At 40.1% G+C, this 144179-nt stretch overlaps 3 protein-coding genes and 1 pseudogene across 10 annotated transcripts in view; 1 reads left to right on the forward strand and 3 right to left on the reverse strand.

Moving 5' to 3' along the window:
- The window catches only part of GOLM1 (golgi membrane protein 1), a 75458-nt gene extending 67854 nt beyond the window's left edge, over window positions 1-7604 (forward strand). For both annotated transcript variants that reach the window (XM_033236927.1, XM_033236926.1), the window contains exons 9-10: window positions 416-529; window positions 5884-7604. In XM_033236927.1, the coding sequence (XP_033092818.1) occupies window positions 416-529; window positions 5884-5960 (191 nt within the window). In that variant the 3' untranslated portion in view covers window positions 5961-7604. The remainder of the gene's footprint in view (window positions 1-415; window positions 530-5883) is intronic.
- A 4122-nt stretch (window positions 7605-11726) lies between these two features.
- NAA35 (N-alpha-acetyltransferase 35, NatC auxiliary subunit) lies at window positions 11727-100233 on the reverse strand. Of its 7 annotated transcripts, none has more exons than XM_033236918.1 (23): window positions 100113-100233; window positions 99104-99232; window positions 84160-84193; window positions 81905-82019; window positions 80949-81023; window positions 78623-78790; window positions 65766-65832; window positions 65642-65685; window positions 64133-64183; window positions 63422-63505; window positions 62191-62305; window positions 40086-40264; window positions 30436-30495; window positions 26402-26508; window positions 23630-23696; window positions 20681-20779; window positions 19913-20091; window positions 17392-17528; window positions 16512-16579; window positions 15685-15825; window positions 15259-15381; window positions 13075-13155; window positions 11727-12143 (listed from the first exon to the last, which is right to left on the reverse strand). In XM_033236918.1, the coding sequence occupies exons 1-23, from the start codon at window positions 100228-100230 to the stop codon at window positions 12084-12086; spliced, it is 2301 nt and encodes a 766-aa protein (XP_033092809.1). In that variant the 5' UTR covers window positions 100231-100233; the 3' UTR covers window positions 11727-12083. The 7 variants fall into 7 exon arrangements, with proteins under 7 accessions (XP_033092809.1, XP_033092811.1, XP_033092812.1 ...); XM_033236920.1 differs by having other exon boundaries at window positions 11756-12143; window positions 100109-100233; XM_033236921.1 differs by having other exon boundaries at window positions 12084-12143; window positions 99977-100113.
- A 264-nt stretch (window positions 100234-100497) lies between these two features.
- On the reverse strand, window positions 100498-107303 carry LOC117099466 (annotated as a pseudogene).
- Window positions 107304-129838: 22535 nt separating this feature from the next.
- The window catches only part of LOC117099467 (prohibitin-like), a 16942-nt gene continuing 2601 nt past the window's right edge, over window positions 129839-144179 (reverse strand). The window contains 3 exon segments of the mRNA XM_033238797.1: window positions 129839-129892; window positions 142457-142751; window positions 142753-143311. Coding sequence (XP_033094688.1) covers window positions 129839-129892; window positions 142457-142751; window positions 142753-143311 — 908 coding nt within the window.

Consider the following 144179-nt stretch of genomic DNA (forward strand, 5'->3'; position numbering starts at 1 on the left):
TCACGCTGTAAGTATGAGGGACGATTTCTCCCGTGGCTCACGGCGGCGGCTCCATTTCCTCTCTCCATTCGAAGGAGATGCTGTCATTCACTACAGATACCCGTTCCTTCCTAAAACAGTGGCACCTTTCTTTTACCTTGAGATTTGAGTTGTTAGCTAGTTTCTCCGTGTTCAGCCTAGAATGCACCCTTTTATGTAGGGCCGTGCTGCCTCTAGATTCAGAGTTCAAGAGGAGTACACAGAATGCACGTGTTTGTCCTGGAAGCCAGCCCATGCGTCCCTACCATTTCCAGAGAGGCAGCCGACAGATCTGATTGTGAGCAAGTGTGGCTAACACCCAGCACCTGTGCTCTGATACTCCTGTGACATCAAGACAGAAACGATGTAGCTTATGTTTTATGTGCTAATTTTACAGGGAGAAACCAGCAGAAACTGAGAGGAGAAGATGACTACAACATGGATGAAAATGAGGCGGAATCTGAGACAGACAAGCAGGCAGCCCTGGCAGGGAATGACAGAAACATAGATGGTAAGAATGGGGCCTGGGGCGGTGGCGAGGTCACTTTCATTTCCCCTTTCTGGTCCTTCGCTGTGATTATCCAGTGAATCTCCAACATTAGATTGTAATGAGTGGGTCATTGCAAAGAGACCGTCTCTTTAGGAGCCTTTGAAACCAGGGGCAGTGGAGGGAGGTGAGGGTTGAGAAGCCAAAGTTGATGAAAACCATTCGGAAAGCCTGCATCGTTTCTAGAAACATTCAGTGTGGCTCAAGTCTTTAAGTAGGATGATTTTTCAGTGACTTTCAGGGATTTGCAAACAAAATGGCTAGGTCACTACTTAATCAGTCTGCCTCCCAGATGACAAGCCCCAGGATGTGCATAGAGCTTCCAGGCAATTATGAGAGCTGCCCTTTGTATTGTTATTTTGAATTTTTGAAGAGTCCAGGCCAGTATCTTGTAGAATGTATCAAACTCTAGCCTTGTCTGTTTGCTTGTGATGGATTCAGGCTGATGGATTCTTGCTCCTCCCCAGGAGGCGTAACAGCAGGTGGTCCTGCTGGTGGTTGTTAATACCTTAGCTAACGTGCCCACGAGGTCTCAGAAGGGCATTTTCCTTTTGCTATTAATACATCATCTAGAAGAGGAGGCTTTGAACTTGTGTGGCTTTATCATCCATTGATGAACACTGCCCAGGTGGTGACATTTTACATGCTGCCATCCCAGCACATTTAGTACTTGACATTTTGTAAGGAACCCCTCTCCCTCCCACACACTTGCTTGTTTTGGTATCACTATGGACTCGTAGTATTCTTTCTTAAAATACATTTTTCTGGGTCAGGTGTGGTGGCTCACGCCTGTAATCACAGCACTTTGGGAGGCCAAGGCAGGCAGATCATGGGGTCAGGAGATCGAGACCATCCTGGCTAACACAGTGAAACCCCGTCTCTACTAAAAATACAAAAAATTAGCCGAGCGTGGTGGTGCGTGCCTGTCGTCCCAGCTACTCGGGAGGCTGAGGCAGGAGAATCACTTGGACCCAGGAGGTGGAGGTTGCAGTGAGCCGAGATCGTGCCACTGCACTCCAGCCTGGGCAGTAAGAGTGAAACTCTGTCTCAACAACAAGAGAACCCAAGCCATGTGACTGGTTTCCCATAGCCTGGATACTGCTGATTGTAGAGTCACGGGGCAGTTGAGCGAGTTCTCCTGGCCTCTTTTCTGTAGAGTGGTAGCTAGACCCAGAGGCTTGATGAGACTCAGGTCCAGGCTCAAGCCTTCGGTAAGATAAGTGGTGGTATGTTCTTACATCGGGAGGCACATCATTTCTGGCTTCTTTTTTTTTTTGAGTTGGAGTCTCGCTTCGTTGCCCAGGCTGAAGTGCAGTGGTGCAATCTTGGCTAACTGCAACCTGGCGTCTTTCTTTTTGTGATACCAGTTGATGGTCAATGCCTGTATCAATTCATTTTTATGTCATTTGTTAACGGGAATGTTCTTAGAAATAGACACTTCGGCTGGGCGTAGTGGCACACGCCTGTAACCCAGCACTTTGGGAGGCCAAGGAGGGTGGATCACCTGAGGTTAGGAGTTCGAGACCAACCTAACATGGTGAAACCCCGTCTCTACTAAATATAAGAAAATTAGCTGGGTGTGGTGGCGCATGCCTGTAATCCCAGCTACTTGGGAGGCTGAGGCAGGAGAATTGCTTGAACTTGGGAGGTGGAGGATGCAGTGAGCTGAGATTGTGCCATTGCACTCCAGCCTGGGCAACAAGAGTGAAACTCCGCCTCAAAAAGAAAAAAAAAAAAAGACACTTCAGTGGTATTGTTTGTATAAGGTAGATAGGATAAATGCTTGATTTTTTTCACTTCAGTGGTATTGTTTGTATAAGGTAGATAGGATAAATGCTTGATTTTTTTCCTTTTTAACAGTTTTCATGACTATGAATTATTTTCCCATCTTCCTCTGAGGGTGACTACTTTTAAAATATCATCATAAACTTCAGAACTCAGCAGAAATCCTCAGGGCAGCAGGAGTAGTTGTAACAACTACTTCACTTCAGTTTTGGCCTTACTGATCTTGCCAGTGCCTTCTCTTCTTTTCTTTTTCTCAGACCGAGTCTTGCTCTGTTGCCCAGGCTGGAGTGCAGTGGCATGATCTCGGCTCACTGCAACCTCTGCCTCCTGGGTTCAAGCGATGCTCCTGCTTCAGCCTCCCGAGCAGCTGGGACTAGAGGCATGCGCCACCATATTCAGCTACTTTTTGTATTTTTAGTAGAGACGGGATTTCACCATATTGGCCAGAATGGTCTCGATCCCCTGACCTCGTGATCGCCTGCCTTGGCCTCCCAAAGTGCTGGGATTACAAGCGTGAGCCACCACGTCTGGCTAACAATGCCTTCTTTTATTACAATCTGGCCAATGCATTGTTCATTTAATGTTTTAATACTTACATTTTTTTACCTTTTCATTTTGAAATAATCTAGATTTTTTTAAAAAGCAAAAAATTTCTGTATACCCTTCACCCAGGTTCCCCAGTTGTTAACATATAACCATAGTAAAATTACCAAAATAAGGAAATTAATGTTGATACAATGCCATTATCTGTAGACTTCGTTCACATTTAGTGAGTGTCCAATTCATGTCTTGTTTCTGGTTCAGGATGATACACTGCATTTATTGTCAGACCTCTGTAGTGTTCTTTACCGTGGAGCAGTTTCTGTCTTTATCATTTGTGGTGTGGGTCTGTTTTGCAGGATAGTGGCCCAGTTATTTGGTTGAAAGTCCCTCAATCTGTGCTTGTCTGATTCTTCATCAATGTCCCCCTAAAAATTATCTTTTATATTTATCCAGGATGTCAGTCGTTTAAATTGGCAGAGTTTGGAATTTTTAGAATGCAAGTCCTAATTTGAATTTTCAGCTATCTTCATTTAGGCAATTTTTTAAAAAGGCAAATGGCGAAATACACTAGCAGCCAGACTTTGAAGCAAATACAAAGTCTCTTTCTGTTCTTTGTCATCGACTCCACTCGTGTGTTCTTGAGCATGTTTCACGGTCTGGTCACTTTCTTACCTCTATTCTAACAACTTTTTTTTTTTTTTTTGAGATGGAGTCTTGCTCTTTTTGCCCAGGCGGGAGTGCAGTGGCATGATCTTGGCTCACTGAAGCCTCCGCCTCCCGAGTTTAAATGATTTTCCTGCCTTGGCCTCCCGAGTAGCTGGGAGCTGGGATTATAGGCTCGTGCCCAGCTAATTTTGTATTTTTAGTATTTTTAGTAGAGACAGGGTTTCACCCTGTTGGCCAGGCTGGTCTCGAACTCCTGACCTGAGGTGATCCGCCTACCTCAGCCTTCCAAAGTGCTGGAATTGCAGGTATGAGCCACTGTGGCTGGCTCTGAAACCTTTTAAATTGGGCCTAGTGTCCTACTAAATGCTTGACTTTGCGGTGAAGCCTTTTGGATCTCTCATTTCCTACACTCACATGGTCCTAAGGACTTGACCTTGTGCAAGGTTTGAAACAAAGTAGGTAAGGGAAAGAAGATGAGTGCCTTGGTAGCTCTTTGAAGAAGCTGAAGAAATTCAACATCAGCTTCAACATTATTTTAAGATTGTCATTGAAATAGTGAGACCTTACTTGCTCCAGGGAAATTGGAAGAAAAAAGCATTAGCTCCAACTTTATTAGAGCCTTTAACAGATACCATTAATTTAATAAGGCAATTATTTAAATGAATAGTCATTAAACTACCATTTAATGTGCCATAGTTATAAATCAAGACCGTGGTTTTAGGTTTTATTTGTGATGTTCCTTTTTATGTATTCTGTGTGTTAAAGGATAGAGTAAGACCAGATGGTAGAAGCTACACAGACATCGGCTCTGTAAAGGGAGAGCTTTGGCGTCCCAAGAGCTGTCTGAAGCTGCGGACGGCTCTCAGGAGGCAGCGTGTGCCCTTAGAAGTGCAGTAGCAAGGGAGTCACACTGCACAGGAGCGTGGTGATTGTATTTAAAATGTCACGAGTGCACTTGATACTGTCCATTTCCTATGGCATATGGGGCATTATGTCAGTTACAAACAAGTATGGAATCTTTAGGTGCTTCAGCTTTGTTTCATGGCACATTGTTGGCCATCTATTTGGACCCTTTGAAAGGGCGTTCCAGCTGGGCGCGGTGGCTCACGCCTGTAATCCCAGCACTTTGGGAGGCCGAGGCGGGCGGATCACGAGGTCAGGGGATGGAGACCATCCTGGGTAACACGGTGAAACCCCGTCTCTACTGAAAATACGACGATGACAAATAATTAGCCGGGCGTGGTGGCGGGCACCTGTAGTCCGAGCTACACGGGAGGCTGAGGCAGGAGAATGGCGTGAACCTGGGAGGCGGAGCTTGCAGTGAGCCGAGATCGTACCACTGCACTACAGCCTGGGTGACAGAGCGAGACTCTGTCTCAAAAAAGAAACAAAAGGGGAGGAGTTCCCTCATCCCTCTCACAGGGCATGCAGTGGGGGTGTGACTCGCTTCTTCAGTGTCCGCAGCTCAAACCCCTAGGGGGAGCATGCGGACGGGCAGGTCGTGGGGAGGATGGATTCGCACCCCACAGCAGCATCTGGGATTGTGTGTTTACAGCTCCTGGAGCCCCAGTGGGTGTGTGTTGCAGTGCGCTCTTTCAGCTTAGCTCAAGTAGACCCTCTGTCTTACCGCAAGGAGAGGGCTTTCTGTATCCTGGGTTCTTGCCCTAGTGTACTGAAAAAATCAGATCATGTGGGCTTGGAGAATGAATGCAAGATTTATTGAGTGGTAGCAGTAGCTCTCAGCAGATGGATGGGGAGCCAGAGGGGATGGTGTGGGAAAGTGGTCTTCCCCTAGAGTCGGGCTGCTGAGCAGCCGGGGTCTCCTCCTACTGTCCTTGGCCTGATTTCCCTTGGCGTCCGAATCATTCTGCCGTCAATGGCCTGCCGGCATCTTTTGGTGTGGTCTGCCAGTGTGTTCTTCTCGATGTCCAGTGGCCTGTGTGTGTGCCCGCTGGAGTCTCAGGGTTTGTATGGGCACAGAATGGGGGGGCATGGCAGGCCGGAGTGGTCTTGGAAAATGCAACATTTGGGCATGAAGACAGGAGTGCTTGTTCTCATGTAGGTCCATGGACACAGGCCTGAGGGTGAAGCCCTTGCCAGACACCCAGCCCTTCTCTACCCAGCACTTCCCTGCCCTCCTCCCGTATCACCTTTGCCATCTTGTCCTTGACGAGGAATGCACCTCCCAATTACAGTGTTGTTGTGGGAGATACAGTCCTCTTTATGACACAGTTTCTAGAAATTGATAAAATGGGACCTGCCTAGGGCTGATATCTCAAATGTTTAATACTAGAATATTATGTGTATTTTTTTTTCCTTTTTAGTTTTTAATGTTGAAGATCAGAAAAGAGACACCATAAATTTACTTGATCAGCATGAAAAGCGGAATCATACACTCTGAATTGAACTGGAATCACATTTCATCAGGACTGAAGAGATGAGTATAAATGTTCATGAGGGACTGAATACTGAAAACTGTGAAATGTACTGAATAAAATGTACATCTAAAGATGGTTGTGAAATTTTAGTATGTACTGCGTGTAGGAAAAAATTGAATGGTCTTTTAAACAGTTTTTTGGGGGTACTTTTGAAGTGTCTAGTAAGATGTCACAATTTTTGATAATAGGTATTTCATGAGAAGTTCAACACCGAAAATGGAACATAGTTCTCCTTCAGGTGTTGGCGACAGTGGGGCTTCCTGATTCTGGACTATGATTTTGTGTAAATTAACAGCCACCTATAGGAAGAGTCCATCTGCTGTGAAGGAGACAGAGAACTCTGGGTTCCCTCTGATGTCCTCCTTTCCACGTGCTGTGCCAAGTGCTGGTGCCAGCCTGTTATCTGTTCTCACTGATTGGCTGGCTTATGCTCTTGTGCAGTCACTTCTGATTCTGACAATCAATGGCCTAGAACACTGACTGTTAACACAAATGTCACTAGCAAACTAGCAACAGCTTTAAGTCTAAATACAAAGCTGTTTTGTGTGAGAATTTTTAAAAAGGCTACTTGTATAATAACCCTTGTCATTTTTAATGTGCAAAACGCTATTAAGTGGCTTACAATTTGAACATTTGTGGTCTCTATTTACTTTGCTTCCTGTGTGTGGGCAAAGCAACACCTTCCCTAAATATATTATTACCAAGAAAAGCAAGGAGATGAGGCTTTTGACAAAACAGGCCAAAAGGGGGCTGACCTGGAGCAGAGCAGTGAGAGGCGAGGCATGAGAGGCGAGTTTGTTGTGGACAGATCTGTGCCTACTTTATTACTGGAGTAAAAGAAAACAAAGTTCACTGATGTTGAAGGATATATACAGTGTTAGAAATTGGGACTGTTTAGAAAAACAGGAATACAATGGTTGTTTTTGTCATAGTGTACACATTTAGCTTGTAGTAAATGACTCACAAAACTGATTTTAAAATCAAGTTACTTTTAAAAATTACTATTTAATCCTGATTCACAATAACAATGGCATTAAGGTTTGACTTGAGTTGGTTCTTAGTATTATTTATGGTAAATAGGCTCTTACCACTTGCAAATAACTGGCCACATCATTAATGACTGACTTCCCAGCAAGGCTCGCCAAGGGATGAGTGGGAGGATCCCCAGGATGTGAGATGCTGAGGCCCAAGAGATCTTTTGATCCAACCCTCTCATTTTCAGAGGGGCAAATGGGGCCTAGAAGTTACGGAGCATCTCGCTGGTGTGCTGGCACCCCTGGCCTCACGGACTCCCAGGTAGCTGGGACTACAGGCACACAGTCACTGAAGCAGGCCCTGTTTGCAATTCATGTTGCCACCTCCAACTTAAACATTCTTCATGTCTGATGTCCTTTCACCTAGTCGCTAAGGTTAAACTTTCCCACCCAGAAAAGGCAACTTAGATAAACTCTTAAGAGTACTTTCATACTCTAAGTCCTCTTCCAACCTCACTTTGAGTCCTTCTTGGGGTTGATAGAAATTTTCTCTTTCTCAATAAAGTCTCTATTCACCTCATGTTTAATTTGTCTGCATACAACTGCTGAGAAATAAAATATTCTGTTCAACTTTTAAAACGTGTCACAGCTCTGTTTTTTTTGCCTTTCCCCTTCATCCTCTATTAGATCCTTAAAAACTGTGGACTAAGGACGTCGGTTTGCCTTAAACCTTCTGTGGAATGAGATGAACTGTCAGTACATCTTCAACCCACAGGGCCCCAAAAGCTGTGTGCTTGGCATGTGTGCAGTCTGCACGCTTTCTCTAGGCTGCCCTAGGGATCACGACAGATTCAGCCAACAATGGAGAGGGCTGTGGGCTGTTCCAACAAAATAGAACAGTCACCTGTGCTGACACGCATATGTAGTTCTAGCTTCCCAAGTGGCTGGAACTAGATGCATGTCACCACGCTGGCTAATTTTTTGTATTTTTAGTAGAAACGGGGTTTCACTGTTAGCCAGGCTGGTCTCAATCTCCTGACCTCGTGATCAGTTTAGAGACTCAACAGAGCTGTTGCATAATAACTTCATGTTGAGTCTCCAAAATTTGATACTAAAGGCTTGGGGGGTCTCAGGGAGGCAACGTGGCTGCAGCCTGAGGGGCCGAACGGAGAGGGCAGAAACGAAGTAGGAAGAGGCAGAAGGGGTCAAACTGGCATTCTGGGTAAAGACTAGGTCATTCATTAGAGACCAGTGGACTTTGAGTTGTCAAGTGACCATGCTTGCATTTTATGATCTTTTAAGATCATACCAGCCACTCCACGAATACAGTGGGGCAAGTATGAATAGGGGGAAGTCAGTTCTTCAAGCCCAGTTGAGTCACTGTCTCTTTCCACACCACATGGTCTACACCTCAACTGACTTTCCAGCTTCTGCCCCACCGCTTCAAGAAAGAGCTCGCCCCAGTCACCAGCAATCTTTACTTGCCAAGTTCAGTGGGCTCTTTTCAGTCCTTCTCTTAATGGCCTTTGAGCAGCATGTGGCCCTGCATTCTACTTATTTTCCTGATAAGTCTCCTTTGCAAGCTTTTTCCAGTGCCCAGAGCACAGCCAAAGAGGAACAAGGGAAACCACCACCTCCCCTAAACTTTTCCAAACAAACAGGGTGCGCTTTGACTATTTAAGGCAATATACTGTCAGAGTCTTGTGCAAACAAAACGGTGGACCAGGCACGCTTGTCAAACAGTGGCCTGTCCCACCACCTCACTGGCCTCCCCATTCCCTGGCCCTCCGAAGTCCGTTCCTTGGGACCCATCTCAGGGCCCTTACTCTAGGAGCCCCCTGAGCAACGGCAACGCCCAGAAAATTACAGTGACTATAGTCGCTTAGTCCTCAGTACATCTCCACCCCAGATGGCACCTCCCAGTTCGAGATCAAACTACCTGCCATCTTCAAGATGTCCCAAAGATATCTCCATGTCTAAAGCAATCTTTATCCCAAACCTGGTCTACCTTGCGTAGATAACTAAGCAAGTGGCACCACCACCATCCAGTTGCCAAAGCCAAAAAATTTCTGAAAAATCATCCTAGATTTTGGCAGAAACTCTCATTTACCATGTCCCGTTAGCTGTTAGCTCTGAACACTTTTGATTTCATCCGCTTTCTTCCACCTGCTCTGCCACTACCTTTGTTAAGACCAACATTTTCTCTCACATGACTGGATTCCCTGCCTCCCTTTTGAACCGTTCTCAGGCAAGCAGATTTGATTTGATCCCATCATGTCCCTGCATAAAAGCCTTCAGTGGTATCTACCAATATCAGAATAAAGTCCAAAATCTTTAATCTTTTAGCCTCCCAGGTTTTTGGGTATCGGCTTCTCCTCTCTCAAGTTCATCTCTGCCATCCTTTTCCTGCTCTGTACTTCAGCCAGGCTGCCACCCTCTCCCCTCCAAGCCTGTGCACATTCTGTCTGGGACCCCTTTCCCAGCTGCCTCCTGAATAATAAATATGATGGGGATTTGTCGCCTAAAGTTTCATGTGGGGCAGTTCTCCTACCCAGCATAAGGCATATTCCTTGCTGCATTTTCAATACCTGTTGCTTTAATGCATTCGTTGTAAGATTATAAAAGCTCTATGAGAGAAGACTGTCTTATTCTAGTTTTTTCAGTAAGTACCCTGAATGGCAGATTACTTTATAAATTATAAAATGGCAAATTTGTTTTTATAGTTAGAAACCTGCTGTTTAAAAACAAAAACTAGCCAAGCAGGCATGTGCCTATAATCCCAGCTACTCTGGGGGCTGAGGCAGGAGGGCTGCTTGAGCCCACAAGTTTGGGTCAGTTTGGGCAACTTGGTGAAACCTCATCTCTAAACAAACTAAAAACCAAAAATTAAAGCTACTTAAAGGAAACCACACGATTCTGTAACATACACTGATAAATCTAACACTAATCAATCTTTTTTAAGTTGATAATAGGTTAATAGGAAAACTTTTACTTAGGAAGACCTACTTCAAAATAACCTAGATGCTCGACTATACCAGGAGACCAGCAGACTCAATCAGACATAGTGGCTAAAAAATGCCAGAGCACCCTCTTAATTAAAAGTGATCCCATCATCTAGCAGGGCCTTTGTTGCATTAATCTATATTCCTTTTTTTGCTTTTAAGGGGGACATAGTTTTTATACTTTATATCTTGGCCACTGGGAAAGAAGAATAATTTCTCAGCTTTCTAACTTGCTTCAGGCTCTCTTCTTGGTTGTTTGCCAAATGTCCACGCTCATTCCCTTTTCCTCTTTGCTTTTTCTTTTGATTCCCTGTTTCTTGTCTTGCCTATTTCCTACCATTCCTTTGCCTTTTTCATTTAAAGCATTCAGTAATTACCAGCCAGAAACAATGTTTTCATTCTCAACAAAGTAACTAAATCAGTAACAGGTATACTCTTCATCTCTCCATAATTCAAGTTTCTATTGTACAGGCTACTTAAAACACACACACACATTTTAAAAAGATTTTTGGGTTCTGAAATTTCAGGATGCCTAATGGCTGTTCTTGAATAACACAAGTGTTACCACTCTTGGAAAGGAAAGCCAGGAGAGCTCATTAGCTGCAAAGAGGGGCAACAGGAACACCCTTAGCAAGTTCAGTCAGGTTAGCTGCTGTAAAATACTGCCAGACAAGTTTCACTATCATGTTTTTATGAAAGATATCAAATCAGAGTTAAGATAGCAGCCGGGCACGGTGGCTCAAGCCTGTAATCCCAGCACTTTGGGAGGCCGAGACGGGCAGATCACAAGGTCAGGAGATCGAGACCATCCTGGCTAACACGGTGAAACCCCGTCTCTACTAAAAAACACAAGAAACTAGCCGGGCAAGGTGGCGGGTGCCTGTAGTCCCAAGCTGCTCGGGAGGCTGAGGCAGGAGAATGGCGTAAACCCGGGAAGTGGAGCTTGCAGTGAGCTGAGATCCGGCCACTGCACTCCAGCCCGGGCGACAGAGCAAGACTGTCTCAAAAAAAAAAAAAAAAAACATATTTGAAGCTGAGAACCTTTTTAACCACAGACCAAATACAAAACTGTCACTCGTCTTAGGCTAAGCCATCAAAGCCAATTTACATCACAGAGTGGGTCATTTTGCTAAGAGTATTGCCTGCTACAGAGGACAAAAAGGAAGGCCCAAAAGGCCTAGACAGCTGCCATCGCAAACATCAGAGCGGAGACAGGACAAGTGGGAAAGGAAGGGGAGGGCCTCTGGCAGCAGGCACTTGGAAGCACAGGGGGATGTAGTCAGATTTTCAAAGCCAGAGGATACTTAACAGGCACTCATTTGAAAATGTTTCATGGGTTAAACTGAATATGAAGTAAACAAAAAGGAGTATACCACATTTAAACCTAGACCTAAATTTTAATCTATATACATTTCTATCTGCCTCCTTTTTGAATAATGTCACCAGCAAACATAATGTATAATCTTTTAAAAGTGCCAAAAGTAACAGGTAAAGGATTTTTTTTTACACATCTGTATTCTTATATAATTTGTGATATCATGACACATAAAAATCACAATTTTCATGTAATTTAGTTTCTATCTTAGAAGTCCTCCTAAAAATCTCTTCTAAATGTATTTTACCAAAATCTCATACAAGTGTTTAATTAACCCCTTGATTTGAAACTTCTTTTGGATAACGTTTTGGAACTACTCAAATGTTAAAGAGCATACACCTTCTTCAGTTCTTAACATGGACAGAGAGCTACTGTTTCTCATCTCCAGCAGTGCATTTTTTTTGTGTGTCAAGAAATTTATTAACCTTTACAAACACTATTTTCACTCAATCATTCATAAAAAATGATTTGTGATTAAATCTGTAATAAAACCACATAATGTTCATCAATGCATTCAATAAGACCAGTTTCTTCCATGGAACATAATAAACCACTTTAAAACAGCAGTTTTCATTCACGTCATATAAGGCTGTCAAACTAAAAGTATTCCTTATAATGAGTTGTTATCCAAGAAATCCATCTCACTTCCCGTGATGTGGAGCCTGGTGATGTGCCCTCTAAGAGTGGGGTCTGAAAGAAGACTCTGCCCCTTTGTGGCCACCTTCCCAGTCTCTCTCAAACAAGTTTCACAACAGGAAAATATTTATGAGCAGAGAAATCAAATTCAGGAGGAACCTGTTAAAGAAAACCCAGAAAGTCAATTAATGTATCTACAAATATTCAGATGGTACACAAAACAAAGACTATTTTTATTTTAGAGTTTCTTGTGTTCTTAGAAACAAGGCAGCACAAAATAGATTTTAAAAACTAGGTTAATGACAAAAAAGATAGGATATGGAAGAAAAACCGATTAATTTGTTTTTGAGTTTTATGAAGATCGTAAGAAAACAGGCTGACCAGCTGTTTTCTATCTTCGGAAAACAGTTAAAAAAGATAAACAGCCAAAAATTATAGAAAAGGCACTCAGTTAGATCAGGGGTCAGCATACTTTTTAGTTCCAGGGTAACTGACAGAACTAAGCAATGAGATGAGAGAGTCAGTCAGTAGGAAACCAGGGCAGGAGCGGAGGAAGGCAGATCACAGGAAACACTGGAAGAAAACAAGGTGCACAACACACACAGGCAAATGCCTCCATGGCTGGCCTCTCCACAGCGCAGAATCTGTGCTCTGAAATACTGACGTGGCATGGATGATATAACATTACCAAAAAAAAGCTTATAGACTCCTCTTCTGAGCCATTACAAAGAAGTCTTTCATTATTAAAGCACTACTCACTTTCCCAAAGGCAGATGACATTTAAATACCTCGTACTTCTCCCATAAAATTTTCTTTACATAAATTTTCTTTTTTTACCCCAAGTTATTCAGTAATTTACACAGCAAGGAGATGGAAAACATATGGGCAGACTTCAGAAATTTTAACGCAACAAAATATACATCTCAAAGCAAAATGGCAAGCTCTAATTTTTTGCTGCTGAACTAAACTTTTTAGAATGATTTTTGTTCAGTGGTTTAATTTTTCCTGTAATATTTACACATCTCATTGGAAAAAATTATGAAACTTCACAATAATTTAAGACCACTTCTTTTTCCCACAAAGTACTCACTTTAGATTCCTTTTTGTGTCCTCCTGCCAATAACTTCATAACCACAAAGTTGGGTTTGGCAACCTTTAAAATTCTATTAACCTGAAACATGAACATAAAACTATTGAAACATTAACTTCATAGTCAAAATTTCTCTTTTTCTTTTTTGAGACAGAGTCCTGCTGTCAACCCAGGCTGGAGTACAGTGGCAAGAACACGGCTCACTGAAGCCTCAACCTCCTGGCTCAGGCAATCCTCCCACTTCAGCCTCCCAAATGGCTGTGCACCATCACACCCAGCTCATTTTTAAATTTTTGCAGAGACAGGGACTCACTCTGTTGCCCAGGCTGGTCTTGAACTCCTGGGTTCAAGCAGTTCTCCCACCTTGGCGTCCCAAAGTGTTGGGATTATCAGCGTGAGCCACTGTGGCCAGCCAAAATTTCTTAATTATAGATACTAACAGGAACTTTGTATAATGGAATTGTTGATGTTTTATTAAATAAAGGCAATTTAAAATTCTAAATATATTTCTTTTAATAATACAGAACTTCATTTCGATTAACTCTGAATTGAAATGGCTACCTTATCTCGCTTTCCTGAATAACAAAAAAATTAGGCTGCAAAGTCCTGAAAAGGCAGCATAGCATACATAGTATTAGGAGCACAGGCTCATCTTTGAATAAATGAATGAAGTTTCACTAAATTAAATATGTCATCTATCATAGGTAGCTCCTCAAATTTTTAGACTCCCCCTATATATTTTCTTAGATGGTACATATAATTTTTAAAACGTGTCTCCCCTATCCCTCTTCCAAGCACTCTGCTTCCCTCCAAGGAAGGAAACAAAACTACCAATTCTGACACTATCTTTCTAAAGATATTTTATACTCGCACATATACATATAGGCTTCCCTTGCCTCCTTTGATGGAAACTGCATCATACTATGCATATTGAAGTGCGCCTTTCTTTTTAGATTTCTTAAATCATACGGAGCATTCCATCACAGTATGTAAAGAGCTTCCTCATCCTCCTTAAGGCTGCGTAGTATTCCACTGTATGAATGTATCATCATGTATCAGCCCCCTGTTGATGGATACTACTGTTTCTTCCTGCTTTTTGCTATTAGAAATCCTGCTGCAATGAAGACTCTTATGTTCATCACTCTCACTTCCTGTATGTGTTCGTGTATCTATATAAATCCCAAAAAGCAGAACTGCTGGATCTAAGCATTAATGATCTTGGACAAATACTGCTAAGCTACCCCTCTATGGAAGTGGTCCCAAGATACACTTCCCAAAACAGTATGTACACATTACAGGTAACTTTTAGAAAATAAATGTATTTCAATAAAATTAGGGATATGGTAAATTATTAAAATACCAAAAGCCTGAAACAATTTTTTTTCCCCAAGTTTATTTTGATATCTCAGAGTCTTCAAAAGCAATAGCCTTTATTTTAAATGGTCAAGTGGAATAAGGTTGTTTCTGTGACAACTGGCCTGGTCATTTTTCATATTTATGTAAAACTTAGTTACGTTTTAATAATTTTTTTTTTTTTTTTTTGAGATGGAGTTTTGCTTGTCACCCAGGATGGAGTGCAATGGCGCAATCTTGACTCACTGCAACCTCCACCTCGGGGTTCAAATGATTCTCTTGCCTCAGCCTCCCAAGTAGCTGGGATTACAGACAGGCATGCACCACCACGCCTGGCTGATTTTTTGTACTGTTAGTAGAAACGAGGTTTCACCATGTTGGCCAGGCTGGTCTCAAACTCCCGACCTCAGGTGATCCACCCACCTGGGCCTCCCAAACTGCTGAGATTACAGGTGTGAGCCACCACGCCCGACCACCTTAACAAACTGATGAAACCAGAAATGTTTCAATGCCAACATTTTGAGCTATGAATCAGATCAGTCTGGATTTTATGCTTATCTTTCTAACTTCATGATTGTGAGTCATAATTTGTCTTTGCATTGACTTCTAAATTTACACAAAGCAGGTATTTACATCACCTCATTCTTAAAATTAACTTGAAGTCTGACAAGGTTAGTTTGACAAAACCATCCGAAATCTTTCACAGAAACATGACAAGTTATATTCACTAACACTATTAAAGTTCACTTTCATAATTAACTTTCATCCAGCAGTAAGAGATGTATTTCCTGCCACGCTTTTCCCCTAAAATTACTGTGAATCCAGTCTCACCTCATGGTCCGGGTTAGGAATATTTTCCAATATCATTTTTGCCTGCTGAAAGTGCTTACTAGCTGCCACATACAATTCAGGAGACTGAGGAGGAGGGCTATATTTATTGAGGTCAGACATTTCCTAAAAAGAAGGGGAAATATAATTCAAAACATGTTTAATATGAACAATTCTAAACTTCCATTTCTAATTATTAAAGAATTCTACATTTTCTATCCACTCATATACAGACACTGGGGCAAACATTTGGCACATCTCCCTATTTTTTCCTAGGTAATATGTAATTCTCAACCCTCATATGCTACCTCATATTATTCTTACAATTTAAGTAACTGTAAATGTAACAAGATGGCTAGGTACAAACAGCATCTCTCTAAGAAGGTCTAAGACTGAAGATTTCCGAACAATTTCCTTGAGCAGGTTCACCTTGAACTGTAAGTAGTGCACGGGCGGCGGGGTCATCACACTGTTGAACGGAGCAAACCTGTGCTCATACCGAACTTGTTCACTATCAAGCTCAAACTTCGGTTTACGTACTTTGCCATCCATGTCAAATGCAACCATGGTCTAAATGAAAAAGGGAACAAGAAAAAAGATGAAATCAATATGAAAAAAGCAAACACTCTCATCAATACGGAATAGAAGACAAGAAACAGCTATTTAAAACCTTCAAGTAAACACTTCTGAAAAAAGGAGGACATATAATTGTCATAAGCACAGGTCCTATTTTCAAACAAAGTCCATGTTCTGCTTTATGCATTTTCATGTAAGTTGCCTCAAATGATTTCTTGGACTGCCAAGTACAACTTAAGAGTTAGCACCCACTGCCTCTTGAAAAAGCCTGCTTTTGCTTAAGCCATTGGTTGTGGAGCTCACCCTCTTCCAAATACACTCCTAAAAAACCTAAATTCCATCTCTTCCAGGAAGCCTTGCCTGATCATCAATCAGAAGTACTCTCTTCCTTTTCTTACTACCTGTCACAGACACATCAACTGGTCTGTTGCTACAGATTTGAAACAAGGACCATATAGAACTGGTATCTCCTGCAATGTACTCAGTACAAAGTATCTCACACATAGCAAGGATTCAAATGGTTGTTAACAAATTAATGACAATAAAGGTAATCCTCAAGCAGACAAAGTAAAACAAAGGTGAAATTATAATCTGGGAAGAACCACAGAAAAGAGTTTAAATAAACTATATAATAGGAATACAGCTAAAAGGTAAAAAGAACTTCACTTTCAACAACTTACTTTAAACATTCCAGCACACATGTTCTGATATGCTTGGCTCATTGTGATCTCTCGGCTCAAAGGGCGAACTGTAATTAGAAAGAAAAACATAATCTTCCATCATCTCTTCCTCCTTCCTCTTGCATTATTGCAAAAGAAAATCTAATTTAAAAAAATCTTCCAGCTTGTATACTAAATTAAAACTTCAGTTTGTTTCTACAGGTTAAATTTTATTTATGGTCAAAATCTACAAATAATAAAATATAATAATCATGTCCCCAAATAGCTAATACTATAAAATTCCAGTATAAAGTAATTATAACTTTTCTGAATTCACCAGAGATTTAACCTTTTAAAGGAAACCCACGAATACAGTGATTTAACGACCCATCCAAATTGCTTTAAGTCCTAAGGAAATATGAAGCAGTATTTTACAATAATTGTAGCAATATCTATAGCCTTCCCTAAGTGATCAATAGGGCAGTCCCTTTGAAACAGTTCTCTGTTCTCACGGTTCTTGGGTGATGCCCAAGGCACCTTTCGGTGCCCACTACCACAGCACAGCTCCAGAACTACTGCCCTCCTGAGCTATCAGGCTCTGTCAAAAGGTCAATGGCCTCCTGCTGTCTTGTCCCCTAACCTGTATCTTGCTTGCACACGCCACGTGGCTACTTCTTGATCAAAGATTCTCTGACAGACAGAACAGCAAAGAAATGAAAGCAAGGAAAGGAACCAAAAAGCTTATGTCATTAATACTGGGACTCAGTCTCTACCTTATAGTTTCTGAAAAGAGGAGGAACAAGAGCTAAAATATAATGAGTAACTCACAAGTAGTTCCATCTATTTATCTGTAGAAATTAAAGTACACTCTGTTGTTAAGTTTAAAAATAATCCACAGCACCTTTCTTTTTTTTCTTTGTTTTTTTACTACTACGGCCTTTCTGCTGCTCTTCCATTATCCTTTCCTCTGCCATTTGAGAGCCATCTGCACGACTCAATGTTGACATCAACCATGCATAAAGGAATTCAGAGAGATACCTTAAAGGATACAAAATGTTAGTTAATGGTAGATGTCTAAATGAGACAGCTTTATCAACACATATATTAACAACAATAGATACTTCAAATAATGCTTCAGGTCTTTAAAAACAGATCATTCGATTATAGATCTTACAAGAAATGAACACAAGGATTAATTTTCCCTTTCAACATTTTACAACTTTCCAGATTTCCTGATAATTACACATGTACATATGCAAATCAAATGAATGCCCATTAAGTTTTCATTATATCAGAACACAGTTCAGTTCAGTCTATAAATATTTTAATCACAAATAAAATCAGAAAAAGATAAATTATTGGCATTATAAAAAATCATTCTTAAAAAGAACATTCACATTTACAATTTACTTGAGTTTAATAAACACAATATAAAACAGAACATTCTACCACACACTAATTTTTCAGAACTTTAACACTGCTAAGCCAGAAAAGTCTTCAAATCTAGGAGACATATATATATATATATATATATATATATATATATATACACACTTCATAACATAATCAATAATAAGACCTATAATTGCATATGGAGAGTAAATAATTCCTGGCCCTGAATTTAAGAAAAACATTTACTATAGTACCCTTTTACAGTATATAACTGAATTTTGTTTCCCTGCCACCCTACAAAATGTGAGAGTCCATAACAACTCATATACCTTAATTCAAGTGAAGGATTTCTATAGGGAACTGACGGTGTCGTCTACCTTCTGTTTATCTAACCTAAGGACACATGAGTGAAGGGGACAACTAAGATGCAGCCTTTTCCTCTCAAATATCAGGTACCTCAATGATCTATTAAGTGCTTTATCAAAATTAATATACATTTATGTCTAAGAGAGTGCTGATATTCTATACCAATGGTTCTCAGATTGTCATCTCTGGGCCAGCAGCAGTTAACCTGAGAACCAGTTAGAAATGCAAATTATTCAGTCTCACCCTAGACCTAACAGGTCAGGAATTAGCCCAGAAATTTGTGTATTAACGCACTTTCCAAGTGATTACGATGCATGTTAAAGTTTAAGGATCACTGTTTCTGCTGATGATTTAAAAAGAGTCCACATGCTTCAGGGATCGTATGCATGAAAAACAACTAAAGGTTATCTCAGGGAAATGCAGGAGCCCAATCTGTCATTTTGAAATTAAAAAGCAGTTCAAAAACAATTATGAAAAGACCACAAGGGTATTTATGGGCAGAACTAAAGTTCTTTTAATAAGAAAAGAAACAAATCTACTTATGAATATAGACAAATGTGTAATGGAGTATTTATGAGTATCATTTATTTGCTGAATTAAGATCCCAATTCTCTGTGCAAAAAAGCATATAAAAATTAATAAAACCAGTATTGTCTACTATGAATAACAAAATGTACTATCCAAAGTAGCTATATAAATACCTGTTATTAAGGATTATTTGGTATTATCTATATAAATGTTGAAGAACATATAGCAAGGAAAATTATTCTCATATTGCTATAGTTGATGCTCAAATTCACTTTTCATAAGCAAGAGTTATCTGTCAAGAGCCTTCACTGCTCATAACAAAATCTACATCAACAGCATGGGAGAGAATTACTTTCCCTCCCACAGCAGTGACTTCAGAGAATATAGAATATCTTAATTACTAAGTTCAGTAAGTTTAAATAAGTTTAAAAGGTGAACTCTATTAAAGTCTAATATACTAAACCTGAGTGTTTGTGATGAGTAACACAGGTCATTAGTTTAAAATTATGTGCCAGATTGAGAAAAAGATTCAAAATAACTCAATTCATTAATGCTCAATTTTATTTTCTTTCTATGACAGCTTTTACATGCCTAAAATATGTTCAAGCATCCTCTTACTAGGTTTCTTTATTTTGTCCTCAAGTGAAAGGGAAGAACTACTCTGTTGAAGATCATCTTTTATCAACTCCAAAGCTCCTGAAGTGCATCCTCAGCACCACGGTTTGAAACAGTTATGCTCCCAGTAATCAGCTTGGTCATGATTTCTTCTAAGCAGACAGTCCTGATTCCAATTTGATGTTTAACTCTGTCAAGTACATCCACAGCTAGTGCCACCAAATTCAGGGCAAAACGTGTTAATTTTTCTCCATACAAACAAATAAATGATCTTCAATCAATCCATTTACTTTGGAGTCATTTTTTGTTAATTTTTACATATTTGGAAAAATACACTCATGCAATATTATAGTACTTAAAGATATTCAAGATGATCCAGCTCTAATTTTCTAATTTTTCCAAATGTCCCACAACTAAAGGTAAAATATACTAAATGGAAAGTACCCTGAAATTAACTCTAAATTCTCTCAGATCTTATCCATTCCACCTACCACCAATTGTAACTCAAACTGTGCTCTTACCAATATATGTAATAGTACTCGTGCATACTGTAGAGTTCCAATTCAAAGCCACTTAGAAGATACTGTATCATAATGCGAAGGTTATGGTAAAGGACCCAGGTACCTAAACAGGCCAAATGTTGCCTTTGGGGTTCCTGTTTCAACAGCATGGTGTGAAGCGCTGCATCAACCTTTTCTGCCTATTAAAATAAAATGTCATAAACTGTGTTTGTTTTGTTTTCCTAAGGTAATGAGAGAACTTTAAAAAAAAATACAGCTAAAAAGAATATAAGCAGAAAATTTAAATCTGACCACCCAAAGAAATATTTTTAAATGCATTTTTAGTTAGGTTTACATTCGAAGTTCTCATTTCACAATGGTTAACATTTACCTAAACATGCCTTAAACTAAAAAGACATCAATTTTAAAGGACAAAAATACAAATAATACACTTCAGGTCTTTACTTATCAATATTGCTGCTGTACATATATTAACTTTAAAATTAATATATTAATATTTTAATATGTAACATTGTTATAAAACTATCATTTTATACATATTTCATAATTTATTCCTATTATCAAATAAATATTTAAGATGTCTATCAGTTTGGATTATTGTTCTGCTTCATTTTGTAAACGCTGGTGTAAGAAACTTATATTTTAAGTGAAAAGTGGATCATGTTGAAAAATTAAACAGTCAAAATATTGTTCAGAAGAACTGTTTTTAAAAATCTGGACAAAGTGTGAGTCATTTAATTTTAGAAAAGAGGGGAACCTGGCTCTTACCTCATCCTGCAAGGTGGCAAATTCCTCAAGAATATGACCAAGCTTATCTCTCTGTCGAGCCCTGTTATGTCCATGGATCTGAATAAGACTACAGAATGGCTGCAATACACATGTAATTTGTCAACCGTAAATATGAAATTTCCTGGTACCAAAGAAACTTAACATTCCAAGTTCACAATGTGGTTTAAGGGAAAAAAAATGCTGTGTATATGAGAATTATGTCTATGTATACTTTTAATTTTACATAGGTGTTTAAGGAACTCAACACCAGAATTTATCAATAACTGGAAAAAACATAGCTTCATGTGAAACTTCCCTTCATATGGTAAAAATATCTTCTTTCGATCTTTAGATATCTTCTTGCAATTTCATGAGGACAATTTCTTTCCTGCTTATTTTGAGTCAAAAGCCAATGTTCAAGGCTGACATTCCTGTGCCGCTATAAATATACCAGAATGCCTAATAATTATATAGCTTAAGAAGAGCTAATAGCCACAAACCTTGACTATTGTTCTTTATTCCTGCTTTCTCCATACAGTGTTCTCATCTAAAATACTATGCAACATTCCACTAACCAGGCAAGAGACATGGATTGGTAAGATGCTTTAAGTGTGAATTAGAAGATTCTCGAGGCCGGGCGCGGTGGCTCAAGCCTGTAATCCCAGCACTTTGGGAGGCCGAGACGGGCGGATCACGAGGTCAGGAGATCGAGACCATCCTGGCGAACACTGTGAAACCCCATCTCTACTAAAAAAAATACAAAAAACTAGCTGGGCGAGGTGGCGGGCGTCTGTAGTCCCAGCTACTCGGGAGGCTGAGGCAGGAGAATGGCGTGAACCCGGGAGGCGGAGCTTGCAGTGAGCTGAGATCCGGCCACTGCACTCCAGCCCCGGCGACAGAGCAAGACTCCATCTCAAAAAAAAAAAATTCTCGAAGTATAATACTGTTTTATATTTGCATTCTTTGACAGATATTATCTCATTTGATCAATAACCACCCTGTAAGAGGTCAGAGAAGATGTAAGCATTTTACTCTTTAAAGAGTGGAAAGTTGGGTGGGGCACGGTAGCTCACCCCTGTAATCCCAGTGCTCTGGGAGGCCGAGGCGGGTGGATCATGAGGTCAGGAGTTTAAGAACAGCCTGGCCAAGATGGTGAAACCCCATCTCTAATAAAAATACAAAAATTAGCTGGGCGTGGTGGCAGGCACCTGTAATCCCAGCTACATGGGAGGCTGAGGCAGAGAACTGCTTGAACCTGGGAGGCGGGGGTTGCAGTGAGCCAAGACTGTGCCACTGCACTCCGGCCTGGGTGACAGAGTGAGACTTTGTCTCCAAAAAAAAGGAAAGTTTATAAAAAAAGTAATGTGCCTGATAAAATATTAATGATAAAAAAGAAATGAAATCTGGTCTTGTTTTTTTTTTTTCCACCATGCTGCTTTTTTTTCTCTCTCTCTCTACATATACATAGATAAACTTTGAGTAACTGGAAGTAGACCCAAAAAAGTCGCCTGTTGGAGTTCTCTAAGAGAAATACTTACATCTAATTAAATAAAAATGAAGCCGGGTGCAGTGGCTCATGCCTGTAATCCCAGCACTTTGGGAGGCCAAGGCAGGTGGATCACTGGACCAGCCTGGCCAACAGGGTGAACCCGTCTCCACAAAAACCACACAAAAAATAGCCAGGTGGGGTGCCGTGAGTCTGTAGTCTCAGCTATTCCGAATGCTGAGGTGAGAGGATCACTTTAGCCCTGGGGGTGGAGGTTGCAGAGAGCCAAGATCACACCACTGCACTCCAGCCTGGGCAACAGAGGGAGACCCCGTCTTAATAAATAATTTTTAAAAATTAAATAAAAATGAATAATTCAACTCACTGCAAGATTTGCATTTTTTCCTAATTACTTGAGATGAAAAAGTTTGTGATCTCATTTAAATTAATAATTTTTTTTTTTTTTTTGACAGAGAGTTTTGCTTTTGTTGCCCAGGCTGGAGTGCAATGGTGTGATCTCTACTCACCACAACCTCTGCCTTCCAGGTTCAAGCAATTCTCCTGCCTCAGCCTCCTGAGTAGCTGGGATTACAAGCATGCACCACCATGCCCAGCTAATTTTGTATTTTTAGTAGAGACAGGATTTTTCCATGTTGGTCAGGCTGCTCGAACTCCCAACCTCAGGTGATCCGCCTGCCTCGGCCTCCTAAAGTGCTAGGATTACAGGCGTGAGCCACCGTGCTCAGCCAATAATTTTAATTTTATTATAACTCAGTTCATTAATATAATACAAAGATAAGTATATAAGGATGTTAAAAATATTCTTTGTAAGGTTTAAAAAAAAAAAGTTTTTATGTCCATTCACAAAAAATTTCAAGGAAGCAACTGCTGTTTTCCCAGTTGAGTCATAACATTCCCTATCTGCGGTCCTCGCAGGCTGCAGGGAGAGGTCATCCAAGGCTGCCTCTGTAGCTAATAACCTATCAGAAGACCTTAGGTTATAAAACCATCCACTCACGTGTTAGGAGTTTTTATCTATTCATGAAAGTAAGTAAGAAATGTTAGATGAAAAAAAGCATTAATTAAAGACACTGAAGGAATTACAGTCCAGCAATTTATTATTCTTATTTTTTGAGACAAAGTCTCACTCTGTCGTCCAGGCTGCAGTGCAGTGGCATGATCTCGGCTCACTGAAGCCTCCTGGGTTCAAGTGATTCTCCTGCCTCAGGCTCTTGAGTAGCTGGGACTACAGGCGTGTGCCACCACGTCTAGCTGATTTTTGTATTTTTAGTAGAGTCAGGGTTTCACTATGTTGGCCAGACTGGTCTCAAACTCCTGACCTCAGGGGATCCACTTGCCTCAGCCTCCCAAAGCGCTGGGATTACAGGCGTGAGCCACCGCGCCCGGCCACAGCCCATGATTTTTAAAGTACCCATTACGACAATCCAAATTGTAGCTCTTACCCGAACACAGTGAGTAACAAAGGAGTCAATACAGTCCTTAGCCTGGTGATTATTATATAGGTAGCACCTGCAAGATAATAGTCACATCATTAAAATCTATTCGGCCCAAACGAAAGCAGCAGCAATTACTGCAGATGCTACAAATGACAAAGAAAGTGAATTAAAGAGAAAATGGAACCAATTCCTAAGTTAAAGAATGCTAGTATTAGATTATGAAACATTTTACAATTATTATGTAGTTCACACAATACATCTGTGATATTTCCAATTCCTATAGATCTATATTTGAACAATCAGAGTTGGATCCAGTAAGATCAAATTAGCAAGGAGAAAAGGAAAAAGTCCAAAGCCCTACTTTTTCATGACCCTACTTCAGTGTCATATATATTTTCCTACAACTGATCTCCTCATGGACTGTGCTCATAATAGTCATTACAAAGAAAACACTATACAGGATCCTAATTTTTTCTGTATCCCCACTCCTCACCATTGGTTATAAATCACCGAAACATCCCTTTGGCACCTCATCTCTTCTCACAAAGTGGTTTCCTTTACGGTGTTCCTTATCTGATAAACAGAGCCAAGGTCACACATTGGAAAAGACAGTGCAACCAGCACCCAGGAGAAAGAAAAAGGTGAACACAGGCATTTGGTGAAATGGGAAGTGCTGAAGGTTCATTACATCTTTAACCCTAGAGCAAGAAAATTACCTGAGATTAAAATAAAGCACTTTAAAAAGGCTCTCTCAATCTAAAGATGATTATTTTCAAATTTTAAAATTCAGTAGAAAAAATATGTTCATTAGTAACCTTCAAGATCAAGAGGAAGAACTTTCTCACAACAAAGCAAAAATAACAAGGAGATGAATGTCATGAGGCATAGGTAAGGGAGCTCTAGAAGACTCAGTATGCTAGGAGCTCTAAAAAAGGAAAAAACAAAACAGATGAAAGTGAAGCAATAAATAAGTAATAACAGGGACAAATGATCTGACTGAAAACTTGAGTCTTTAATGACTGAATTCCAGATAGGACTAGCTGAAAATCACACATGAATATTCTGGTAAAACTTCTGAACTCCTAAAATAAAGAGAAACTCATCAACACTCCAGAAGAAGTTTCAAATCACTTACAAAGGAAAAGATAATTCTCATCTACAGTACTGAAATTTTTAAAACAGAGGAACAACTGGAACACCACACAATAAACTTTTCCATATATATAGTTACTTAGCATTATCTGTGGTAGTTATGTTCCATAAAGTTTCTGAAGATACTAAATTAGACTATTAAATCATTGCTAACAGGGGAAATAAAGGGTTAGATTCCTATGAGCCTCTGGTCACATTTCCATGCACTGATCAATGCATAACCTTGTTTTATGTGTATTTCTGTTTAAGACATCTTATTTAATGGATTAATAGACTGTTGATTTATTAACATCAAACTCAGACCCAATAGCATATACCAAACGTGAACAGGCTGAATTCTGCTTTCAAAAGATTTGAGCTAACAAAAATTACACCACCATGTAAAAGAAACATATTAGGCCGGTGCAGTGGCTCAAGCCTATAATCCCAGCACTTTGGGAGGCCAAGGTGGGCAGATCACTTGAGGTCAGGAGTTTGAGACCAGCCTGGCCAACACAGGGAAAGTCCATCTCTACTAAAAATACAAAAATTAGCTGGGCATGGTGACATGCACCTGTGATCTCACCTACTCGGGAGGTTGATGCGGGAGAATCGCTTGAACCTGGGAGGCGGAGGTTGTAGTAAGCTGAGATGATGCAACCGCACTCCAGCCTGAGCAATATTATGTACATGCAAATATTTCAAAATCCAAAAACATCAGAAATCTAAAATACTTCTGGTCCAAAGCATTTTGGATAAGAGATACTCAACATTTATTATGAAATATTTGGAGGTCATTACATAGAATTAGTTAGATCTACCATGAAGTAATTGGTGATAGAAAGCCATCGTGTATCTTTCAGTGGAAAAAGATACACTTTGTTAAGCGTATATATTTTTTTAACAAAGTGTGAGTGCTTTGTTAAGAAATAATGACTCCTGGCCGGGCGCGGTGGCTCAAGCCTGTAATCCCAGCACTTTGGGAGGCCGAGACGGGCGGATCACGAGGTCAGGAGATCGAGACCATCCTGGCTAACATGGTGAAACCCCGTCTCTACTAAAAAATATAAAAAAAAACCAAAAACTAGCCGGGCGAGGTGGCGGGCGCCTGTAGTCCCAGCTACTCCGGAGGCTGAGGCAGGAGAATAGCGTGAACCCGGGAGGCGGAGCTTGCAGTGAGCTGAGATCCGGCCACTGCACTCCAGCCTGGGCGACAGAGCAAGACTCCGTCTCAAAAAAAAAAAAAAAAAAAAAAAAAGAAATAATGACTCCTTTCTTCCTTCCCCATTGGAAAAGCCTGGTATTTCTCAGAATGCCAAATCAAATGATGATTCTTTCTGCATGCAATCCTTTTCAGCCTCTGATGGCAGCATGTTTTCGGGGCAGTGCCTCTACTAGAGCAAAGCTGAAGGACTTACACTGGAGACAAAAAACTTAGAGGAGTTATCAGAAATTTTGTCAAACTCATAAAAACCTTAGTTTTAATCTAAACAATGTGGCAGAGGTCAGTTAATGTTAACACGATTAAGTTACTTTTACATGGAGATTTGATCCCAAACAATTTTGATACTTTGGCTATAAAGGAGTACAGAGAATTTGGGCTTTTAAAGGAGCACATACAACTCTAAAATGTCTTACAATACTTACTTGGGGGAAAGCACCGGAGGACTGACAAAAGACCGAAGTGCATCTTTCACCATGTCTTGCATGAGATGAGTTCCAAAGACCTTTTTGTTATCCACCAGGAAAGTGGTCTTAAAACAAATGTTACATATTAGTTATGGTATCACACACAGAGTTGTCATTACTATGAAATGAGTATACTGATAAATACCACAGACTACACAAGTTATTAAAATATAAAAAGTTCGTGAAAATTTTTTATAAATTGCTGTCTCCACAATGAGTGTGACTTATTAATCCTTATTGAAGGTGAATTCTGATGTAGAATAAAAAATGTACAGAAATAAAAATCTCCCAAGAGTAGAAATATTAAAATAGTCAAAATAAACTGACTAATCAGATTATGTCAAATAGCTAATGTATTAAAAAATGCTTCATAAACTATGAAATAGTAAATGGCTATAAATGTTACTTGATAATCCTATGTTTACCTCTAAGGAATGTTTTGTAACATATACAAATATTTAAATATTTCAATAATATATACAAATATTTGAACATGAAAAAATTTAAAACAATTTGCATTTAATGTTTTAATTTCCTTCCCTTAACAATCCACTATAATTTAATATTTAATATACCATACCTTGATTTCCCAATAGTTTTTAAATTTTATTTTAAATTCACATATAGTAAAATTTATGTTTGTTGTACAGTTACAAGTCTAACAAAAGCATAGTTTTTCAAATCAGTCTCACAATCAAGATACAGAACAACCTGGATCACCCTAAAAACATTCCCTCATGGGATCCCTTTGTGGTCAAACGCTCCTACCGCCCCAAACCCCTGGCAACCACTGATCTGCTCTCCAACTCTATCGTTCTGCCATTTCCAGAATGTCATTAAAATGAAATCATATAGTCTTTTGAGTCCGGCTTCTTTCACCCAGCAGTTGAGATTCGTTGGCATTGGTAAGTGTATCATACTTCATTTTATTTCTGAGTAGTATTCCTCTGTGCAGGTACCACAGTATGTACCACACTGACCAGCTCAAGAACATTGGGTTGTCTGTTTTTGATGATCATGAACAAACAGCTCTACACGTTTGCAGAGGTTTCCAGAAGAATGTCAAATTTCACTTCTCTTAGGCAATCAACTCAGAGTATGAGCTACATGTTTAATTTATAAGAATGTGCCAAGCTATTTTCCAAAGTAGCCAAACCACATTACATTCCTATCACCAAATACATCCTCGCCAGCACTTGGTATTATCAGATTTTTTTTTTTTTTTGAGATGGGGTCTCACTCTGTTGCCCAGGCTGGAGTGCAGTGGTGCGATCTTGGCTCACTGCAACCTCTGCCTCCTAGGTTCAAGCAATTCTCTGCCTCAGCCTCCCAAGTAGCTGGGATTACAGGCGCCTGACACCATGCTGGACTAAGTTTTGTATTTTTAGTACAGATGGGGTTTCACTATCTTGGCCAGGCTGATGTTGAACTTCTGACCTTGTGATCCACCCACTTCCACCTCCCAAAGTGCTAGGATTACAGGCATGAGCCACTGTGCCTGGCCAGATTTTTTTTTTTTAAGATATTCTAAAAGGTGGATAGTATTTCTGTGGTTTAATTTGCATTTCCCTAATATTTACCATGCTGGATTTGAATATTTAATATACTGAATACTGTTGAATACTAACCATATGAGATTTGCACCTAAGTATTTCATTTTTTTATGCTATTGTAAATAGTTCCGTTTTTAAATTTTGATCTCCCATTGTTCATTTCAATTATATAGGAATTACAACTGCTTTTTGTATAATGACTTCATATCCTATCATCTCATTAAATTCACTAATCAGTTCTAGGAACTTCCTTGTAAATTCCATGGGCATTCTACATGGAAAATCATGTCATCTCCAAGTAGACAGTATTTTTTCTTCCTTTCCAATCTGTATGCCATTTATTTCTTTTTCTTGCTTTATTGTGCTGGCTAAGATTTCCAATGCTGAATAAGAGCGAAGTGGCATCTTTGTCTTCTTCCGATTCTTGGAGGAAACCATTTAGTCTTTCATCATTAAGTATGATGTTAGCTGTAGGATATTTTTGTATATGTCCTTTATCAGGTTTAGGAAGTTCTCTTCTGTATCTAGCTTTGCTAAGAGTTTCAAATCACGAATGGATGTTGAATTTTGTCAAATGATTTCTGTGAATATACTAAGATTTTAGATAATACGGTATATTATGCTGACCAATTTTCAAATGGTGAACCAGGCGTGATTCTTAGGATAAATCTCACTTGGTCATGGTGTACTATCTCTTTTTATATATTGTTGAATTTGATTCATTAATAATTTATTGAAAATTTTTACATCTGTGTTCGTGGAATAAGATTTTTACATCTGTGTTCATGAGGAAACTATGGTCTATAGTTTTCCATGTTTGTAATTTTGGTTTGGTTTTGATAGAGTAAATTCTGACTCATATGAGTGTTCTTGCCTCTTTTATTTTCTGGAAGACACTGCACAGAGCTGGCCTGGAGTTTGCATTGTTAGGTTTTTAACTATAAGTTCAATTTATTTAACAGATAAGAAATTATTCAAATTATCTGTTTCTTCTTGAGTGAATTTTGGTAGTTTGTATCTACATTTAAAGGAATAGGTCCATTTTATCTGCTTCTGCATTTATGGACAGAGTTGTATATCCCATTACTATCCTTTTAATGTTTATAGAGTCTGTAATGATACCCTTTCTTTCATTCTTGATATTAGTCATTTCTATTTTTCTCTTCTTATGTCTCATTAGAGGTTCACTGACTTCATGAATATTTTCAAAGAATGAGCTTTGGGTTGCACTGATTTTCTCCACTGTTTTTCTGTTCCATATTTTACTGATTTCTGCTCTTCATTATTTCCTTCCGTTTACTTTAATTTGCTCTTCTTTTTCTGGTCTCATACAGTGGTAGCTTAAATTACTAACTGTAGACTTTTTTTTTTTTTTTTTTTGAGACAGGGTCTGACTCTGTTGCCCAAGGTGGAATGCAGTGGTGGGATCACAGATCACTGCAGCCTGGACTTCCCAGTTCAAGCGATCCTCCAACCTCAGACTCCTGAGTAGCTGGGACCACAGGCATGCACCACCACACCCAGCTCATTTTTTGTAGACTGGGTTTTGCCATATTGCCCAGGCTGGTCTTGATCTCCTGGACTCAAGTCATCCACCCACCTTAGCCTCCCAAAGTGCTGGGATTATAGGTGTGAGCCACCATGCCTGGCCACATTGAATGTTTATATGAAAGGAAAGTATGCGTGGCATGGTGGCTCACACCTGTAATCCCAGCACTTTGGGAGGCCGAGACAGGTGGATCACCTGAGGTCGGGCATTTGAGACCAGCCTGGCCAACATGGTGAAACCCCATCTCTACTAAAAATACAAAAATTAGCTAGGGATGGTGGTGTGCGCCTGTAATCCCAGCTACTCGGGAGGCTGAGGCACAAAAATGACTTGAACCCGGGAGGCGGAGACTGCAGTGAGCCAAGAGCATGCCACTGCACTCCAGCCTGGGCAACAGAGTGAGACTATCTCAAAACAAAAACAAAACAAAAAAACATTCAATGCTACAAATTTCTCTCTAAGCACTGCTTTAGTTGTAGCTCACAGATTTTGGTATGTTATATTTTAATTTTCATTCAGTTCAAAATATTTTTGAACTCCCCTCAAGACTTCTGTCTTTGACCCATGTGTTACTTACAAGTTGTTTAATTTCAAAATATTTGGAGATTTTCCTGGATATCTTTCTCTTGTTGGTTACTAGTTTAATTCTAAAATAAGAAAGATACTTTGTGTGATTTTGATTGTTTTTGAATTACTGAGGTTTGTTTTATGACCTAGGATATGACCTTGATGAATGTCTAATGCTTAAAGTTAATACTTCAATTAAAAAATACACAACACTAACTGGAAAATCCTTTAAAAGCATCTACCTTTTGTTCAATCAATCAATAAAACAATGTCAATACACATGTAATGTTTAAAGAAGTATTGTGAAACTAAGTGGAACTTACCTGTAACAGAGATCTTGAAAGAACACATGGTGACTGTTCACTAAATTCACAGAAAAAATCCTAACAGATACATAAAGAAAAAGCAGTGTCATTAACAGATTAAATAAAAGCTAAAAATACTTCATCATATAGAGTATAATTTTTACTAGACCTTCTGGAAATGACATAGTACCAGAGTTAAAATATAACAAATAAAGGTTATTTCTATAGAAATTGTTTAATTGTATAAAAGGGACAATGGATAATTCTAGACTCTAAAAACTTTTCTTAAAAAACTGACCAATCATGGAATTATGTGGATACCAATATTAAATTTGTATACCATAAAAATAATACCAACAATAATTTACTAAGTCATGGCAGAACTTTAGTTCCTATTTCACAGAAATAAATTCCAAGTAACCAAGTCAACTGGATGCACATTACTGACTGTTGCTAACTACAGGGAAAGACCAAAAGATACGGGTTTCTGAGCAAGATTCTACCAAGTGATCAAATAAGCCTAGGTGTCACCTGCTGGATCACACAACAAAAGCACCTCACTAACATACCCGACTCTGAAACCGGACACAAGAAGTCAGCTTCAAATAAAGACCCTACAGAAAGCCTCGGCCCAGTGAAAACATCCAGAAAAGAAGTCTATTGACTTTACTCAATCTACAATGCAAAGGAACACCCACACACAGAGATGAGAAAGAACCAATGCAAGAACTATGGTAACTCAAAAGGCCAGAGTGTCATATGTCCTCCAAATGACTGCACCAGTTCTCCAACATGAGTTCTTAACCAGGCTGAACTGGCTGGAATGACAAAAATAGAATTCAGAATACGGACAGGACCAAAGATCATAGAGATTCAGGAGGATGGCAAAACCCAATCCAAGAAAAATAAGAATCATAATAAAGTGATACAGGAGCTGAAGGATAAAATAGCTGGCATAAAAAAGAACCTAAAAGGTCTGACAGAGCTGAAAAATACAAGAATTTCACTATGCAATCACAAGTATTAACAGCAAAATAAACCGAGGTGAAGAAAGAATCTCAGAACTTGAAGACTGGTTCTCTGAAATAAGACAGTCAGACAAAAATAAAGAAAAAAGAATAAAAAGGAATGAAAAAACCTCTGAGAAGTATGGGATTATGGAAAGAGGCCAACTCTGAATCACTGGCATCCCTGAAAGGGAGGGGGAGAAAGCAAACATCTTGGAAAACATATTTCTGAGTACTGTCCGTGAAAACTTCCCCAACCTTGCTAGAGAAGCCAACATTCATATTCAGGAAATACAGAAAAGTCCTGCAAGATTCTGCACAAGCAGATCATCCCCAAAGCATACAATCCTCAGGTTTTCCAAAGCCGAAATGAAACAAATGTTAAAGGCAGCTACAAAGGAAGGGCAGGTACCCTAAAAAGGGATCCCCATCAGGCTAAAAGGAGACCTCTCAGCTGATACCCTACAAGAAGAGATTGGGGGCCTATATTCAACATTCTTTTAAAAATCTTCAACCAAGAATTTCATATTTCACCAAACTAAGCTTCCTAAGTGAAGGAGAAATAAGATCCTTTTCAGATAAGCAAAGGTTGAGGGACTTCATTACCACCAGTCCTACCTCACAAGAGGATCTTGAAAGGAGCACTAAATACAGAAAGGCAAGACTACTACCAGCTAATACAAAAACACACTTAAACACACAGACTAGAGTCACTATAATGCAATCACAGAAACAAGCCAACATAATAACCAGCTAACACCATAATGACAGGATCAAGTCCACACATATCATACTAACCTGAATGTAAAAGGGCTAAATGGCCCACTTGAAAAACAGAGTGACAGCTGGATAAAAAAGCAAGACCTACTGAGGTGCTGTCTTCAAGAGACTCATCTCACACATAATGACACTCATAGGCTGAAGGGTTCAATTCAACAAGAAAACCTAACTATCCTAAATATATATGCATTCAGATTCCTAAAGCAAGTTCTTAAAGACCTACAGAGAGACACAACTCCCACACAATAACAGTGGGATACTTCAACACTCCAATGACAGTATTAGATGGATCATCTAGACAAAAAATTAACAAATATATTGAGGACCTAAACTCAGCACTGGACCAAACGGATTTGACAGACCTTTACAGAAGTCTCCACCCAAAACAACAGAATATACATCCTTCACATCACCACATGGCACATACTCTAAAATTGACCACACAACTGGACATAAAACAATACTCAACAAATGTAAATGAACTGAAGTCATACCAAACATACTCTTGGACCACAGCGTAATAAAAATAGAAGTCAACACAATGAAAATCACTTAAAACCATGCAATTACATGTCAATTAAACAACATGCTCCTGAATGCCTTTTGGGTAAATAATGAAATCAAGGCAGAAATCAAGAATCTCTAGGACACAGCTAAGGCAGTGTTAAGAAGGAAATTCATAGCATGTATTGTCCACATCAATAAGTTAGAAAGATCTCCAACAACCTAACTTCACAACTGAAAGAATCAGAGAAACCAAGAACAAAAAATCCCCAAGCTAGTAGAAGACAAGGACTAACAAAAATCAGAGCTGAAATGAGGGAAATCAAGACACAAAAATCCATTCAAAAGATCAACAAATCCTGCAATTAGTTTTTTGAAAAAAATTAATAAAATAGGCTACTAGCTAGACTAATTAAGAAGAAATGGGAGAAGATCCAAATAAACATAATTAGAAATGATGAACGGAATATTACCACTGACCCTAAATAAATAAAAACCACCATCAGAAACTACCATGAACATCTCCACACACACAAACTAGAAAACCTAGAAGAGATGGATAAATTCCTGGACACAAACACTCTCCCAAGACTGAGCCAGGAAGAAATTGATTCCCTGAACACACCAGTAATAAGCTTCAAAACGGAATGAGTAATAAATAACCTACCAACCAAAAAAAAAGGCCAGGACCTGACGGATTCACAGGTGAATTCTACCAGATGTACAAAGAAGAGCTGGTACCGTTCCTACAGAAACTATTGCAAAAAACTGAGGAGGGACTTCTCCCCAACTCCTTCTATGAGGCTAGCATCATCTTGACACCAAAACCTGGCAGAGACCCGACAAAAAAAGAAGACTTCAGGCCAGTATCTTTGATGAACATTGATGCAAAAATCCTCGACAAAGTACTTGCAAATTGAATCCAGCAGCACATCAAAAAACTAATTGACCACGATCAAGTAGGCTTCATCCTTGGGATGCAAGGTTGATTCAACATACAAAAAATCAGTAAATGTGATTCATCACATAAACAGAACTAAAGACAAAAATCACATGATTATCTCAATAGATGTAGAAAAGCCTTTTGATAAAATTTAATACCCCTTCATGTTACACTCTCAATAAACTAGGTATTGAAGAACCACACCTCAAAACAGTAAGAACCATCTATGCCAAACCCACAATCAACATTATACGGAATGGGCAAAAGCTGGAAGCATTCTCCTTGAAAATCGGCACAAGAATGCCTTCTCTCACCAATTCTATTCAACATATTAATAATATTAGAAGTCCTAGCCAGAGCAATCAGGCAAGAGTAAGAAATAAAGGGCATCAAAACAGGAAGAGAGGAAGTCAAACTATCTCTATCTGCAGATAACATGATTCTTTATCTAAATACCCCACAGTCTTGGCCTCAAAGCTCCTTCAGCTGATGAATAACCAGCAAAGTTGAGGGATACAAAATTAATGTACAGAATTCCCTAGCATTCTGATACACAACCAACAACCAAACTGAGAGCCAAATCAGAAAGACAATCCCATTCACAACTGCCACCAAAAAAAAAAAAAAAAAAAAAAAAAAAACCACCTAGGAATACAGCAAACCAGGGAGGTAAAAAATCTCTACAAAGAGAATTATAAAACACTGCTCAAAGAAATCAGAGGCGACATAAACAAATGGAAAAACATCCCACACCCAAGGATAGGAAGAATCAATATAATTAAAATGGCTATACTGCCCAAAGCAATTTCCAGATTCAATGTTATTCCTATCAAACTACCAATGACATTCTTCATAGAACTAGAAAAAATTATTTTAAAATTTATATGGAACCAAAAAAAGAGCCTGAATAGTCAAGGCATTCATAAGCAAAAGGAACAAAGCTGGAAGAATCACATTACCTGACTTCAAACTATACTATAAGGTTACAATGACCAAAACAGCATGGTACTGGCTGATACAAAAACAGACACATAGACCAATGGAACAGAATAGACAGCCCAGAAATAAGGCCACTAATCTACAAACATCTGATCTTTGACAAAGTTGACAAAAACAAGCAATAGGGAAAAAAACTCCCTACTCAATAAATGGTGCTAGAATAACTGAGCCATAATGCAGAAGACTGAAGCTGGACCCCTTACATCATATACAAAAATCAACTCAAGTACTTTTTTTAATTATTATTTTTTACATTAAAAACTTAAATGTAAAACCCAACACTATAAAAATCCTGGAAGAAAACTTAGGCAATATCACCTCGGTCTGAGGAACAGGCAAAGATTTCACCAAAAGCAACCACAACAAAAGCAAAAATTGACAAATGGGTTCCAATTAAACTTAAGAGCTTCTGCGGAGCAAACGAAACTGTCAACAGACAACCTACAGAATGGGAGAAAATATCTGCAAACTATGCATCTGACAAAGGTCTAATATCCAGCATCTATATGGAACTTAAATTTACAAGAGAAAAACAACCTCATTAAAAAGTGGGCAAAGGACATGAATAGATACTTCTCAAAAGAAGACACACGTACAGCCAACATGCATATGAAAAAAGTTCAATATCACTCAACATTAGAGAAATGCAAATCAAAACCACGAGATACCATCTCACAGCAGTCAGAATGGCAATTGAAAAGTCAAAAAGTAACAGATGCTGGTGAGGTTGGAAAGAAAAGGGAACTCTTATACACTGTTGGTAGGAGTATAAATTAGCCCAGCCATTGTGGAAAGCAGTATGGCAATTCTTCAAAGAGCTAAAAGCAGAACCGCCATTTGACCCAGTGGTCCCATTACTACGTATGTACCCACAGGAATACAAAGCATTCTACCGCAAAGACACATGCACACGAATGTTTACTGCAGCACTCTTCACAATAGCAAAGACACGGAATCAACCTAAATGCCCATCAGTGACAGACTGGATAAAAAAATTGTGGTACGGCCAGAAGCGGTGGCTCTCACCTATAATCCCAGCACTTTGGGAGTCCGAAGCAGGCCAATCACCTGAGGTCAGGAGTTCGAGACCAACCTGGCCAACATGATGAAACCCCATCTCTACTAAAAACACAAAAATTAGCCAGGCGTGGTGGCGCACACCTGTAATCCCAGCTAAATCCCAGCTACTTGGGAGGCTGAGGCAGGAGAATCGCTTGAACCCAGGAGGCAGAGGTTACAGTGAGCCGAGATCACACCATTCCACTCCAGCCTCAGCAACAAGAGCGAAACTCTGTCTCAAAAAAAAAAAAAGAAAGAAAGAAAGAAATTGTGTTACATATACACCATGGAATATTATGCAGCCATAAAAAAGAACGAGATCGTGTCTTCTGTGGGAACATGGATAGAGCTGAAGGCTATCATCCTTAGCAAACTAACAGAGGAAGAGAAACCAAATCCTGCATGTTCTCACTTACAAGTGAGAGCTAAATGGTAAGAACTTATGAACACAAACAAGGAAACGACAGACACTGGGATCTACTTGAGTGGGGAGGGTAGGAGGAGGGAGAAAAGCAGAAAAGATAAGTATTGGGTACTGAGCTTAATACCTGGGTGATGTAATAATATATACAACAAACCCCTGAGATGCGTGTTTATTTATGCAACAAACCTTCACATGTACCCCCAAATGTAAAATTCTTTTTAAAGAAATTCATCTAAAAATGAAAAGATACAGGTTTATATGTAGATGTAAAACCAGATGACAAAATACACTGAAACGCTAACATCTATAAAGGGTGGGACAGCATATCATCTTTGCGGTTCTCTGCATCTTCCAAATTTTATAGTTAAATAATGTATGTATTTTAATACTTGGATTTGTTAATGATAACTATTTGGGCTTGGGATAGCAGCTCTTCAGAAACCGAAACCAGAATAAATGCCTATTCAGGCATCTATGTGATCAAGCTCTTTATTAAGAAATCCTGCAGCTTGCTGAGAAAAGTCTAAAGGATCACTGACAATGCCTCAGCTACCTACCCTTGGTTAGAACCAATGTGGGTCCCCCTAAGGTAACTGCAATGGGCCATGGTTTCCTCAGAGGGCTCAGTGAAACTGACCGACAATAATGGCAGACAACTTAGCCTTCAATATCAGAAGCCTGCCACAACGCAAGTCAGCCCTGTTGCTTACTAAAAAGAAATATTTTAAAGTCCGTTTGCCTACCGATACAACTGGTAAAACAACCATATACATTAAAAACATATTACCTTATGGTTGATGTGGGTTTATAGGTTTTTACCTAAAGACCTTGCGATTAATCTAGTGAACACAAATGCATATCCACGTAACAATTACGATTAAAAAAAAAGTCAATGTGGCAGAAAAGAGTAAGAAAATATATATTCTCATTCCACATATGCTATTATAGTCATCTAATTGGGTTACTTTAGAACCTCTGAACCTTTAGTTTAGATGTAAAACTGTCTGTGATCTTTTTTCTAGGAACTTTAAAAATTCTGATTCTTATAACACAGTATAAGAAAGCAAATGCAACATAAGGTATTAAAGGCATAATGAGTGAAAGTTTAGTAAAAGAATGAAGACTTAAGCTGGGTTTTAATGACAAAAAATTAATAGAAGGAAAAATAAAGAACATAAACAAAAGCACAAATCTTTACTATCAACTACTTCCCAGAGACTGCTGCTGGGAGTATAAACTATATACTGTGTGATCTCAAGGAACACAGGTACAATGGCAACCAGCAACCAAAGGGGAAGATTTCACAGAGGAAATGACATGGGGCTGGCAATTCCATACCTCAGCGTGTAAGGTGACACTCAAATGCCTAGCTATGCCATAGATGTTAGTGTACTTACGTCCTAAGAACAACAGTACTGTCTTGCACATTTTCTACCCTTCCAACTAACCTTACATGTGCTACTATAACCTTACCAATTAAAAAGCTTTTCTGCTGTCAGCGGGTACAGGAGAAAAAACCAAAAAACAAACAAAAAAAAGCTCCATCTCTGAATGTTCTTTTTTTTTTTTTTTTTTTGGGGACAAAGTCTTGCTCTGTCGCCCAGGCTGGAGTGCAGTGGCCGGATCTCGGCTCACTGCAAGCTCCGCCTCTCAGGTTCACGCCATTCTCCTGCCTCAGCCTCCCGAGTAGCTGGGACTACAGGCGCCCGCCACCTCGCCTGGCTAGTTTTTTTGTATTTTTTAGTAGAGACGGGGTTTCACAGTGTTAGCCAGGATGGTCTCGATCTCCTGACCTCGTGATCCGCCCGTCTCGGCCTCCCAAAGTGCTGGGATTACAGGCTTGAGCCACCGCGCCCGGCCTCTGAATGTTCTTAAAATGAGCCTTGTTTTGCTATATTTTAACCCATAAAAAATATTAATCCAAAATATGATAGTTAAAAATGTACCTAGCAGCTTTGTTTTTTAGGAATTTATCTTAAGGGGGAAGGAAGCATATAATAAAAAGATTTACCTATACATATGTTCATCTTAGTATTGTTTGTAACACTGAAAATTACCTAAATGTAATTTAAATGAATGACATGAAAAAACCTGTAATATATGCTTAAAATGGAATACCACACAGCCATTAAAATAATTTAGAATTTGTCATGTATTTGTTGACATGAAAAGGAAGATGTCCATGATACAGAGACAAGCAATTTTAAAAAGCAGGTTACCAAACATCATGATCCTATTTTTATATGTAAAAGTATACATATATACACTTAAGGCCTGGCACGGTGGCTCATGCCTGTAATCCCAGCACTTTGGGAGTCCAAGGCGGGCGGATCACGAGGTCAGCAGATCGAGATCATCCTGCCTAACACGGTGAAACCCCGTCTCTACTAAAAATACAAAAAATCAGCTGGGTGTGGTGGCAGGCACCAGTAGTCCCAGCTACTCAGGAGGCTGAGGCAGGAGTATGGCGTGAACCTGGGAGGTGGAGCTTGCAGTGAGCCGAGATCGTGCCACTGCACTCCAGCCTGGGTGACAGAGCAAGACTCTGTCTCAAAAAAAAAAAAAAAAAAAAAAATATATATATATATATAAAAAAATTATACATATCTATACATACATATATTTATATATAAACACACACACTTAAATACATGTTTATGTATACCAGCATACATATACACATTTATATGTTTTGAAGACAGAATCCAGAGTTCAATCCCCACTCTTAAAACTAAGGTGAGGCCAAGTGCACTGACCCATGCCTATAATCCTGGCACTTTGGGAGGCCAAGATGGAAGGACTGCTTGAGTTCAAGAGTTCGAGACCAGCCTGGGCCACATGGTGAGACCTTGTCTCCACAATAAATAAAAATTTAAAAATTGACTGGGTGCAGTGACTCACACCTGTAATCCTAGCACTTTGGGAGGCTGAAGCAGGTGGATCACTTGAGCTCAGGAGTCAGAGACCAGCCTGGGCAAAATGGTGAAACCCTATCTCTACCAAAAATACAAAAAATCAGCCATGCATGGTGGCACACGCTTGCAGTCCCAGCTACTTGGGAGGCTGATGTAGAATGACAGCTTGAGTCTGGGAGGTGGAGGTTGCAGGGAGCTGAGATCACACAACTGCATTCCAGACTGGGCAACAGAGGGAAACCCCATCTCAAAAAATAATAATAATAAAATAAAATTTAGCCAGGTCTAGTGGCATGTGTCTCTCCCAGCTACTTGGGAGGTTGAAGTGGGAGGATCACCTGATCTCAAGAGTTCAAGGTTGGCAGAGCACGGTAGCTCTCACCTGCATACCCAGCATTTTGGGAGGCAGAAGTGGGAGGACTGCTTAAACTCAGGAGTTCAAGACCAGCCTGGGTAACATAATGAGACCCCATCTCTACAAAAATTATGATTAAACTAAAATATTGTTGGGCGTAGTGGCACACGCCTGTGGTCTCAGCTTCTTGGGAGGATGAGAAGCAGAAGGATCGCTTGAGCCAAGAAGGTCAAGGCTGTAGTGAGCTGAGATCGTGCCACTGCACTGTCACCTAGGTGACAGATCAAGGCCTCCATCTCCACAAAAAAAAAAAAAAGAGTTCAAGTTCGCTTTGAGCCAAGATCACACCACTGCCCTCCAGCCTAGACAAGAGAGCGAGACCCTGTCTCAAAAGAAATCTTGGATGAATTATCTAACCTTTCAATGTCAGCTTCTTAATCTCTAAAATAGTGTAAAAGCTTTTGAGGATTAAATAGAATGTACGTATGTATAATATTTGTGAACCACTTAATCCTCTAGCTATCACAGAAAATAGACAGAGTAGTATTTATCCTTGGTCAGTGTCTATAAAGTGATCAACTATTGTGTTGTTAAACCAAAGCTACCACATAAATATGTACAATTATTATGTATCACTTTTTTTAAATGGAAGTTATATTCTGGAACAGAGATTTGTACTTACCAGGATACAATGTAAATTTGTTAAATTCACAACCTCACAGACAGTTTTTATTCTATCTATTAATCTTGCAAAATAGTTGACCATTTCTTCTCTTTTAATTATTTTTGCATATCGAGGGAAGGTAGGTGGAAGTAGCCTCTGGTTCACAAGGGGTTCAAAACCCATCATAATTGGATGATCTAAAAAGAAAAAATGAAAGTAAAATTTTTCAAGGTTTCTCTGAATTTTAAACTGCAAATGTTATTAAATATAAAAATGCCAGTTTAAAAAGCTTTTTCAAACAAATTTTAACCACAAAATCCTCTAAACAGATTTTATAGTTTAGAATACATCTATATATATACATTTTAAAAAAACTAAATAAGTATTTAATAACCTAAAACTGTACTTCCTACCTACATGGTGGTGATAGTGGTGAGGGAGATGAGTTTCTATGTCAAAATGAACTCGAAGAAAAAACTCTGAGGAAAAAATAGGGTCAGTATATTCTTTCAAAACAGAGGAAATGATACATTAACCATGAAATTGTGAAGAAAGGTAAAATGGGAACACAAATAATGTAGGTTTCTCTTCCCCTCAATTACTAAACAGTAGAATCCATTCAAACTTAGCTATACAATAATCCTAAATAGCAGAGCAAAGCAGCACAGCCCTCAGCCCTTAGCCCCCAATGAGTCTGAAATGCATTTGGTACGAGATGTAATTACAGAAATCCACAATGCTTTAAAGACAGTATTGTAAGACACCTAAGGGTGAGTTCCTCTTTCTTCTCTGTCCACTGGTGATCTCACTTTTCACACAGTCTTTCTCAACTTGACATCTAAAATGAGGGAGTATATCACTAAAATGACACATGAATAAGAATTTTTTATTCAAAGCTCTCCTGCTGGTCTACAAACAGACCACAACCTAAGAAAACATACGGTTTCAGATGCCAATGAAAGATAAAATTAAAGCTGAAAAGCTGTTGTTATTAAGAATTAAAAGCAAGACTGATAAACATATTATAATGCCCCTGAGATATACACCATAATTGTTCTTTAGGACCATGCAAATAAAGATGTTCCCAGGGTTCTTGGTCTTTTTCCTCTTCTCTGTATTTTCTCCCTAGGTAACTGGTTGATGTTACTTATTCTAATATAAATTCCGATTTAAATGATGATTCCAGACTGACATCTTTAGCCCACAGTCCTTCTTAGTTCCAAACCTATGGCTTACAACTGCATAAGGAACATTTCCACCTTGGTATGCCATATCATCTCAAAAGGCAAATGTCCAAAAACGATCTTTGTTTTTCCCCTAACACTGCTTTTCCTCTTACAGGCCCCCTTTCTCAGTAAAATGACCCACTATCCTTACAATTGCTTAAGCCAGAAGCCTTGTCTCTTCTCATTGCCTCAACTATGCCGAATAAGTTTTAAAGATTCTAATTCCTAATGTACACTCGATCTGTCCCTCCTCTTCCCTCTTACTGCTACTGTAACAGCCTAACTGCACTGATTGCTCCTTCATTCAATTAATCCTATATGCTGCCACCTCAACTGTTTCATCTAAAACACAGTCTCGTTTCATTCTCCAAATCCAAAAACTTTGCTGACTCCCTATTATATACAGTACAGATTCTTTGGTAGAACACTGGAAGGTGCTTTCCAATTTCCTGCTCTCCCTATAGAAAAAAAAAAACTGCACTCCAATGCAAAACTACACACTGTCAGATTGATTCCATGGGAGCTATTCCATAAATCTATAAATTGTAGGCAAGTGACAAACATGCAATTTCTATCCTATCTGGCAGAAATTCATTGACTTCTTTCCCCTTCTATGGAAAAAAAAAAAAACTTTGCTACCATTTACAACGTATTTCAACATTTCATTACTTCATATAAATGTGTGTTGTTTAAAAGTTTACGTTTGAACTGCTATAACATGTGTTTGAATGATTTTAGCATTCTTTTTTTGTTTTTCCCCCCTGAAATGGAGTCTCGTTCTATTGCCCAAGCTGGAGTGTAGTGGCAAGACCAAGCAACTCTCCTGCCTCAGCCTCCCAAGTAGCTGGGATTACAGGTGTCCACCACCACGCCCAGCTAAATTTTGTATTTTTAGTAGAGATGGGGTTTCAACATATTGGCCAGGTTGGTCTTGAACTCCTGACCTCAAGTAATCGGCCTGCCTCAGCCTCCCAAAGTGCTGGGATTACAGGCGTGAGCCACCACACCCGGTCACATTCATTTTTATTTGTTTTATATCTGTATGAGAGTCATGGTTTTAACCTTTTTCTGAAAATGATCTCTGAACACTCCCTTCTCCTTAAGCACTGTAAACTATAAGCATGCACAGTGACTCACAAATTTCATGCTCTTTTATGCCTCTTTACTTTTTACACAAACTATTTTCTCTACCTGTAAAACCTATCCCCTATGATTAGGCTGGTAGTTTTGAAACAGCTTGAATGTCTTCTCTTCCTCAACACTCCCCAGAACTTTCTATATATACTACTGTACTGTCTATATGGAGTTATGTCATTTTCCCCTCTCTCTGAGCTGCTCTGAAAGCAGGAACTGGCTTAATTTCTCAAATACCTAAATACCCAGCTCATATGTTTGCTCAGAAACAAGATATTCAGCATGCTCAAAATAAAATGAAAGGCTGTTTCTACTATAATACAATAGTTCGAAAACTTCATATAGAACTAAAGTAAAAGTAGTAATACCAATGCTATAAAAAGTTTCTTCACCATACCAACACAAATGTATTTTGGGTTTTAATAGATGCATGGAATTCAGATACTTCAATAGTATATCACCCTTATTTTCCCTGAAAGCATTCTAACATGCATCTAAAATTATTATTCAGGAATATTCTTTTATTCTTAATCCACACATTTTTAGAGGCCTATGTTACAAGTAGAAAATTAAGTGGATAATAGCCACTCATGAAAATCTGTATTACCATGGAAAGTAAACAATAATGGGAAATGGACAACCAATACTATATTGTGTACTACATTCACTTCTATACAAACTAAAAAGTACAAAATAAAACAATATTAACTCCTGAAACTAACTCAGCTATCCTGCATACTACAATAGGGTGTTTGAGCAGCATACCTAATCTCTTCATACAAGATACCAGTAGCACTCGCTTTACTGTGAAAACCAAATATGCATCCAGACATTGCCAAATGTCCCTGGGAGGCCCCAGTTGAGAAACACTGGTCTACACAAATACAACAAGCAATCATAATTCAGTGTGGATACACCCAGGATTTAATAATCCATTGAAAAATTAGAGAAACGATTTCCTAGAAAAGTTTTGAGTTATTCAAAGGACAAAGTATTAGTCAGGACAAGGTCTTCCAAGCATTTAAAAGGTCTACAGTTGGGGTCCCCAGCCCAGGTCTAGTAGTGGTTTGTAGCCTATTGGGAACCAGGCTGCAGAGCAGGAGGTGAGCAGCGGGCAAGCAAGCAAAGCTGTATCTGTACTTACAGCCGCTCCCCATCACTCCCATTACTGCCTGAGCTCCACTTCCTGTCAGATCAGCGGTGGCATTAGATTCTCATAGGAGCGCAAATTCTATTGTGAGGTACGAAAATGAGGGATCTAGGTTGCACGATTCTTATGAGAACCCAATGCTTGATGATCTGTCACTGTCTCCCATCACCACCAAAGGGGACTGTCTACTTGCAGAAAAACAAGCTCAGGGCTCCCATTGTGTCTACATTATGGTGAGCTGTGTATTTCATTATATATTACAATGTAATAATAGAAATAAAGTGCACAATAAATGTAATGCACTTGAATCAACCAGAAACCATCCTCCTCCCACCCCTGTTGATGGAAAAATTGTCTTCCACAAAACCAGTCCCTGGTGACAAAAAGGTTGGGTGGGGACCACTGGCCTACAGGACACAGAATATGGCTTTTCTTTTTTCCTTAAGGAGTTGCAATTTTCCAACTCCTAACTTCTCTAAACTCAGGAAGTAAAAATAGAAGCCCATAAATAGACTGGAAACAAAGCTTCTACGATAAATTTAGAAGTTATCTATATACTCCTCTCCATTCTCCACATATATTTAAACTTTTTCTCCTCTACACTTTTGGTCCATGTTAATGATTAAAGGAGTTGCTAATGGCTATTTTTAAGTGTCAGCTGTTGTTGAATCTCTTGCATAAGAATTTAGTAACCATCCTATATCAGACACCATAAGTTGCTTGACTAGAAAAGAGGGTAAGAACTGAGTTACAATAAAAGATCAAATCAGTTATTCAGGATGTAGACTACGGCTGAGCAGGAGAGGGGCTAAAAGGTAGCCAGGAGCCTGCATTTGGTTTCAAGGCACTAGAAATTATAAAAAGTTAAAAGAAGCTTTATCAAACTCAGTATCTTCCCAGAATAAACTGTTTTAACATTTTCCCACTGTACTTCATACCTCTACCACACTATTTCAGGTTGTCTTATATGGAAATAACCTGAACAGGCTCTAATGCCCCTTACTAAATGAGCTCAGAAAGAAACAATTCATGGCACTTCCCGCCTAGCATATGCTCACTAGTTTTCCTGAACTGAACTGGATACAAATTAGACAACATAATTTTCAGAGCTTCCTTATTTCACAAGTCTATAGATATATAAAAATTATCTTGGTTTTCCTGTTAAAACACTTCATAAATAAAATGCTAAGCCAGGCACAGTGGCTCATGCCCGTAATCCTAGCCCACTGGGATGCTGAGACAGGAGGATTGCTTGAGGCTATGAGTTCAAGACCAACCTGGCCAAAACAGCCAGACCCCATCTCAAAAAATTAAAAAATTAAAAATAAGTAAAATGCTAAAAGTCACTCAGTACAAGAGGGCCAAATAAGATTATCTTCCCTTCAACTTGCGCTCTCTTAAAATAATAAAGTATAACTGATATTTTCAAAACATTATGATACACAGGTTTAAACTGTGAAGGTACTAAATTCCTGTTAGGTCACTGGTCTTATTAATAACAGAAAAGTACTACCAACAGCACATGGTCATTACATAATAATTTTTTCTTTTTTAAAAACTGATGTATAACAGTTGTATGTATTTTTGTGGTATATGTGATATTTTGATACATGTACACAATGTATAATAATAAAATCAGGGTAATTAGGATATCTGTCACTTCAAACACTTCTCTCTTCTTTGTACTGGTAACATTCCAATTCTCTGCTAGCTGTTCTGAAATATACAACAAAATAATAACTATAGTCTCCCTTCTACACTATCAAAAAATAGAACATATTCCATCTATCTAACTGTACTTTTGTACCCATTAACCAACTTCTCTTCACCTTCCCCTTCCCCCTTGATAAAAGATTTATGGTAACAAGTACTTTGGTTTTACTGAGCAAATTAAGTTATTCTAAAAGTAAATTAGATGTCAAAATTAAAGATCTGGAAATGTATTAGTCAAGAGACTATATAATTTATTCGACCTATCTTTCATGAGTTACATAGGCAATTTATAGTCAGGTTTATTAAAATAATGAGTTTTGGCTGCCCTTAAGTTGGAAGGAATTCTGGAAAACAAAATAAAAGCTGCTGAGCTGGCCGGGCGCGGTGGCTCAAGCCTGTAATCCCAGCACTTTGGGAGGCTGAGACGGGCGGATCACAAGGTCAGGAGATCGAGACCATCCTGGCTAACACGGTGAAACCCCGTCTCTACTAAAAAATACAAAAAAAAAAAACTAGCCGGGCAAGGTGGCGGGCACCTGCAGTCCCAGCTACTTGGGAGGCTGAGGCAGGAGAATGGCGTAAACCCAGGAGGCGGAGCTTGTAGTGAGCTGAAATCCGGCCACTGCAATCCAGCCTGGGCCACAGAGCAAGACTCCGTCTCAAAAAAAAAAACAAAAAAACAACAAAAAAAAGCTGCTGAGCTTTGGTCATGTTATTCTGCACTTCTTGGCTACTTTATTTCCTTCTACAAAAAGTTGTAAAATTGTACTAAGCCAGACACACACAAGTATTGTACAATATCACTTGTATGAGGGACCTAGAACAAATTCAGAGAGAGAAGTATAATAATGGCCATGAGGGTTTGTGGGGAGGAGGGAACTGGGAGTTCATGTTTAAAGGGTAGAGTTCCAGTTTGGGAACATAAAAAAGTTCTGGAGATAGTGGTGATAGTTGCACAGCAATGCGGATGTACTTAATGTTAGTGATACTTAAAATGGTTAAAATGGTAAGCTTTATGTTGTATTTAAGCAAAATGTTACAAAATAGTATTAAATCACAACTGTTAAACTCAAGGCATGGCCTCAATAAATATCATACCCTAGTCATTGGTGAGAGTAACCTAGGGTGTAACATCATACAAATCTACATATCTAACACTTTTTAGTGTATATTTTTGAACAGGTAATAGATGCAAAGGGTTTTCTGAAAATCTCATTCTTACCACTGAATTTAAGGGAAAAAAAGCTGCCCACTTGTGATCCCCAGTTTATCTCTTGAGAAATAATCACTACTACAAGTTTCTTCCATGTGTGGAAGAAACTTCCTTTTTCTAATTGTATTGAGGCATAATTCACATACAATACAAACATCAAATGTACAGTTCAATGGTCTGAAAAATATGTACAACCATGTAACTACCACAATCAACAAAAAGAATGTTTTTACCACCCCAAAAGATTTTTTTGTGCAATTTCCCAGTCTATCACTCCAATGCTCAGCAACCAAGGTACTTCTTCCTGTCCCTACAGATTAGCCTTTCCTAGCCGGATGTGGTGGCTCACACATGTAATCACAGCACTTTGGGAGGCCAAGGTGGGTGGATCACTTGAGGTCTGGAGTTCAAGACCAGCCTGGACAACAGGGTGAAGCCCCGTCTCTACTAAAAACACAAAAATTAGCCAGGCGTGGTGGTGTACGCCTGTAATCCCAGCTACCCAGGAGGCTGAGGTGGGAGAATCATTTGAAACTGGCAGGCAAAGGCTGCAGTAAGCTTAAATTGTGCCACTGCACCCCAGCCTGGGTGACAGAGTGAGACTTGGTCTCAAAAAAAGATTAGCCCTTTCCTACTTTTAAACAAACAAAACAATCAGACAATTTGTACTCATTTATATCTGACTTCTTTGGCTCAACATAGTGTTTCCAAGACTTACCCATTATGTTGCATGTATCAGTATTTCATTCCATTATATTTCATTGTGTAGATATATCATAAATTGTCCATTCACATATCAAAAGCACCAACATATTATTGATCTATTTTGCTTTGAGGTGAACTTTCTTTCTTTTGAAACTATCTCAAAAGTTCCAAGCACAGTTAATAGTAAACCACCCTCAGGTATGTTTAGTGTTATTCCTACAAAGGCATACTCTTACATAATCACAATACAGCCATCAGAATTAGAAAACTAACACTGGGCTGGGCATGGCGGCTCACACCTGTAATCCCAGTAATTTGGGAGGCCGAGGCGGGCAGATCATGAGGTCAGGAGAGCGAGACCATCCTGACTAACATGGTGAAACCCTGCCTCTACTAAAAAAATACAAAAAATTAGCCAGGTGTAGTGGCGGGCGTCTGTAGTCCCAGCTACTCCGGAGGCTGAGGTGGGAGAATGGTGTGAACCCGGGAGGCGGAGCTTGCAGTGAGCCAAGATTGCACCACTGCACTCCAGCCTGGGCAACACAGCGAGACTCCATCTCAAAAAAAAAAAAAAAAGAAAACTAACACTGAGCAACTACTATCACCCAATCCTCATCCCTCATTCAAGTTTCACAAACTTCTTCACAACCATGTCAGTTGCACTTAATTTCACTGCCTCTTAATCTCCTTCAGTCTGACACAGTTCTTCAGTCTTTTGACTTCCATGACACTGATATCTTTGAAGACTAACAGACCAGTAATTCTGTATACTGCCTTCCAATGTGGATCTGTCTTGTTTCCTCATGATCAGATTCATACTATGAATCTTTGGAACATTACAGAATTAATGTTATATCTTCATTGCACGCTATCAGCACAATGAGGATCTTCCTACTGGTGATGTGAACTTTAATCACTTGATTAAGGTGGTATCCAACAGCCCTCTTCATTGTAGTTACTCCCTTTCCTTTTGAAATTAATAAATATTTGGGGGTTGGATGGACACTCATATAAATATTCTCATCAAACTGTCCATTTCATTTCTTTACATCAGGGTAGAATAATGGCTTTATCTTTTTTTCATAAGTTATGATCTGTCAGAATTATTTACTTTGATGCTTAAGTCTTTGCTAATTTTGACCACGTGAGATCCCCTTCGAGTTGTTTTCTGTGTCCAACTGATACGTTCCTATTATTTTTATTTTTTATTTATTTATTTTTTTGTGACAGAGTCTCACTCTGTCACCCAGGCTGGAGTACAGTGGCGCAATCTCAGCTCACTGCAAGCTCCGCCTCCCAGGTTCATGCCATTCTCCTGCCTCAGCCTCCTGAGTAGCTGGGACTACAGGCGCCTGCCACCACGCCCGGCTAATTTTTTGTAGTTTTAGTAGAGACGGGATTTCACAGGGTTAGCCAGGATGGTCTCGATCTCCTGACCACGTGATCCGTCCGCCTCGGCCTCCCAAAGTGCTGGGATCACAGCTGTGAGCCACCGTGAACGGCCCATCCACCTCTTTTAGAAGGACACTTACGGTATTTGGGTATAGCCAGAAAATCCATGATCACCCCCTCATCACAAGACCCTTAACAATCACATTTATAAAGATCTCTTTCCCAAATAAATATTTACAGGTTCTGAGAAGTAGAAATAGGACCTTGATAGCTTTGGGACCATCATTCAGTCCACTACAATCTCCTATCACTGACATGTTAGGCCATCATAACCTCCACTCCATTTGGCACTCCTCTAGAGATGCTCTCCTCACCTCATCTGAGCTCTGATACCCCAAAACAGGCCACCTTTCTGCACATAAGCTTTTCATCAATCTGCTTAGGCTGCAACTTCCCACATGGGGCCACCTTTCTACTCTTCTCTTCCTGCTTAGGCTTTGACATCTCATGCCATCCTGTCCTCCTGGACAGCCTCTTCTCCCCACTTATGATCTGACACCTATACCTGGGCAACCTTCCACAAGGACACCCTTTTCAACATGCTTAGGCTCTGAAACCCTGCACCTGGTCACCCCCATGCACAGATGCCCTCATTACCTGGCTTGGTCACTGATAGCCCTGCACACAACCACCTCCATGAATTTACCTCAGGTTTCACCACCCTACTCCGCCAGGCCTCATTAACATGAGCCTACCCTGCCTGGACTCCCATACCCCATGCCTCTCTCTACTCCCTGACTTTACACTCCAAAACCCTGTACTAGGCTGCCTTCCCATAGACACACCCTCCTCATCCTACTTAGGCTCCTGACATACAGTGCCAGGTTGTTCCCACATGGTCCCCTTCTCGATCCTGCTTAGGCTCAGGCACCCGAAGCTCAGCTACACTCCCGTGGAGATATCCTTCTATAAGAAGCAGTGATTCCAGTTAGGCTACCCATTCATGGTGATGCTCTCAAGGTACCTTGAACTGTCCCAAACTCCTGCTCTAGGTCTCTCTCTTTGCAGATGCCCTCCCCATTCCACTACCATTCTGCATGGACACTTCCTTACTCCTCACAGACTTTGATGGCCCATGCTAGGCCTTGCCCTGCTAAAAGGACTCTCCACCTACCCACATGGTTACAACAACTTATGTCAGGCTACTCCTCTCTCCCATGTGGACACCATCCTCATCCCTAAGGCAGGCTCCAAAGTCTTGCTCTAGTGCACATGCCCATTGTGTTCAGGCCCACCTCATGGCATTAGGAGTGAATTTTTTCAAGAAGAGAAGGAAAGAAGAGCAACAATCAGAACTTAGTTTTGTTATCACTAAATTGGAAATACATGGTTCCCTTTATCTTTCATTAAGATCATTCATTCTTTGCTGTATTTTCTGATAACTGAGAAGTCTTTTATTAATTTTGTATCTACAACGTTATTAATATCTCTAAAGCTCTAGTCCTTCAGAAAAGTATCTGTTAATCTTACCGATAATAAACAATGATAATGCTAAAGACGTCCCTTTACCTTCCTTTGGCCATTGCTATGGTTTGGATGTGTTTTCGTCCCCACCAAAATTCATGAAGTTTAACTGCCAGTACAACAGTGTTGGGAGATGGGGCCTAACAGGAGATGTCTGAGTAAAGTGGGCAGATATCTCCTAAACAGATTAATGCCTTTCACTCTCGTGAGACTGGATTAGTTCTCATAGGTACGGATTGGTTCCTACGATAGTGTATTGTTAAAAGGGAGGTTCTTTCTGTTTGGTTCCTCTTTCCACGTGTCTGCTTTAAACTTCTTTGCCATGTTTTGACCCAGTGCATGGTCTCATCAGAAGCTGAGCGTGTACCATGAATCTTGAACTTCCCAGGCTGCAGAATCATGAGCTAAGTAAACCTCTTTCAAAATAAATCACCCAGTCTCAGGTACTCTGTTACAGCAACACAAAATGAACTACGACAAGCATCAAACTATAGTCTTACCTCTATCACCATTTGTTACCTCTACATGTTGAAATATACCTATCTTTATATTACAGATGATTTCTCAGCTTTAACCAGTATCTCTGGATCCCTGCATATAAAAGAAAGTTAGTCTTCCCCATTACTTCCTGACTTTGGTTAATTACTTTTATATCGTCAAGATTCTTGACACTTCTGTTACATTACATTTAGTAAAATCAATTTCCACCGTTTTAACCACAGTTACACAATGAAACAGAATCAATGCTCAATGTCTGTCCTACCACAGCTTTTCCATTTATGTCTCAGTAGGCTGAATTTCATTCCTGATTTCAGTCTTTCTCCTCCAGGGAAAAGGTTTTCGGAAAAATATTCCAAGTTCTTGCTAGTTTAAAAATATTTGTACGAGTGTCAGTTGAAGACCTTTGGAATGGGTGTAAAAGTTTTATATCACAGTTCTTTTTTTTTTTTTTTTAAGAGTCTCACTCTGTTGCCCAGGCTGAAGTACAATGCCGTGATCTCAGCTCATCACAACCTCTGCCTCCTGGGTTCAAGTGGTTCTCCTGCCTCAGCCTCCCGAGCAGCTGGGATTTTAGGCGCCCACCACCACGCCCAGCTAATTTTTCTACTTTTATTAGAGACAGGATTTCACCATGTTGGTCAGCCTGGTCTCAAACTCCTGACCTTGTGATCCGCCCGCCTTGGCCTCCTAAAGTGCTGGGATTACAGGTGCGAGCCACTGCGCCCAGCAGGTCACAGTTCTTTACTTGAGGACTTTGAAGATATTGTTATGCTACTTTCTGTGTTGATGTTGATGTGAAGAACCATGAAGCCAATATAAGTTGCTTTAGAGCTTAAGTAATTTACTAGGCTCTATTTTACTATTAATAATTCTTTATCAATTTATCCTGGAACACATTATACTCTTTCAATGCACACTCACGGATTTAATTCTAGTTTCTTCTAGAAATGTCTAACATTTTTTTCTGTTCCATTATACAGTTCACATCTTAAGGGACACCAATTATATGTACACTGAGTCTTCTTTTGCTATTACTTTCTCATCATACTTCAAATCTCCTTTGCTCACTTTTGTTTCACTTAGTTTTTTCCTCAATCCTGACCTCTATGTCCTTTTTTTTTTTTTTTTTTTTTTTTGAGACCAAGTTTCACTCTTGCTGCCCAGCCTGGAGTGCAATGGCATGATCTCGGCTCACTGCAACCTCCGCCTCCCAGGTTCAAGCGATTCTCCTGACTCAGCCTCCCAAGTAGCTGGGACTACAGGCATGCACCACCACAGCTAATTTTGCATTTTTAGTAGAGACGGGGGTTTCTCCATGTTGGTCAGGCTGGTCTCGAACTCCCGACCTCAGGTGATCTGCCTGCCTCGGCCTCCCAAACTGCTGGGATTACAGGCCTGAGCCACAGTGCCTGGCCCTCCAAGTCCTTCATGGTTTTTCAGCAATGTCTAGAATGCTTTTGCTATTTTCAATGAGATCTCTCAGGATTTTTCTCTTCTACTGCTTTCCTGAACTCTGCCTGGTCACTTTTACTACCTTTCTGTTATTCGTTATTTCTTCCTTTAGTCTTAGTATTTTTGCTTTCTGCTCTTGTTCTACAGAGGTCATTTTAAAATAAATTCTTTCAATTTTTGTACAAAAGTGTTTCTGAGCAGCGTTTTTCATCTGCTTTCTTGATTTGTGCTATTTTCTTGGGATATTTGTGTATAAATACTATGCAGTTTCTTTTTTGATTATGATATCACTGAAGGAGTGCTTCTTGAACCAGTTTTTTGAGTAAGGTGTTAGAATAGCACTCTAGACTAGCAGGAGGCCTGACTTTCCTTAAGCCACGTTATGTGCGTATGTGCATGTGTTTCTTTTACTGACACAAAGATTACCAGTTAACCAGACTACTAAAACATCAACAGCATCTCCTCTGTCTTGCAGCAGAAACAAAGACAGCACATGTGCATGTTTTCTGGCAGAGCCCCACCTCCTCTGCCTCTCCCAAGGTATTATTCACATAGTTTAACACAGTCAGCTTGTGTACTCCACACCTGTGATTATTCCAAGAGAATCCCTAGTTTTGTCCCTTCAAGTTATGTCAACTTCTTCTGAGAACACTGTCCTTTGCAGGTCTACTTATGTTTACACCATGAAAATCTAAGCATCCATTCTCAATGTTCTCCCTCTCCTGGGTCCCATTCTATTTTGATTCTGGTTATAAGTGTTTCCTATTTTTTAAGACACTGGAAAGATTCTATTTCCCATATTCCTTGTAGATTCTGGCTGGTTTTAGAGAGTAGAAACATCAGAGCCATCTTCACAGTACCATCCCCAAACCAGAAATCCTCTAGATTAGACGCACACAAGCACACATCTGTGGGCATGCATGGACTTGTTAAAAACAGAAAAGATTCTGAACTAAAAGAATAAACATCTCAGGCTCCTGGCACTAGCACATCATGGCTTAGTACTCGCTAATGGCTTGTAATTTTAAAATGAAGTCAGCTCCACCTCTGTTGCACAACACACTGCCACCATGGGCAAGTTAAGCCGACTGGGTTGTAACAGCATAGTTTTGTCTTCAGCGCCAAGGTCAGTCCTCAGGAAGTTAAATGAGCCCTATCACAGGTAATGTATCATCATATTCTACATATTTTAATCTATTTTTAATATGCACAAAATTTTTAACTTTTTTCCAGTCACATATGCATGTGGCTCAAGAATCAGTTGAACAAGGCTTTTATTAAAACCAATAATCAATCGTCTAACCATGTTCTCCACCCAGCATCACCATTTCTCTCTCCCCAGAGGCTATCTCTTCCATTTCCTCTTAGTTATCTCTTGTATTTCTTTTTTGGTATTATCTACCTCAAATCTGTCCAACTTACAGCCCACAATGACTGTGAATGCAGTCCAACACTAGTTTGTAAACTTTATTAAAACATTATGAGATTTGTTTTGGTTATTTTTTCTTTTTTTGGCTCATGAGCTCTCATTAGCACATTTTATGTGTGATGCAAGACAATTCTTCTTCCAGTGTGGCCTTGGGAAGCCAAAAGATTGGACACCCCTGGCCAGGTGCGGTGGCTCACACCCGTAAACCCAGCACTTTGGAAGGCCAAGGCGGGTGGATCACTTGAGGTCAGGAGTTCGAGACCAGCCTGGCCATCATGGTGAAACTCCGTCTCCACTAAAAAAAGAATATAAAACAGTTAGCCGGGCGTGGTGACGGGTGCCTGTAATTCTAGCTACTCAGGAGGCTGAGCCAGGAGAATCACTTGAACCCGGGAGGCAGAGGTTGCACTGAGTCGAGATTGCGCCATTGCACTCCAGTCTGGGCAACAATAGCAAAACTCCGTCTCAAAAAAAAAAAAAAAAAATTGGACACCCCTGATCTACATATTGCCAAAAAACAGGCTTAGGGTACTCCTTAATTTCATTTTAGTTTTACACAGTATCTCTGACTTCCTCCTCCATCTCCAGAAGATGTCAGAGACCTGAAAAGGAGGAAGTCAGAGATAATGTGTAAAACAAAAAACAAGTAGCACTGTAACCATGTACACATTATATGCCTGCACACACTTCTGTCCCCTAACCTACAATATCGTCACATCACAATTTTGGTTATAATCAATATTCAGCGTTTGCACCACTATGATCAAGTAAATAAGTCAGCATTAACACCACTATGATTTGTTATCCATTGCCCAGATGTGAAAATTTTAATTTTCATATGCATTCGGAAGTTTAATAATTGTCTCATAAGGCTTAATTCAACCCCAAACCATCTGCCAGTTCTCTCAATCTCTTCTGAACACATCAAACACAACAGCAGTCTTGTATCTTCAAGACATTTCCCCTAGAGCCTTGGGGCTTCCTCCAATCTGGACTTGTCCGTACGTGGTGCTCAGCTATTATGTTGTATTTTTCTCCCTTCACCACCATCCTGGGGATTTCCTTCATTATTTTATGATGGATTCTCATTTTCCCTAAACCTCATGCTTTCCCTCTTTCTTTACTCCCATGTTTTAATGGAGCACATCTTCCAAAACTTTTGTGAGATAAATTCTGAGACTGTAAGTGCCTGAAATTATCTTTCCTCAAAATTAAATGATAGTTTGTGTCTAGAATTCAACATTAGAAACCATTATCCCCCAAAGTCTGAAATCATTTCTCCGGTGATTTTCTTTTACTCACAATTCTAATGAGATATAATTAGCATACCACATAACTCACCTATTTAAAGTACACAATTCAATGGTTTTTTATACATTCACAGAGTTGTGACACTATCAGAATCTAATTTAGGACATTTTCATCACCCCATGAAGAAACTCTATACCCATTAGTAATCACTCTCACTCTCTTACCTGCCTATAATTTTTCCCCCAATCCTAGGAAACCACAAATCTACTTTGTCTCTATGGATTTGCCAACTTTGGACATTTTATATAAATGGAAATCATATAATACGTGGTCTTTTCTGATTTGATTCTTCCATGTAACACAATGTTTTAAAGGTCCTTCAGTACTTCATTTTTCATTGACAAATAATACACCACTACATGGATATACCATTTTATGTATCCATTCATCCACTGATGGACATTTGGGCTGTTTTTCCCTTTTGGCTATTATGAATAATGCTGCTATGAGCATTAGTGTATAACTTTTTGTATGGATGTTTTCATTTCCCTTGGATAATTCTATGTTTAACATTTGAGACACTACCAGACTATCTCCAAGAGAGCTGTATCATTTTACATTCCCATCAGTACTGTATTAGGGCTCCAGTTTCCTCACATCCTTGCCAACACTTTTTATTATCTTTTTTATTAAAGCAATCAAGTGGGTGGGCTGCAGTAACTTTTCATTTTGATTTGCATTTCCCTGAAGATTACTGTTGTTGCACATCTTTTCACGTACTTTTTGTCTATTTGCATATCTTATTTGGAGAAACGTCTGTTCAAATCTCTTGCCCATTTTTTCATTCAGGTTTCTTTTTTTTTTTAATCTGGATGTAAGATTAATGCCTATGTTTTAAGAGTTCTATAGCTTTAGTTCTTACATTCAAGTCACTGATCCATTCGGAGTTGACTTTTGTATATGACCAGCAGGGGCGACAGGGAGTAACCAACTTTATCCTCCAGCATGTGGATATCCAGTTGTCTTAGCAGCTCTGATGGCATTTCTTTCCTTATTGAATTGTCTTGACACCCTTGTCAAACAGCAACTGAGAATATGAGTGTTCATTTCTGGGCTCTCAATTCTATTATATTCCACTGATCTGTATCTATCCAGAACTACACTGTGTTCATTGCTATTGCTCTGAGGAAGTTTTGCATTAGGAGCTTTGTTTTTGCTTCGTTGACTTCTAATTTCCACTCTGCTGCACATGTGACATTCTGTCTTGATTCTGTGTATGTAACTCGGTTTTGCCTCTTTTCTCTTAGGATCTTCTATTTGTTGCCACTTTTCTAAAGTTTCATAATGATATGCCACATCAATACAAGTCAGTTTTCATTCTGGTTGTGCTGGGTGGCTCTTTATTGGCTCTTTCAAACTGAGCATTCATACCATCTGTCTCCAGGAAATATACTTACGTTTGTTTGTTTGTCTGTTTTAAAAAGACAGGGTCTCTCTCTGTCATCCAGGCTGGAGTGCAGTGCTACAATCATAGCTCACTGTAGCCTCGACCTCCTGGGCTCAGGCAATCCTCCCACTTCAGTCTCCCAAGTAGAAAGGACTACAAGGCATGTGCCACCACACCTGGCTAATTTTTTAATTTTTTGTAGAGATGGGGTCTCACTATGTTGTACAGGCTGGTTTCGAATACCTGGCCTCATGCAATCTTCCTGCCTTGGCTTCCCAAAGTGCACTAGGATTACAGGCAGGGACTACCACATCCAGTGATTGATTGATTGATTGATTGCTTCTATTTTCTGATCTATATTTCTGGAACAACTTTTATTAGTTTATCCTTTGTTTTATTTACTTACCTTTATTAGACAGTAGACCTTTCGTGACTAAGCCTAGTATAATCTTTATCTATTTTCAGCCTTTTCATTTTTGACTCTTAAGATTTCTGCAACTTTGTTCTAAACTTCCTACTTATTTTTGTCATTTCTGCTCTTCTATTTTAAGTTCTGGGATACATGTGCAAAACATGCAGGTCTGTTACATACATATACATGTGCATAGTGGTTTGCTGCACCCATCAACCCATCGTCTACATTAGGTATTTCTCTGAATGCTATCCTTCCCCTTGCCCCTCACCCACCGTGCTCTTCCATTTTCAATCTCAAATAACATATTCCCCTTTTTTCCTTTCATATGGCAGCCTATTTTTGTTTTACATACGTATTGATTTTTCTCATTTTTCTTAAGGTATTTCGTTTGTTTGCCTGTTTTATTCTCTTTCTTTCAGGCTAGAGATTTCCACCCTTAACTCTACACTCAGATTTGAAACTAGAGCACACACCAAAAAAAACATTAAGAGCACAGTGAATATAGGTCAAGCTTTCAACCAAGCCATTTTATCAAGGGAACTGCTGAAATTATCATAGATTTTGCTGTTGCTTTTCTTCACCTCTTGGACTTGTCAGATTTCCCTAAGAAGAATCCTCTAAACTCTTAAGTGGAGAGCATGTGCCTGGCTACACTGTTCTGAAAGCAGAGTGGAGCAAAGAGAGGAGAGATGGGGAAAGAAAGTAGGTTACAATAATAACTACTTAACTTTCACTTAACTGTCTCATAATGTGTACCCTTCAACTGGGCCTCATATACCCTCAAGTACAGAATCCCTCTGTCCCCTTCCTCCAGAGAATAAACTTTCAGTATTGTGAGGTTCAGGAATGTCACTCAGCAAAAAAGGGGAAGAAATTTCTGCTTCTGAACAGATTATCAACCAGTTCTCATGTTTTCAGCTAAATTTCTCATACCCATTTCCAGAAGTAGCTGGCAAACTAATAATGCAGCCTTCAGGAGATCCACAGTTTAAACTGGGCTGCCTTTGACATCCTCTATCAGTGGCTAAAAATACAGTTATTTGTAGATAGGTAAGTCAATCTCCTTCTGTTTTCCAGTTTCTAAAATAACTTTGTTGCTATTTTCTCCTTTCCCTGTCTTTCCCATCTTTATCAATGATGCCCTGAAAGAAAAAAATCACTTCTTCATTGCTTCTTTGGGATTTCAGAAAGCAAATACATGTGTTCAACCCACCAAGTTTATTCAGGTATCTTTTAATTTATTTTTTAAAGATGACAAGTCCTCTTGAAACTGTATGTTAGATTTGAAAATACAATCCCCAAGAGTATCTACTAATTTCACGCAACATAAATTTAAATATATTATTTCCATTGGCAACTGTTAAAGATGCTCATAATCTAAAGGGTAAACTAGACCCAATTCACAGATAACTATGAGCGAACAGGCAAAGAAAAAAAATAGTTTGACAAACAGAACCAGGAAAGTCTCACTGGAGGAGGTGATGTGAACATCATTTTAAAGGATGAGCTAAACTTCCACAGACATATAAAAAAGAACTATAAAATTCAAGACAGCATAAGCAAAAACAAAGGAAAACATCCGTTTCACTGGATTTTTTTGCTCCTTTCTTCCTTCAACAACGATATAACCCAAGGTCACATCTTTGAATCCAGCAAGTCCCAAGTAAACACATCTACTCCCTCAATAAGCACTGAAAATGACTCCTAAATCTGTTTTTCTACCCATTTTCCAGGGCCAAATACTTACTTTACTACAGTGCTCCATGTAACCACATCAAAAAATCCCATTATCAGTAAGCTGCCCTCCTTATCCACCTCCAAAACCGCTTTTGTATTCTGCATCTGCATAAAGATATTACTATGCATTGAGTAAATGCACCAGCAAGTAATTCCCAGATCAAGTTTGATTATTCCTACTTTCTCCCTTAATGCCAGTTTACAATTCATACTGAATATATACCTTTCAATGAGAAGCTAAAATGAATGCTCAGTGATTTCAGGATTTACACAGCCATTTTGTCACCAGTTGGAGTTGTAATATAATCGGAAGGCAAAATGAGTAGAGACCAAAACTAATCTACACTATTATTTTCTCATCATTCTTCTACTAGAATAGACATTAAGAAGGCATTAACTTTTTTATTATAGAATTGTATGGCTTATGATTAAGGGATAATTACAAAGTTAAATTACGCCAGCTAAAAGGTATTACACATACAAGCACAGGGTGAGTACTTCTTAAATTTAAAATTTCACTTGCTTAGTCATAAGATTACATTTTTTAAAGGTTTATTCAAGCCAATTTTATGTAAACAATTTTCCTGAAGCCTGTCGGCATACTATAAAACCAAAGTAATAGAGGTGATCATATGCACAAGCTATTTTTAGCACTGGTCTGAAATATAGGAAAGTCACAAGCTGTATCTACTAATGATCCCATGGAAATTATCATGTCAAGAGTTTCCTTGATTACAAATACAGAGCAGAATAGACCAGGAGTAGTCAGACATGGCAAAAAGAAATATCCAGATTCCAATCATCTGGAAGATTCTTGCTTTGCATGATCTTGTTGATACACAAATCAACAAATTACTTCGAAGTCATTTATTATACAGCGGTTTTCATACAAGTATTACTGCTGTAGATTTCAAAGCATTTAAGAGTTGTGGACATTTTATCCCTCTCTGTAAACATGTACTACTACATTGCTAAGCATAACCACCTCCTTATGTCCCATGGTACAGAATGCCACCTAGTCATTCATCCTATAAACACATTCCCTCTTTTGGAAAAAGTGAAAATGATGATAAATAAATACAAATTTAGCACAACTAGTAGAAACATAAAAATTATGACAATATTCATTTCCTAACCCAAATTCCCTTCTGGGTTGCTCTATTACCTAACATTTTAGTAAGGAAAGAAAAATGTATGGGAAGGGGAACACAATGCCTGTCTCTAAATGGAGGATAGGTGTGGAAAAGGAATGAGGTATGAATCAGTAAAAATTTGCTTTTCTGGTTACAAGACTGACAATTGGGTAACACTAATTTGAAGCATATAAATTTCTCTTCATCTCTACTGGAATGCCCAAGTCGTTGAGGGGGAAAAAAAGGATATAAATATCATTCCATTGTAATGAGTTTTAAGGACAATCAAAATTCTTACATATTATCTAAAATATTAACCCATTGTAAACTTTACAACAGAGGTACACTATTCTTTTTAAGGCATAGTTCATAAATAAAATCTGAGTGCCAACAACACGCCAAGCATGGCAATACACAAGAAGAAAGTGCCTGGGCTAAAAGTGCTCAAAATCTCATGGAAAGACAAATGGGTAAAAAACTAAAATACAATGTACTAAAAAAAATATAACAGAGGACTGTATGAATGCAGTGAGAACACAGAGGGTGTGACATTATGAAATATATATTTGGTCTTTCTTCTTGCTTCCTAAGGTAACTCCTAAAATCCTTAGACTCTCCAAGTGCTGTCTTTTGGTATGCGAATGACTGATAGCTTCAGGGTAGGGCAGATAACCAAAAAGAAAGAGGCACGATTACAGGGTTGGGACTTTCAGCCCCACCCCACAACTTCCAGGGATGGGAGAGACTGAAGGTCAAGTTGATCACCAACTGCCAAAGGTTTAATCAATCATGACTATGTAAGGAAGCATCTGTAAAAACTCAAGAGGACACAGTTCAGACAGCTTCCAGATATCTGAACATGTCGAAGTTCCTAGGAGATAGGACACCCAGGGAGGGCATGGAAGCGCCAAGACCCTTACCCATACCTCACCCTATGCATCTCTTCATCTGTATCCTTCGTACCTATAGCCCTCCACAATAAACACAGTAAGTGTTTCCCAGAGTTCTGTAAGTCACTCCAGCAAATCAGCTGAAACCAAAAAGAGAGTCATGGGAATCCCAACTTAAAGCCAGTAGATCAGAAGTTCTGGAAACCCAGACTTGGAACTGGTGTTTGGGGAGCAAGAGCAGTCTTGGGGACTGAGCCCTCAACCTGTGGGATCTGGCATTACCTCCAGGTAGATAGTAGAGGCTGGAGTTTGTTTTCCACACACACTACCACAAACACTCCTTCAATGGCAGTTTAATTAGAGGGCACCCAGCTGGTGTGTGTGGAAAAAGAGAAGTTGATCACTCAAGTCTTCTGTGCTGATGACTGTTGTGGTGGTGTGAGAACATGGGAAAAATACAGATTGAAAGTTTTTCCAAAACAGGGAGAATATCTAAGGCCTGCCTGGTGTTCAGAGTAGACTGTGTGTAAAAAGTAAAGTAGAGGTTCCTCTTTAAAGACTTTCCTTCCCATCTAATTAGGAATAAATAGTAACTTCTATTTAGAAGCAAAATTTATTCAAAGACCTGTGCTAACATTCTTAAATATCTGCTAGCCGTAACAAAGAAACAAATGTACTTTATGTTCTTAGCTCCCATAATTTAGCCTAAATATTTGCCCTGGCATGCTTATACTGGTCCAAGGAAGCAATAGGTCATAGACTGTTCTTCTTCCTTATCTGAAGGTGTTTTTACCTTTCTCAGCATTCCACAAGTTACTTCCTCCTTTCTTTGTTCTCCTCTGCCTTTGCCTCTTTTAAAAAGTTCTAAGTTGCTAGGCAATTGGGACAAATACAGAATGTGAGGTCCCGTTCCAGTCAACAGAAACCGGACACGGCAGTAGGGTGGACGCGTCAGGTTATAAATGACCCTGTCTCCTTTGTTGGGTGTACTCTCACGGCAGAACTGCTGGCGAGTGTACCCTTTCTGCAGAAAGTAAAAATGGCCTTGCTGAGGAAATAAAATTTATGTTCAAGTGCTATTTCTTTACAGCACCGGGGAACAAGCATTTCTAACATGTGTAATGGAAGTGATGATCTCTCAGACAAAAGAGTAAAGGGGAGAGAGAGGTGATGAAAAAGGTGATTCACTGTTAACACTGAAATAGCCTTTGTAAAAATTATGAGAGAAACCTGACATAGCTGACTCCATCTTGCTTCTAACCTCACAAGCTGTCTTTGCTCATTCCTGGTGTAGGCCAAGCAACTATGGGAGAAATCTAGTTTACAGTTTAAAATAAAGATGGTAACTGTCCCTTCCTGAAACAAACCTCTCCTTGCTCACCCACTGCCCGCCAAACTATTCTTCAAAAACTCTAGTCCCTGAATTCTCAGGGAGGAAGATCGGAGAAACAGCTCTCATCCTCCCACTCAGCTGACCTCATGATAATTAAACTCCTTCTCTGCTGTTCTCACTGCGCTGGCTTTTCTGGGCAGCAAGAAGAACCTGCCAGGCTGTAACATCACAGCTCGGATGTAAGACAGGATACATATTCTGAGTCTAAAGAGTAATATACAGGAAATGGCCAAGTTCTACAGTATTGTTTTTTACTGTAATATATATTTATAGAGGAGAGCCTCAACACTGTAAGTCTCTGGAGTAAAACATTTCAAGGTACAAGATTGACTTGAAAAAAACTGTAGTACAAGCTAAGCACTAAATACGTTGGATGGAAAAGAAGAAAACAAAAAGTAGAAGCAAACTGAACAATTACCTCCTTTTGTAGTATCATTCTGGGCCTGGATGCCATGATGCAATGAATTATGAATGGCAGAAAGAAGATCTGCTGCTTGAACCATCAATTTTTGAGCTTCTGCAACAGCACTGGTCTAGCAAATAAATCACCAAAAACATTCTTACATATTCTTTCACTGAAAGATATACATTAAATAGGAAAATCCTATAAACAATAATGAAATTAAATGCTTGCTGTAATGACATTGGTTTTCATAAACTATGTACTTAATACAGGATGTCCAGATCCTGTTAGGATAGAACATTTTTTTTTTTTTTTTTTTTTTTTTGAGACGGAGTCTCGCTCTGTCACCCGGGCTGGAGTGCTGTGGCCGGATCTCAGCTCACTGCAAGCTCCGCCTCCCGGGTTCACGCCATTCTCCTGCCTCAGCCTCCCGGGTAGCTGGGACTACAGGCGCCGCTACCTCGCCCGGCTAGTTTTTTGTAGTTTTTAGTAGAGACGGGGTTTCACCATGTTAGCCAGGATGGTCTCGATCTCCTGACCTCGTGATCCGCTCGTCTAGGCCTCCCAAAGTGCTGGGATTACAGGCTTGAGCCACTGCGCCCGGCCAGAAAATGTTTTTTTTACTCACATCTATAAAACTTGTAGGATCAATTATAACAACAGAAAATATTTTTGATTTACCTTTTTTTAAATAATAAAAACCAAAGATGCAATCAACTAGAAAATGAGAAAATTTTCAACAATTCTATGTCATTCATCAAGGTGGGGGGGGGGAAACCGGGAAGAAATAGAATTCCAGAAGTTAAATTAATGGTAAAAATTGGATCCCTACTTACCACTTATAAACTATTCACAAATTAATCTGTAATTGGCTTGAATTAGTGCAAAAATACAAAAAAGAAAAAATATTCACCATCTAAGGCTTGCTTTTGGTTCTATACAAATCTAACAATTAATTATGTAACTGAAGGTAATAGGCCTAAAATTTTTACTTTCTCCTTTTCAATTCACAAAATATGACAACCTACAAGCAATTTCAGCTTCTAATGTATTAGTTACAAATAAGTAAAAAAATATACTTCTTGAGAAAGTCTTCAGGGTTACTCTGGTATAAATACACCAAATGCTGAGTTCTCTATATCTGAGATCAGGAGCAGTTCAAGGGAAAAGTTTCAGAACTGCATCACTTAGGCATTCCATCCAAAATCACTAAAACAAACAGACATATGATATTGAATGCCCTTACCTCTTTCTTAGTAAAGGCTATAAGCACTGTCAGTAACACACGAGTAAATTTCACTCTGCTGAATACTGCTAAACATTGTTGGTGCTAAAAAAACAAGAGAGGACTAGAAGTTAAAAGATGCAAAGTCCATGAAAGGAATTTCATTTAAAATATATTAACTCCTAAGTCTCAATGTTAATAACGTACTACATTACAGACACCTTCGCTTATAGGCTTTTAAAAGCCTGAAAAATGAGCTGCAGAAAACAAAACAAAGCCTATTCTTTTGAAATAGGAATGTGAAGCTTCTCTATCAACAGGATTGATCTTGCCCTAAGTCAAAAGCTACACTATTACCTCAAAAAGCTGATTTTATCCGCATTTTAAAAAGACTGATTAAAATGTGCTTTAAGCAGAGTCAGAAAATTTAGAATCTCGACAAAGGTTCAGCAACTTTTGATACTGCGGAGCTCTGACGCATTATCTGTGAAAGATCATATTTTTCTTCCTACCTCACAAGGAGTACTGAAGAGTTTTGAAATCATCTATTTGAAAGAGCTGTACTATCATTCTATCAAAATAAATACAAGGGAAATAAAATCCCTTGCAATGTCCAATTTTTAAAGAAATACCTTAAAAAGGGCTTCCATAAATTATAACGCAGTTCATAAAACTACAACATTAACAGGTAGACTTCTCTGATATTATCTACCAGAAAATAAGTTCAATTACTTCTAGTTCAACTTCTGGATCTCTTTCTTCTCCTTGTCGACTTCGAGTACTCTAAAATTTTAAAAAAGGTGAATTAAACACAAACGTGAAAAAATATTACATTACAAATATATAAGGTAAAACACTAATTTTTTGAGTATACACAACAATCTGTTTTTGGGAAAAATTATTGGAGAAAAAAAGCTGTGTCTACTAGTATTTATGTTCCTCCTATTAATCCTATATACAGAAAGGTCATTTTGACATAAATTATAAAGATCATGCAAAAGAATTAAGTATTGAAACAGCAAAAGCAAAACAATGAAATAACATAAGCAGAAGTATATGGCACACAGTACATTTTCCTTTAAAAGGAGCTATTAATTGAAATTCCTGATGCTCTCAAAACTAACCCTGTTAGAAAAAAACTGTAACCTTTACAAAAATCACATCATGAAAAAATAAAGTTCAATGGTCAATACTGATTTGTTTTACACTAAACTACAAAATATCTTAATACAAATGTTATAGTGGACAATTTTATTTGACCAAGCACCAGGGCAGTAGTACAGGAAGATCTACTAGAAGTTGTGGGTTCTAGCCCTAAAGTTGCCATTTACATGCCCTTTAGTAAAGCTAAGACACAGGTTACTTAATTCCTTTGATCTGTATTTTCCTCATCTAAAAGTGGAGCACTATGTGTGTTAAATTGCCCAATTCACTGAATCGCAAAAATCAAAAAAAGAGAATATGAAGTTTGACAACCATACTGTTATACTAGTGTTAAAAAGAAAAGTAGGAATACAACTTTTCCCCCTTTTTAATCTCTATGAAAAGCAGCAAATCATCAAGGTCATCTAGAAGGTTTTCACCAGATTTGGCATATCACCATTTACTGAGCTCACCTACTGTGTTCCAGACACTGTACCAGCTATTAAAGATACAAAGGTGAACAAGACAGTCCTTACCTTTGAGGAACTCAAAACAGTAGTGGGAGAAAAATACTATTCTTAAAATAGCATAGTAAAACTCTAAAACACCGGCAAAAAATTGAAAGAATCGAGTGGGTTAAATTTTAATATTGGATTCAACCAACCACTGATTGAAAGTATCAGAAAAAAATTTTAAAATAGCATTTAAAAATATAAATTTTAAAAGTACAACTATTTACATAGCATTTACATCATATTAAATATTATAAGTAATCTAGTGATGATTTAAAGTATACACAAGGACATAAACAGGTTATATGCAAATATCACACCATTTTATATAAGAGACTTGAGCATCCTTGAGTTTTGGCATCCACAGGGGTCCTGGAACCAATGCCCTGAGAATACTGAGGGATGGCTATACTAAAAATGACATTCATTTATCAGAAACTCCTCTAGCAGTGTTCAAATTCATTACAAAAAAAAAATACAAAGCACATACAGGAGAAAGGTGGTTCTACACATTTATAATTAGGTAAAGATAACCTGACATTTAGACGTGTACCAAAACCCTACATCAAAGAGAAAACATACATACCTTTACTCTTCTTTGCATGTCATCCTCCACATCTTTTAGCATGCCTAGAAAAAGAAACAATAAGTTTTAAAAGGAAACATATGAAAATGTAAAACTTGTGAATTATCTTTAAAAATAATTTTACCTGTAACTCGAAGATCTGTCACACTGTTAGCCATTTTAAATCCATAAGTCATAGACTGAAAATCTTCCTATACAAAAAGGGAATAATCAGGCTCATGAATAGCAACAAAACCTTAAATTGTGGCAAAATATAAAACTTTTCTTTATATTTCTCTACAAAATCACTATTTATTAAAGAAACAGAAATGGGAGGTCATCCTGCTTGTCTAAATATTGCTAGGATACACCTAAGCTTTTCTTGAAGGCATACACATAAAACACCATATTCTAATGTTGTCTCTGTCCTTACTTTCAATGGCTTGTCCTTAGGCAATTTAATACGTTCATTTGCCATGTAAGTGTAATGCTTATGAAAATATCACAAAGTAATAATTCTCACAAAGTATTCTCACATTCACAGGTGAAGAGTAAATATACAATAATTACTGTTTAAGGACCAGGCTGCAAGATTTAGATAAGACTACTTAAAAAATTATTAAACGACTGCTTACAGTTAAGATTTCTCAAAGAGAATTATTCAAAGTGAGAGCAAAACCATGTTCCACTATAGTCCACTGGAAGGAAAAAAACTGAGTCATTCAGACATATGACCCCCATCCCCTAAATCATTTCTTAAATGATTTCATTGCTGGGTCATTAACAAATTAAGTGATTTGCTGGACTTCCTTTGAAGAAAATATGTTTACTGTCATCTGGCTGATCTGATTTAACAAGTCATAAGCCTCATTAAAATAAAACAGTGTTTCTGCCTACTATAATTCCTATAAAAACACAGATAGGGTTAGGCGCAGTGGCTTGTGCCTACAATCCCAGCACTTTGGGAGGTGGAGGCAGGCAGATTTTTTTTTTTTTTTGAGACGGAGTCTCACTCTGTCACCCAAACAGGAGTGCAATGGCCAGATCTCAGCTCACTGCAAGCTCCGCTTCCTGGGTTTACGCCATTCTCCTGCCTCAGCCTCCCGAGTAGCTGGGACTACAGGCACCCGCCACCTCGCCCGGCTAGTTTTTTGTATTTTTTAGTAGAGACGGGGTTTCACCGGGTTAGCCAGGATGGTCTCGATCTCCTGACCTTGTGATCCGCCCGTCTCGGCCTCCCAAAGTGCTGGGATTACAGGCTTGAGCCACTGCGCCCGGCCCCGAGGTAGGCAGATTACCTGAGGTCAGGAGTTCAAGACCAGCCTGGCCAACATAGTGAAACCCCGTCTACACTAAAAATACAAAAAAATTAGCTGAGCATGGTGGCGTGTGCCTGTAATCCCAGCTATTTGGGAGGCTGAGGCAGGAGAATTGCTCGAACCCGGGAGGTGGAGGCTGCAGTGGGCAGAGATTGCGTCATTGCAATCCAGCCTGGGCAACAGAGTGAGACTCTGCCTCAAAAAAAAATGTAGATAGAATCTTAAAATAACAGAATAATGGTTCAAAAGGGGATGGAGCCACAGCACAATTTCTGGATTCTTAAAAAAAAAAAAAAAAAAAAACAGTGAGCATCAAATTCAAGTGAGGTACTATATCCCACAAACAATAAGAAAACAAACCCTACGTCCTTGGTCTCAAAGAACTCAGGGATATTTTATGACTTACATGATCGAGTCCTTAAAAAAAAAAAAAAAAAAAGACTCATTATATTACAAAGCTATATAAGCTTATCCTCTAGATGAAGTTTATAGTCTGTCTCTACTTGGACATCAAACAGGATTCTCAAATTTTACATCTCCAAAAAGGAGCTTGATGCCCACTTTCCTAGCGTTTACCATACCACTAAACGGCACTACTATCTATCTAGAGTTGCTCACGCTGAAAACCTGGCCTCGACTCCTCTTGTTTTTCTGCATCCTGTATCAAATCCATCAGAAAACACTGTAGGCTCTATCTTCAAATTCTAGTCGAACTACTTCTCACCCTTTCACAGCTATCTTTAGTTTAAGTCACCACTACTGCTCACTCTTGTAACCACCTCCAGACAACTCCTCCACCTACCACACTAGTCCCTGCTATCATTTATACACCACCAGAAGGCAGAAGGATTGTTTGAAAATAAGTCAGATCATGTCACCTCCTATTCAAAACCTTTCAACAGTTTTCTACCTCACAGCAAAATCCCAAAGCCCACCACGGCCTCTACGGCCCTACATCACATGACCCGGTTTCCCTCGCCAAGCTTATTTCCTACCATTTCACATTCACTGCACTGCAGTCTGACGGGTCTTTCTTGTTGTCAAACATACTAAACACATTCTCCTCTCACGGCTCCCACACCAAAATGATTTTCTTCAAAATATTTACAAGGCTTCATCCCTTACTATATTCCAGCCTCTGTTCTAATGTCAAATCCTCAAATAGAGGTTTTCCCTATGCATTCTAAGACGGCACCATCCACCATTTTATATCCCCTTATCCTGCTTTACTCTTCTTCATGGCAGTTATCACCATGTGACATTATACATGTATTTAATTACATATGCATTGACTATCTGTCCCAAGACAGGTATAATCCATGAGCTCACGGCTTTATTTACTATTTTACCTCCAGGACTTAGAATAGTGCTAAATAGACTTCTATTCAATAAATACGTGTTCAACGAACGACTTATTCCAGGGCAAGGGTCATGAACTCAAAAGGCAGGTTATCTTCCTGAATACATCTGGCTGACTACAACATACACTAGGGAATGGTAGAGACCGGGAAATTGGAAAATATATGCTTCATTTAGAAGGGGTCAGCCACTACTTATCCTGATGTGGCTATGAATGAATACAGGGCCAGTGTGGTCAGGTCTCCTAATTTTTTAGAAAAAAATCTAGGTTTTTCTTTTTCAATGTAAAATCTCCCCCCCCACTCTTTTTTTTTTTTGAGACAGGGTCTCACTGTCATCCAGGCTTGAGTGCAGTGACGCAAACTCAGCTCACTATAACCTCCACCCCACTCTGGGCTCAAGCAATCCTCCCACCTCAGCCTCCTAGGTAGCTGGGAATACAGGCATGCACCACCACACTAGGCTGAATTTTTTTTATTTTATTTTTAGTAGAGATGGGGTCTTGCCATGTTGTCCAGGCTGGTCTCTAACTCCTAACTTCAAGCAAATCCACCCATCTCAGCCTCCCAAAGTGCTAGGATTACAGGCATGAGCCACCACATCCAGCCTCATCTTCCTATTTTTAAAAAACCAGACCAACACTGTGTAGGAAAAACAACAAAACAAAAATATCCATAAACCTTATCTGTAAGTTTGCCAAGAAGAGTCTTAGGAAAACTATCTTTCTGGAAGAACACCACAGGCCCTGGGTATATGAACCTCAGTAATAAGAATTTAATCTAAGTTACTGAATAAGTGAGAGCAAGAGAGTCATGTAAACAGACTGCTACCATTAAAGATCACTCTTGAAGATTTGTGTACTTGAGGACAGAAGTAAGAGTGAAACTAGGGAGACCAGACATTGGACTCTAACCAACAGTCCAAGCAAGGGCTGATGATGACTTGGATTGGGATTGCAACAGTGGGGAGAGTAAGAAGTTGGTCCAAAAAAAAAAAAATATCAGGATATATTTCAAAGGTAGCACTAACATGATATGCTGATGAACTGAACGTGTATATGAGGTAAACTGTACAATCAAGCCTCATTTTTAGTGTTTTGTTCTAAGCAGGTGATGGTACCATTTCCTGGGATAAGGCAGTATTTGAGAGGAGCAGGAGTAAGGGCAGAAATGAAGTACAATTTTGGTTATATCAAGTTTGTAATCTCTTTGGTCATCCAAGTGGAGATTTCAGATTTCACTTGCTTGAGACTAGAAGTCAGGGAAGGACTCAAGGCTAGAGGTATAAATTTGGACTTCATCAGTGTATAGTTATTTGATATTGAATGCCACATAAGTAGAGGAAATCAACCTAGGGAGCGGTTATGGAGGAGGGAGGGAGTCCACGAGTACTCTAGCAATTAGAGATGCAAGCACAGGAACTAGACTTACCAGTGAGGCAGAAAGAAATCCAAAAGATTGGTATTAAGAAGACAAAGAGAAAAAAGTATTTCACAGTGTGTCAACTGGGTCTAATGATGCTCACAGGCTGGAGAGGGAGGGGTGAAAACACTGAATTTAGCAAGATGGGTAAAGACCAGTTCTCTGTAGTGGTGGTAAAGAACGACCATTTGGAGTACATAAAGAGAAAATGAAAGAAAAAGTAGAATAAGCAAATCATTAAAGAAGTTTTTCCTGGAGAGTAGCTGGGAAATGGGATTGTAGATACAAGGAGCCATGGGATCAACGAAACTGTGGTGCTTTCAAATGAATGTAAAGCATGTTTACATGCCAATTAGAGTAAGCGAGTAGTGAAGGAGAGCCTAGTAACGCAACACAAGTGGAGGAGCTGAGCTTAGACTGTAACAGGAATACTTTCACCTTAACAAGAGAGAAGACAGAGTTTGTGAGTATTAACAAACAGGTTAGCACTTGTGATAGTGACAAAATGAAACCTTTGAGATTAAGTTGCAGACCATGATGCCCCTTTACTTCTAAATACTTCAGTATGATTTCCTAAAAACAAAATCTTCCTCTTACATAACCACAGTACAATTACCAAATAAAGAAATTCATGTCTCTAACCTCCTTTGATCCGGAGCATTTCCTCTGTCCTTAACTTTCGTATCTGACATTTAGAAGTATCTTTTCAAACAGTACTTCAAAGTAGTATATTTTGAATAATACTTTGTAATATACATTTTGTAGCACATCCCTCAGTAATGGGTGTGCCTGATGTTTCTTCAAGATTAAACTTAAGTTATATCATATTTGATAGGAATACCACAGAAGTGATATGTCCTTTCTAGAACACTGTATAAGTAGGCACATGTCAATCTGTCCAATTACGATAATTCTGGCCACTTGACTAAGGTGATATCCGCCAAGTTTCTCCATGACAAAGCTATCATTTTTCCCTTTGTAATTAATAAGTATCTGGTATTTTTTGAGACTACGTACATATTCTGTGTCTCATTATACTTTTGCCCAGTAATTGTAGCATCCTTTGTCAGAAATAAGTATTCAAAAACTGTACTCTTCACACAATACTATGCAGCCAAAACACTAATATTATAGATATATTGAGTTAAATAAAATATAGCATTCAAATTATTTTCACCTATGGCCACTAGAACACTAAATCAAACTATACATCTCCACTGTATAGTTCTGGTTTACAGAAAGAGATGACAGACAAGAACCACCAGTGAGGTAGCAAACCAGGGAAGAAAAGCATCTTAAAAGCCAAGCAAAGAATGTATTTTGAGGATGGAGTGATGACTACATCAAAACCTGCTGGTAATTCAAGTTTAAGACCAAATCTAACCACTGAATTTAACACTGAGGTCTTTGATGACTGTGACACGGTAGTTTTAGTGAAAGGTATAAAGCCTGACTGGAGCAGAGAGAAAAAGAAGAAAACCAGAGACAGTGACTATGAATACATCCTTTTTTTTTTTTTTAAGAGTCAGGGTCATTTGACTGCCCAGAATGGAGTGGAGTGCAATTGTAGCTCACCATAGCCTCGAACTCCTGGGCTCAAGTGATCTTCCCGCCTCAGCCTCAAGCAGCTGGGACTACAGAGGTGTACCACATCACCATGCCTGGCTAAATTTTTTATTTTTTTGTAGATGGGGTCTTGCTATGTTGTCCAGGCTATAAGCACCCCTTTTAAAAACGATCTGGCTGAAAAGAATTAAGGTATGTGCAGAAGATGAAGGACAATATTATGTTAAGAAATGACAGACTTAACAAGAGGAATATAAAGCACGTTTGCATGCTGATGTAAATTATCTAGCAGAGGGGTAAATTCATTACGCAAAGAACACAGGGAAGAATTGCTAGAGCAGTATCTTTGAATATAGAATACAGGATCAATGCACAAGCAGAAGTTATCATCCTTAGGAATACAGAAGGTCCATCTACATAACAGGAAAGCAACGGAATATAGTGCACATGTAGGCAGGTAGGAAGACTACTTCTATTTATATGGTAAATAGCAACTTACCAACTAAGTGTGAGGGTAGGGGAGACTTTTTTTTTTTTTTAAAGACATACCAGGTCTCAAAATCTACCTTCTTGTCTCCCTGAAGAACTGGAAATATTCCACCAAACAAAATAATAAACTAAGAATAATAAAGACATGTGGGCCAGATAACAAGAGACCTAACAAAACAGAGGGGGAAATGAAATTCCCGGAGAAAAGAGAACAAAAAACTAGAATGACACAGCTGTGTTGTGGGCACAGAACACAAGTGATGCAGCCTGAAGCTGGAGAACAAGACTTCAAGAGGAGCATTTTCAAAAGAAAATACACAACTGACAGATTATCTGATAGGTTTCACAACAGTGGGCGAAAGAACTGGGGAGAAGTACACAGAAAACTAAGCAAATCAAAGAGAGAGATAATTATCACATATAAGAAAAACAAAATTTTGTATGAGAAAGGAAATATAAGCATATACCACTTTGGCTCACCTCTCATTAATATTTATACAATCACGATAACATCAATGCTCCACAATGATTTAACCAGCCTTTAGATTACTATCTGGGGCAAGGGCAGGGGTAATATGAGATATATTGTGATCTAATCTAACATATCAAAGCTAAAGTTAGTAAATCCTTAAATCCAGAAGTTAGATTAGATTATCTAGATATATGGAAATAATATGGAACAGTAAAAAAAAAAAAAAAAAAAAAAAGCAGAGAACTATTTTTCCTCATAAGTGGGCTATTTAACTTTTTAAATTACATACAAGTATTAGTACTTTTATTAAGATGTACACACACGCACATCCCACTTAAATTTTCACATACCAAATATGAGGATACCTATTTTTAGGAAGACAACTGGTGGTCATATGGAGAATGAACTAGAAAGAAAATACTGGAGAAGAGTTCAGAAACTCCAAGGAAGCCAAACCTAAAGTTGAAGAACTAAAGCAGAAATGATGAGAAAAAACAGTGCCCTAATTCAAGGCATCTGCAAGCCAAAGCAAAATAATCTGGATGTAAGGAGTAAGAGGAAAGAGGTAATCAAAAATAACACTGGCAGTACGATATTGCAAGATACAGAATGGAAAAGGAAAAGTGGTTTGATAGGGTTCCCATTCTGGGCATGTGAGCAAGATGTTAAGAAACAAATCAGAAAATGTCTCCAGATCAGGAGACACGCCTGAGAACAAAATACACCAGCAGTTAGGAACTCCAGAAACACCCAATTTAAATAAATAATTTGCTCATTATAAATCTTTCTTTGTTTTGTTTTGAGATGGAGTCTCTCTCTGTCGCCCAGGCTGCAGTGCAGTGGCGCCATCTCGACTCACTGCAAGCTCCGCCTCCCAGGTTCATGCCATTCTCCTGCCTCAGCCTCCCAAGTAGCTGGGACTACGGGCGCCCCCCCACCACGCCTGGCTAATTTTTTATATTTTTAGCAGAGATGGGGTTTCACCGTGTTAGCCAGGATGGTCTCGATCTGACCTCGTGATCCGCCCGCCTCAGGCCTCCCAAGTGCTGGGATTATCAGGCATGAGCCACCGTACCCAGCCAAATCATTCTTATTCATCACTAGGTCTCTTGAAGACTTTTTACTAGATTAGTATTTTTTTCTAATTATAAGACTAAGACAAACTTATCTGGAAAATCTGAAAATTTTAGCAAAAAAAAAGAAAATACAATCTTTTGGCCCAGGAGCAAACTTCTGGTTTTCTCTCTTTCCAGTTTTATTTTTACACAGTTGGCTACAATGCTGCTTTTTTAACCTTTTGACATATACATTTCTCCATGTTATTAAGCACTCTTTCATCATGTTAATAACTACATACTCAATATACATAACAAATTATGTGTGATCAATTATCCATAATTTATTTCAACCATAACTCTAATGGTGGCATTCTGGTTGGTGTCAATTGTTCACTAATGAAAACTCTGGTTAATGCATTTGGGCATAAAGTGCCCACATTTCTAATTACTTCCTTTTTTGTTATTGTTGTTGAGATGGAGTCTCACTCTGTCATCCAGGCTGGAGTGCAGTGGTGCAATCTCAGCTCACTGCAAGCTCCGCCTCCCAGGTCCAAGCGATTCTCCTGCCTCAGCCTCCCAAGTAGGCATGACTACAGGCATGTGCCACTATGCCTAGCTAATTTTTGTATTTTCAGTAGAGATGGGGTTTCACCATGTTGGCAGGCTAGTCTCGAACTCCTGACCTCAGATGATCCGCCCATCGTGGCCTCCCAAAGTGCTGGGATTACAGGTGTGAGCCACAGCACCCGGCCTAATTATTTCTTTAAGGCTGAGTTATAAGAAATAACTAGTTTAAATATCAGTATTTTTAAGATTCTTGATATACACATTATTAAACTCTTTGCCAAAACAGCTGTGCTAATGTACACTAGTAAAAACAGAAGTGTCAACTTACTGCATTCCTTCCAACATTGAACATTTTCATTTTTAAAATTATATTCATGAAAATCAATCAGTTCTAGGAGCCAGGAAATCTGAGATCAAGAGGTGGGTGAGGTTAAAAAAAAAAAAGAAAGAAAAAAATCAAACTACTCATTTTCATTTGTATTTCCTGGATTATAGTGAAGCTACATTTTAAAAGTGTTATAGCCATTTGATAACCTTCCTTCATAAAATAAGCAACTTATTTTATTGCCCATTTATTCATTTGGGCCTGAGTGTTATACTTTACTTGAATGTGACCGTAATTCATAAAAATTATCTTATGTTTGTACCTTTATTTTTCCTACAAGTTTTTCTATCACTCTTGTCCTATTAGTCTCTTCCTTTAACATTTCTCCCATTTCCTAGTAAGACCTTCATCCAGAATATAAATGGATCTTCAATTACTGGCCAGGTGTGGTGGCTCACGGCTGTAATTCCAGCACTTTGGGAGGCTGGGGTGGGAAGATGACTTGAGTCCCAGGGTTTGAGACCAGTGTGGCCAACAAAGCAAATCCCAGTCTTTACAAAAAATTTAAAAATTAGCCACGTGTGGAAGAACACATCTGTAGTCTTAGCTACTCAGGAGGCTGAGGCAAAGTATTGCTGGAGCATAGGAATGAGGCTACCTGCAAGCTATGATCATGCCACTGCACTCCTGCCTGGGTAACAAAGTAGAATCCTCTAGAAATAAAACTCAATTATAATTTCTTGTTACTAAAAAACTTACCTTAGTTTATTTAAAAACAAAATAATGCAGACACACCATAAAAATCCCAACAGTGCAAACAAGTGTATACTCCAGCCCTCAAGGCCTATTATCCTCTTGTGTATGAAGATTTAGCTACCTATCTCCCTTTTTAAAACAGAAAAAAGTGGTAGCAAGCTATACACATGCTTTACTACACCTGACTTTTCTCACTTTAGAAATCTAATCTTATCTCTACACATAAATCAATCTCCTCTTTTTAACTGACCTCCTCCATTTTAAAATCAGTAAAATACCCCTTTTTTTTTTTGGAGACAAGGTCTCACTCTGCACACAAACTGGAGCGCAATGGCACAATCACAGCTCACTGCAGCCTCGACCTCCCCAGGCTCAGGTGATCCTCCAACCTCAGCCTCTCTAGTAGCTGAGACTACAGGCACACACCACCACACCCAGCTAATTTTTGTATTTTTTGTAGTGACACGGTCTCGATATGTTGCTTAGGCTGAGCCTCGAACTCCCGGGCTCAAGTCATCTGCCTACCTCGTCCTTTCAAAGTGCTGGAATTATAGGCATGAGCCACCACAGCGGCCAGCAGCAAAACACTTGATTGTATGAATGTAACATCTTTTAATTAGTCTCCTACTGATGGATACTGAGGTGGTTTCCAAACTAGTTACTACAAACAATTCTGTAAGTAATATCCTTGTACACAGGTCTTTGTGTACAAACACAAACATATTTGTAGGATGGCGTGCTAGAAGTGAAACTGCTGAGTCAAGACATGCATATTAGATTATGCTAGATATCACCACATTGCTTTTTAAAGTTGTAAGAATTTACACTCCCACCAAAAAAGTATGAGTCTTGCTTAGAGCAGGATGTCAAGTACTGACTGATCAATGTGGAAAATGTACTGGAATCAAAAAATACAAATTTTGCAACCATCACAGTAAACATTAGCCCAGGCAAGCACCGTCGATGGATGTTCAATCTAAGGGGAAAGATTTCAGTCAGCAGGATATTTTTATGGTCTTAAAGTGTATCCCAAGATTGCTTAAATACAAAGGGAAAAAACAGTAACCATATGGAAATAAGACAAAAGCTTTATGAACTGACCAAAATAATATCACCACTGAAGGGCAGACAGACTGTATACCTCCAGATGTGACACCCTCAAAAACACACATCACTTATGTTATATTCCACCCAAGACTGCACAATCTAAATTTAATCATTAGGAAAGAACAGATAAACCCAAGTGAGGCATAGCCTATTAAGAAATGAAAAGCAGGACAAGGTTGTGTTCACAAAAATATCAATGTCACCGGAAACAAAGAAAAGCTGAGGATCTCATGTAGCTTAAAGACTACTACAGAAATACGCAATTAAATGCAGGTCATAATTCTAGACTGAACCAGGGGAAAAAACACTAAGAAGGACTGGGTCAGTTAACAAAAATGGAATCTGAATAGTGTATTGTTATTACAGATTTGTTGAAGTTGATAATTGTGTTGTGGTTCTGCAGGACAGTGCCCTTTTTCTTTGGAGAAACACACTAAAGTGTCACGGGGAAGGCGGCTGTAATGGGCACAACTTATCTAACAGGTCAGGAAAAGACATACATACATACATACATGAGAGAGAGAGCGAGCAGGAGCACACGCATAAGTGAAAAAAGCAAATGGGACAGTATGTTAAGAGTAGCTGAATCTGCATACGAATTATATGTTCTTTGTGCTGGTTCCCATAATTGCTGTTAATCTGAAATTATTCCCCAATAAAAAGTTCTAAAAAAAGACTAACAAGTGGGAAATAATGACCGCTCATATTCACTGACACACACACATACATACACACAGATTATATGAGTGCCTGTTTTCCCATCTTCATCAATCTTACTGTAAACAATTTCTAATCTTTGCCAACAAGGGGTAAAAACATGGTATTTCAGTTTTAATTTGCATTAAAGTGAGATTAAGCATCTTACATTTAAAGGTCATTTTATTTTCTGTAAACTATCTTCTTTTAATTTTTTATACTGAACACATTTCAGCTATCTGAAATTTTGATATGAAATGATAAAGTAACTTTCAAGGGTGCTAAGCAATTGTTCATGCACTGTTATTCAAGGAATCCTCTCTGCCCACTGATTCTGATGTCCTTTTAGTTGTACTTTGAAAACACTAGTATTTAAAATAATCTGCATTTCTCTAACTTAAACTAATCTTTTTAAAATTCTATCCAAATGAGTAAGATTTTCCATAATGATACTCATATCAATACAATATGCAAATAACCAATGACTATATAAAAAGTAGACACTATTTCAAACAACTCACAAAGCCATGCGGCCAGGAACGGTGGTTCACGCCTGTAATTTCAGAACTTTGGGAGGCTGAGGCAGGTGGATCACCTGAGCTTAGAAGCTCGAGATCAGCCTGGCCAATAGAGTGAAACCGGGTCTCTACTAATATACAAAATTAGCCAGGCATGGTGGTGCATGCCTGTGATCCCAGCTACTTGGGAGGCTGAGGCACAAGAATAGCTTGAACCCAGGAGATGGAGGTTGCAGTGAGCTGAGAATGCCCCACTGTACTCCAGCCTGGGCAACAGGACTGAAACCCCATCCCCTCCCCCCACCCCAAAAAAAGCCACATCTTCAAATATTGACAAACATATTGAGTATACATTTAATTATTTTCACATACATAGTATAAATTTAGAAAAGTTTTACATACTATACACTGAACCATTGTTGGATCCTAAGAAATTTATTCTGGACCAGTAACAGCACTAAAAAGAAACATTAGTTTCAACAGAAGAATTTAACAAAAATAGTTAGTTATCAATAATTTCAAATGCTATCACATTTTCCCTTATACAATTCTTTTTTTTGTAGTCATAGGTTGAGATGCAATTCCCTGAAAATTATCAGCATCCGAAAGCTTATTTTTTACACTAAAGGGGAAAAAATCTTTCTATCTCTAAAACTTAGACAAACCAAAGGAAAATGTCTATACCCTAAAATATTCCTATCTTTGTTCTCCTTAGCTCCCTTTTTGTATTACAATTTCTGACAGACTTGAGGACAAGGGCTATCTCTTTCATTTTTCTCTGGGAATCCCCACAACCTCCAAAAACAGTAGTCTGCACATATGGATACTCAATGAACGGTACTGACAGAAAGAACATATGCTAAGATGAAAGCCCTTTCTTGGAGAGAACTGAATTACTTTACCCAATATATCTGTAAATGGCAACAGCATTACTTTTAAAAACTGTTTTTAAATATACATGTAGACGAAAGTACGTATCACAAAATCATTTAAATACATCACAGTGAATAAGGTAGTCAATGAACTTCAGAAATTCTTTTTTTTTTTTTTGAGACAGTCTCGTTCTGTTGCCCAGGCTGGAGTGCAGTGGCACAATCTCAGCTCACTGCAACCTCTGCTTCCTGGGTTCAAGCAACTCTCATGCCTCCTAAGTAGCTGGGATTACAGGTGCACACCACCACACCTGGCTATTTTGTGTATTAGTAGAAACAGGGTTTCACCATGTTGGCCAGGCTGGTCTCAAACTCCTGACCTCAGGTGACCTGCCCACCTTGGCCTCCCAAACTGCTGGGATTACAGGCATGAGCCACCACACCTGGCCAAGGAATTCTTATATTACAAAATCTTACCTCTTCAAAAACAGCAGCTTTATTTACTTTTTCCCTTGCAATGTCACAGATTTTCAAGATTCCCAGAGCAAAAGCCTTCATAGCAGGATCTTCTATAAAGTCTGGATTATGAATGTAAAGGCACGTAAATACTGTCTGTGCCAACGAATGGCCTTCTAACCAAGTTATCTATAAAGAAACAAAAGAGTATATATTTAAGGTGATAAAACTGAGTCTGCAAAGTCTAAATTGATCCTAGAGTCAAAGGCCAGAGCACCATAGACCCAAATAAGATTAATCACAAGACTTAAAAAAAAGACAAGTTAGAATTCACTTTCATTGACTAACATTTTTCAAGTGTCTATGGGAATCACTGTCATATGTAAATCAGTTTGCAACATACTAGAGATTAATGAAATTAAGACTGCCTCTTTATGTAGCATCCAAAAGAAATCAAGTCCACAATGTAGTCAATAAAAAAATCCATAAACTGGAAAATTCACAATTGTAGAACTAACCAGATCCTTAGACACTCATCGAACTTTATAATCGTTACCACCACAACCCAGCCAACACCATATCTCACCTAGATTATCGGAAGAAACTAGATAGGTTTTCCTGCCTCCCATCTCTAATTTAATACCCCCAAGTAGAGATCTTTCTAAAACACTAAGAGAATCGTTTTATACTATTTTACTGAGTGACCACTGTATGTCTGGCACCATGTACTAGAGGTTGGGAATACCAACAACAGGCAAAATTGGGTAAGTACTGTGTCCCAAATATTATGCTAGGTTATTTTCAAATATCTCTCATTTTTTCCTAGCACTTTGAGAAAGGTGGTATTTTTCTCCTTTTACATGTAAAGAAACAGAGTAAGAGTTTAAATCATTTGCCCAAGTTTATAGTTATTTTTACACTAAAGCCCAAGAATTCTGTAACAGAGTAAGACATATGCTACTGCATTGCAAAATGACAAATGTTTGTGGAAAAGTTATGATTAAGGTGTGTATTTGGTATTAACTACTGTGCAGAAGAGAGACTTTCCAGACTAAAAACCATCTGCCTTTTAAAGTCCAATTTTTTAAATACAGTCCCAAGAGTCTCACAGAATAGTTCCTCAACTTTGGCAAAAATCCTCCCTCTGTTTACCTTTCCCTCCTTCTCCACCACTCTCCACTTATCCCACACTCCTCCTACTTGGCTCCCTGACAGACTTCAGCCTTAAGCAGCTATCTATGATTTTGCAAAATGAACATTTCCACATTGCCATGCTCATGCAATATACCTCTTTGCCTACTAAACCATGAATTTTCCTGTCATACGCCTACCATTCTTTAGTACCTCATACCAACATTACTTCCTTTCTACAGCCTTTCTTACTCTCCCAGACATAATTAACTCCTCCTCTCTGTTCCCATACCACCATTATAAAAGCATTTTCATGTTGTCAGAATTGTTTATTCACATGTCTGTTCCCAGCAATCCTTTGACTCTTTTCTTTACTCTCTTTTCTTTACTCCACCCACTAGGACTGTAAACTGCTAAAAGGTAATAAAGAAATCTTTGAGGGGGTAAAGAGACAGCTTTGGAAGATGAAGGATCAGGATTAAGATTCCGGCAAGGGCCCTCCCAAGCAACACAACTATAGACAGTAAGATAGTACAGATATCTAATAAAGCTCATGTAAAACCTAAGTGAAAACTGTACATATAAAACACCTAATACAACTACACACACTGGCAATCAATCAACAAACGTTGAATGAACAAATGAATAAATTTTACGTATTTCTAAGGACAATGATTTAATGTCAATTTAAAAGAAAGGGATGGTCAGAGAGCAGGGGGGAGAGGAAAGCAGTACAAATGAGAATTTCTCCACAAACAATACTTTCCAGGGAAAACATAATTCAGCATATACAAATCACTAAAAAATTTTCTTCTCAGAAGATGGCCAATTTACCACAATTTATCCTAGATTAGAAAAAATCTCTCCAAAGCCATTGTATAGCTCTCTTTTGTTTCAATTCCATGTTTATTTATGAAACCTTCCAATTACAGACATTGCTTGAGTAACTTGAGAACGAAAAGGGTATTATGAACAATGGCTACAATATTATCTTCACTGAAAAGAAAATATCCCTTCACCCAGAAAATTAGAATGTAAAATCAAGTAGATGACCAGATGAAATGCTATTACCAGGCCTGCCAATCTTATGCACAGCTTTACTAGGCCAAGTATTACATTTATTTCATACTCAACATTAGTGTATAGGCTTTTAAATCACAAGATTCAGGTAAATCACAGTTTTTAAATTAACCAATAGTCTTAATTCCATTCTTACCAAACAGCAAAAACATGTATCCATAATCCCTATCAGTTCAGGCAAGGTGAGATCTTTAATTTTAATAGTGCCATCCTAAAAAGGAGGAAGAATGTGACATATAAGCAGAAATTTTTTTAAACATGGTTACTATGTATAGTAGCATTCTGGATTTCTAACATTCAATATTTAAAAACAGCAATTCTAAGAAAATGCTATCTATCATCTGATAAAACTATCACACCAAATTAACTCTGTATTCTTAAAAACTATATATCGTCTTATAAATTTTATTTTTAATTGACAATAATTGTAAAAACAATATATCTTAGGTCTTCAATAAGAAAAATCTAAACAATAAAGGCCTTTATATAAAATGAAAAGCCAAATCAACAAGTATTTTAAAAGCAGTTCAAACCAGCTTTAAGTATTAATATAAATCATTTTAATGACCCAAAACTACTTAGAAAGAAAACCAAAGATTTTTTAAAACACTTCTCTTAAGTTAGTTAACTATATTACTTGCAAATTTTGTTTACAATATTCATTTGCTCAGCAAACCTTTCTTTATAAAATATGTAAAATCAAACTCTATTGCAAGTATAAATGAATTTCTAAAGCAACTTTAAATTCACTACAAGTATTTTACTTGTGTAAATTTACTTTTATGTATTAACATATTAATACACAAAATTTAACCCCAAGCCAATTTTCCTATTTGAATATATAGTCAAATGCTTTCAAAAATTAATTTTAAAAGTACACAAATGCACAAATTTAGAGCAAGATTTTAATGAAGACTTTAATTTTCAGATTTTAACACATAAAAGTTGTAACTAATTCTTGTTTATATACTTGAGCTGCTTTGAAGGAAATAGACTTTAAGTTAATACGTTTCATTTCATTATTAAGCACAATGTTTTTAACATAAAATAACAAAAGATAAAAAGAAACACAAAAAGTACAATGGTGACTACCTTGATAGCTTGTTCAAAATTGAGAACTTTTCGATTAACTTGGTTTCCAATCATGCCAGCATCCATCTTGGGATCCATCATTTCAATAGCAGACATGGCTTCAAAAAGACCAAATCTGCAAATAAAAAAATTGAGCATAGACTGTTTTTGAGCCAGTAAGCTTATTCATATTTTCACAGCCGTATAAAATTATACTACTTTTAATAACTAACGTATTCTATGTATTCAGTCTTCTCAACTTGCTAACACTTCTACTTCAATTAACTATCGATTGATACAAAAATTATTTCATGTACTTGCCACTCAAATGATTTTACATGCACTGTGAGGAAGAAAAAGATTTCTGCCAGGCGTGGTGGCTCACGCCTGTAATCCCAACACTTTGGGAGGCCGAGGCGGGTGGATCACCTGAGGTCAGGAGTTCAAACCAGCCTGACCAACATGGAGAAACCCTGTCTCCACTAAAAATACAAAATCAGCTGGGCATGGTGGCGCATGCCTGTAATCGCAGCTACTTGGGAGGCTGAGGCAGGAGAATCGCTTGAATCCGGGAGGCGGAGGTTGCGGTGGGCTGAGATCGCACCGCTGCACTCCAGCCTGGGCAACAAGAGCAAAACTCCATCTCAAAACAAAACAAAACAACAAAAAAAAAAGAAATATTTAAGATTTCTGTGGTCTCACACTAGACCTAATAAAGAATTCTCGGGGTGGGGCCCAGCAATCTATGCTTTAGTAAGCCTTCCAGATGATTCTGTCGCACGCTCAAATCTGAGAAGAACTGAATTTCAGATTCTACTTCCCCTTCCCCACAACCACAATGTCCAATCTTGTCTACTTACTAATTAAAAGTTTCGTATTCCTAACCTTGAAAATTGAGCCTGGCCATGGCAGTATAGGAACTGGGGCTACTTATAGGCATATAAACATGAACAAGTATTTCCACTTATTTTGTTTTTCCTAGGTGCTATGGTTTGAATGTGGTTTGCCTCCACCAAAATTCATGTTAAAACTTGATCCCCAATGTGGCAGTGTTGAGGCCTAGTGGGCAGTGTCTGGGGCATGGGGGAGAATCCCCATGAATAGATTAAAGCCCTCCCAGGGAGGTGAGTTCTTGCTCTCCCAGGAATGAATTACAGTTGACCCTTTCACAACATGTGTTTGGACTGCATGAGTCCACTTAGACAAAGGTTTTCTTGCACCTGCGCCACCAGAGACTGCAAGACTAACTTCCTCTTCCTTCCTCAGTCTACTCAACACGAATATGACACACATGAAAACCTTTATGATGATCCACTTAATGAACAGTAAGTATATTTTCTCTTCCTTGTAATTTTCTTCATAACATTTTCTTTTCCCTAGTTTATTGTAAGAATACAGTATATGGCACATACGACACACAAAATATGTGTTAATCAACTGTTTATCGGTAAGACTTCCAGTCAATGACAGGCTACCAGTAGTTAAGATTTTGGGGGAGTCAAAGGTTTTATGTGGATTTTTTACTGTAATGAGGTGGGTCGGCACCCCAATCCCCAAGTTATTCAAGGGTCAACGATACCATCCAAGAGGGTGGGTTGTTTTAAAGACTCTGACTTCCTCAGTTTCTCTTTCTTGCATCCTCCCCTGCCATGTGATCTCCTCGCACCACACGCCACTCCCCGCTGCTCCCCTTCTGCTTTCCACCATGAGTTGAAGCAGTCTAAAGCTCTCACTAGATGCAGTTGCCCAATCTTGAACCTTCCAGTCATCAAATAAACCTCTTTATAAACTCCCCAGTCTCAGGGATTCAGCTACAGCAACACTAAACTGATTAAGACACAGGGACTGTGTTAAATAAACCTCTTTATAAACTCCCCAGTTTCAGGTATTCAGCTATAGCAACACTAAACTGACTAAGACACAGGGATTCTCATTTACTTTTATCTAGGCACTTAGTCACCCAATTTCTGGTTATCAACCAACCTATCACATATGACATACAATTGATACCTTTTCTTCAAGAAATTCCACGTTCATTACATCTGCTCTCCAGGAAAGGACCATAAGTTAGTTTCCTCAGGTATAACCGTTTCACATCACAACTAGGGTCAGCTGCCCCAAAACAGCTCATCAAAGTTAAAAATATATTTATAATTAGTTTTGTTTTCACAATTTTGAAATGCAAATTTACTCAAACTTCAGGGAATATTACTCCACATGAGAAAAAAAAAAAAAGACGGAAATATTACACTACACTATTTTCAAAGAATACTTACAGCTTATCATGAAGTAGTTCTCCCAACTTTAATTCTAAAAAAAAAAAAAGAAAAATCCTTTTAATTCTAAGAAAAAAAAGACATTAGCACCTGAAAAAATGTGCTTGTATTACTTTAAAATTCATTTTCTAAGAAATACTTATTTCTACTCCATTACTAATATAATGCATTCTATGTTGCGGGAAGTCAGGGACCCTGAACGGAGGGACCAGCTGAAGCCATGGCAGAAGAACATAAATTGTCAAGATTTCATGCACATTCATTAAGTTCCCCAAATTAATACTTTTATAATTTCTTATGCCTGTCTTTACTGCAATCTCTGAACATAAACTGTGAAGATTTCATGGACATTTACCACTTCCCCAACAATACTCTTGTGATTTCCTATGCCTGTCTTTACTTTAGTCTCTTAATCCCGTCATCTTCGTAAGCTGAGGATGAACGTCGCCTCAGGACTCTGTGATGATTGTGTTAACTGCACAATTGTTTAAACAATATGAAATCTGGGCACCCTGAAAAAAGAACAGGGTAACAGCGATGCTGAGGGAACAAGGGAGATAACCATTAGGTCTGGCTGCCTGCGAGCCTGGCGGAACAGAGCCATATTTCTCTTCTTTCAAAAGCAAACAGGAGAAATATCGCTGAATTCTTTTTCTCAGCAAGGAACAGCCCTGAGAAAGAGAATGTGTGCCTAGGGGGTGGTCTCTAAAATGGCGGCTCTAGGGACATCTGTCTTTTACAGTTGTAGATAAGGGATGAAGTAGGTTCCTGTCTCCCATAGTGCTCCCAGGCTGATTAGGATGAGGAAATTCCCACCTAATAAATTTTGATCAGACCGGTTGTCTGCTCTCAAATGCTGTCTCCTGATAAGATGCTATCAACGACAATGCCTGCCAAAACTTCATTAGCAATTTTAATTTCGCCCCGGTCCTGTGATCTCACCCTGCCTCCATTTGCCTTGTGATATTTTATTGCCTTGTGAAACATGTGATTTCTGTGACCCGCACCCTATTTGTACACTCTCTCCCCTTTTGCAAATCACTAATAAAAACTTGCTGGTTTTGCGGCCTGGGGGGGCACCACAGAACCTGCCGACATGCGATGTCTCCCCCGGACACCCAGCTTTAAAATTTCTCTCTTTTGTACTCTTTCCCTTTATTTCTCAGACTGGCAAACACTTGGGAAAATAGAAAAGGACTCACATCAAATTATTAGGGGCAGGTTCCCCCAATAATTCTGTACAGTAAGTACTTATGTAAATACAAAAGAATACTATAAATCAAGTGGTTTAAGAAAAAAAAAATAATACTTTTGAGAATAAGTGACCCATCGCAGGCCATAATATTCCAATCAGAATTACCAACCCCATTTTTAAAAATCACTAGTATATTTCCCCAAGTAAACTTTTACATAGAACTGACTGCTACTTCTCAAGTTTTTAAACCATGTTACCATAATCTAATTTCTTCTGTTCCAGTAACAATGTCAAAACTATTTTTTTAAATCCTATTGTATTTAAATTATGAAATACACTTGAGTAAATAGGTAATCAAAACAGTGTTCAACCACTATAAAGCAGTGGTCCTCAACCTCGGCTGCATATTAGAGTCAATTGAGAAACTTTTGAAATCCCAAAGTCCAAGCAGCATCCCAAACCAATGAAATCTAGAGCTGGGAACTATACAGTGGTTTTAGAGCACTCCAGATGATTTTAATACACACGTAAGTCAGAAATCACTGCTAATAACATGTTAAGTAAATTAAATATTGATGGCGGCCAGGCACAGTGGCTCACACCTGTAATCGCAGCACTTTGGGAGGCCAAGGTGGGTGGCTCATGAAGTCAGGAGATCGAGATCATCCTGACTAACACGGTGAAACCCTGTCTCTACTAAAAATACAAAAAAACTAGCCCGGCATGGTGGCGGGCGCCTGTAGTCCCAGCTACTCAGGAGGCTGAGGCAGGAGAATGGCGTGAACCCGGGAGGCAGAGTTGCAGTGAGCCGAGGTCGCACTACTACTGCACTCCAGCCTGCGCAACAGAGCAAGACTCCGTATGGGGAAAAAAAAATGTACGGCTAAATCCTGTGGAAGGTGTAAGCAGTTTTCTGAACTGTAGCCAATCTTCCTTAGCCAACTGTAAGTTAAATAACATTAATTTTTAACAGTTCCAGATACTGAAACATAAGAATCATGTATAAAAATACAACAATAAGGCTGAGGCTGGCGGATTACCTGAAGTCAGGAGTTTGAGACCAGCATGGCCAACATGGTGAAACCCCATCTCTACTAAAAATACAAAAATAGCCAGGTGTGGTGGTGGGTGCCTGTAATCCCAGCTACTTGGGAGGCTGAGGCAGGAGAATCACTTAAACCCAGGAGGCGGAGGTTGCAGTGAGCCGAGATTGTGCCACTGCACTCCAACGTGGGTGACAAGAGGAAGACTCCGTCTCAAACAAAACAAAACAACAAAACATAGAACACATACTAGTAATCCAGCAATTCTCTAAGAGTGATCTGGGAACCCAGGAGCCTGCAATGTTAAAATTACTTTGATAATCATACCAAAACATTCATTGTCTTTTTTTATTGTGTTGACACCTGTACTAATGATGCAAAAACAATGACAGGAAGGCAAAAAGACACTGGAGGGCAAAACTGGTGCAGCTTCAGCACAAATCAAGACAGTGGCCCCAAGCTAAACTAATCATGTACTCTGCACTTCCATGCACTTACGGCTAAAAAAAGGCAAAAATTTTCTTCAATCTAAGAATGCCCTTGATGATCACTATTCATTAGGAAAGTGCAAATTAAAATTACAATGACACCACCTTACACACATTAGGATGGCTACTACAAAAAAAAAAAAAAAAAACCCTGCAGAAAATAAGTGTTATAAGGATGCGTAGAAACTGAAACCCTTGTGCACTGCTGGCAGGTTTGTAAAATGGTTGAGACACTGTGGAAAACAGTATAGCAGTTCCTTAAAAAATTAAAAACAGGACAGATGCAGTGGCTCACACCTGTAATCCCAGCACTGTGGGAGGCCAAGGCGGGAGGACTGCCTAAGCCCGCGAGTTCAAGACCAGCCTGATCAACACAGTGAGACCCTGTATCTACAAAATATCTTCCAAAATTAGCCAGGCATGGTGGTGCACCCCTGTAGTCCTAGCTACTGGGGAGGCTGAGGTGGGAGGATTGCTTGAACCCTGTAGTTTGAGGTAATAGAAAGCCACAACAGAACCACTGAACTCCAGCCTGGGTGACAGAGCAAGACCCTGTCTCTGAAAAAAAAAAAAAGAAAGAAAAAAAAATTATACAGAATTACCATATGATCCAGCCAGTTCAAATTCTGAGCATATACCCAGAAAGACTGAAAACAGAGTCTCAAAGAGGTACTTGTATGCTCACGTTCACAGTAGCTTTACTCACAAGCACTAAAACATGGGAAACAACCCACGTGCCCACTGACAGATAAATGACAAGCCATGGTGTACACATACAATGGAATATTATTCAGTCTTAAAAAGGAAGGAACTTCTGACATGCTACAGCATAGACTAACCTCGAGGACATTATGCTAAGTGAAAAAAGCCAGGCACAAAAAGACAAATACTGTATGAGTTCACTTAAATGAAATACTTAAAGTAGTCAAAAATAATACTGTAGGGCCAGGCGTGCTAGCTCATGCCTGTAATCCCAACATTTTGGAAGGCCAAGGGAGGCAGATCACCTGAGGTCAGGAGTTTGAGACCAGCCTGCCCAACGTACTGAAACCCCATCTCTACCAAAAAAATACAAAAATTAGTCAGGCATGGTGGTGGGTGCCTGTAGTCCCAGTTACTTGGGAGGCTGAGGTGGAAGAATCACTCGAACCAGGAAACAGAGGTTGCAGTGAGCTGAGATTGCACCATTGCACTCCACCCTGGGCAAGAGGGTGAAATTCTGTCTCAAAAAAAGAAACAAAAGTCATAGTGTAGACTGCTGGTTGCCAGAGAATGGGGAGAGGAATGATGAAGAGTTACCATTTGTTTAATGGATAGATAATTTTAGCTTCACAAGATAAGAGTCCTGGATATGAATGGTGGTGATGTTAGCAAGACATTACAAATGTATTAAATACCAGTGAACTGTACGTTTAAAAATGGTTAAGCTGGTTAAAAAAAAATTTCTCGAGACAGGTCTCACTCTGTTGCCCAGGCTGGAGAGAAGTGGTGCTACCACAGCTCATTGCAGCCTTGACCTCCCAGGCTCAGGTGATCCTCCCACCTCAGCCTCCTGGGTAACTGGGACTACAGGTGCAAACCACCATGACCGATTAATTTTTTGTATTTTCTTATAGAGACTGGGTTTCGTCATGTTGCTCGGGTTGGTCTCAAACTTCTGAGCTCTAGTGATCTGCCGCCTTGGCCTCCCAAAGTGCTGGGATCACGGGCATGAGCCATCACGCCTGGCCTAAGATTGTAAATATTATGTTAAGTTTATTTTAACACAATAAAAAAGCTGGGGAAAATAAAAGAACAACCTTGATAAAGCAGTAAACATTATTACTCTCAGGGCCAGGGTGCAGTAACTGAGGTACCTACAGAGCAAAATGTATTCACTTTTAGTTCTTGCTTTCTTAAATTTTGCACCGTAAGGTACCTCACTCACTTCACCCTAGCACCAGCCCTGATTAATCTTACTCAGTTTCAACCTTGTATAAGTTGTTAAATATTCTACTTGAAAAAATGGGAAGCAGACAAACACTTCTGCTGCACATCAAAGAAGACAGTTGTCTTGGGGGAAAAAAAACATTTGCACAGCGAGGCGCAGTGGCTCACACCTATAATCCCAGCACTTTGGGAGGCCGAGGCAGGTGGATTACTGGAGGTCAGGAGTTCAAGACCAGCCTGGCCAACATGGTGAAACTCTTGTCTCGACCAAAAATACAAAATTAGCTTGGCATGGTGGCATGTGCCTGTAATCCCAGCTACTCGGGAGGCTGAGGCAGCAGAACTGTTTGAACCCAGGAGGTGGAAGTTGCAGTGAGCTGAGATCGCGCCACTGCACTCCAGTCTGGGCATAAACAGCAAAACTCCATATCAAAAAACAAAAACAAAAACAAAAACACTTGCACAATTATTACAGAACACTACTTTTACCTGAAAAGACAAAAACAATCAACAGACTATGTTATTCAGACTTGAGAATGTAGCATTTTTAAAAAAAAAAAAATGAGTCTGTCACTTCAAGAAAAACTGACGATATTTGTTGCCAATAATAAAATTTGAGCTTTCAAGCAAAAATTAAAATTTTGGAAAATATGTATCTGCCACTGTAAGTCTAACAATTTCCCAAAACTAGAAGAGTTTTCTGTATTGGTAGCGATAACAACAAATGTGCTTATTAATATTGTATAATGAAACATGTTAACAATTGGAAGATCTAGCCAGGCGCAGTGGCTCACGCCTGCAATCCCAGTACTTTGGGAGGCTGAGGCAGGCGAATCACTAGAGGTCAGGAGTTCCAGACCAGCCTGGCCAACATGGTGAAACCCCGTCTCTAGTAAAAATACAAAAATTAGCCAGGCGTGGTGGTGAACACCTGTAATCCCAGCTACTCTATTCAGGAGGCTGAGATAGGAGAATCCCTTGAACCCGGAGGCAGAGGTGACACTCGCAAAGATTGCGCCACTGGACTCCAGACTGGGTGACAGAGCAAGACTATGCCTCAAAAACAAAAAATCTGGAAGATCTGCATAACTTATTGAAACAGTATTTTCCAAATGGCAATGCACATTACAAAATCAGGCATGGATTAAAAAGCCACTCAAAGTTCAAGAAAGAGCAATGAATTTTAATGTAACAGAGCATAAAGAGTCCATTGATAGGGTTTCAGATTCCAGACTGCAACTAACCTTTAAGAAATGACCACCTGTCAAGTTTCTGGAGTATCAAAGAGGAATATCCAAAATTATCTGAAGATTCCTCCATTTTTCAACTACATATTTGGTGAGGCCAGATTTATGTAAGATACTTCAACCAAAATATGTGGCAACAGACTGAATTATAGAAGCAAATACGAGAATTCAGCTGCCCTCTGTTATGCCAGACATTAAAGTGATTTGCAAAAATGTCAAACTCTACTTTTCCATATTATTTTTTGTTCTGGAAAATACAATTATTTCTCAATAAAAAAAATTATTATTTATGTTAACATGCAATGGGTTTTTTGTTTTTTTGTTTTGAGATGGCGTCTCACTCTGTTGCCCCAGCTGGAGTACAGTGGCGTGATCTCAGTTCACTGCAACCTCCATCTCCCGGGTTCAAGCAATTTTCCTGCATCAGCCTCCCAAGTAGCTGGTACTATAGGTGCACACTGCCACACCCGGCTAATATTTTTGTATTTCAGTAGAGGTGGGGTTTCACTGTGTTGGCCAGACTGGTCTTGAAGCTGACCTCCAGTAATCCACCCGCCTCGGCCTCCCAAAGTGCTAGGATTACAGGCGTGAGCCACCATGCCCAGCCCATCATCGTTTTTAAATGGATATTTTTTAAATGCCTCAGTTTTAAATTCTAATAATCATCTATATATATAAAATACACACATAGACTGTAATTTTTAAAAGTATAATGGGGTCCTAAGACTGAAAAGTTTGGAAACTGCTATAATAATCTATCATGTATTTAGGGTAAATGTGGGTACCAAATAGCTTCATCAAACTTAAAAACACCCCACAGATCTAGAAGCAAGTCAATCACTCTTGGCCTTGGTTTCCTCATCTGTAAAATGAAAGGTTAGACCAGATGACTCGTAAGATTCCTCAGAACTTCAGTAATCAGGGGTGCAGTGGCTTACACCTGTAATTCCAGCACTTAGGGAGGCCAAGGCGGGTGGATCACCTGAGGTCAGGAGTTCGAGAACAGCCTGGCCAAAATGGTGAAACCCTGTCTCTACTGAAAATACAAAATGAGCCGGGTACAGTGGCACGTGCTTGTAATCCCAACTACTTGGGAGGCTGAGGCATGAGAATTGCCTGGACCCGGGAGGCGGAGGTTACAGTGAGCTGAGATTGCACCACTGCTCTCCAGCCTGAGCAAAAGGAGCAAAACTCCACCTCTAAAAAGAACTTCAGTAATCGTATCTCTCACTATTAAACTTTATAGACAGTAAACTTAAGAATTTACTCATGAAGCACAGTACAAGCACCCCCCTGCATGATCAATGACTGAACACAGAATCATGATCTTGTATAGCACTATAGAATTGAGTAAACTGGGCCTTATCCAACCAAGCAGCATTCCTCAAAAAATTTAATGAGAAGGATGTTTCAAATTATCATTAGCCATCAGAGCAATGACATCATCACACATCATTTAGCCTCTGAAAAACTCCACCGTACACTAATAAGAGAGTAACAGTCAAAAAGGCAAGTACCTTTTTAGTATTACCACCAAACTGTTTCAACTCTGCATATCCTGCAAAACAGTCTTGGGGATCCTAGCAATTCTAGATGACACCAAACTACTAAAGTGAGGGTAACATGATAAACTGTTTTTTTTTTTTAAAGTTACTTCTACTTTTAAGTTAAAGCCTTAAGAAGGCTCAATAGTATACAGCTTACCCCACTCAGAGCAAAGGGAAAAATCTGATATGAGGAAAACTGGACTCAAGCCATAGATGTAATGATTCAAAATTAAAAACATCGCAGGAGAAAAGAAAAGTGCAATGAAAGATCTAGAAGATGAAGTTGAGGAAAAAGACATTAAAAAATAGGGAAAAAAGGGGTCGGGCACAGTGGCTCACACCTGTAATTCCAGCACTTTGGGAGACCGAGGTGGGTGGATCACAAGGTCAAGAGTTTGAGACCAGCCTAGCCAACACTGAAACCCCGTCTCTACCAAAAATACAAAAATCAGCCAGGCATGGTGGTGGGCGCCTGTAGTTCCAGCTACTCGGGAGGCCAAGGCAGGAGAATTGCTTGAACCCGGGAGGTGGAGGTTACAGTGAGCAGAGATTATGCCATTGCACTCCAGCCTGGGCAACAAGAGTGAAACTTTATCTCAAAAAAAAAAAAAAGAAAAAGAAAAATAGGGAAGAAAGGATAAGAAAAAAATAGACGGAACAAGTTTAGGAGATTCAATATCCAAATAAAAGACATTCCATAAGGAGAGTATAGGAAAAACAAATAGAGTACTTCAAGGATGCTTCCTAGAACTGAAGCATTCGAGTGAAAAGGCTCCAGACCACTGTGAAAGTTCTGGACAAGGATGACAAACAGAAGATCCTAAAAACTTATGTATGAAAAAGGTATCAAGGCCAGGCATGGTGGCTACCACCTGTAATCCCAGCACTTTGGGAGGCTGAGGTGGGTGGATCACCTGACGTCATGAGTTCAAGAGCTGGCTGGCCAACAGGGCGAAATTCTGTCTCTACTAAAAATACAAAAATTAGCTGAGCATGTGGCGGGCGCCTATAATTCCAGCTACTCGGGAGGCTGAGGCAGGAGAATCGCCTGAACCCGGGAGACGGAGGTTGCAGTGAGCTGAGATCGTGCCATTGCACTCCAGCCTGGGCAGCAAGCGCGAAACTCCATCTCAAAAAAAGAAAAAAAAAAGAATAAAAGTATCGACATATAACTTTCACATGTATCATAATGTCATCAGATTTCTTAATAGCAAAAGATCAATGGACAATGCCTTCAAAATTCTCAAAGGCACCCAGACATAATATCAGTCAAGTGGGAGGACAAAATAAAGACATTTTCAGATATTAAGAGCCTCAAAACATTTTATCTCCCATGCACTTTACTCAAGAAGATAATAATGATGTCCAGTTAAAACAAGAAAGACAAGACACCCCAGGCTGATGAAGAAAGGAAGATCTCAAGATGAAGTTACATACTAGGTACAAAAGGCAATAAGCCTAGACTGCAGTTAAGAGGATCAAGAAGAAAGTTCTGTAAGGAGATGACATCAATAGGCTATCCAATGAGTCTGTATGTCTTATGGAGATTTAGACAACTGGTAAAGAGTCTGAAGTAGAATTAATGATAAGTACACCAATTTTTGGGTAAAAATTTTTGTGTAAAACAGAAGTAGTATGCAGGAAAGAAAAAGTAGTACTAGTTTTACTGCTTGGCTCAGCTATGAATAATATTTGCACATCCACAGTGTAGCTACCTGTAACTATGGGGGTTAAGTCCACAGATACAGGCTCAACTGGGAATCCAGGCAATCAAAAAGTAGTATAAAAGCCTGCTACCCAAAACCAGCAAGATAAATATCGAAAGAATCAGCTAAAAGGTGGAACATGGTCTCTTCTAGGGACTCCTTTTTTATTAACTAAAGCTCCTAAGATGAAGCAAGATACACTACAGGTGATGAAGGGAAAATCTGGTAAGAGCATTTAACCCTGTGTAAGAGCCCTCAAACTGCATCAAAGGGCCCACTCACACTGCCTGCTCTATGTCAATGCTAGTTGCTAAGGATGTTAAGTCCAGTATCCCTATGTTCCTTTCCTGAAGAATTCAGGGTTTGAGAGGTTAAGTGACAGCTGAACCTTCTTGAAAGTAATCTAAATGCAGTGAACTTGATAACTAAATGCAGTGAACTTGCAGCATTATTGATATTTTGAGGAGGGTAATTATTTGTTTGTGGGGGCTGCCCTGTGTGTTGAATTGAATGAACAGTATACCTGGCATGTACTTGTTAGATGCCAGTAGCACCACCTCATATACACTGTGACAATCAAAAATGTCTCAAGACATTAAAGTCCCCTAAGATGAAAAATCACCCCCAGTTGAGAACCACTAAGCTAAAGTGATCCAAAAATGCCAGTGCTGGCCATCTTGCCCATGCCCCACCTCTGATAACATTCTGGATGGCACAGAACAAGGAAAACAATTTTACAGGTTGCCTAGATCTTTTGCCAGGACAATTTCCACCCATCCATCCTTTTCCACTTAGAATCAAGTGCTAACAAACAGTAAATTCCTAGAACAATGACTCTCACCCCACATGTATGGGAGTGTGGGGGGCAAAAAAGATGTCACTGGAAGCTTCACAAAGAATTTGTATTTTTTCCATAATGTTTAAAAGCGATGTAATCAGTTCAATGATAATCTTAAAAAAAAAAATCACAGAATATTCCAGATCACCTAGATAATAACATTATAATCAAGTATCAACATAATTTCAGTGTCCATGCTTGTGGTTCATGATCATGCTGGTTACAGGCAATTCCCCAAAATGACAGCATTTTATGCACTGCAGTGGTTCTCAAACTTCTCTAGTCCCAGACCCAAATATTCTCCAGTATGAAGAAACAAGGCCTTACAATATTCATTCATTCTTCAAACAAATATATGTATTGAGCACCTACAAATGTTCTTGGTAAGAGAAGACAAAAAAGAAAGGAAGAGCAACAAGAAGCTTAAGCATCCCAGGTTTTACAAGAGGCAAGAGAAAGTGTAAAAGCAATTTTCCTAAAGTACTAAACAAGAACTGCAGAAGATGAATGGATACGGAAGGCCTTAACCAATGGTGCTGGTAATAAAAACTGACGACAGAGGAATGAACAAAGCCAGGAATGCCAATCTTGTGGCTTCCGTGGGCCACACTGAAAGAATAATTGTCTTAGGCCACACATAAAATACACTAACGATAGGTGATGAGCTTTAAAAATAAAAAATAAAAAATTGTAAAAAAAAATCTCATAACGTTTTAAGAAAGTTTACAAATTTGTGTTGGGCCACATTCAAAGTCATCCTGGGCCACATGCAGCCCTTGAGCAGTCGGTTGGACAAGCTTAAACTAAGCCGTCAAAGAGAGCAAATGGAAGGAGAGATTGGGCCCATATCCTCCTAGATTAAAACATAAAAAGAATGGAAGTCAGCACAGCAGATTTTGGATTACTTCTGGACTCCAGATACCACTGGCGCCATCATCCTAGGAGAGAATGTTGCTATCCATAGTGTGGGAGAAGGGAATCTGGTGGGCAGCAGCAGGAGGAGTTTATGTCATATGATCATTTATGTTTAAGTGAAATTCCCAAGTTGTGGGTTTATAATTGAGAAAGCATCTAAATATGAAAGCCCAACTGGAATAGGTAGAAAAATGAGATCGTTTAAATCAGGCAAGGTTTCCTAGAGAAGGAAAGCCTAGAAGCTGGGCACAGTGATTCACACTTATAATCCCCACACTTTGGGAAGCTGAGGCGAGAGGATCCCTTAAGGCCAGGAGTTTGAGACCCGCCTACGTAACATAATGTCTCTACAAAAAAACAAAATAAGCCAGGCATAGAACATGCCTGTAGTGTCAGCTACTCAGAAGGCTGAGATGAGAGGATTGCTTGAACCCAGCCTATAGTCAAGGCTATAGTGAGGAATGATCATGGCATTCTATGCACTTCAGCCTGGGTGACAGAGCAAAACCCTAACTCTAAAAAGAAAAAAAATTTTAATTTATAATTTTTTTTTTTAAAAGCCTAGAAGTGTTACTTAAAATAATCACATATTTCCTATCAGGCAAAACAACAGTAATGACTAAATTACAAATAATTTAGAAAAGAAAAAAATAAGAGCCTCAAGAGTAGTTATAGGGAATGTGTGCCACCTGCCTAGTAGGAAATAAAATAAATCATAAAAGTTAAAAGTTTGTATTTGATTCAGGACTTTAAAGAGCCACTAAAAGAGTAAGTACAAATGTGCATTAAAAACAACTTCGTCATCAGTATGCAGACTATTTTGTGGTACTAAAAAAATCACCAGAGTCTAGCCAAATGCCATTACATTGTCACCAAAGGGGAGAGATCACTGCAAGTTAAAAGAAAGAATGTAATCATATCTGTTTTAAATTTAGTTTTTAGAAAGTCACTAGAACAGAAGCCTAAACCATAACCAAGACTACGAATCTGATTATTCCAAGAAGGGAAAATAAATACCACAGCCTCAAGAACTGCCAACAGTCTTTAGTCCTAAATCTATATATGAAGATTAATTCTACATCAATTTTTTTTAGTTCCAAGAAGGATACCTCACATTTGTGCCACTCAACACAGTGCAAGAGCTAATTATGGAAGAGTTAATAGGATGGTACGATGTTGTCCACAAAATGGCATGCCACCCTCTCTCTATCCACAGTGAAGCATGGATTAAACTTTATCTCCCACTCAAGGTTCCTTCACAAAGAAATAAGGCTAATTTATGATATAACTAAAAGGCAGGCCAAAACATCTCTCCCACCAGTATTCTAAACTGCTTTCTTGGGTTCAATTTTTCTTACAATCAAAAACAAGTAGAGAATGTATATATGAAAGCAAGCTGCAAGACTAAAATTAAGAGGACCTCTATAGTTGTACTTCATTGAGACTAAATTCTGCAGACCTGTGGTTTTCAAACTGTGGTATGCAACAACCCTGGTGAACATCATGTCCCACAGGATTCAAAGACACAGGATAAAAATTTGCACAGCTGCCTAATAGCAAATTAATGTGATGATGTAGGAAGCAAAAGACCGTTAACATAAATGAAATGTAAGTGTTCACCTCAAACAACAAACATGTTGTAAAATGCAAACTTTTCCATGAATTTCTAAGATAAAACAGGATTATTATAAAGATATCTTGTATCTACGAATTAAGATACTTTGAACTCTACCCATAAGATCTGAGAAGGAGAGGTTGAGAAGCAGTGTACATGCTCACTCTCCTCTGCAGTCACCAAAAGTTTAAGGAACACATCATCTCTCATGTTTCTTTCACCTCTCTAGCAACATGAACTTATTCATTCTCATGTTACCCTTCTCCATTCTGTCAAGGCCTAGTCCAAGGCCTCAACGCCCTAATCTGGGCTGAGTGCAAAACCTTGTCTAAGGTTATAGATTCTTTTCATCCTAATCCATCATAAATTATGCTAGTAGAGAAACTTCTTTATATGCTTTCAACTCCAAATTAAATACTTTGAGTAACAACAGTTACCATCATTGAATGCTACTACTGATCCAGCACTTTATATCCACTGTCTCATTTAATCCCCAAAATTCTCTAAAGAAGTTCTGTTTTCCAGAGTAGAAAACTAAGATTCAGATTAATTAAACTCCAAGGAAACTAAACTAGTAAGTGACAGAGTTAGGACTCCAGCCCATATCTGACTATAAAGCTTACTACATTACTTACTGAGAAACTACTCCGTCCAAGCCACTGTACTGATCAAGGGGAATAAACTTTCAATCTTATGCTCAAATCCATTAAAAAACTCCTACTGTCTATAAAACTAGCTCAAACTAAAAAAACAAAAACAAACAGAAAATATCAATGGCACTAAAGACCCTCTATAATTCCCAGCATTGAAAACTGTTTTGTGGCCAAGCAAAATTACTTATTGTTCCCCTAACATAAAATCCTCACCGAACTCATATAGTTCATCTCAGTCTAGAATAACTCTGTCACCTCCCCTCATAAAAACTCTCTCTCCTTAAGGCCCAACCCAAGCCATATATCCTTCAAAAACCTTCCCTATTTAGGTTAATAATTACAGCCCCCAATAGAGATTACTTAAAATCAGTGCAAGATGACAGATATAATCCACTTAATAGTCTAAGATCTCTGAGCACAAAAACTACATTGTAACTTGACACTGCTTTGTCTCTTCCTTAGATAGACATATATGGGCAGTCACCCAACCCCCCAGTCTTATGTTCTTTCCACTGTCTCACTGAGGCTATAAAAAGTGATCTCAAAACAAAGGATGGCACATGATTTACCATTTTGCTTATACACAGCTGGCTCCCTCTCCACCTGCAGCTGCCCCAAGTCTTTACTCCTCCTCTTCAGAGCACTATTCAAACACACCCCAACTATCATCAAAAGACCTAAGCTGCCTGAGACAATACGAGCCATCAGGTGTGAATTCCTTCATCGGTCCTCCTCTGTCACTCAGAAACATACTTTTATCTTCATCCTAACTTCAGTCCTTCCTGTCTCAGTGTATCCCTATGCTTTTCCCCAATTTCTCTACCATCTCCTTGATCTCATCCTCTCTTTAACGTTCAAGCTCTCACTCCAGTATTTGTTCCTTTCTCTTCGGTCTCTCCCTAGACTCTTTCTCCTCAACCAACAAGCATGTTCATTTCCCCATTTATTCCTGTTTATTGAATTTACTATGTGCCAGGAACTGTTCTGTGTACTAGGGTTACAGAGTTTATATTCCAGTGAGTGAGACTGAAAATAAACAAGAAATAATTGAAAATTATGGCTTCTGAAAAACATAAGCTGTATGAAGAAAATAAAAAGCGATTCAACTGAGGTGGAATTGCAGAGGAGAGAATGAGGGGTTGTTCTGAGGTCCTCACCAGGGAGGTAACACTTAAGAAGAACTGTGTGAAAGCGAGGGGCAAAGCAATTTAAAGAGAGAAAACAAAAAATGCAAACACCTGGGAGAACCACTTTGGTGTGCATCACGAAGAGATAAAAAAGACCTGTGACTGCAATGTAATAAGTCTGGCAGGGGCAGTGGCACATAAATGAAACCTGAGTGGCAGACAGGGACCAGATTTTATAGACCCATAGGGAAGGAGTTTGGATTTTATTCTACCTGCAACAGGAAGCCACTGGATGATCTTAAGCAAGGAATGATGCGATTTCATCATTCTGAAACCTCAAACATACAAAAATACCACCATCTTTTAGATTAACAAAGTGTTTTCCACAGTTAGAAATTACTGCTCTAACCTGTTAAAGAAAAATTCAATTTTAAAAAACTTTCTTAACATCTGTATTTAATGCTATATCAAATATATGCTTGCTTTAAAGTTAAAATTAGAGGATACAGAGTAAGTATGGCTAACAAACTCAACAAACCACACTCACCTGTTGATTTCATCGAATGAGGTAAGTTTAGAAAGCACAATAGTCATTCTACCCCTCTCGGATGTTGAACTTCTAATCCAAAAATCAGACTCACCTCGACAAGCTTCTTCAAAATCTTGGGTAATGTCCACCCAGTTTGTATTGCTTTTTTCCATTTTTTCTGGCATACTGAGCTCCCATCCTGAATCATCATCATCTACAGAAGCTTTCATAACCATTATGCCTGTAAAATTAATACTGATGTAAGAGAGAGGATGTAGCTTTCGGGGCAAGAGCATTTGCAGAAATGTGTGTTTAAGTATGGGATGAAGTCTTACCAAACTCTTTAAAGCAGAACTCTTCTGAGTCTAAGGACAGTACTGCAAAGAATAATCTTAATGCAATCAAATCTCACGTCAATTAACAATCCTGCTGCTTATTTACTATTAGCCCACCACCTACCAGGGCCCATAAATACTTTGCCCTCCTACCGTTTAAGAAGAAAAATTACAAACCATCTCACCACTGGCCCGAAAAGAACAACTCCAGAGCTTCCAACTTTCAATAATAGCCACAAATGACCAAAGCACTATTCAGGGTCCCCTCTCGCAGCCCAGGACCCCATGCGGCAACTACCGAAGTCAATCAAGGCAGCCCTTCACCTGGCCAGAGCTCGCTGGGACCTTTCCCGGGCCAGGGCCGGCCCGGACCCAGGCAGAACCCCGCCGGGAGGAATGAGGAGCAGGCACCGCAGGGTCCCAACGGCCGGGCTAAGAGCCGCGGCACACCTGAGGCGGGCACCCGCTTCCCTTCCGCCCCGCCCGGGTCAGCCCGGCCCAGCCCCGGTCCCACTGGGCGCGTAAGCAAGGACAGAGCTGTCGCCGCGCAGGAGGGCGGGCACGTCCGGCGCCGGATCGTCGCCTCGTTAACACAGGGCAAGGCCGGGGCCTCGGCCGACAGCGGGCACTGGAAAGCCCGCGGCTCCTACCTGACGCGCAGCGGGAGGGCCGGGGCAGCAGGGTGACCTAGGGTCCCCAGGGCCCGCCACACGCGCGGGGGGCTGCGGCTCTTGGACACAAGAGCGAGAGGGTTTCAATGGCTACGCAGGGGCGGTCCCTACCTACTTCTCCCGTGGTCACCCGCGCCGCCACGCACTGTCCGGACCACGGAAATAACGACACCGACTCTGCCGCCGCCGCCTCCTCCCCTCTCAGCCCAGCACGACCGGCGGCGTGCACGCATGCGTACGCCAGGGGCGCGCGACCCCGCCCCCTCTCCCTTACTCCCGGGACTTCGCGCTCCCCAGCCACACCCCCTCCCTCGCCACCGCCTCCCTTCGGCCGACGGCGGCCGCCTTCTCTTCTCGCGAGATTAGAGACGATCGCGAGACCGGAAGTTATCTTCTTTTTCCACCCTCTGTGGGCGCCCTGGGTAGTGGGCGGTTCCCGGAAAGAGGCGGAGCGCGGAGCCCCAGAGCCCGGCCCGTCTGCTCTGCCCTCTGGGAATTTCTTAGAAAGGTGACGCGATGGCGGGAGGAAACCGTGGAGGTTTGCGTAGACCTTTGTGGTTGCGAGCACCAACAAGCAGCCAAGCTCCTAGAGCAATAACGTGCTACTGCTGCTTGACAACGGATTTATGCTTCCTATACAGCGCCTGGGAGTTTCGTGAGGGAACATAGAATCAAAATATCTGCAAAGTCAAGCCAGACATTTAAGATTCTTAAATATTTCAGATTTTTTAAAATTTATTAATAAAATCATCAGTTTTTAAATGGGGTTGCATAAATAGACGGGCACAAGTAAGAAGCACATCTTTATCACCACCTATTCTTTAGGATGGCCCAAAATTAAAAGATAATACCAAATGTTGGCAAGGATGCAGAGCAACTGGACCTCTGATATGTTGGTGGTGGTAATGCAAAATGGTACAACCACTTTGGAAAACTTACAATCTTTTCTTGTAATCTTACACTTTATCATATGATCCAGTAATCTCTTACGAATTTACCTAGGTACAAAAGCATATATGCATACAGAGGCTTGTATGTTAATGTTCATATCAGCTTCGTTTTGCTTTGTTTTTGTTTGAGACAGAATATTGCTCTTGTCCCCCATGCTAGAGTGCAGTGACCTGATCTCGGCTCATTGCAACCTCCGCCTTTCAGGTTCAAGTGATTCTCGTGCCTCAGCCTCCCGAGTATCTGGGATTACAGACACCTGCCACCACGCCAGGCTGTTTTCTGTATTTTTAGTAGAGAAGGGGTTTCACCATGTTGGTCAGGATGGTCTCAAATTCCAGACCTCATGATCCGCCCACCTTGGCCACCCAAAGTACTGGGATTACAGGTGTGAGCCACTGTGCCTGGCCCAACTTTGTTTTTAATAATCAAAAACTGCAAACAACCCAAATGTCCATCAACTGTTGAATAAAAACAACTTGTGGCATATCCATACAATGTAATGAATGTAATTATCAATAAACAGGGATCAACTACTTGATGTACAACATGAATGAATTTCAAATATATATTGAGTAAAAGAAATCAGGCTGAGCATGGTGGCTCATGCGTATAATCCCAACGCTTTGGGAGGCCGGCAGGTGGAGAGGTCGGGTTGGAGACTAGCCTGACCAACCTGGTGAAATCCTGTCTCTACTAAAAATACCAAAAAATTAGCCGGGCATGGTGGTGTGCACCTGTAATCCCAGCTATTTGGGAAGCTGAGGCAGGGGAATCGCTTGAACTCAGGAGGCAGAGGTTGCTATGAGCCGAGATAGCGCCATTGCACTCCAACCTGGGTGACAGAGTAAGACTCTGTCTCAAAAAAAAAAAAAAAAGAAAAGAAGAAGGAAGAAGCAGAAGAAGAAGAAAAAGAAGAAGGAGGAAAGGAAAGGAAAGGAAGGAAGGAAGGAAGGAAGGAAGGAGAAAGAAATCAAATGTGAGACCCCAAGCTCTTAAAAGACATCTGTAGTGACGGAAAACATATTAGCAGCTGCTCAGGGCTCAAGAAGAGACTAACTTGGATAGAGCTTGATTTGAAGTGATGTAAATATTCTGTTTTTGATTAAGGTAATGCCTGTGTGGGTGAATACATTTGTAAAATTTCATTGAAGTATATACTTACAATGTGTACATTTTATTGTTTGTAAATCGAACTTCACAAAAGTTGGTTTAAAAAAATTTAAAATGGCCAGGCACAGTGGCTCATGCCTGTAATCCCAGCCCTTTGGGAGGCTGAGACAGGCGAATCACATGAGGTCAGGAGTTCAAGACCAGACTGGTCAACATGGTAAAACCCCATCTCTACTAAAAACACAAAAATTACCCGGGCGTGGCAGCATGCGCCTGTACTCCCAGCTACTCAGGAGGCTGAGGCAGGAGAATTGCTTGAACCTAGGAGGCATAGGTTGCAGTGAGCCGAAATCTTGCCATGGCACTCCAGCCTGGGCAACAGCAAGACTCTGCCTCAAAAAATTAAAAAAATTAAAAATGCCTATCTCTCTTACAGAATAATTTCCCAAGGGCAGAAGTTTTGCCTGTTTTGATCTAAGCTGTGTCCCCAGCACTTAGGGCAGTGGTTGGCCTATAGTAGGTACTCACTAAATACATTTGAGGATGAGAATGTAGAAAAGGGTTACAATAAAGTAGAAACATACGTGCTAGTTTTCCAAAACTGTTTAATGATCTTTGCAGGACCATGAGATACCTGGAAAAGGATGAGTTGACTGCATCTGAGTTGTTCAGGATCATGTATGGGTTGTGACAAAAACTGATAGAGGAAAGAACACTCTTTTTTTGTAAACCAGACTGCTTTAGCACTTATATATATTTCAAATATACATATATATCTGAAACACAAATATACACACACATATATATTTTAAATACACAAATATATACACATATATATTTCAAATACACATAACCAGAACAGGGCAGCCAAATGAAACCATTTTAATTTATTTACTAAAACTGTAATTTATTTGATATCCATATTTGATTTCTGCTAACCTCTCTGATTTAAAAACAATTTTCCCTGAGAAATGTTTAACTTCTGATGACATCCAATGTTCTTCCTAATGTTGAAAAAGCAATGGGCAGTTTAGACATAGACTATGTGATGGATGGATGCAAAGGAACTGACTGACAAATAATGATCTACCCAAACAACATACAGAGCAGATGGCCATTTTTGGAGAGATAGAAGTTAATTCCAACAAGTCTAAATCTTGTTGCTAGCAGATAAAATCCTAACTATTCCATGATTAAACACTTGTGTTGAGATGAAATTTAGCTTAATGTCATTGTATTGTACTGACACAGGAACCCAGTGTTACATGAGTTTGATAAGAGCAGAGCTGCAAGTCAAAGTGGATTTTTACATCAGTTTTATCATTAAATAAATTAAGGAGGACCTAAAGGCTGCAGGCAGCTCAGAGAAATATTTTCAGAAAAGGAAACAGTTAACATATCCTACTGTATCATGGGGCAGAAAGAAACATGGCACTGTTTTTGTGAGTTTTTAAATATGGATAATGTCAAAATATCAGTTTAGTTCGTCCTACTATATTTATTTATTTATTTATTTTTGAGACAGAGTCTCCCTCTCTCACCCAGGCTGGAGTGCAGTGGCACAGTCTCAGCTCACTGCAGGCTTGACCCTGGGCTCAAGTGATCCTCCCACCTCAGCCTTCAAAGTACCTAGGACTACAGGTGCATGCCACCACTCCTGGCTAATTTTTTGCATTTTTGGTAGAGATGGGGTTTTGCCATGTTGCCCAGGCTAGTCTCAAACTCCTGAGCTCAGGCAATCCACCCGTCTCAGCCTCCCAAAGTGCTGGGATTACAGGCATGAGCCACCATGTCCGGCCTATGTTCTCCTTCTTAAAAGTCTGACATTTAACATATCTTAAGAATACACACTAAGCCTGGTGTGGTGGCATGTGCCAACAGTCCCAGCTACCCAGAAGGCTGAGACAGGAGGAGCACTTGACTCCAGGAGTTTGGGGCCAGCCCAGGCAACTGATGAGACCCCCTGTCTCTTGAAAAAATAATATATAGTCATTCAATAAAATTACTAAAAAGTTAAACTGCTGTAGTAGGGGAAAATATGTAATCATCCTCCGTATAATGTTTATAATATATCAACATTTTAAATACATTGTTATATTTTCCCACAGTATTTTTAAAACTAAGATATTAGTGTCGCAGTTTCGCCAACAACCTTAATGTAGCAGGTTCTCATCGTCTGAACTAGTACCTCCAGGACTTTGTCCTACATCCAAGAAAAGTAAGGAGCTTGGACACAAAGCTGCGTTGGAGTGAAAGTTTAAGAAGTCAAAGAAGAAAGCTCTCTGCAGCAGAGAGGGGAGTCCAGGTGGATTGCTGGGTTATAGCTGAGTTCAAAAGTTTTATAAGAAACTCCTTTTGGTTGGGTGCGGTGGCTCAAGCCTGTAATCCCAGCACTTTGGGAGGTTGAGGCGGGCAGATCACGAAGTCAGGAGATTGAGACCGTCCTGGCTAACAAAGTGAAACCCCGTCTCTACTAAAAAATACAAAAAAACTTAGCCGGACATCGTGGCCGGCACCTGTAGTCCCAGCTACTCAGGAAGCTAAGGCAGGAGAATGGCGTGAACCCTGGAGGCAGAGCTTGCAGTGAGCCGAGATCGCGCCAGTGCACTCCTGCTTGGACGACAGAGCAAGACCGGGTCTCAGGGTAGGGGAGGTGGGGCGGGGGGGGGGGGGGCGAGGGGGGCGCCGGGGCGGGGAAAGAAACTACTCTCATCTCTGTAACAGTTTGAGTGACTTACCAGTAAAGCTCTCTGTGCAACTCCCCTTATCTTACGCAGCTGTGGGTATGTCTCTAGACAAGCACAAAGCACTGCTTCTCTTGTTTGTATAACTGTGCTCCCAACGTGTATATGCTTGAAAACGGGAGGAAACTTTTTCCTGGGAGCCTGCTATTTATGCAGAGGACAAAGGGCTTCTGTGCTGGACCCTATCTGCTTATCTGTCTGCAGGTGCAGCCTGAGTTTTTTTTCCTAGGGTTGTTTTATTTTTGCCTGTTGCTATGACTTTTCAGGCAGGCCGCTTCTGCAGTCTGAATTTTCCCCAAATGGGTCTTCCTTTCTTTCTCCTTCATTAGTACTATTAATTACTACTAATTGCCACTGTTCACTAGTCTTATTGTTTAATAACATTTATGTAACAGAGAAATAATGCAGAATACATAATTTCAAATAAACGTCTATTAAAATAATACATCGTATGTCAGAATCACCTATAGAGGCTTTAAGAAATCTTCTTTTTTTTTTTTTCTGAAACGGAGTCTTGCTCTGTGGCCCAGGCTGGAGTGCAGTGGCGCCATCTCGGCTCACTCCAAGCTCAGGCCTCCCAGGTTCCCCTGCCTCAGCCTCCAGAGTAGCTGGGACTACAGGCGCCCGCCACCACGCCCGGCTAATTTTTTTTGTATTTTTTAGTAGAGACGGGGTTTCACCGTGTTAGCCAGAATGGTCTCCATCTCCTGACCTCGTGATCCGCCCGCCTCGGCCTCCCAAAGTGCTGGGATTACAGGCATGAGCCACCGCGCCCGGCCAAATCTTGAAGTCCGAGCCTTTCACCCTTGGAGAAGGCTGCAAAGCGGGTCAGGACCCCAGTAGTTCTAAAAAGCTCTTCAGGTAGTTCTTTACTTTGGGTTTTGGGGGTCGTGTAGGGGGGGCTATGGGAAACTTTTGTCACAGATTTACGAAGGGTAGCAAAAAAATTGGCCTCTGGCTTTTTTGTACCTGTCTCCGACTTTTTCCCCCAGCCAAGGATTTTTTTTCCTTCACTGACTCATTGATTTTTGGCTTCTTCCCTGGGTCTTTCCATGGGGTCTCAGACTCTGCAGCCTTTGGGGTATCAGAAGCTGGCAATGCCTTTCTCTTCTTCCCACCAGGTGTGCGGGGATCAAGACTCTTTTCTGGAGACTTCCTTCTATAGCACGTTTTTTTTCTTGTTTTGTTTTGCTTTTGTTTTTGTTTTTGTTTTTGAGACGGAGGCCTGCTCTTGTTGCCCGGGCTGGAGTGCAATGGCGCGATCTCCACTCACCGCAACCTCCACCTCCCCCGGGTTCAAGCAATTCTCCTGCCTCAGCCTCCCGAGTAGCTGGGATTACAGGCATGCACCACTACACCCGGCTAATTTTGTATTTTCAGTAGAGATGGGGTTTCTCCATGTTGGTCAGGCTGGTCTCAAACTCCCGACCTCAGGTAATCCGCCCATCTCGGCCTATAGCACGTTTTTCAATCTGTATATTTTCATTAGCTGGAGTTTTTCCTATGGTTACCGGTTGTAAAATTTCATCTTTTGATTCATTTGTCACTTTATCTCGGGCTTTTCGTCTGCCGCATTTTTTATTCTCATGCTCTGGAGTCTGTTCTTTGATTATGGTTTCTTCACTGCAGTGCCACCATTTTTAGGTGCCACCTCATCTTTACTTAGGACTGATGCAGGCTTCCTAGCCTGTTGCCTTATCTTTTTGTTTTTGTTCCTCTCCTTTTGTTTTTCAACATTTTTTTTCTCTTCGTTTTCTCCTCGCTGCTTTTTTCTACTTATTAAACATGAATTTTCTGGTGGCTTCATCCCAATTGTTGACAAACAAGGAAAAAATAGGAAGGGCAACCGATTTCTCAGTTTTCACAAACAGGAGTTTCACGCTCTCCCACTTCTCTGGCAATTTTTCTGAAAGTCCTTTTGTGACAGCAACAATGTTTTCAATGATGTGCTCAATCTGCATCCCAGTGTGACCGATGTATTTAGCGCTGCAAGAACCACTTTTAGAAATTTTCTGAAAGTCCTTTTGTGACAGCAACAATGTTTTCAATGATGTGCTCAATCTGCATCCCAGTGTGACCGATGTGTATAGCACTGCAAGAACAACTTTTAGAAATGCTTAGACGGTTCCGGCCGGGCGCGGTGGCTCAAGCCTGTAATCCCAGCACTTTGGGAGGCCGAGACGGGCGGATCACGAGGTCAGGAGATCGAGACCATCCTGGCTAACACGGTGAAACCCCGTCTCTACTAAAAAATACAAAAAACTAGCCGGGCGAGGTGGCGGGCGCCTGTAGTCCCAGCTACTCGGGAGGCTGAGGCAGGAGAATGGCGTAAACCCGGGAGGCGGAGCTTGCAGTGAGCTGAGATCCGGCCACTGTACTCCAGCCTGGGCGACAGAGCAAGACTCCGTCTCAAAAAAAAAAAAAAAAAAAGAAATACTCAGACGGTTCCACCTACACATTCATTGATCTCTCTTGATAAAATTCCTAGACAGAAGGTTTACAGATACTGAAACTACTGGAACTTGCTTTTTTTTTTTTTTTTTTTTTTGAGACAGAGTCAAACTTTTGGAATTTTGCCAAGCTGTTAAGTGATAAAAAATGTTCAGTATTGATGATGATGATGATGATGATGATGATGATGATTTGGAGACAGAGTTTCACTCTTGTAGTCCAGGCTGGAGTTCAGTGGTGGGATCTTGGCTCACTGCAACCTCCACCTCTCAGGTTCAAGGGAGTCTCCTGCCTCAGCCGCCCAAGTAGCTGGGATTACAGACACGCGCCACCACACCTGGCTACTTTTTTGTATTTTTAATAGAAATGGGGTTTCACCATGTTAGCCAAGCTGGTCTCGAACTCCTGACCTCAGGTGATCTGCCCACCTTGGCCTCCCAAAGTGCTGGAATTTCAGGTGTGAGCCACCACACCTGGCCAATTACTTTCTTTTCTGTTTTTAAGAAGCTCTATATATTAACTCTTGATTGAAGCTGCAATTTTTGTAAGCCAGTGTGTCATTTGTCCTTTTTACTTTGTCTTTGAATTTGCTATGTGAAACTATTTTTGGTCAATTTTGCCAAAAAAGACATCATTTACAACTAGGGGTATTACTGTGATCTCATAAAACAATGACGCAAAAGAAGTGAGCTTCAAATGGCCTACTGAGCAACCCCAACATTTAGAGGTCAGGTAGAGGAAGAGGACCTAATAAAGGATTCAGAGTAAACAGCAGAAGAAAAACCAGAAGAGTGTGCCTCACTGAATCTGAGAGAGACATTAACTCCCAATTATTACCCTAATAACAATATACATACATAACATAATATTTAATATATGTTTTCCTTTTAAAATTCTTTCTCAAATCACTTTTACATTAATAATTAATTTTCAAGCAGTTTCCTAGGGTCTATCAGTATGTGAATTTTTTACTAAAAAAATTAACTACATTTGTATATTTCTTACATTTCATCAATGAATTGTCTAATGCATAGATATTGAAACTCTTAAGTTTCTGTCAAAAGGGAAGTAAACATAAGACATATCAACCAATTGCAGATATAATATAAAATTAATAAACTTAGGCTGGGCGCGGTTGGCTCATGCCTGTAAGCCCAGCACTTTGGAAGGCTGAGGCAGGGAGGAGCGCTTGAGCCCAGGAGTTCGAGACCAGCCTGGGCAACATGGGAAAACACTGTCTCTACAAAAAGCAAGCAAGCAAACAAAAAAACTCCACAAAAATAATTGTCCAGGCATGGTGGCACATGCCTGTAGTCCCCGCTACTTGGGAGGCTGAGGCCAGAGGATCACCTGAGCACAGGAGGTCAAGGCTGCAGTGAGCTGAGATTGCACCAGTGCACTCCAGCCTAGGCAACAGTGAAACCCTGTCTCAAAAATAAATAAATAAATAAATAAAAATAAAAATAAATTTAAAAGTAGAAATAATAAATATTGAAAGGACTTATGAATTAGATAAACTTTAGGTCCTATTTAAAATAAACTGTAAACAATTTGAAGCCATTGAATACATGTGAACACTAACCAGATATTTGATGTTATTAAGAAATTAAAATTGGCCAGGCACTGTGGCTTACGCCAGTAATCCCAGCACTTTGGGAGGCCGAGGCGGGTGGATCACAAGGTCAGGAGTTCAAGACCAGCCTGGCCAAGATGGTGAAACCCCATCTCTACTAAAAATACAAAAAAAATTAGCCAGGCGTGGTGGCAGGTGACTGTAATCCCAGCTACTCGGGAGGCTGAGGCAGCAGAATAGCTTGAACTTGGAGGGCAGAGGTTGCAGTGAGCCGAGATCATGCCACTGCACTCCAGGGTGGGCGACAGAGTGAGACTCTGTCTCTAAATAAATAAATGAATAAATAAAATAAAAAAGAAATTAAAATTTTCAGGTGGGATAATGACATTATAGTAACCTTTTTAAAAAATGTGTGTCTTTTGGAGAGCCATACTGAAATACTTATGAATGAAAATATATGATGCTTGATATTTGCCTCAAAATCATTCAGTGGGGCTGGGGATGAATGGAGAGAGGGAATAAGATTTGTTGATAATTGTGGAAGATGGTGATGAATATAAGAGTTCATTTTACTATTCTCTCTACTTTTGTACATATTTAATGTTTTCATAATAAGAATTTTCTGAACTGGGCACACCTATAATCCCAGCACTTTGGGAGGGTGAGGTAGGGGGATTGACTGAGACCAGGAATTCAAGACCAGACTGAGCAACATAGTGAGATCCGGTCTCTATGAATTTTAAAAGTTAGCTGGGCATGGTGGTGTGGCCTATAGTCCCAGCTACTCAGGAGACTGAGGCGAGAGGATCCCTTGAGCCCAGGAATTCTAGGCAGCAGTGAGCTATGATCACACCCCAGCCTGGGCAACAAAGCAAGACCCTGTCTCAAAGAAAGAAAAAAGTTTTCTAAAAGAGAAAATAATAATCAAATTTCAGTTTCTATTGGCTTTATCTCACTGAAGGAGAAAATCATCATTACTCTGCTGTATTACCATTGTTCCAGCAATATGAGTAACATGAAACATTGCAACAGGTATGTTGCTGCAAACTAAAATATGTTGTCATGGAAAGTGCAAAGTAAATTGTGGAATTTAAAGTAATCTTGCCTTAAATGTTACATCAAACAGTTACTGTTCAGTGACTTAAATTCTCTTTTAGTGCTTGTTATAATTTTACTATATATAATATATTAATATAAATATATATTTTTATTTTATTTATTTTTATTCTCTCTTCATACTTGCCAGTCGTCTACAGACATTGAGGAGGGGCAGTCATAAGCCATGTGGAATCAGGGAGATGTCAGGTCCTGCTGCTTCTTAAATACACTCTCTTGTTTCAACTTCACCCTACACTCTGCCTCTAGGGGTACCTGGCTCCATCAGTTCCTGAGTCTTCTGGGCAGTTCTGTGGTACAAAAGAGGTGGTTGCCCAGATTTCCCACCAATGGTTCATGAGTCAACCTTCCTGAATGGCTAAGTCATTGTCCCCCTCCATCGGTCTCATACTTCCAAAGGTTTGGTTTTTCTTCACCCATTCATTCTGTCCTTGTGTCTTTTATAGAGACTAATACCTTTGTTCAGCTCTCCATATTTAACTGGCTAAGGATCTTGAGCAAGTGTCCTGAACATGATAAATCCCAGTGTCCTCATTTGTGAAACAGAGTGTGTTGCGTAAAGTTCGAGAATCAGAGACTTTCATGAACCTATATAAAATTACATAATGTAATAATTTTCAATTTTCTGATATCTCAGTTATTCAGTTCCACTTGACCACATTATCTACAGGCTATTTATCTTGGCACTGAAAGTTAAGTTCAAGTACTTTACTTTTGTCACATTCATGGCTGCTGATACCATTTTTAATTTTTTTATTTTTAAATTTAATTTTTTTTTAGAGACAGGGTCTCACTCTGTCACCTGAGCTGGAGTACAGTGGCTATTCACAGGTGTGGTCATAGCTCACTCCAGTCTTGAACTCCTGAGCTCAAGCCATCCTCCTGCCTCGGCTTCCGCAGTAGCTAGGACCAATAGGCTCATGCTACCACACCAAACTTGATACCATTTTTTTTTTTTTGAGACGGAGTCTCACTCTGTCACCCAGGCTGGATGGAGTGCAGTGGCATGATCTCGGCTTACTGCAAGCTCCGCCTCCCGGGTTCACACCATTCTCCTGCCTCAGCCTCACTGAGTAGCTGCCTGTCTAATTTTCTTTTTTCTTTCTTCCTTTCTTTTTTCTTTCTTCCTTCTTTCTTTCTTTCTTTTTTTTTTTTTTGTATTTTTAGTAGAGACAGGGTTTCACCGTGTTAGCCAGGATGGTCTCGATCTCCTGACCTCATGATCCACCTGCCACAGCCTCCCAAAGTGCTGGGATTACAGGTGTGAGCCACCGCACCTGGACCCCCCTTCTTTTTTTTTCTTGTGGAGATGGAGTTTCACTCTTGTTGCCCAGGCTGGGGTGTAGTGGTGTGATCTCGGCTCACCGCAACCTCCACCTCCTGGGTTCAAACGATTCTCCTGCCTCAGCCTCCCAAATAGCTGAGATTACAGACATGCACCACCACGCCTGGCTAATTTTGTATTTTCAGTAGAGACAGGGTTTCTCCATGTTGCTCAGGCTGGTCTTGAACTCCTTACCTCAGGTTATCCACCCGCCTCGGCCTCCCAAAGTGCTGGGATTACAAGCATGAGCCAGCGCACCCAGCCTGATCCCATTTTTAAACATCTTTGAGAAGACCTACTACCATCTCTTTGAAAATGCATTCCAGAGGATTCCTTGAGCCCAGGAGTTTGAGGTTACAGTGAGCTATGATTTTGCCATTGCACTCCAGCCTGGGTTACACGGCAAGACCAAGAAGGAACGAAGGAAGGGAGGGAGGACAGAGGGAGGGAGGGAAGGAAAGAGAAAGAAAGAAGGAAAGGAAGGAAGGGAGGGAGGGAGGGTGGGAGGGAGGAGGGATGGGATGGGAGGGAGGAGGGATGGGAGGGGAGGGGGAGGGAAGGAGGGAGGAGGGAGGCAGGAAGGGGGGGAGGGAAAGAGAAAGAGGTGAGAAGGAAGGGAGGGAGGGAGGAAAGAAGGAGAAAGAGGGAGGGAGGGAGGGGAGAGGAGGAGAGGAGAAGGGAGAGAGAGAAAGAAAGGCAGGAAGAAAGGAGAGAGAAAGAAAGAGAGAAAAGAAAAAATGCATTCTATTGATTGAGTTTATAAAACTATTAAGGCGCTCCTGCTTCAGAGTGTGTACTTTACAAGTACTCGAAGAAAAAATCATTTCAGGTTGCCTGAAAAGCAGCCTTTCAGATACTTAAAGATTTATATTGTGTCTGATGATTGTCAGCCCTGAGATAAAATGTAAAACCACTTTTATTCTAAAATAAGTGGAAACAAAAGTATAAATGCTTGTATGAGACATAATCTTTTAAATTTCTCTCTTTATCCTTTAGACATGCTTTTTTAGAAGCTATAAAAATCATGTTTACCTTTTAGAAAGGAAATATGAAATGCCACCTTAATCTATGCAATCTCTATTCATCTTAAATCTCTGGAGAACTTTGTCAACGTTAAAAAAAGTAGAAATTTATGAAGATAATTTTGTTATTTATAGAATGGTATATTTCCATCCTTCTGTGCCAGTTATCCTTAAAATATATTTGAAAACAAATGAGATTTATATTCACTGGTATTATTAAGTGGGAACATATTATGTGAAATTAAGACTAAGAGTATGACTCATTCAAAACTGGAAGGAGTAGCTATATAAGGATCCAAAATGAAACCTACTGTAACAATCTTTCCTATCAAAGGATTGCCAAAATAATTTGAAAAAAATCCAGATAAAATATTTTGGGAAGTGGTAAGGGAGCAAAAAGATCCTCTGTTACAAACTATGATTAATAACATTTCCGGCGCTTCTCAGCCTTTTCCTCCTTAGGGATGTTCGAGAAGTAGGATTGCAGCAGAGATGCCAATACATGAAATTCAGAATTAACGGAAATTATAATGGCAGCACATGAGTATTGGAATATCTGGAGTTACACTAAAGAATTCCAAGAAACATCATAACTTCTAGATTCCACTAGAATCTAAGTTAATCAAGACATACCCTTCCATGCACATATTACAATGAAAACAGAGACAACTTAGAGACATCTGCCAAACATTTGCAGCGCAACCTTTCTGGAAATTAAAGAAGATTGGAGAAGACATTGAATGCCTATTTCTTAGGATTTTGGTCTGGAACTTTTACTTCTGCATATTATCTTTGTTCTGCTGATGGCCAACTACATTTATGTTTCAAAAACTTTCTCCACAGCATAGACCTCAAAAAATGATTCCTCGAATCTTTACATGGTGCTGGGTTTTCCTCCACATGAGAAAAATAGATGACAATATTACCTCTTTTACTCTGAAGTCCATAACTGCATTCCAAACTCTACTTATTTTTCCATTCTGATGCTTTTTTTATTGATCACTTATCTAACTCAACAAATATTTATGAAACCCCTTTTTTGCACCAGGAACTCTTCTATGCAGTGGTGATGTCTCTGTACAGAGGACAAACAAGACCCCTGATCTTGTAGAAATTAAACATAGGCAGAGAAATTGTCCTGGATTTTACTATTAAACTAAATCTAAGCAAATTGGAGGTAATTCAGAAAAAAGAAAAGCAGAAAAAAGTAATTCCACATGAATAAATTATCGTTAGGATTTTGGTTTCTTTGTTTCTAGTTATTTTTTTTCCTCTGCCAGGACTTTTGTTTTTATTTTGTTGCTTTCCTTTGTTGAGTGTGTACGTTGAGGGGGTTCTGTTTATCATAGGAGATTCTACGTTCTTCTGCTTATAAACAGGTGCCTTTGTAACAGCATAATCTTCATGGCCATCATTTTGATATGGCATAATATTCAAACATTCACTTTTCTTTGAGATTGGTATTTGGGTAGGACCCCTGACTTAAATTCACACATCCCATCCCTAGGAATAACTGGTCTCCACTAGGATTTGTTAGGGATGCTCCTTATATTCCCAAATCCTCTTTTAACTTCAGGCTTGCTGACCAGAGGTCACTGGGTCTACAACACACGTACCCAGAGAGGAGACCCATGTTTATGCAGCTGCTTGATGCCCTAACACACTTCCCCGTGGAGATCACACGATGAGTTATGCTTCCATTCCCAGGCCAGACCAGATCATGAAGGGCTCCTTTGGCCTATGATGTACAGCTTACAGTAAACTTCTTCAGAAATGCAGTTGACTTTGAGTCCCGGAATCGTAAACTGAGCCATTGTTATCACATTGGTACTAGGTGAAAATATGTTCAGCACTACAAATAACAGCCATACAGGTGAATTTTTGGAATGCAGCTTATTTATAAAATGGTAACTCACATAGCAACGCTATTTTTTTCTTGGTAAAGGGAACAATTGTTACTGGATAGAATCAATTATGTTCGCCCATTTATTTTATCCAGATACAAGGCAGCTGGGTTGTCTTGATGTGGAAAACAAAATCTCTAGCTTTAGAAACATTCAAAATAGTTCGCACAATAGGATCTGTCATGCAGGCCTCAAATTCCAAATGCACTATTCATGTGCAGAAAGCAATCTAGGTTTCTGGTGGTATACAAAAACAAAGGTATGCACCTCAATTAGCTTCTGATTTCAAAGAAGAGTGGTACATGTTAACAACTCACTATAACATGAGCCAGCATGAAGCAGAGTATCACAAGAGTGGCAGAAGCTTTTAAGAAAGTCCAAAGACAGGCCGGGCGCGGTGGCTCAAGCCTGTAATCCCAGCACTTTGGGAGGCCGAGACGGGTGGATCACGAGGTCAGGAGATCGAGACCATCCTGGCTAATACGGTGAAACCCTGTCTCTACTTAAAAATACAAAAAACTAGCCGGGCGAGGTGGTGGGCGCCTGTAGTCCCAGCTACTCGGGAGGCTGAGGCAGGAGAATGGCATAAACCCGGGAGGCGGAGCTTGCAGTGAGCTGAGATCCGGCCACTGCACTCCAGCCTGGGTGGCAGAGCAAGACTCCGTCTCAAAAAAAAAAAAAAAAAAAGAAAGTCCAAAGACAACCCAAGGAATGGAAGATAATTTTTGCAATTCATATATCTGATACAAGGCTTGTATATAGGACATATAAAGAACTATTACAACTCAATAATAAGTAAACAAGTAATCCAATCTAAAAATAAGCAAAGGATCTGAAGAGGCTATTCTCCAAATAAGAACTACAAATGGCCAGTATATACATGAAAAGATACTCGACATCAGCCATCAGGAAAATACAAATGAGATACCACTTCACACCCTAAAAGAGATCCATAATAACAATTCTTGGTAAGGATGTGAAGAAATTGGAACCCGCATACGTTGCTGATAGGAGTGTAAAATAGCACAGCTGCTTTGAAAAGAGTAGCAGTTCCTCAGAAGGCTAAAACAGGTCAGACACACTGGCTCACACCTGTAATCCCACCATCTTGGAAGGCCAAGGCAAGTGGATCACTTGAAGCCAGGAGTTTGAGACCATTCAGAGCAACAAAGCGAGACCCAGTCTCTACAAAAACATTTTAAAAAATTAGCCAGGCATGGTGGTGCACGTCTGTAGTCCTAACTATTAAGGAGGCCGAGGCCATAAGATCGCTTGAATCCAGGAGTTCAAGGCTACAAGGCTATGATCCCACCACTGTACTCCAGCCCGGGCAACAAAGTGAGACCCTGTCTCAAGATAAAAAAAAAAGAAAAGAATAGAAAACTAAACATATGCTACCCCTATAACCTAGCTATTCTACTCCTAGGTATATACTTGAGAGAAATAAAAACTTATTTCCACACAATGTGTACATGAATGTCCTGTTAAAAGAAACACTTTAGACAAACTTAGAGTTTAATTGAGCAAAGAACAATTAACAAATCAGGCTCTGGGGCTGCCACATGGTCACATGACATTTATGGACAGAAAAAAGAAATGGTATACAGAAAACAGAAGTGAGGTCAGAAAACAGGTGGATTGGTTACAGCTCTGCATTTGCCTTATTGGAACGGGGTTTAAACAGTCGGCTGCCTGTGATTGGCTGAAACTCAGCTTCTGTGATTGGCTCTCCGCTACTTGTTACAACAGTAGGTTACAGTCCCTTTATTCCTAAGAGCCAAAAAGTGAACACAACCCAAATGTCCATCAATTGATGAATGGATAAATAAAATGTGATATATTCATACAATGGAATACTATTCAGCAATAAAAACGAAGTATTGATACATGCTATAACATGGGTGATGAACCTTGAAACTATCATGTTCAAAGGAGAAGCCAGTCACAAAGACCACATCATTATATGATTGCATTGATGTCAAGTATCTAGAGAAGGCGAACCTCTAGAGACAAAAAGGAGATCAGTGGTTGCCTAGGGCTAGGGGAGATAGAAGGTCGGGGGTGATGGCTAAGGGGTACAGGGTTTCTTTTTTAGGTAATGAAAATGCTCTAAAATAGATTGTGGTGATGGGCCCACAACTCTGAAAATACTACCAGCCCTTGAATTGTACACCTTCAATAGGTGATTGGTATGGTATGTGAGTTATATCTCAATACAGCTCTTTAAAAAAAGAATTTGACCAGGTCTGATGGCTCATGCCTATAGTCCCAGCACTTTGGGAAGCTGAGTGAGAAGGATTGCTTGAGCCAAAAAGGTTGAGGCAGCAGTGAGCCATGATCATGCCACTGAACTCCAACCTGGGCGACAGAGAAAGATCCTGTCTCAAAAAAAAAAAAAAAAAAAAAATAGAATTTGAGCATGGTCGGGAGTGGGAATGAGGAGTGACTGTAAGGGGTCATGAGGCATCTTTCTGGGGTGGTGATAGCTTTACAACTTTGTAAATTTACTAAAAATAATTTAACTGTAGCTATGGTATATGCTTTACACAGCAATACTTTTTTTTTTTTTTAATTAAGCTCTCAGAGGGCTTGGGATTCCAATTCAGAGAGGCAAGAAACATTTTTAGTTAGAATCCAAACTCCTGGAATAGTCCCAGAAGCAGAAGGTCTGGAGGGGCAGCATATTTTATGGCCAACCTGGTACCATTGGAGGGATTTGTGGCCATCCACAAGGACCAAAGAACTGCTAGCAATAGTATCTCGTAAGTTGCAGTTAACCAGTCATATATTGATTTCAAAGTGGGTAAGTGGCAAAGAATGGGCAACTTGGGAAGATCCACATTTCTCCTGGCTCCACCTGAATCTCCAGAGCACGGGGTAATGAAAGTTGGTGGAAACCCTCCAGGTGATTCTAATGTGAAGCCAAAGTTGAGAATCACTTCTCTAGAGAAAGCTGGCTGATATGGTTTGGAGGTTTGTTCCCTCAACATTTCATGTTGAACTGTAATCCCCAGTGTTAGAGGTGGAGCCTGGTGGGAGGTGTCTGGGTCATGGAGGCAAGTCCCTCATGAGATGGCTTGGTGCCATCTTCATGGTAATGAGTGAGTTCGATAAATAGATAGATAGATAGATAGATAGATGGATGATAGATAGATACAGAGAGGTAGATGCTCTTATCTATCTCTCTAGGCTGACACATATTCACTGAAACTGATGCTCCCTTCTCTTTCAAGTCATTAGATGGAAGAAACAAGTTCCTATCCTGATCAGTGTGGGTCGGGTGTGACTCGGTGTGTCACACAAGTAAGCAAATGTCACTTGACTTCTACCTTGATTTCTGAACAGCACACAAATGAAAAAGGAAGGGATGAAGCAGCTTAGGGCAGGAGAAGATAAGACATCACAGTTTTAAGGTGAACTCATACCTGTTTCATTTTAGTAAGGAGGCATTACTTATTACTATGGATTTTAGCAGATTAAATAGTGAATATTTGTTTTTCTTTTTTTTTGAGACGGAGTCTCGCTCTGTCACCCAGGCTGGAGTGCAGTGGCCAGATCTCAGCTCACTGCAAGCTCCGCCTCCCGGGTTCATGCCATTCTCCTGCCTCAGCCTCCCCAGTAGCTGGGACTACAGGCGCCGCCACCTCGCCTGGCTAGTTTTTTGTATTTTTAGTAGAGACGGGGTTTCACCGTGTTAGCCAGGATGGTCTCGATCTCCTGACCTCGTGATCCGCCCGTCTTGGCCTCCCAAAGTGCTGGGATTACAGGCTTGAGCCACCGCGCCCGGCCCGTGAATATTTGTTTATAAATGAATTTTTCCATGAGTCTACTAGACTAGGAGCCATGAAAGCAGAGCTTTTCAAACCCGATAGTGCATCAGAATCATCTGAATAGCTTGTTAACATGTCCTGCTCCTTCTTTCCCAGATCCTGATTCAGCAGGTCCAGGGTGAGGCCCAGGACTTTGTACTTCTCACAAGCTCCTAAGCAATGGCTTGCTTCAGACCACACCTCACCCCTGTGCTGGAAGGCAGAATCCACCTATGTCTCAACGAGTTACACATTTAATCAGTGCACAACATATTCAAGACCCTCCACTAGCTACTTGGTAAGAAGGAACACTATTGGTTTTTAACAGGTTCGTAGTCTTGTAGAAGCAAAAACGTAAAGAATTTCTGTCTTTTGTCAACTTTAAATGTATTAAAAAACTCAAATAGGATAAAGATGAGTTATAAAATCAATAGAATTTTGACACCAAGAAAACATTCGCATCCAAACCCAAGACATTTTTAATAAATGTGCTCCCTGCTTACATCAGCAAGGGTCAGTTTCTGTCGTTTATAACCAGGAACCATGGAGTCTCTTTCCTTATTTTGAGGTGTGATTGAAATGGAAAGAATTTCAGTTTCTTTCATTTAGGGAAAGGTAATATTATGGGGAAGATAATAATAGCACCCATTCTTTTTTAGCATAATTGGAAAGATTAAATAAGATCATATATAGAAAGCTTGAAATATAAAGAATTTATTTTTAACAATGTCTGGCACATAATAGATGCCTAAATCTTAGCACTTGGAGCTGATTGTATGGGAAAGAGGAAGCAAGAGATTATAGCTGCTGGTGGAATTCTAAAGAATCACTTGGCCAGGTGCAGTGGCTCACGCCTGTAATCCTAGAACATTGGGAGGCCAGGGTGGGCAGATCACTTGAGGTCAGAAGTTCGAGATTAGCCTGGCTAACATGGCAAAACCCCATCTCTACTAAAAATACAGAAATTAGCCAGGCGTGGTGGCGTGTGCCTGTAATCCCAGTTACTTGGGAGGCTGAGCCATGAGAATTGCTTGAGCCTGGGAGGTGGAGGTTGCAGTGACTCGAGATTGTGCCACTGCATTCCAATCTAGGCAACAGAGTGAGACCCTGTCTCAAAAAACAATAAAAATAATATAAATAAATAGCCACCTACCTGAGGCTGTGGATGTACTCATTGATGTCCACAACAGCACGTGGATAAGGGGACAAAATGCACCGTGTCAGACAGGGGTATAAAGAGTTCCTCAAAGAAAGAGGTGGAAAGCACAACTCGAAAATTCAGCCACAAAACTTAGCAGACAAAAGAAAACAGAAAAACACAAAACAAAAGCAAAATATGTATTCTGGACAACTCCTGGAAACACTGCTAACTGCAGCCTATTCCTGTGCACCAAATGCAAATTGGAATGGCACTGGGTTGCCTGCTTTTAAAAGCCATGCACCAAATCAGGCAAGGTGGCTCACACCTGTAATCCCAGCACTTTGGGAGGTTGAGGCAGACAGATTGCTTGAGCACAGGAGTTTGAGACCAGCTTGGGCAACATGGCAAAACCCTGTCTCTACAAAAAATACAAAAATTAGTTGGGGCATGGTGGCACAAGCCTGTAGTCCCGGCTACTTGTGAAGCTGAGATGGGTGCATTGCTTGAGCCCAGGAGGTTGAGGTTGCAGTGAGCCATGATGCACCCTGGCACTCCAGCCTGGGTGACAGAGCAAGACTCGATATTGTCAAAAAAGAAAAAAGGAAAAAAAAGGTATACACCACATGAACTGAATAGATCCATAATCGAGAGGGGGAACTGGCGGAAATTATGTTTTTTGCTTTTTTTTGTTTTTGTTTTTTGAGATAGTCTCGCTCTGTTGCCCAGGTTGGAGTACAGTGGCACGATCTCGGCTCACTGCAACCTCCACCTCCCGGGTTCAAGTGATTCTCCTGACTCATTCTCCTGAGTAGCTAGGACTACAGGTACGTGCCACCACGCCTGGCTAATTTTTTGTATTTTTAGTAGAGAAAGGGTTTTGCCGTGTTAGCCAGGATGGTCTCCATCTCCTGACCTTGTGATCCACCCGCTTCAGCCTCCCAAAGTGCTGGGACTACAGGCGTGAGCCACCGCGCCCAGCCTGGAAATTATGTTTAATCACCCAATGTAATTGTTTTCCCTTTCAAAGCCTTTGTTTCTATATAAGCAGTGGTTCTCAACCTTGACTGTAGATTGGAATCACCTGGAGAGCCCACCTCCAGAGACTCTGATTTAACTGGTCAGGGTTCAGGCAAGGCATAAGCTCCTCCAGTGATTCTCATATCCAGCCAGAGTTGAGAACCAACCGTCAAAGTCTTTATAAATATCCCATGCTCAGTTTCTATGAAGAAAAAAAAAAAAGATTTTATTTCAAAGAATTCATTATTCCACTATTCAAAAATTTCTAAGTAGGTGTTCAAAATCATCCTCATATTGAGGCCATCAAAACGTCAAAAGAGAATTTGTTAGGAAGGTTTCTTTGGAAACAGTTGTTCTTTGACTCTTATCCCTAGAATGGAAAGAGACAGAATATCTACTCCTTCACCTTAGTTAAGAGAGAGGCTTCAACAGTACTATTTAGAGAGTTTTATATTTATTCTACTAGCCAGGGACACACAGTGGACTGGTATCTGACCCCTAGAAAATTGTGAAGGCAGAGGTAGACTCACTAACTACTCCAGCGCTGGAAAGCAAGAAATTAGTTGCTTTGGGATGGGCCTGTACTTCCAGTTGGTCAGGGCAATGGATGCCTACGCTGACTGCTCAGGACGGTCCTAGAGGCTGATTCCCTATGTCCTTTCAGTAGCCTCGTAAAGAGCTGGCTCACCAGATCTGAGTTCACTCAATGGGAAAACAGGCTAAAACATGACAATTAATCTCAGAGGTTACTTCTTTCTAATAAAGCCTGTTTCCAGCCGGAGGTTGTCCATTGCTACAAAGGCGTGTAGATGATCCTTGTCTCTATTTTTCTACGAATATGGAATGTATGTGGAAGTGGAGCTCTTCACTATGGGACCACGGCCACACTGAGTCCAGTCCACCCACAATCGGTCCAAGCATCCTTCCTGGAGGACTCATGACAGTAGGAGCTGTCACCTATGCACATTTCTGCTTATCCATTTCTCCCAATAAATGTTACTTTATCTTTGTACCGTGTGGCATTGATGAAGTGTATGTATTCATGCTACCTTTGCAAAATGACCACTAAGGAGAAAGAGCTAATCTGGTGCCTTTTAAGTCCCAAGAAGGGCTGCCTGGGGGAGCCACAGGATCTTAACAGAAAAAGTCTGTGAGTGCCTCCTGAGTAGAGTCAGTCAAAGGACTAGGGGCCGAGGCAGGAGCAGCAAGTCAGAGGAAACTCTAGTTGCCCTGTCGTGGAAAACACCACTGAGCATTCCCAACGGGATCCTCTGAATACTCCCACCCCGAACATCGTCAGCTCTAAACACTTATTAGGTCCAGAAAACACCCTCTTACAATACCAGTCATCATGTTCCTAACCCTTTTTACCTCCTCTCCCTCCCCACTCTTAGAGGAAATCATACTTAGCAACATAGATGGAGTGGAAGGTGAGCATAGAGAGAAGAAAAATCACAGTCCCTTCCCTGGTTCCTGCCTGTAGAAGGTTCCATCAAAGGAAGGAGAAAGATTTTAACTTAATTTAAATGCAAATACTTTATAATAACTTAACATAATGTACTTTTAGTTACTGAAATGAGACTGTGTTTTTATTCAATGTCACCAAGATATTTTTATTTCCTGAAAGTAAGAGAAATGTCATGGGAATGCGTACATTTTCAAGTTGGAACAGAAAGTACTTTCCCACTAAATAAATTTAAAGGGAGTAGAAGTCAAGAAAGAATTAGATAAAGAAAGAGAAGGAAGGAAAGAAAGAAGTGGGGGAGGGAGGAAGGAAAGAAGGAAAGAAAGAAAGAAGAAAGGTGTTTTCTGATTACATTCTTTGAATCAAGTTTTTCTAGTTTCCCTAAATATTTCACCAATATTTTGCATTACTGATATTCTAAGTTTTACACCCATCAGATCAGAAAAACTTAGAATATCAGATAATGCTAAATATTGGTGTGAATGTAGGAAAATGGAACCCTCCTACTCTGCAGGGAGCGTCATCCAGCCACATCCATTTTGGAGAGTAGCCTGAGAGTACTTGTTTGGATATGTGTACTATATCCCCTATGACCAAACAATCCATGATCAGTACACCCAGAGGAACATGCACACGGGTCCCAAAGGGGATATGTACAAGGATGTTCATTGTAGCGTTGTTAGGGGTGACCAGCCACTTGTTGGGAATGAATAAAAGAGCCTCTCTTCCAGCTTCTACATGGAAGGCACTCAGGGAGTACAGTGATCGAGCTGTTGAATCAGGCAATCTACAGTATTCACAGAACACGTAAGTCCAGTTTAAACTGGAATTTTTAAGATCACACAAGAATATCTAAAGAACCTTAGCAGACACGTAGAGCCCATATCAGCTCTAACTGGACACTGACAAGGTCCCATATATTTTCTCCAAATGGCAAACTCCTATACTATGACCTTTTAAAAATGTTAATGCCAATAATATAATCAATGACTTGGTTTACTTTCCATATAGGTTCTGCATTCTCTGCTCAGTTTTTAATTTTTTATTTTTTTCAGAGATGGACTTTTGCTCTGCCACCTAGGCTGGAGTGCAGTGGCACCATCTCAGCTCACTGCAACCTCTGCCTCCTGGGTTCAAGAGATTCTCCTGCCTCAGCCCTCTGAGTGGCTGGGATTACAGGCACCTGCCACCACGCCCAGTTAATTTTTGTATTATTAGTAGAGATGGGGTTTCTCCATGTTGTCCAAGCTAGTCTCAAACTTCTGACCTCAAGTGATCTGCCTGCCTTGGCCTTCCAAAGTGCTGGGATTGCAGGCGTGAGCCACCGCGGCCGGCTTCTGCTCATTTTGAAGAGTTGTATTGTCTATATTTTCAGAGCACATTGCTACTATGTATTACACATTACACCATTTCCCTTATAAGCATCTTTTCTTTTCTTTTTTTTTTTTTTAGACAGAATCTCACAGTCTCACTCTGTTGGCCAGGCTGGAGTACAGTGATATGATCTCGGCTCACTGCAATCTCCACCTCCTGGGTTCAAGCGATTCTCCTGCCTCAGCATCCCGAGTAGCTGGGACTACAGGTGTACACCACCACACCCGGCTAATTTTTGTATTTTTAGTAGAGATGGGGTTTCTCCATGTTGGCTAGGCTGGTCTCAAACTCCTGACCTCAGGTGATCTGCCTGCCTCGGCCCCCCAAAGTGCTGAGATTACAGGTATGAGCCACTGTGCCTGGCATCAGTCACTGCATCATTTTGCTTTATTAATAGTCCTACAGAAAGGGCACACTTAAGACTCACCACAGGCTTTATTTCAATGCTTCCCTTCTTTTTCTTTGTCTGAAACTCATTAATCTCCAGGTTTCTCAGGAGGGATCACTGAAACAGTTTCTAAGTTTGTTGCATACTCTTCAATATTTGCAGTGGACTATTTTATTTTGCTTAGGTGAAATTCACATAATACAAAATTAATCATTTTAAAGTGAACAATTCAGTGGCATTTAGTATATTCACAATGTCGTTCAACTACCACATCTATCCAGTTCCAAAACATTTTCATTAACCGCAGAGGAAGCTCTGTCTCCAGAGTTATTCCCACAGCTCCTAGCAACCAGCAATCTGCTTTCTATTTCTGTGAATATTCTGGATATTTCACATAAATGGAACATACAGTATGTGATTTTTGTGTGTCTGGCTTCTTTCACTTAGCATAATGTTTTTGTGGTTCATCCATGTTGTAGTATCCATGTATCAGTCCTTCGTTCCTTTAATGATATTTCATTGCATAGCTATATCACATTTTCTTTATCCATCTGTTGATGGATCTGTTGCTCATTTTTAAGTGAAATGAGGTTTCACATAATAATGACAGGGAGGATATATTAGTCCATTTCCACGCTACTGATAAAGGCATACTTGAGACTGGGTAATGTATAAAGAAAAAGAGATTTATTTATTTATTTATTTAGAGACGGAGTCTCGCTCTGTCGCCCAGGCTGGAGTGCAGTGGCTGGATCTTAGCTCACTGCAAGCTCCGCCTCCCGGGTTCACGCCATTCTCCTGCCTCAGCCTCCCGAGTAGCGGGGACTACAGGCGCCCGCCACCTCACCCGGCTAGTTTTTTGTATTTTTTTAGTAGAGACGGGGTTTCACCGTGTTAGCCAGGATGGTCTCGATCTCCTGACCTCGTGATTCGCCCGTCTCGGCCTCCCAAAGTGCTGGGATTACAGGCTTGAGCCACCGCGCCCGGCGAGATTTATTTATTTATTTACTGAGATGGAGTTTCACTTTTGTTGCCCAGGCTGGAGTGCAATGGCGCAATCTCGGCTCACTGCAACCTCCGCCTCCCGTGTTCAAGCGATTCTCCTGCCTCAGCCTCCTGAGTAACTGGGATTACAGGCATGTGCCACCACACCCGGCTAATTTTGTTTCTATTTTTAGTAGAGATGGGGTTTCCCCATGTTGGTCAGGCTGGTTTTGAACTCCCGGCCTCAGGTGTTCTGCCCGCCTTGGCCTCCCAAAGTGCTGGGATTACAGGCGTGAGCCATTGCACCCTGCCAGTTTATTATAGACTCACAGTTCCATGTGACTGGGGATGCCTCACAATTGTGGCAGAAGGAAAAGCAATGTCTTACATGGTGGCAGACAAAGAGGAAAAATGAGAACCAAGCGAAAGGGGTTTTCCCCTCATAAAACCATCAGCTCTCACGAGAGGTATTCACCACCATGAGAACAGTATGGTGGAAATGGTCCCATGATTCAATTAACTCCCACCAGGTCCCTCCCACAACACATGGGAATTATGGGAGCTACAATTCCAGATGAGATTTGGGTGGAGAAACAACCAAACCATATTAGAGGGATAGGCCAGGTCAGATCTTCTGTCTTCTCAGCTCTACAGTTTGCTCTTTTGATGTTGTCATAAAGCGATCACAAATGTGACCTCATACTTTCTGATATCTGTCTCCTCTGTTGCCCTCCCCAACTTTTATTTGAACTTTTTACATTTGCCTTGTATGGGTTTCCCATTACCACTGTTAATACCTTAACACAAAGCTAATGTTAAAACAATAGAAACTTATTCTCTTACCATTTGGAGCCCAGAAGTCAAAGTAAGGTCCTATGCGGCTAAAAAATCAAGGCATCTGCAGGGCCACACTCCTGCTGGAGGCCCCAGGGAAGAATCTGTTCCCTTGCTTTTTCCATTGAGTATGTTGAGGTGTTGACTGCAACTAAGTGGTTGAGAACCACTGCTTAAATTTGCAGTAATGAAAACTGAAAAAATCTGAAGGTATAATCTACCTATGGATTTTTTCTCCTTTCACAAAGACATTTGAAACCTTTTGCTTTTTTTGTAAAGTTAAAAATCTGCAATAGAGGCAGTCCCTATTTCCAGGTCATATTTGACGTGCATTTCTCACCAAGTAATTTCAAAACTTCTTAAAATCCATGTCTCCTGGGAGTTTCAGAACTGAATTTAGCGACGTGGTGTCTATTCTGTCTAAAAAATGGGCCTTTTTAGGCATGAGCCACAGTATCTGTTTTTTCTATCTAATATCATGTAAGAGCAATAAATCACTTAAGGTTTCTTAAGTGATTTCTTAAGATGACCACATGATTTATCATCCAAACTAAGACGTGTTTGAGAATGAAAGGCACTCACTTCATAATTATTACAAGGATGGTTGATGATAATTAGGACTATCTGAGGCAAACTGGAATGACAGTTAACTTACTTATCCATAATTAACTAATCCAGACAGGATAACTGTTGAGCCCAGGGACAAGTGATATGATTCCAGGGTTAGATTGTCCGCAGTTCCCTGCTTGCTTCTGAAAGCATAATGGAATTGGGAACAGCTGATCTTCCTGTGAGGCACACAGAGAGAGAGAGAGAAACAATTGCCTTGTGATTTAAGTGCAGATATTGCTCTCCCCTCAATAAATTGTTTTTCTAGGAAATGTAAATTACCAAATTTCAGAAGTAAAAATCAGAATGTACCGATAATCAATACACCAATATCAATTTTTTTTTTTTTTTTTTTTTTGAGACGGAGTCCTGCTCTGTCGCCCGGGCTGGAGTGCAGTGGCCTGATCTCAGCTCACTGCAAGCTCCGCCTCCCGGGTTTACGCCATTCTCCTGCCTCAGCCTTCGGAGTAGCTGGGACTACAGGCGCCCGCCACCTCACCCGGCTAGTTTTTTGTATTTTTAGTAGAGACGGGGTTTCACCGTGTTAGCCAGGATGGTCTCGATCTCCTGACCTCGTGATCCGTCCGTCTCAGCCTCCCAAAGTGCTGGGATTACAGGCTTGAGCCACCGCGCCCGGCTACCAATATCAATTTTTATAAAGGCAGAGATAGTCAAAAAAAAATTCACGCCATCCCTGACATAAATGCCCCAAGTACAGCTTTTTTTAAATTAAATAACTAAAAATTAGAAGTTCTGCTTTATTTTTAAGTATTTTTACTTAAAAACATGATATTGATTAATTATAATTTATATGTTTTCCTTTAATTTTCTTAGGTGAGGAATAATTTACATTGAGTTAAATATATGAATTTTAAGCCCACAAATTGAAGCATTCTCACAAATGCATAAACACAATTAACCTTACATGCCACCCATACCCATATTAATATACAAAATATTCCCATCACCCCAGAGAGTTCCTGTGTGCCTCCTTCAGTCAATTCCTGCCTACTCCCAGAAATAGTAGGTTCAGATTTCTATCACAGTAAATCACATTTGCCTCCGCCAGAACTTCATATAAAGGAATCATCTTAGTATACACTCTTTCTTGTTTGGCTGCTTTTACTCAGCATGTTTTTGAGATTCGTTCAGGTTTCTGCATGTGCCAGTAGTTCAATCCTTTCTTACTGATAAGTAGTGTTCCATTGTCTGACTATACTACAATGTCTTTATCTTTTCTCCTTTTGGTGGACATTTGGGATTTTTTTCCCTACAGTTCTTAGCTATTATGAATAAGCCGGCTACATACATTATTGTACAGTAGTTTGTGGACATAAGTTTTCATTTCTCTTGAGTAATACCTAAGAATTGGATTGATGTGCTTAGGAAAATATAGTCTGGTGGTTTTCGTATCCTGTATTTTGTTTCTGTTTTTTTTAGAAACGGGATCTCACTATGCTGCCCAGGTTAGTCCCAAATTTCTGGCCTCAAGTAACCCTCCCAACTCAGTCTCCCAAACTACTAGAATTATAGATGTGAGCCACTGCATCCTGACAATGTTAGAACATTTTTAAAAATCCAGTCTGTTCATCTTTATCTTACAATTGGAGGGTTTAGTTTCTACATTCAATGTAAGGATGAATGTGATTGGGCTTGAGTCTACCATTGCTATTTGTTTTCTGTTTGTCTCATGTGTTCTTTGTTCTTCTGTCTCTTTTTTATTTTTTCCTGTCTTCTTTTGAGCTAATCAGTTTTTGTTTTTAGAATTCCATTTGTCACCTCCACTTCATGTATATGTATAGTTGACCCTTGAACAATGTGGGTTTAAGCTGCATGGGTCCACTTGTATGTGGATTTTTAAAAATAAATTTGTTGGAAAAATTTTTGGAGATTTGCAACAATTTGAAAAAACTTGCAGACAAACTATATAACCTATATACCAAAAAAATTCAGAAAAAGTTGTGTCTCACAAATGCACAAAATATATGTAGTCACTAGTCTATGTGTTAATCAACTATTTATGTTAATGGTAAGGCTTCCAGTCAATGGTAGGCTATTAGTAGTTAAGTTTTGGGTGAGTCAAAAGTTATGTGCAGATTTTTTACTGCACAGGGGTCGGCACCCCCAATCTTTGAATTGTTCAAGGGTCATCTATAAATATATATTTTTATTTTTATAATCATTTACTTAGAAATCATAGTACACATCTTTAGCTTACATCTACCTTCAAATAATATATTTTTTTCTTTTTTTTTGAGACAAAGTCTCAATCTGTTGCCCAGGCTAGAGTGCAGTGGTGCGATCTCGGCTCACTGCAACCTCCATCTCCCGAGTTCGAGCGATTCTTGTGCCTCAGCCTCTGGAGTAGCTGGAATTACAGGCATGAGCCACCACGCCCAGTCTTAAATAATATTAAATGACCACAAACAATGTAAGAACCTTACAATTGTATAATTGAATTTTCCTCCCTCTCATCCTTCATCCTCTTATTGTCATGTATTATAAACCCCACATGACATTGTATGTTAAAAGCCTCCATGGTATATTGATATGTTCATATTATTTTTACTTTAAAAATCAGTCATCTTTTCTAGAAATGAAAAAAATGTGTGATACTGTTAAATCCAAAATGAAAAGGTTTTAAAAATGATATCCTTCATTTCTTATTGCAGATTTGATCTTCCATGTGACCTCACTGTCCTTCAACCTAAAAACTTCCCCTAGCATGTCTTATGGCACTGGTCTGGGGATAAATTCTTTCCATTTTTGTTTATAAATTTATCTATTTGGCCTTAATTTTTGAAGGATATTTTCACTGTATATGGACTTCTAGGTTCAGCTTTTTTTTTTCTTTCAGCATTTAAAAATGCTGTTCCATTGTTTGCTCATCTCCATTCCTCCTGATGAGACGTCAGCCAAAACTGTTGTCATTATATCCCTGTTTAAGATTCTAGATCTGAGTTGCCACCATTATGCTCAGCCCCCATCAATTTTGCAAAATTCTTGGCCATTATTTCTTCAAGTACTTTTCCTTCCCCATTCTCCCTTTCCGGTTCCTTTTTGGCTCTAATTACAAATCTATTAGATGATTTGATTATGACCTGTAAGTTTCAAAGATTTGTTCAGTTTTTTCATTCATTTTTCTTTTTTTTGTTTGTTTGTTTGTTTTGAGACGGGGTCTTGCTCTGTTGCCCAGGCTGGAGTGCAGTGGCCGGATCTCAGCTCACTGCAAGCTCCGCCTCCCGGGTTTACACCATTCTCCTGCCTCCGCCTCCCGAGTAGCTGGGACTACAGGCGCCCGCCACCTCACCCGGCTAGTTTTTTGTATTTTTTAGTAGAGACGGGGTTTCACCGTGTTAGCCAGGATGGTCTCGATCTCCTGACCTCGTGATTCACCCGTCTCGGCCTCCCAACAGTGCTGGGATTACAGGCTTGAGCCACCGCGCCCGGCCCATTTTTCTCTTTACATTTCATTTTAGACACTTTGTATTCAAGTTCCCTGATCATTTCTTCCACTCGTATCAAGTCAGCTATTAAGCCCAACTGATTACATCTTCATTTCTACTATTGTGTTTTTTCACTGCTAGCATTTCCATTGCATCTTTTCTGTAGTTTCTATTCCTGGAATGAAATTCCCTACATATATATTGTTCACCTCCTTGCACCTCAATCTTTTAAACATATATACTACTGTTATTTTAAAGTCCTTGTCTGCTAGTTCCAACACCTTTTCCATCTGTGAGTCCACTTTTTTAACTGTCACATTTTCTTGCTTCTTTGTGTGTCTCAATTACAGCAGCCCTAGCAAACTAATATATTGCCTATTTCTCAATTGATTCAAAACTTTGGGGATGGGGAAGTGTGCTGTTTATTAGGTGCTCTGAAATCCCCCAACTGCATGGCAAATTGTAGTGTTCAATAAATGTTTATAGAATAAGAAATTTAACATCTTATTAATAAGAAAAATCTAAAAATATAAATTGCTTTTCTGGTATTTGTTCTGAATTTGCTCAACTTAGAGGAGTTTAGACTGCGGCGTTGACATTCTTTGTAGCTACTTCTATAGCTGACTGTGATGCCTTGGGAAAGCAGTTTATGCCACATTAACAAGGGTAAACACAGGTCATGAATCATTGCATGGGAAGATGGGTGGCTGTACTGAACATAGATACATACTCAGATGACTTTCATATTTCCACACACAAGATAGCATATCCTAGGGGTTAAAACCACCACCTTGACATCATACTCCCTTGATTCCAATTATGTCTCCAGAACTGAGTGGCCTGGACAATTGTTTAATATTTTGGTGTCTTAATTTCTTTTTTTGAGACTCTTATGCCCAGGCTGGAGTACAGTGGCATGATCATGGCTCATTGTAGTCTTGACCTCCTGGGCTCAAGTGATCCTCCCACATCAGTCTTCCAAGTATCTGGGACTACAGGTGCATGCTACTATGACCAGGTATTATTATTATTATTATTTTTCTGTAGCGATGGGGTCTCCTTATATTGTCCAGGCTGATCTCAAACTCTTGGGTTCAAGTGATCCTCCCATCTCAACCTCCAAAAATGCTGGGATGACAGGTATGAGCTACCACCCCCAGTAGTATCTTAATTTCTTTACTGAAAGGTGAAATGATATTAGAGGCTTTGGTGAGGATTAAATGAGATAGACTACATAAAACGCTTAGGACATCAAATGGCACATGGGAAGTAATAAATGTCAGCTGTTGGGCTTTTGAGGCATTCAATATACAGCACCTGTCTTTCTTTCCTGAATTCTGAATCATTTCAGGTATAAAATGGTAGAAGCAGCAGACGAAACATCAAAATGACATCTGTGTTATTGATAAAGGTAGGTTGGAGAATTTCACTTATTGTGAGAGTAAGAGAGTCGCGAACTCCTTATTCTAGTGGTCCTCAAAATATATTCCAGTATCATCAGCCTCACCTAGGAACTTGTTAGAAATGGGGGCCCCACCTCAGCTATACTGAATCAGAAACTCTGAGAGTGGGGCCGGCGATTTGTGTTTTCACAAGCTCTAATAGTTTGACAACCACCACCTTCTCCATCCCAGCCTGGGACTTGGGAAATAGCACTGTCAGATCAAAAGCCCTTTCTCACGGTCCAGATGAAGGAAAGAGTGAAGAGGAAGAAGCAAACTAGACCATAGCAAGAATGTTCTAAAACAGACAAAAGATGTCAAGAAAGAACAGGAAGTAATGAGTAGAGGTAGCCCTTGGAGAAATTTTGCTATAAAGAAACAGAGAAACGGAGTGGTTGATTGAGGGGCATGTAGACTCAATACAAAGATTGTAAATAAAATTGGCTGGTTAGTTTCTTCAGGAATTTATATATCTATCATATCACTTAGAGATGACTCCCATGGAGATAATTCTTTTTTTTTTTTTTAAACAGAGTCTTACTTTGTCGCCCAGGCTGTAGGGCAGTCACGCAATCTGAGCTCTGGGCTCACTGCACCCTCTGCCGTCTGGGTTCAAGCATTCTCCTGCCTCAGCCTCCCTAGTAGCTGGGATGACAGGCGTGCCCTACCACTCCTGGATAATTTTTGTATTTTTAGTAGAGACGAGGTTTCTCCATGTTGGCCAGGCTGGTCTCAAACTCCTGACCACAAGCGATCCACCCACCTCGGCCTCCCAAAGTGCTAGGATTACAGGTGTGAGTCACCGCACCTGGCCTATGGAGATAATTCTTATAATTTAGAATTTTTGTGGCCGCAATCTTGGCAATAGAATCATCAAAACAAGAATTCATTTGATTTTAGGAGTGAAAATCATTTAATAAACTAAAGCTTGTTGAAGGCCAGACATTTTACATATATTTAATTGAGATTCACGGAAATTCAAGCCTGTAATCCCAGCACTTTGGGAGGCCAAGACGGGTGGATCATGAGGTCAGGAGATCGAGACCATCCTGGCTAACACGGTGAAACCCCGTCTCTACTAAAAAAATACAAAAAACTAGCCGGGCAAGGTGGCGGGCTTCTGTAGTCCCAGCTACTCGGGAGGCTGAGGCAGGAGAACGGCGTAAACCCGGGAGGCGGAACTTGCAGTGAGCTGAGATCCGGCCACTGCACTCCAGCCTGGGCGACAGAGCGAGACTCCGTCTCAAAAAAAAAAAAAAAAAAAAAGATTCACGGAATTAAGTGTCATCATCTCCATTTTATAGAGATTAAGTAACAGGACCTAAATTGAGAGGAGAAATTTTCAACCAGGCATTCTGGCTTTCATGTACTTATTTTTACTCCTACCAGGTCTTCTCCTGTAAAATAGAGCTTAAAAGACTCTGAAATCAAGGTCTGATGCCTAAAAATCTGTGTGTAGATCAGCAGAAGGATATAAATACTGACAGCATTTTCATTCATTGGGGAATTGAGTCGGGATCATCGGAGAATTGTAATATTACTATTACAGAGTCACAAGATCTCAGATATCAAAAGTCAAATTAAGTGACATTAGCATGGCTGACCAAGGTTTATCTCTGCCACTCATTTTTTCCTTCAGTAAATCCAGAAAGAATCAAAGGGCTTACTGGATTGGATAAATGATTTTTTTTAATGCATGGAGCGAGAACAATGCTTTATTCATACTGGAGTGTTGGGTCCTAAATAGGCCCTACCCGGTTAATGAGAGATCTGTGTGTTACGTGTAGGAGAAATCTAGAAAAGCAGCTCCTTCCATGGTAAAACCCTCCTGGGGTGAGGAGTTCATCTGCAGCTCAGCTCTTCTCACCACTGCTCCTAGAGGGGAAAACTGGGAAGCTTGTGCATGGAGAAAAACTCAAAAACAGACTTGATGAAAGGGGAAGCATTTGGTGAAAGTCATGTTAGGGAAGCGATGACATGAGATCCTAGCTTTTTGTGTTGGACATACTGCTCTACCTCCTTTGAATAACCTTTTATTTATTTATTTATTTATTTATTTGAGATGGAGTCTCACTCTGTTGCCCAGGCTGGAGTGCAGTGGCGCCATCTTGCTTCACTGCCACCTCCGCCTCCTGGGTTCAAGCAATTCTCCTGCCTCAGCCTCCCAAGTAGCTGGGATTACAGGCACACGCCACCATAGGCCTGGCTAATTTTTGTATTTTTAATAGAGACAGGATTTCACCATGTTGGCTAGGCTGGTCTTGAACTCCTGACCTCAAATGATCCACCCACCTCGGCCTCCCAAAGTGCTGGGATTATAGGCGTGAGCCCCTGCACCTGGTTGAATTATCTTACTCAGAGTTTTAACACTACTTAGTGGCCTTAGAGACAAAAACCCACTTCTTCCTCTGCCACTTTCTAGGGCCTCCAATATATATATATATATACATATTTCAGCTATAAGACACTGGGAAAGGAGAGAAAAACTGCCAAATTATCACCCTCCCCATGTCCCCAGTCCTACACCTTTACTAAGGTTGGATGGGTGGGTATATCCAATGGGAACATACCTCAGGGAGCAGACTTTCAGGGGTATGTCTTGAAGCTGGAGAGAATTAAGTCTACTTCTAGTTGAAAATGACAAAGATGCCCCCAGCTTGGGTGTTCTAGAAGCTGGTGGGAGTGGGAGAGAAACCATGAAGCACTCTGTCCTTGCCTGTGGCTCCAGGCTGGGTTACGTTCTTGTGGTGATATCCGCAGTGCAGCTCCTCACCCATGACTGGGAAATGGAATTGAAGTGTGGAACAGGGGTAGCCTCAGGGTAGGCAGTGTTAAGGGTACTGGTTTTGAGTCTGACCCTGATTACCCATGTGTCCTTGGGTAAGTTTGTGATAATGTTGGTTTACGTAGGTGCAAGTAGCCTTTCGTTTTCCTTAGGGCCGTGAAACTCCCTCCCAGAGAGGGGATTTATGGAAGCCTCCCCGCAAGAGAGGGGATTTCTGGGAGCCCCAGAAATTGCTGCTTTTAGTCAGATAAGGGAAGGTCTGAGAATGCTTCTTTTTGCATTTGTTGGATTTCAAATATTTTCAGCTTAAAATAATCTTCATACAAACTCTGGGGTTCTGAGTAGGTCTCCTCAACATGCTAAAAAGCCAAGATGGCAAGAAAAAAGAGATGTATAACCAAATATAAGAAACAGAAGAGATAGAAATAAATAAGACATGGTAAAAGATGAGTATAAGTTTAAAATTTTCAAATCAAAGGTAAGTAAAAGGCAGAATAAAATAAACTGCTTATATAATAAAATAAAACAGTAAAAACTAGACAATATACAAAGCAACAACATTGAAAGCAATAAACTAAATGAACATAGGAATAATAAAATAATAATTAAACCAACAGGTCCAGCTATGAGCATGTGTAAAAAAGGGAAAAAATTAGAGTGTGGAACAGTGCCAAGGGAACGTGACAGGGACCAGGAATAAAAAGCTTGTTGCTGGCCGGGAGCGGTGGCTCATGCCTGTAATCTTAGCACTTTGGGAGGCCTAGGTGGGTGGATCACTTGAGGTGAGGAGTTTGCAACCAGCCTGGCCAACACGGTGACACCCCATCTCTACTAAAAATACAAAAAATTAGCTGGGTGTGTTGGTGCACACCTGTAGTCCCAGCTACTGGGGATGCTGAGATGGGAGAACCGCTTGAAACCAGGAGGCAGGTGGAGGTTGCAGTGAGTCGAGATAGCGCCACTACACTCCAGCTTGGGCAACAGAGTGAGACTCTGTTTCCAAAAAAAAAACAAAAAAAAAAACCCATTGCTTTGGAACAACCAGCAGTTCCAGTGTCTTCCATTCCACGTCTCTTTTGGAGTATAGGGTCATAGAAGGAAAAAGCCTAGGATTTAGAGCTTTGTGGCATAGAAAAGCAGCCGTAAGCTTGTGTGGTGTTGTGTACCTGCCGTCCCAGTGACTCGGGAGGCTGAGATAGGAGAATCCCTTGAGTCTAGAAGTCAGTCAGGGCATCATAGTGAGACCTATCTCTAAAAAGAGAAAAGAAAAGCAGCTATTCATCCAGACAGTTCCTTGAAGGGGTAAGAAAAACTAGCTGTGGTTTAATCATAATTTCCCTCTTGATGCATTACATTGACGTTTTTCTGGCTTGGTTAATGAATGCCAGCATGCTATACAGAGCAATAGGCCTGAATCAGAGTTGGTATTATTATTCTTTAGGTATGCAAATGCACCATCTACTTTTAAAAGTGAGACAAGTTGGAATGGGAAAAAAACTTTCATAGAAATCGTGAAAAAAAGGTTCAATTGGAAGTTTATCTTGAATCATAAAATTAAGGAATGTAAAAACTTTATCTTAGTTGGATAAAATTAAGATTATAATTTCAACTAAGTGTCAAATCACAGAATAAATAAAGAATAAAACAAGTATTGATTTTTGCAGGATAGTAGGAGACGACATTCTTCATAATTAACATTGGCAGCACAAGTATTTTTGCAAAAATACTTAAAAGACGTCATCAGATTTCTCCAGAGGCCTGTCTCAATCCTTTGATAGTTAAGTCCTTTTTGAAGCTCCTCTCATGTCTTAATCATCCTCATTATATTTTTTCCCTTGTTTATTAAATGACCTGGATACCCCAGATCATGTGGTATCTCCTCTTTCTCTCTCTCTCTCTCTTTTTTTTGAGACGACATCTCACTCTTGTCCTCCAGGCTGGAGTGCAATGGCATGATCTCAGCTCACTGCAACCTCCTCCTCCAGGGTTCAAGTGATTAACTTGCCTCAGCCTCCTGAGTAGCTGGGATTACAGGCACCTGCCACCATTCCTGGCTAATTTTTGCATTTTTAGTAGAGACGGGGTTTCACCATGTTGGCCAGGCTGGTCTCAAACTTCCGACCTCAGGTGATCTGCCCATCTTGGCCTCCCAAAGTGCTGGGATTACAGGCATGAGCCACCGCACCCAGCTTCTCGCTCCTTTTTTTAAATCAATTTTGCTTCTCTTCACAACCTTGTTACTTCAGGAGTTAAATAACAAGTATTCAGAAAATACTTCTGGTAAATAATGAATATTCAGAAAATATTCTGGACAATAGCACGTGTGCTTCTGTTTTTGACTGTATGCCAAGTTCACATATATAGTGGGAATAAATGGATATGTTTTGCAAATGGATGTGTGTCTGGGACCTGGGAAAGATCAGCTACTGCCAACTCTTGTTATTGTTAAGTAACTTGTATCCCAACTTAAAATCAAACCAGAAAGCAGGCAAAGACACTCACATTTGCACAAAGGGTATCTAATGAGGCTACAGTAATTAAAATTGACTAGGCCAGGCATGGTGGCTCATGCCTATAATCCCAGCACTTTGGGAGGTCAAGGTGGGCGGATCACAAGGTCATGAGATCGAGACCATCCTGGCTAACATGGTGAAACCCCGTTTCTACTAAAAAATACAAAAAATTAGTCGGGCGTGGTGGCGGGCGCCTGTAGTCCCAGTTACTCGGGAGGCTGAGGCAGGAGAATCGCGTGAACCTGGGAGGTGGAGCTTGCAGTGAGCCGAGATCTCGCCACTGCACTCCAGCCTGGGTGAGAGTGCGAGACTCTGTCTCAAAAAAAAAAAAAAAAATTGACTAGTAAAATAGGAAATAGAAGTTAGCAATTCCTTCTTCTTCTTTAAATCCTTAGTGACCCCCAATAAAGATGTCAGACTATAGCATCCTGGAGCAGGTGTTAAATTTGTCCATATTTTTTCATGACAAATTAATTTCTACAGTCCTAAGTATTTTATTGTAAATGTGACAGTTTTTCAAGTAAGCAAGTTTTGGAGCACCAACCAGCTATAAGGAAGAAGGCATTGTGCTAGTGCTGCAGAGTTCTTTTGCATATATTATTTCTCTTGGAGTAAATAAAGATTTTGTGCACTTGGCTGCCTCCCATGCGTTATTTCAGTTTCTACTCAAATATCACCTCCTCAAACACTTTCTTTGACCAGCTCATATTACACTCCTACATCACTGTCTGTTATATCACCCTGTCTCACTGCCTTATCACTTTTGGAAATCATCTTGTTCATTTGATTAATTGGTTATTTCCTGAATATAATGTCCAAGAATGTAATGACCACAAAGACTAGGACTGTGCCCATCTTGTTCATTGCCATACCCCCAATACCTAAAGCAGTGCACCTGGCACATATCAAATTTTCTGAGCAAATTAATAAATTATGAAGTCTCTAAGGGATAGTCAGCTAAATTAATACACAGGAGGCTGAGTCTGAAAGTTTCATTGAAATATTTGCATTAAAATGTTAATTTGCACAATATTAACTTGCAGTTATTTATAGAACGCAATGCAAACATCAGAGATGTGGTCTTCTCTAACCCAAGATGCCATTATTCAAATATGTTTAATCAGCTCTTGACATAGTGTCCTTGTATGGGATGGCTAAATTTGGAATAAATACCAACATTTGCATGCAAATCCATCATTCTCCCTGTCTATTTCTTAGAAATTTATATGCTATCCAAAGGTAGGGAGACTAGACAGAAAATACGTGGCTTGAATGAGAATTGCTTCAACTGGAGGCAATTGTAATCCTTGAAGTCAATAGGAGTTACACATTCATCTTACTCTAGAAATGGAATTCTCTTTTCAATGCTCATCTCTGAAAGAGCAACCCATATGACGAAGACAAATGTATATGTCTAAGAACACTGAAATCATTCTATGGTAAAAATCAGTTTCATTTTTGGTAATTAACATTTCTCTTCTTAGCATGCACTGTAAATTTAGTATATACGATAAATTGAGCTGTCAAAAATATTTCTCTGGCCAGGCATGGCGGCTCATGCCTGTAATCCCAGCATTTTGGGAGGCTGAGGCGGGTGGATTACTTGAGGTCAGGAGTTGGAGACCAGGCTGGCCAACATGGTGAAACCCTGTCTCTACTAAAAATACAAAAATTAGCCAGTCAGTAGTGGCACGTGCCTGTAATCCCAGCTACTTGGAAGGCTGAGGCAGGAGAATCTGTTGAGCCTGAGAGGCGGAAGTTGTGATGAGCCGAGATCGTACCACTGCACTCCAGTTGGGGGCGACAGAGTGAGACGCTGTCTCAAAGAAAAAAAAAAATCCTGTTTTTAAAAACACTTCAATCACTAAGAAATAAAGAAAAAGATTATTGCTCAGAATTCATAGCCACCTCTCATACCTTCCTGATCAAAGGTAGAGGTAGCATTAGTTAATGAAAGCAATATCCTATTCCTTAGTTTATTCATTAGTTCCAGCTTCTCTTCACTAAATCCATTATTGAACAGCCAATAAAATCATTCAGTTTCTGTTTTACCATTTTTTAAAATTAGTCTAGGTTGGTTTCCAACTAGAAAGGTACCTGGGTGTCTTTCCCATCTTGATTTTCTGCCTCAAACTTCCAGAAGAAAAGAAAGGTTTCCATACACATGGCATTCACGGAACAAATGTTTCCCCACTTGAGTCCCAGACCTCTGTTTAGAATTCAAGAACTGCGTTACCACTGTGTTGGAGAAGATTATAGGACTGTGTAGAGGTTTGTTCCTAGGGATAAAGCTACATTCCTTTGGGTGTATTCTTAGGTCAGCTAATTTATATCCTTGCCTTCAATCGTATTGCCTTAGGGTTGACACTACCCTAAAAGTCAGGAAAGAAATCCTAGCTTAGAACTAGGAGTTCTATTCTACATTCAATGTTCAAAAACTCTTCTGTTGGTGGTTGACTCACCAACATCCATTCAACCCCAGAAAATAGTCTAAATCAATTTTAGTAATTCTATTTCTCTCCCACATTGGAATGATGAAGAATATTCCTGGGCTGCCAATGGCAGAATTGTGCTACTGAATCCACCAAGCCTGAAGCCTGCTCTGCCTCTTGGAGTTTGATTTGGTGAAATAATGAACTTGTTTATTGTCTAAGCCAGTTTGAGTCAGTTTTTGTTATGTACAGCAGAAAGTATCCTAACTCATGCAGCTCCTCTAGGAAAGAAGTCCACTGTCATGATTCCAATTTACTAAGAAGGACATCAGAGTTCCGGTTCAGGGAGCATCTTCATCTCAATTCTCTGAGACCAGTGCCCTCTGAGCCTCAGATGAACCAGTTTGTAACTTTTTGAAGTACACTCTACCTTGACTATGGCCCCTGGGGTTTCTAAAGGCTATTACTAGTTTTATTTATTATTCATGCTTTGGAACCCATTGAATTTATCCAGGGGTTCAAAGGTCCAGTGTGTTCCACTGTGGCATTTTCTTTAAAAAGTCATGTCTAGGCCAGGCACGGTGGCTCACGCTTGTAATCCTAGCACTTTGGGAGGCCGAGGAGGGCAAATTACAAGATCAAGAGTTTGAGAACAGCCTGACCAACATAGTGAAACCCTATCTCTGCTAAACATACAAAAATTAGCCAGGAGTGGTGGCACGTGCCTGTAGTCCCAGCTACTTTGGGAGGCTGAGGCAGGAGAATTGCTTGAACCTGGGAGACAGAGGTAGGAGAATTGCTTGAACCTGGGAGACGGAGGTAGGAGAATTGCTTGAACCTGAGAGACGGAGGTAGGAGAATTGCTTGAACCTGGGAGACGGAGGTAGGAGAATTGCTTGAACCTGGGAGACAGAGGTTGTAGTGAGCCAAGACTGAGCCATTGCACTCCAGCCTGGGTAACAGAGCGAGACTCCATCTCAAAAAAGAAAAAGTGATGTTTAGCAGCTTCAGTGCCCGCAGATGGATGAGGTACTGGATTATCATACTTTTTCTAATCTAAGTCTGCAGACTTGCATATTGTTTATAGTTGACTTTCTGTCCCCATAAGCAAATGGAAAGGAGATGTGTGCTCGCTTCCAAGATTGTCACATCTAGTTTGAGAAGCAGACCCAAGGTATTTGAATTTATTTATTTATTTATTTTTGAGAGACCTGCCCTGGCTTCCCAAAGTGCTGGGGTTACAGGCATGAGCTACCGTGCCCAGCCAGGTATTTGAATTTAAGCAAGGCATCTAACAAGGACTCTTATGCCAACGTCTCAAGGCCTCTCATGGACAAGTTGGAGGAATGTGAACTGGCTACACAGGCAAATTGATTAATGTTTAAAACTGCATACCTTCAGAATGTTGATTCATGGATTAAGGTCAATTTAGAAAAAGTGCTCCAAAGCCTGCTCTGAAGCACAGTCATCAGATATGTTCTATTCAATGTTTTTATCAATGAATAAGATGAAAATATAGAAAGCATGCTCTTTGTATCACTTCCCTATGATATGAAATGGAAGAAAGTGACAATATGATGGTTCACTTAAGCAAAGTCTGAAAATAATTTAACAAGCTGGATCAATGGGCCAACTGTACAAGGAGCTGTTTTCATAAATGATATAAAAATATGGTGAAGATTATGTAAAAATTATTTTTTTAAACTAGGGATACATAAATAGAAAAATTGATATCCATATTCCTATATCTGATGGACTGTCATATGAAATGAGAGAGACATTGTCTATGTCTCAATAAAGTATGTCTAAGATAATTTTTTTTTGGCTCAGTAATGAAGGGATTCTTTAACATTTGAAGACAAAGGAAAAGAAAATAATTACCTGAAAAAAGAAAAAAGAAAAGAATTACCTGAAGCCAGGTGCAGTGGCAGCTTCTTGGGAGGCTGAGGTGGTATTGATTGAGCCCAGGAATTTGAGTCTAGCCTGGGCAACATAGTGAGACCCCATCTAAACAAAATTATCTGAATTAGGATATAGTGATAAATGAGATTGCTATGGTTTATAAATTCAAACCAAATCTGATGGGCTGTAGATAGTTTTGTTTTACAGATAACTTGGAGGAGATGAAATCTAAACTTTCTTTCCATGGGGTTTATTTTTTTAAACTAGCCTGTCATTCTTTGTGTTTTAATGGTAGCATTTAGTTGCTTTACGTTTGCTATAATTATTGACATATTTGGTTTTACATCTACCAAATTATTATGTGATGTATACTTATTCTGCCTGTTCTATGCTCCTTTGTCTCTCCATTCTTGTCTCTTTTACATTTATCTTTTTTCTTTTCTTTCCTTTATTTTTTATTTTTTGGCAGAGTTTCACTTTGCTGGCCAGGCTGGAGTGTGGTGGTATGATCAAGTGATTCTCCTGCCTCAGCCTCCCAAGTAGCTGGGACTACAGGTGCCTGCCATCACACCTAGCTAATTTTTGTATTTTTAGTAGAGATGGGATTTCACCATGTTGGCCAGGCTGCTCTCGAACTCCTGGCCTCAAGTGATCGGCCCACCTCGGCCTCCCAAAGTGCTGGGATTACGGATGTGAATCACTATGCCCAGCCGATAATTGATATTTTTAACAATTCTACTTTTAATCTCTATTTGCTAGGACATTGTACAGCTTTTACTCTTCCTTTGGTGGTTGCTTAGAGACTATAGCATGCAGATTTTTAGCAAGCATTAGACTTGACAAAGTCTAATGTCAACTGGTATTTTTACCCTTTTCCAGTAGGAGGCTTTTAAGCCCTGTAACTCCATACACCTCCCTCCCAAATTATATACTGTTGTGGTCTTATATCTATAAATATTTTAAACTGCACATTATTTTTGTTTTATATAGTTAACAATTTACTTAGAGTTACTAGTTGCTATGCTCTAATGTGTCCCTGATAATTTGTGTTGAAAACTCAATCCTCAATTCAACAGTCTTGGGAAGTGGGGCTTTTGGGGAAGAGCTAGGTGAATGGATTAATGGGTTGGTGGGAGTAGGTTCACTCTCTCTTGCCCTTCCATCTTCTGCCATGTGAGGGCGCAGCATGAAGGCTCTCAGCGCCTTGATCTTGAACTTCTCAGCCACCAGAATTTTGAGGAAATAAATTTCTGTTCTTTATAAATTACCCAGTCTGAGATATTCTGTTACAGTGGCACAAATGAACGAAGACCCTAGCATAATTATTATTTTTATTGCTTCGTGTTTCTTCCTCTGTTTCTGGCCTTCTGCACAGGCTCATTTTCCTTTTACCTGAACACCTTTTAATACTTGTAGTATGAGCTTGCTGGGGATGAATTCTCACTCTATTTTTTCTTGAAAAAATATTTATTTCTCCTTCATTCCTAAAGAGTATTTTCAATATTTGTAGATGTTTGCTAAGTCACTATGGCAGCTATTTTCCTTCAGTATATTGAAAATGCCATGTTATTGTCTTCTGGCTTCCATTGTTCTACTGAGAAGTAAGCTATCATTTCAGTTGTTGTTCCTTTTAGGATGATCTGTCTTTTTTCCTCCGGCTGCCTTTTTTGTTTTAGACTAATTAGAGATCTGAAGTGATTTTGCCTTTATTTCCTTTACTTTAAGCCAATTATGAAATTTCACAGTGATTTCTGAGGTAGGGTGTTAAGAATCATCGGGATGGCAGAGCACGGCGGCTCATGCCTGTAATCCCAGCACTTTGGGAGGCCAAGGCAGGTGGACCATGAGGTCAGGAGTTCAAGATCAGCCTGGCCAAGATGGTGAAATCCCCCCTGTACTAAAAATACAAAAAATTAGCCGGGTATCGTGGTGCGGGCCTGTAGTCCCAGCTACTCAGGAGGCTAAGGCAGGAGAATCTCTTGAACCCAGAAGGTGGAGGTTGCAGTGAGCCAAGATCATGCCACTGCACTCCAGCCTGGGGGACAGAGTGAGACTCCCTTTCAAAAAAAAAAAAAAAAAAAAAAAATCATCAAATCATCAGGGCTGTGGCCCGGTTGGCCCACGGAGTGCATGCAGGGTGGGCCTTCATTGGGGCAGCTGCAGGGGACAGACTGCCCCGCCGGCAGGTGGGTGATGTTCCGAGAGTGTAAAAACTGGTAGGCGATGTCCTCCGCAGCTTCCAGCTTGCCCAGCTTGATCAGGGCGTCCCCTGCGGTGGCCAGTGAGTTGGTGATCAGCTCAACGGCCTTGAAGTCGCCCTCAGCAGAGGTGATGGCCGCCTTTTTCTGCTGCTCAGCCTTTTCCACCACAAATCTGGCCCTCTCTGCTTCCTGGTGAGCCATCCGTTTGGCTTCCACCTATAAACTCCTTCCCGAGGGTCAGATGTGTCAAGGACGCGTCGTCCAGAATGAGCCCAAAGGTGGCTGCTCGCTCGGTAAGGTCATCACTCAGCTGCCTGGAGATCAGCTCTCTCTGGGTAATTAGTTCTCCACCTTCAAAGCGAGCCACCACTGACTTGAGGATCTCGGTCGTGATGGACGGCGGCACACGCTCGTCATGGTCCTCTCCGATGCGGGTGAAGATGCGAGGAAGCTGACTAGCCACGAGCCGGAAGATGATGCGCAGTGTGATGTTGACATTCTGTAAATCTTTGCTACCAGTGATGACTGGCACGTTACGTGGTTGAGAACGGCAGTCAAAGATCACTGGTTTCTGTAACCATGGGGTGAGAAAGTGAGTCCCTTTCCCTACCTCAATGGCCAGTATTCCACGGAATCGGTCAAAGACGACAGCTCTGTGCCCAGCATCCACGTTATATATAAGGCAGAGTTTAGAGTTCACCACGCCTCCTTCAACAGCTAAGGCCAGGCCAAACTTGTCGATGGACTCAAACATTTTGGCAGCTATGTCTTCTTCTGCTGGAGCGTCTCAGACCTGCTTCCACCCTGACGTTCACACGAATTCCCCAGCCACATATACCGCGCGTGCGCTGTGCAACTCCTCCTCTGCCCGCTCTCCTTCCCTGATTGCTTTCTGGTTGCTTTTTTTTTTTTTGAGACGGAGTGTCACTCTGTTGCCCAGGCTGGAGTGCAGTGGTGCGATCTCGGCTCACTGCAAGCTCTGCCTCCCGGGTTCACGCCATTCTCCTGCCTCAGCCTCCCAAGTAGCTGGGACTACAGGTGCCCACCACCACGCCCGGCTAATTTTTTGTATTTTTAGTAGAGACGGGGTTTCACTGTGTTAACCAGGATGGTCTCTATCTCCTGACCTTGTGATCCGCCCTCCTCGGCCTCCCAAAGTGCTGGGATTGCAGATGTGGGCCACTGCGCCCGGCCCCCTCGCTGCTTTTTAAGAGTTTCTGTCTTCCTTGGATTTTCAGCCGTTGTACTCCAATGTGCCTAGGTGAAAACCTTTTCCTATCCTGCTTTGGGCTTGTAGAGCTTCTGGAATTGGTTGGCCTGATGTCTGTACAAGATTTACTTTTGTGTTACCCCAGATCTGTGTGCTAACCTTATTGACACAGATTCATATCTGCCCTCTGTGGTGGCTGTTCTCTGATCCTTGTCACACTTGAGCACAACCTGTGGCTTATCTCACACACTTGCTATGTGCTTTCATGTCCTGCCCTGGGACTTTCCCAGTGGGCTGAGGCACTCGGTGCTCACGTGTACACAACCTTGAAGTGTGGGAGGTATCAAGCCATGTAGTGGGTTCTACCCAATGGGAGAGGAAAACTCCTGGACAGTTTTCTCTCCCTTCCTCCTCAGAACCAGATTGTTGAAGTAA

The sequence above is a fragment of the Trachypithecus francoisi genome, unplaced genomic scaffold, assembly GCF_009764315.1.
Source record: "Trachypithecus francoisi isolate TF-2019V2 unplaced genomic scaffold, Tfra_2.0 Lachesis_group16, whole genome shotgun sequence".
Classification (NCBI taxonomy): Eukaryota; Metazoa; Chordata; class Mammalia; order Primates; family Cercopithecidae; genus Trachypithecus; species Trachypithecus francoisi.

Coding starts and splice junctions, on each gene's coding strand:
- NAA35 (XM_033236918.1), bottom strand. CDS start 100,230: ATGCGTGCACGCCGCCGGTCGTGCTGGGCTGAGAGGGGAGGAGGCGGC. Junction 81,024..81,904: donor ATTTTGAACAAGCTATCAAG/GTAGTCACCATT, acceptor CCTCCTTTTTAG/GATGGCACTATTAAAATTAA. Junction 64,184..65,641: donor ACATGCAAAGAAGAGTAAAG/GTATGTATGTTT, acceptor TTAAAATTTTAG/AGTACTCGAAGTCGACAAGG.